General features: G+C 51.8%; 1 protein-coding gene across 1 annotated transcript; it reads left to right on the forward strand.

Annotated features, from left to right (window-relative positions):
- Positions 1–5266: 5266 nt before the first annotated feature.
- Positions 5267–107487, forward strand: LOC133359909 (von Willebrand factor A domain-containing protein 5A-like). The gene is made up of 18 exons (XM_061578468.1): positions 5267–5272; positions 14714–14837; positions 61064–61269; positions 63880–64096; positions 64821–64999; positions 66133–66241; positions 70463–70659; positions 77417–77505; positions 77984–78128; positions 79282–79361; positions 80568–80682; positions 81214–81372; positions 81703–81815; positions 82945–83234; positions 84035–84046; positions 97842–98104; positions 99240–99363; positions 107091–107487. Exons 1-18 carry the CDS (start codon positions 5267–5269, stop codon positions 107162–107164), a joined length of 2502 nt encoding a protein of 833 aa, XP_061434452.1. The 3' UTR covers positions 107165–107487.
- The last annotated feature ends 36692 nt before the right edge of the window (positions 107488–144179 follow it).

Consider the following 144179-nt stretch of genomic DNA (forward strand, 5'->3'; position numbering starts at 1 on the left):
GCCAAAGACAAAGATGTCCCAGATGGTATTCAACATGGCTGTGTGGAAGGCAAGTGCTGAACTAAACTATAAAAAAAAATGTTTACCATGTAAGGCGCCACTGAGCTGATTAGCTCTTTTTCAGAAGCGACCTCTGGATGTCGCAAATGATAGCTCAAAGAAGTTAGTGGCTAATATTAATGCTGAGCATTTCTTAGACGTCTTTGGGGAAGGAAACCCCCTCAGCTCAACCAGTATCACAGGCTGCTGAGCCTCAAATATTGAAGAATGTAGCCGCTATTAGTGAGTGGTTTGCTCAAGTGCCATCTGTTCAGGAAGTGTGAAGGGCGATCCGGAGCTAGGAACCAGGTGAAGTGCCGGGAAGATATGACCTTTCAAGTGACATGCTGAGGAAGGGTGGCGTTTGTGTGCAGACTGCCCTATATGACATCATAATAACAGTCTGGACGAGTTCCGCAGGATTGATAGGATGCCCTGGCGGCCCCCCTCTGTAATAAGGGAGACTGCACAGACTGTAACAACAACAGGAACATCTTCCTCCTCAGCGTGCCGAAAAGCTCCTGGCAAGGATTATTCAACATCGCCTTGCAAGGCACACTGAGAGGCTTTCGGAGCCCCATTGTGGTATGAGGCCAGAAGAGGTGTAGAGAGTTTCAACTGGCCCTACAAATCTGCTTCATTGACCTGGTCAATGATTAGAATAACATTAATAGGCCAGGGCTCTAGGTTATTGTTCGTGCTTTTGAGTCCCAGATCACCTGCTCATGATCATAAAGGACGGACCTTCAATGATGCATGGCAGGGTGTAAGCGCCATTTCACTTCACCTTGGGGTTGCTGCAAGGATGTCCTCTGGCTCCCACATTATTTTAAATTATCTTCAACCACGTAGTTCGAGAGGCTTACCATGACTGTACCAGTGGAACTTCCATCGGGTACAGAGACATAGGAGGCTGATTGATGTCCAGTTTCGGTAAAGGGATGGCTCTCTATTGGTCAACCATGTTTTGTATGCCGATGATCTGGTGATTGCTGCCCACTCTGAGAAGGAGTTGGAGGCACTGCTGCTGAACCTGGAGCGTGCCACTAAGAGATGGACCTTACCATCAACCCCACAAAAAACAAAGGACATATCTCGGTATTTTAGGTCATCAAATGCTTCAATCCATCAACTCCCCATGAGTGATGGGACAGTTGTGGAGAGAGAGAAAGAAGTTTATGTGAATATAAATGTGTCGTTTAAGCCGCCACCACCCAACACACCCAATTCGTAAGATTTGTCACTGAAACAAAACATGGCAATTAGTTACTAGTTCATCACACCGGTTGTGCATTTACAATGCGAGTACCGTAACGTTCGCTGGTAATTACAACCAGCCTCATCAGGCGGACAGCCAGAATTCTGGCTATCGCCTGATGAGGCTGGCTGTAATTGCAATACTATGATGTAATTTTATAGTAATGCAATAGTATGGATAATATTGGGCATGAAAGCCTACGTGTTAAACCAAAATGCAGACAGTTGGCAGAGTGGGGACCAAAGTTGGTGCGTCTGTAGTGACACCTGACACAGCAGCCTTCAACAGTAGGAGTCTTTATTTTCTAAGGCACGAGGCACGCATGGATCTGCAAGGATTCCCTTCACTCCAAGCATTCCCAACTCTCTCTCTCTCTCTCGCTTTTCCCCAATTATAAATCCCTAAAGCCCCTGTCCCGAAGGTTCCTTGGCCTCCCGCTTTCCCTCAAGACAATCACCTTCCCATCGTTCACAACGGATTCCAACCGTCCCTCCCTGTCAATCATCCTCCGTTTCCTGCTCTTTCCATGTTTGTATTTCTACCTCCAATCCTCTTACAATTTCTGCCCCGTTAAGCAACCAATCATAAGGCGTGTACTTTACCTTATGACTCTCCTTGTCATCACGCATGCCGTGTCCATAACATCGGGTGAGACAAAGGCGGTCGGGCGTGGTGCTGGCCACCCATCCCCTCGCGTACCGTTCCGGCCTTCATAGGTGCTCGCTAACAGCACTTGCCCAAACAGTCTGTTAAGGCTATACGGGGGTTCTTTGTCTTTGTTTTTTGTGAGTGATTGAGTGAGTGTGAGTGAGTTAGTTTGAGTGATTGAGTGAGTGAGTAATTGAGTGAGTGTGAGTGACTTTGAGTGATTGAGTGAGTGATTGAGTGAGTGTGAGTGAGTGAGTTAGTTTGAGTGATTGAGTGAGTGAGTGTGAGTGACTGAGTGATTGAGTGAGTGTGAGAGACAAAGGCGGCCGCGTGCACGTGGTGCTGGCCACCCACCCCGTCATAGACGCTGCTACTCGCTAACGGCACTTGCCCCAACGGCGTGTGACACAGGCTACCTAGGGGGGTTTTGTCTCTGTGTATTGGTGCTCACTACTAACAGCACTTACCCCAACAGTCTGTTAGAGGCTACACGGGGGATCTTTGTCTCTGTGTGCATAAGTAGCTCGCTAACAGCACTAGCCCCAACACTCTGTTGGAGGCTACTCGGGGGAGCTTTGTCTTTTGTGACTTTGGTGGCCTTTCGGATTGGTGGCGACGGATGCACGTGTACGTCACCAAAACGCTACCACGTGGTCTGGATGGCGCGGTGGTCACGTGACATATCTGGCTATTGTGACATCATCTTCCACCACTCGGCGCCATGCGGCCAGGCATCACCATGTGTGGCCTCCACAGGAAGGAAGAAAAAAAAACCGAGACAATAAGCGACGTTTCAGGTAATGGAACTTTCTGCATTGTGCGACGTTTCAGGCAATGGACCTTGTGCATTGTGAGATGTTTCAAGCAATGGACCTTCTTCATTGTGCGACTTTTCAGGCAATGTACATTGTGCATTGTGTGCACGTTTCAAGCAATGCATCTTTCTGAAATGCCCGACGTTTGGCAATGGGTCTTGTGCATTGTGTGACGTTACAGACAATGGACCTTTCCACATAATGCGACGTTTCAGGAAATGGACCTTGTGCATTGTGCGACGTGTCAGGACATTGATCTTTTTGCATTGCCCGACAGCAGCAGGAGCAATACCATCCTGAACGCGATCCCGCGGACTCTAAACGATTATTATTGTAGCAGGTTAAAGGCTCCACGACTGAGCAGCTATGGAGCATCTTTTTCAGAAGCGACCTGGCCATCAACAATAAATGATAGCGGCTCAAGAGAGTGGCTGATAACATCATCGCGTGGAAATGACTGACGCATCGAGACCTATAGAGATACATAGAGATAGATATAACCTTCAGAATCGACCTGGCCATCACAAATGATAGCTTGTTCACCGAAGTGGCTGATATCATCATCACCACGTAGAAATGTAGAGAAAGCAGTCAAATACCCGAAACGCGTGATGTTGATTGTAAATGTGGTGGGCAAAAACTGGAGGACCCGAAGAAAATTCCATACGACCACGGGGCTAGAGAGAGACACACAAACTCCAAATATTCAGCCACAGGCATCAGAGTCGGGATCGAATGCAAGACCTCTTGCATACCACGAAGCTTCAAATTCCATACTCAACCTTCTCCGACCAACTGACCCAACACACCACACTCACCCACTCACTCACCTACTGACTCATGCACTCAATCACCCACTTAACCACCCACTCACTCACTCACCGACTCAATCATCTACTCACTCACCCACTAATTCACACACTCACTCAACAACTCACCCACAAACCCACACACCCACTCTCTCACCCACCAACTCACCCAACCACCCACCTAATCATATACTAACCCACCCACCCAGTCACCCAGTCACCCACTCACCAACTCACTAAACCACCCACTCACCAACTCCCTCACAAACCAACTCACCCACGCACCCACCTACTCACCCACCCACTCACCCACCTATCCATCCACCCACTCACTCACTCACTCAACTCACCAACTCACCCACCCACCGACCCACCCACTCACTAACTCACCCACCAACTCACCCACCTACTCACCCACTCACTCATTCACCCACCACCCACCAACTCACTCACAAACTCACCCACCCACCCACCCACCCACTCACTCACTCACCAACTCACCCACCCACCCACCCACTCACTCATCCACTCACCCACTCACCCACCCACTCACTCATCTCGCCACTGCTGTCCCCACCTACCCAGCAATGTGTCATTCTCCTGTGACGAATAAGCGAACGAGAGACAATTGTTGCGAACGACGTTTGGCATAGAGGTGGATTATAGGAGACTTATCAGGGCCTGAGCTGAGCCGATCTCCAGGGTCAACAGACTGGAGATCGGAGACACCAGGCGGTGACCTCTCTGCGTGTGTGCGCACGAGGAGTTGGAGTGACCGGGAGATGCAGGGCAAGGCGATCCTCGTGGAAGCGAGATGCCAATCTCCCTCTTGCTGCGTTGTCAATCCCTCTATGGCTGGTTGTGTAACTGTGTGTGACTGTGTGTGTGACTGTGTGTGTGGAGAGCGGTGGGCAACGCTGTCGTGGGCAGTGCCGTTCGGGGAGGGCCAATTTCAGATTGCCTTTTCCCCTCATGGCGTTTGTAGCCACCACAGCGGCCAAATGGGGGGCTCTGGATGGGTGCAGGGGGCTGGTAACCCCTCCACCTTCAATTAACTACCACTAAACTACGATGCAAAGAACGTATTAAGCTTGTGCCGGAGGCCCCGGGGGACAGGCGTCTATGATGTCTCCTGGCCAAACCTCATTTGGCAGAGCCAGGAGAGTAAATCCTTACCCTCGAGGCTCCTCCAGAAACAGCACAAAAACCAATGCTTATGGCCACGTGGAATGTTCGAAAGCTCACTGCGGAGGAGAGGCTGCCACTCCTCTGTCGGGAGCTTAACCGGTACCGCCTGGATCTCTGTGGTATTCAGGAGGTCTGCTTGACTGGCTCTGGCTCCTGCCACCTTGAGGACATCAACCAGAGGTGAGGAGTGGTGGTCGTGGTTACTTATTCCCCCACTGAAGACGATCATTCGTGGAGGGATGCAGTTAAGGCCGATGAGTCAGATGCCTTCTATGACCTGTCACAGGTGCTAGCTAAAGTGGCCCCTTGGCATAGAGTCATCTTGTTGGGTGACTTCAATGCCCGAGTTGGTCATGATGGTGGCACCTGGTCTGGAGTAATTGGAAGGCATGGACCAGATCAGCACAATAACAGTGGCAGGAGGCTGCTAGATTTCTGTGCAGCCCATGGGCTTGTAATTACCAACACGCTGTTCAAGCATTGGCGCATCCACACCACATCATGGATCCATGCCGGTACCAAGCAAGAACATCTGCTGGACCATATAGTGATGGTACAGTGGATGCAGGCCCATGTCCTTGACATCAAGCGTGGAGCTGATCTGCCCACTGACCATCGACGTATCTGTAAGATGCGCCTGCCATTCTTCTACTCTGGTGGTGGGTGTACACCGAGGACCCTATTCAAACCCTTAGGTGGCATGGTCTCAGCTAGCTGATGAAAGTTGCAAGCGAGAATTTCATCATCGATTGCGGCTGGGTTTGGCATCATCCCCCACTCCTCCTGATGACGAGGGGAAATGGGCGAGGTTTAGGACTGTGGTTCATGCAGCTGCAATGGCTGCTTTGGGTACACGGTCCAGACCTCCCCAAAGACCCTGGCTGACAGACGAAGTGTTAAAGCTTGCTGATAAAAATCTACAGGCCCACTCTCATCGGCTACAGCATCACACGTTGGAGAATGAGGAGGCTTACTGCAGTCTGAGGTGTTGCAAGGATGGTTGGTGGTCGCGGGTTGTTGAGGAGATGGAGTCTGCTTCATTGGCCCGCGATCACAAATCACTCTTTAACTCTATCAAAAAAGTAGCCTGCAGCGCCACACCTATTACCATCATTATGGGAAAGAACGGTGATCCAATCTCCGACCCACAGGAACAGTTTTGCAGATTTGCTGTGGATTTGTGAGGTCACGGGGGAGGGGAAATTCCTCACCCAGGAAAACAACGTGGGACAAAGTGGGGATGACCCTGCCGAGACTGCGGTGCCTCAAATATTGGAAGAAGAAGTCACCCCCTGTGAGTAGCTGGCTGATGTGCCATCTGTGGAGGAAGTACTGAGGGCGATCCAGAGTCCGAGACCAGGAAAGGCACCGGGCAGAGATGATCTCCCAAGCGAAATGCTGAGGGAGGGTGGCATTTGTGCACAGACTGCCCTACATAACATCATATCAACAGTCTGGACCACTGGATGGGTTCCGCAGGATTGGAAGGATGCCCTGGCGGCCTCCCCTCTTTAAGAAGGGGGATCGCACAGACTGTAACAACTACAGGGGAATCTCACTCCTCAGTGTGCCAGTAAAGGTCCTGGCAAGGATTATTCAACATTGCCTTGCTAGGCACGCTGAGGATAGGCTTGCAGAGTCCCGATGTGGTTTCAGCATAGGGTGGTCCTGCACAGATAACATATTTTCTGTCCGTCTGCTACAGCAGAGGTGTAGGAAATTCCAACAAAACCTACATCTCTGCTTTTTTGACGTGGACAAGGCCTATGATACCATCAGTAGGCCTGGGCTCTGGGTTGTTCTTCATGCTTTCGGAGTCCCTGACCCTCTGCTCACGATCATTAAGGACCATGATGGTGAGCGGGCCAGGGTAAAACTACGTGGCCGGGAGTCAGAGCCATTCCCTGTACACCTTGGGGTGCGACATGGATGTCTTTTGGCTCCCACATTATTTAACATCTATTTTCACCACGTAGTTCGTGAAGCCTGCAATAGTGGAATTTTCATCTCGACCAGATACGATTGGAGGCTGATCGATGCCCGGGTGCGGTCAAGGGATGTCTCCCTATTGGTCAACCATGTTACGTATGCCGATGATTTGTTGATTTCTGCTTACTCAGAGGAGGAGTTGGAGGCGCTGCTGCTGAACCTGGAGCAGCCCCACCAAAACTAAGCACCTGCCTGGGTATTTTGTTTTATCAGACACTCCACCCCCACAACTCCCAATTGTTGATGGGGCAGTCGTGGAGAGAGTGGAGAGTTTTCCATACCTGGACGGTGTGCTTATAACCGGCTCCGGTTTGACAGCAGAGGTCTCACTCCAAATGAGTTTAGCGGCATTATCTTTTCATGGGCTGTGTAACACTATGTGCAAGCTACCTGGTCTATCGCTCCACACGAAGCTTCGAGTTTTCTCGGTCACAGTCATGCCCTCCATTCTCTACACTTGCGAAACGTGGATTTCACCAGGCTGGATTGTGTGAGGAGTTTACAAATCCTTGAAAGATCTGGGCAAAGTCCCATCGGTGAGCTCCTCCAGCAGGCAAAGCTGCGTTGACTGGGTCATGTAGCTCGCATGCCCAGCCGCGCATGCCTGAACAGCTTTTGTTCAGCCAGATAAAGGGGGTTAAACGGGCGCAGCACGGTCTAAAGAAGATATAGAGTGATGTGGTATGAGAGGAGGTGGAGCTGAGTGGACTTTCCGATGACTGGTACCAGCGGTGTCAAGATCAGCCTCTGTGGAGAAGGCTCGTGAAGGACGTTGCTGCTACTGGGCAGTTTGAGGCAGTCACCCTCTAGCAACAACGGAGGGCAGAGGAGTGACGCTCACAACAACGAACAGAGCACTAAGTGGCTAAAACATAGCAAATTGGCACAGTAGGGCACACAGGTGGTGCATCGGCCAATTATCTTAGTCAGTCGACCCATGGCACCTGGGTCTGCCCCGTGACCTCTTGCCAGTGGGGATTCACGTGGCCTTAACGTACAAATAGCCTGGCACAAGCGCTGTGACTGTGTGTAACTGTGTGTGTGACTGGTGGTCAGTACCAGAGTTCAATGTGGACTTGCACAATAAGAGCGATCAATGATGAACCCCTGCTTAGAATTGGGGCAATACCCCTGCAAATCACGGAGTCTGGGTCGTAATCGGCAAAACAAATTCCTGCAAATCTCCATTCATAATACGTCAGCAACTGCCGCATCCAGCAACCCAAAACCACACTAATCGGGAGGTATTCTGAATGTGAACTACATATATATATTATTTTCGAGTGATGAATATACAGGGACTCATCTACTTACAGATATTCGACTCACTAACTTTCAGAGATACAAACAAACCTCGTTCGTATGTCCACTGGCCTGTTTGTGACCGAGAACCATAAGTTCAACCACCGCGCAATAAATGGTGTTGGTGGCATCTACATCTGCAGCACATGAAGAACGAGTGGCATCTACATGTACAGAACACGACGAATCAGCGGTATCTACATCTGCAGAACATGAAGAACCAGTGGCATCTACATCCGCAGAACATGAAAAACCAGTGGCATCTACATCTGCAGAACATGAAGATACAGTGGTATCTATATCTCCAGAACATGACGAATCAGTGGCATCTACATCTTCAGAACTTGAAGAACCAGTGGCATCAACATCTGCAGAACATGAAGAACCAGTGGCATTTATATCTGCATAACGTGAAGAACCAGTGACATCTACATCTGCAGAACGTGAAGAACCAGTGGCATCTACATCTTCAGAACATGAAGAACCAGAGGCATCTACATCTACAGGCGATAATACAACTTTTAAAGCCATTCCCCGTGGTTAGTATACACGCCGTACAACATGTTCGGAATTGACAGGACTATAGTTGTACTTCTGTCGACAAATCAACTTACGAACAGACCTTTGGAACCTAACTCATTCGTTAGTAGAGGAGTCCCTGTAACTTGTAGAGTAAATGTGTAGAATAATAATAATGCAGTGTTGAGTAGGAAGCCGTACACCTGGCTCTGCGAGGTAGAAGGTGGTACATCAAAGTGTGTGGACTAATCTTCATCTGTTCCAAATCCTCAATCTAAATAAACGCGTGACGTTGATTCTAAATGTGGAGGGAAAAACCAAAAGGCCAGGAGAAAAATCCACGCGACCACGGGTAGACACTCAAACTGCAATTATACCACAGTCGTCAGGGTCGGGATCGACCCCACGACCTCCTGTATACCAGGCGAGGTAGTTAACATCTCACCATGGGGGGAGAGAGAGAGACACGGACACTGCAAATATACAGCAGCAGGCATCAGAGTCGGGATCAAACCCACGGCCTCCTGCATAGCAGGCGAGGTAGTTAACATCTCCTAGCCACCACAAATATACAACAGGCGTCGTCAGGGTCGGGATCGAACCTACGGCCTCCTGTATGCCAGGCGAGGTAGTTAACATCTCCTAGCCACCACAAACATACAACAGGCGTCGTCAGGGTCGTGATCAAACCTACGGCCTCCTGTATGCCAGGCGAGGTAGTTAACATCTCCTAGCCACCACAAATATACAACAGGCATCGTCAGGGTCGGGATCGAACCTACGGCCTCCTGTATGCCAGGCGAGGTAGTTAACATCTCCTAGCCACTGCGGCGCTCATTTGCTGCTGATCCACGTGGCGTGTGGGGTTGGGTGGGTAACGCTCATCCCTCCACGTGCCCCCTTAACCCCACACCCCACCCAGTACCCCCTCCTCTTGTGTAGACCCCCTCAGAGGGGCAGGGACGAGGTGACCACGACCTCGGCTCGTCACGACCGCTGGGCGAGCGACGACGTGGTGCTGGGTGGGGAGGAGAGGCGGGAGTGGCTGGGACATTGGCACGACCTCGTGTTGACGCAGCGACCGATTGGTGTCCTCAACCGAGCAACGAATTGGCCACGTGTTGTGTTGACTACGTGACACAAACTCTTAAAGCCAGTGTCTTCTTCTTAATGTGGGGTGCATCACACACCCAACTGCGGGTGCCGCAGGATGCCCTTTTTGGGGGGTAGCGAGATGTAAATAATCGAAAACACAAATTAGGCACGGGCACATGAGCTACAACTACTTTGCTTCATCAAACTCTATTGATGTATTAACATTATAACACATTTTTTTTACCATTGAGAACCAGGAGTGCAGCTGCAAGTAAAGGTTAAGGGGGTCGTCCATAAATGACGTCACGCGATTTTGGAAAATTTTTGACCCCCCCCCCCCTTCGTCACACGGCGTCACAAAAAGTCAACCCCCCCCCCCGTCAAATATGACCTCACAAAGCTCTGCCCCCCCCCCCCAAAATATAATATGTTTCAAACCGCTTTAAACTATTGTCATTGTAGTGCGTATTTAATGTGGCACTGCACTCTGATGTTGTAGGAGAAAACATTTATTAAAAAGTCTGTTTCATTAAGTAGAACGTGTTGTCTATATTTATTTAAAGTTGCGCATTTTGATGTGACGTCACATTTCACACCCCCCCCCCCTATCGTTGCAAATGTCTGACCCCCCCCCCCGTGCATGAAGTCATTTATGGACGGCTCGTAAGGCTTCACTGAGCTGTGTAGCTCTTTTTCAGAAGCGACCTGTCCATCACAAATGATAGCTCAAGGAAGTGGCTTGTCATAATTGGTTTTTTTACCCTTCTATCTGGCAACAAAACTGACACCTTTTTACAAGGAGTCATGTTTGCATAGACCGCAATACCTGCAGTCATAAATACAAACAAAAGACATAACTGCAGGTATTGCCGTCTATGCAAACATGACTCCTTGTAAAAAGGTGTCAGTTTTGTTGCCAGATAGAAGGGTAAAAAAACTATTATTATATTTTTACTGGCAAATGAGGTTCCCATAGTGAAGTGGCTTGTCATCACGTGGAAATTTAGAGCAGTCGCCAAACACTCTAAACACGTGACATCGATTCAATATATGGAGGGAAAAACCCGGAGGACCCGGAGAGAGATAAATCCACGATAGGAGAGACATTGAGACGCAAACTCCACGTATATTACAGGCACCGTCAGGGTCAGGGTCGAACCCACGATCTCCTGTATACCAGGCGAGGTAGTTAACATCTCACCCCTGCATTTGGAAATAATTCGTGGTTCGATTGATGAAGTCGACAAGATCACAGATCTATATTTACTTATTCATAGCTTCTGCTCTGTGGCGAGGTATGCCACGGTGGTGAGCAGATGTTAACTATCTTGCCTGGTATACAGGGGGTCAAGTGTTTGACCCCGACCCTCACGCCTGCTGTATATTTGGAGTGTGTGTCTCTCTCTCTCTCCCGTGGTGAAATGTAAACTACCTCGCCTTGTATACAGGAGGTCAAGTGTTTGACCCCGATCCTCACGTCTGCTGTATATTCAGAGTATGTGTGTGTCTCTCTCTCCCGTGGTGAGATGTTAATTACCTCGCCTGGTATACAGGAGGGCGAGGGTTCGACCCCGACCTTGATGCCTGCTGTATATTTGGAGTCGTGTAGCTCATTTTCAAAAGTGACCTGGCCCATAGAAACCCATACTCAAAGACACCCACACAGACCTACATAGCCCCATACTCAGAGACCTATAGATATCCATCCTCATAGAGACCCACAGAGACCCATACTCATAGAGACCCATAGAACACCCATCCTCATTGAACTCCACAAAGACCCAGAGATACCCATACTCATAGAAACCCATAGATACCGATCCTCACAGAGACCCACAGAGACCCATACTCATAGACACCCACACAGACCCACATTGCCCCAAACTCATAGAGACCCATAGATACCCATCCTCATAGATACCCACAGAGACCCATACTCATAGAGACCCATACTCATAGAGACCCATCCTCATAGAGACCCAAAGAGACCCATACCCATAGAGACCTATACACAGAGAGACCCATACTCATAGAGACCCATACTCATAGAGACCCATCATCATAGAGACCCAAAGAGACCCATACCCATAGAGATCTATACTCACAGAGATCCATACTCATAGAGACCCATGCTCATCGAGACCCGTACCAATTGAGACCTATACTGATAGAGAAACACACTATTAGAGATCGATACTCATAGAGACCCATACTCATAGAGACCCATATTCATAGAAGCCTAGACTCAGATACCCATACTCATAGAGACCCATACCAATAGAGACCCATACTCATAGAGACCGATATTCATAGAGACCCATACTCATAGAAACCCATACTCATATAGACCAATACTCATATAGACTCATGCTCATAGAGACCCATGCTCATAGAGACTAATAATCATCGAGACCCATACTGATAGAGACCCATACTCATAGAGACGAATACCCATAGAGACCCATACTCATAGAGACCCATACTCATAGAGACCAATACTCATAGAGAGCCATGCCCATAGAGTCCCAAAATCATAGAGACCCATACTCTTAGAGACCCATACTCATAGAGACCGACACTCATAGAGAACTATACTCATTGAGACCCATACTCATAGAGACACATACTATTAGAGACCCATAGTAATAGAGACCCATACTCAGAGTACTATACTCATAGAGTCCCATAATCATAGAGACCCATACTATTAGAGACCCATACTCATAGAGACACACATACTAATAGAGAACTATACTCATTGAGACCGATACTCATAGAGACACATACTATTAGAGACCCATAGTAATAGAGACCCATACTCAGAGAACTATACTCATAGAGTCCCATAATCATAGAGACCCATACTAATAGAGACCCATACTAATAGATACACATACTAAAACTAAACTGTTTATTTTACCAGGCAAGCGCCATTGAGCCATCACAAATTATAGCACCTCAACGAAGTGGGGCTTGTCATGTGGAAATTTATAGCAGCAAAAATCTAAATAATAATCTCGTCACATAGAGCTGCAAATTTTATTGAATTCCAAGGCTGAGCCTTGATGATATTTTATGTTATCACGGATTCCTCCAAAGTAGACTTCAGGTCAGCAGGCATTTTTTATTTTGTATCCTAAAATACATTTTATTTTTATTTTACCAGGTAAGACCCACTAAGCTATACAGATCTATTTTGCAAGAAGTGACCTGGACACAAATGCTAACTCAACGAAGTGGTTTCATCATCATCTTGTAGACATTTATAGCAGTAGCCAAATAGGAAGACTTTTCTACTTACAAACATTCGACTCACATACTTACAGAGATACGAACAAACCTGTCCATATATCCAGTTGCCTGTTCCGACCAGAAATTGTAAGTTCAACTGCCGGGCAATAGATGGCGGTGGTGGTGATGTCTACATCTGCAGAACATGAAAAACCAGCGGCATCTACATCTGCAGAACGTGAAGAATCAGGGCATCTACATCTGTAGAAAATGAAGAACCAGTGGCATCTACAGGAGATTATACAACATTTAAAGCCATTCCCTGCGTTTATTATACATGCATTCCAACACGTTTGGAATCGACAGGAGTAAAGTTGGAGAAAAACCACACGAGAGAGATGCAAACTCCGAATATTCAGCAGCAGGCATCGTCAGGGTCGGAGCTGAACCCACGACCTCCTGCATACCAGGCGATGAAGATAACATTTAATATCCACTGCGGCGCCCCTATTGTAGCTAGCGCCTCCATGTGCAAGCTACGTTGGATCGACTCTTTGCGAATGGGTTGCCACAGCTTGAACACGCTCAGAGCGAGCAACTTCACACCGTGGGTTGAACCTTTCATCATCGCAGCAGCTGAAATTCCCGACACACGATGACCGATTGACATAATTCTCTCCATTGTGTTGAAACGATTGAGAAATTCAGAAACCAGTGCTCTGCAAGCTGCGCGTATTACGTGCAACGATTTGCAAGTGCAACGAATCTGACACACATTCTTACTTAAAGCTTTTATTTCCATCACAACCCTATCTATAGGCCCGGGTTTCGCTTTTGACGTTTGAACTTTCCTTTCCCACTGAACGTCCCCTCCCCATGTGCTGTCCCATTTTTATATTTCTCGAGCCCCCTTTCTGGAAGCTTCCCTCACCCCACTCTATGCAGCCAATCCTCGTCCTCCTCCTCCAACCGTTGTCGCCCGTCGCCCCTACAGTCAACCCTCATTTACTGCCTTTTACATTTGAATCTCTCCTCCAATCCCTTTGAATCTCACCTCCTGACCAATCGTCTTTGAGGCATCCCTCCACCATTTGGAGGCCTTGGTTGATTCCCTGACTGTTCGTTCGCATGTGTGCTTGTGTGGGGGTCGCTGGCCCCCGTGATCCCTCCCTCGATAATGCTAACGGCCGGGCTACCATCATCACTCGCCCACCCCGCTGCTATGCGAACCGCTGCTGAGTTCCTCACCCATGGTGTGGGAGCCGTCGCTCGAGGATTCCCCTCCACCGCGGGTCCGCGTAATAGGCATGGTTAGTTACCAAGTAGTATTCTGTCCCTCTCTACTACGATACCTCCCTTTCCTAATCGCGCGCCTGCAACCTACACGGAGCGAACGTACGCACGCCCACACACACGCCGCTCCGCGCACTCCAACTCAACTCACGTTATGATCGCGCACCTGTATCACACACGGAGTGAACACACGCAACACCCACTCTCGGGCCGCTCTGCGCAGCGCTCCCCCGAGGCGAGCCGCAGCACTACACTCACCCCTGACTACTCGCGTTATGACCGCGCACCTGTATCGCACACGGGGTGGACGAACGCACACTACACGCAGCTCCCCACGCGACACACTGCTCAACAAGATCACGCGAGACCACGTTTCGCTATTAATGATTTATTATCTGATACTCGCGAATTGATGCTAAGTCAGTACGAGTCGACGAGGCTGGCCTATCCTACTTCCCCTGGACCTTGTGTGTGTGACGAGGAGTTTGTGTGTGTGACGAGGAGTTTGTGTGTGTGACGAGGTACAGGGCGTGAGCGACGAGGTGTGGGCCACGGTGGTGGCCCTGGTGTGGCTGCACGCGCTGGCCCCAGACCACCACGACAAGTGGGAGCTGCTGGCACTCAAGGCTTCGGCCTGGCTGCGTGGGCAAGGTGAGTGTGGTGAGGGTGACGAGGTGAGGGTGATGAGTTGAGGGTGATGAAGTGACCGTGATCCAGGTGAGGAGTAGGAGCTGCTGGGATTCAAGGCCTCGGCCTGGCTGTGTGTTCGAGTGCGGTGAGCGTGACGAGGTAAGTGACTGCATGGATTCATATTCTTTGTTCTTTCGGTAAAGTCACGTAGAAGGGAAATAATAAAATAATAAAAATAAAACATAATAAGATAAAATTCTCACGACGTTTCAGCCACAACGCAAGCAGCCGTTCTCAGGTGAAGAACAGGGCTGTCGGAAAGACAGCGTCCTAATGAACATTGCTAAGCTTGGCAGCGTATTTTTAAGCTGGCTCGGAGGAGGAGAGAGCCTTGACAAAGGAGTTTGCATATCAACAGATGAATTTAGCATATTGATGACAAATGCAGATATGGGATTAGTCACTACTTGTGGAATTTGTAGGTGGTGGGGGGTCTCAAAGTTATATTATGCTAGTATATTATGTAGGATCAGCAGTGATAAAGGGAGGGAAATATGATTAGCAGTGTAATAACAGCCATAGAGGGTTCACGTGGGGATTGGCTTGCTGGTCTTGCTTTGTAGCCAATAAGGGTTGAGATAGGGAGCGTGGGCCCGGCGTGATCACGGAATGTCATCAGGAGTGATTGGCCCAGCCATTTTGGGCCCCAGCTAATGGGGATCCGGATGAGAGGCGTGGTCCCGGGAGTGACAGGGAACCATCGAGAACGGTCGAGGCTGTCCATGGAGGATTGACTGGGGGGACCACGTGACGAAGGGATTAAAAGAGAGTGAGAGAGAATGATTGAGAGCAGACTGGGAAACGAACAGGGCGAGAGCCACGCGCGTACGGGGGCTCCGGGTGCCACGTGCGCGGTGGGAGCTGGTGTGAAGTCTGCCCGCTCTCTGTTGTCTGCCAACAACGGAGCGTGAGTGAAATAAGTGTATCGTGGAGGTAAAAATATAGAGGACCGATTCCAAAGCCGTATCCGAAGGATTATTACAGCAGTAATACAGGGAGAGAAATTTTAATAGTAAAGAGCTGTAGCAGCCAAACCACCGCGTATCAAGCTCGTGCATTATGTGGACAACAAAAAATGAGTTTCTAAAGAACTACAATTACCCTACTACCATACAATACACCGATGTGAAAAAAACGAAATAGAAACTACATCAATATAATCAATAAACTCATTATACTCTCCAATAAGCTGAGCTACTAACAATATACATTACACTTCTATGTCGACACCGTAAGATGCACTGCCATAGACAAACCCCAACATTGAATTATACCCTACGTTACTATACACTACCCTATACTATACCTTTAGACTATACATTGTAATATTACACTATGTATTATTCTACAAACCCTAATGTATCAATCTTAATTTTATCCTTTTTTCTCTCTCTCTGGCTACGTGTTCTCTCTGCCTGTGTCCTCTCTTTGGAATGTTCACACTTAAATTCTAACTTAGCAATCTTTGAAACACGTAATCAACCAGGCTATGCGTTAATTGTGTGTTGACCGACCCTCTGTGTTGTATTACATTACATTTCGATATTTTACTAGGTTATTGAATTTTAGTTTGTCCTCCTGATTTTCAGGCTTGCTTGCCGTGTCATCGCACTTGCAGCACCATGTTTGTTGTCCACTCATTGATATGCAAATGTTTTCTCTAACCCCCTCCCTCTCTCTGCCTCCGCCCCCCTCTGTCTATTTAAGGCCACCCCACAGAGATGATCACCCCTCTCTGTTACCTGTGTTGCTCTCTCTATGTATCTTGGAGATATCTGTCTGCTAATATGTCTGTCTATAGTTTTCTGGTTAGATTTTATGTCGCTATTTCATGTATACCTGATGATGATTGCTTGTGTTGCAATCGAAACGTCGTATGCTATTATTTAATTTATTTTATTATTTTATCTTTAGACGTGACTTAACCGAAAGAACCAAATAATAACCCTAATGTATACCACACAGCTGTATATTCACTATACAATTATGCTACTATGTATTACCTTATAAATTCTATTAAACATTACACTATTATACTATTTATTATTATACAATCTACAATACGCCATAGCATTGACAGTCGCGTGAAGGTACTAAGAGGAAGCAAAGAAATATGTCAGTGGGAGAGTGGTAGGAAGAAACTTGCAGCGGAGCAAAGACTCCGATCCGTGAAGAGAAAACAAAAGCTATATAGTCAATGCCAGCGAATGTACTGCGGTCTGAAAGTCACCGTAAACATTAACACAATCAAGACCCGAAATGGTGTATCACCTCCTTCCAGTGATTGCTGAGCCAGAATCCATCTTCTCAGTTGAAATTGTCTCTGTGTTTGTATATATGTATGGCCTCATGAACAAATCTCTAATGGTAGCCAGATGGCTTGCAGAGAACCTCCATCTTGGAGAAGTCAATGTCATGTGAGCCCACTGAATTATAACAATGGTCTGCCACGGCTGAGGAGTTGGTCCTACCGTGTTTCAGGTCTGCCTTGTGTTCACGGATGTGGTCCGAGACATGTCGTTTGGTTTCCCCAATGTAACTGCTACCACAGAGGCAACTTAGTTTGTAGATGCCAGAGTACTGTATGTCTGGAGTCACATCTTTTAGAGATGGGACCAGATCACGGATTTTATGTACCATGTTGAATCGGACCTGAATCTTGTGTTTATTCAGGATTTTGGAGATCTTTTTTGTGACCCCTACAATGTAGGGTAAGGTGATGGTTTTGAATGGCTCCTCAAGAGGATCCTTCTTCATGGTTGGAGTGATGGCTTTGCGGATTGTGTAGTTGGAGTAACCATTAGCATTGAGAGCTTGGTGTACGTGCTTGAGTTCACTGGCAATGTGTTCCCGGTCGGAGATGCATTGGGCTCTATGGTGTAGAGTCTTGATGAGGGAATTCTTCTGGGATGGATGGTGGTGGGAATCCGGTTTTAGGTAAGTATCCATATGGGTAGCTTTCTTGTAGACAGAGTGGCTAATTGAACCATCAGGTCTCTTTTTTATTAGGACATCCAAAAAAGGTAGCTTGCCATCTTTTTCGACTTCCATGGTAAATCTGATGGCTGGGTGTATGGAATTGATGTGGTCGAGGAATTGGTCTAGAGCAGGCCGGCAATGTGGCCAGATAACAAAAGTGTCATCCACGTACCTATTCCATAAGATCGGGTGTAGAGTGGCAGTCTGGGTGGCGTCAGTCTCAAATTTCTCCATGAAAACGTTGGCTACAACCGAAGATAGGGGGGAGCCCATTCGGGTGCCCTCAGTTTGTTTGTATAAAGTTCCATTCCAGGTGAAGTATTTATTGGTTAAGCAGTGTCTCACCAGGGGGGGTACCTCAGTATTCAGTCCTTGATGAACCAAATCTTCAATGATTGCGATGGTGTCAGGTACAGGAACATTGGTGAATAAGGAGACCACGTAAAAACTGACAAGCAGGTCGTTTGGGGACAGGGAAATACTCTTCATTGTCGATACCAGGTGAGTAGAGTTTAGTACTGCAGAGGTGGTTTTTCCAGTGAAAGGCCGCAGGATTTCAGACAAAAAACGAGCCAGTTTATAGGTGGGGGAGTTGATAGTAGAGACAATGGGACGAAGGGGTGTTTCTTCTTTATGTATCTTTGGTAAGCCATATAATCTTGGTGGCTTGGCCGCAGAAGTTTTCAACGAGAACTGTTTGGTTTGATCAATTAATGTGGTTGAATTAGAAATTATTTTTTTGGTTTTAATGACGAAGCTGTTGGTGGGGGTCTATTTTTATTTATGTATAGCTGCCATCGTTAAGTAGTTCTTGAATGTTGTTGTATTCTATTTTGTCCATGATGACAGTGGCATTGCCCTTGTCGACTGAGAGGATGACAATGTCATCCCTTTTTTAATTGAGATAATTCAAAACGCTCATCTTTGCTGATGTTGCTAGCTGGCATCTTAGCGTTTTTTAGGGTTGCAGCTATTTCAGATCTTACTACGTCTGCAGCGATGTGACCCAGGCCCTTGCGAGCTACGTCTACTTGGGCAATGATATCATTAACTGGTATGTGTCTAAGTGTGACTGGAAAGTTTAGCCCTTTAGCTAAAACAGATTTTAGACCATCGGTAATAGACTGTTACTGCGATTAATTACGACTTTGTTAACGTCTAGCTTTTCGGTGTGTGGGTTAGGTCTCTTGTTGGAGAGGTTACATTTGGAAATCAAGTTGTCCTTACATTTGGTCGACATAGTGTCAGCTGAAGAGGCAGTCTACATGTTCCCAATCCGATGTGGACATTGTTGCCGTCAATGATAAGTGTGATTAGTAGAGTGTCTTATTTAACTGACCTAGTTCGGTGCGCGTAAGTCTAATTTTCTCTGAGATAAGAGCTAAGCTAGTTCTAGACAGAATTCGTTTCACATTAGAAGAAGTTACAGCAGCAGAGTTTAGTGTAAATGCGATTGGTATTACCTTAGAGTCGCGGCATCTCTTCAGAAAGGTGAGAGACTCGATTAGTTGAGCCTTATCCCGGAGTTTGTTGAAGGATCTCAAAGTTATGTGGAATCCCTCTCCGTAGAGGCAGTTAAATTTCGATCTAAAGCTTTCGTTACTGCATGGATTCATATTCTTGGTTCTTTCGGTAAAGTCACGTAGAAGGGAAATAATAAAATAATAAAAATGTTACGTAATAAGATAAAATTCTCACGACGTTTCGGCCACAACGCAAGCAGCCGTCCTCATGTGTAGAACAGAGCTGTCGGAAAGACAGCGTCCTAATGAACACTGCTAAGCTTGGCAGCGTATTTTTAAGCTGGGTCGGAGGAGGAGAGAGTCTTGACAAAGGAGTTTACATATCAACAGAGGAATATAGATGTGTGCACGAGCTTGATACGCGGTGGTTTGGCTGCTGCAGCTCTTTACTATTAAAATATCCCTCCCTTTATTACTGCTAATCCTATTTCCCTCCCTTTATCACTGCTAATCTATAATATACTAGCATAATGACTTTGAGACCCCCCACCACCTACACATTCCACAAGTAGTGACTAATCCCATATCTGCATTTGTCATCAATATGCTAAATTCCTCTGTTGATATGTAAACTCCTTTGTCAAGGCTCTCTCCTCCGAGCCAGCTTAAAAATACGCTGCCAAGCTTAGGACTGTTCATTAGGACGCTGTCTTTCCGAAACCTGAGGACGGCTGCTTGAATTGTGGCCGGAACGTCGTGAGAATTTTATCTTATGTTTAATATTTATTATTTTATTATTTCCCTTCTACGTGACTTTACCGAAAGAACCAAGAAGATGATAACGATGTTGCTGCTGATGATGTTACTGATAGCGACGATAGTGCTGATGACGATGTTGCTGATGTTTCTGATGACGATGTTGATTATGATGACGACGATGTTGCTGATGACAATGTAGCAGACGATGTTGATGATCATGTTACTGATGGTGATGATGTTGCTGATGACAATGATGTTGATGGTGACAATGTTGCTGATGACGATGTTGATGACGATGTTGCTGATGATGATGTTACTGATGACGACGATGTTGCTGATGATAACAATGTTATACTGGTAGGAACGAAGTAACACTGAGTGTATACCAGCCTGCAATAGATTAATGTGTCCGTCCGTCCGTCTGTCCGACAAGATGGCCGCCCGCTCCCCCTGTGATCTGTGAACTAAACAAGATGGCCGTCGCTTCCGGCGCCTCACGGCCAAACTTTAAACTTCGCTTCAAATTTACTTTACTGAAACGCAGCACGTTTTTTTTAACACAGAGACAAGATACATTTATTAGCACAGAGACGAGATACATTTAATCGCCTTATTTGTGCACGAAAAGCACGGCACGAGGCCTAGTGCGGCAGGCTTCGCGAGGCCTAGTGCGGCAGGCTTTGCGAGGCCTACTGCAGAAAAGGCATCGCGAGGCCTACTGCAGAGAAGGCTTCGCGAGGCCTACTGCAGAAAAGGCATCGCGAGGCCTACTGCAGAGAAGGCTTCGCGAGGCCTACTGCAGGGAAGGCTTCGCGAGGCCTACTGCAGAGAAGGCTTCGCGAGGCCTAGTGCAGAAGGCTTCGCTTGGTCTACTGCAGAGAAGGCTTCACGAGGCCGAGTGCAGCAGGCTTCACGAGGCCTAGTGCGGCAGACTTCGTGAGGCCTACTGCAGAGAAGGCATCGCGAGGCCTACTGCAGAGAAGGCTTCGCGAGGCCTACTGCAGAGAAGGCTTCGCGAGGCCTAGTGCAGAAGGCTTCGCGAGGCCTACTGCAGGAGGCTTCACGAGGCCTAGTGCAGGAGGCTTCGCGAGGCCTACTGCGACAGGCTTCGCGAGGCCGTCCGTCTGTCCGACAAGATGGCCGCCCGCTCCCCCTGCGATCCGTGAACTAAATGAACTAAACAAGATGGCCGTCGCATCCGGCGCAGCCAATGACATCGCCTGTTGCAATCCTTGTTTAGTGGGCGCGCGAGTCAGTGGGGAGGGGGGTGTGGACGTCATCGCTTTGTAGGCGCGCGGGTCAGTGGGGAGGGGGGTGTGGACGTCATTGCTCTGTGGGCGCGCGAGTCAGTGGGGAGGGGGGTGTTGACGTCATTGCTCTGTGGGCACGGGTCAGTGGGGGGGGGTGTGGACGTCATTGCTCTGTGGGCACGCGGGTCAGTGGGGAGGGGGGTGTGGACGTCATTGCTCTGTTGGCTCGCGGTTCAGTGGGGAGGGGGGTGTGGACGTCATTGCTCTGTGGGCGCGCGAGTCAGTGGGGAGGGGGGTGTTGACGTCATTGCTCTGTGGGCTCGCGGGTCAGTGGGGAGGGGGGTGTTGACGTCATTGCTCTGTGGGCGCGCGGGTCATTGGGGAGGGGGGTGTGGACGTCATCACTCACCCCCCATGCACAAATCATTTTCTTTTTAACTCCTCTATATCCGGTCAATATCCCTGTACCGGTATTAGTATTATTCCTACCAGCCCACCCCGCAGGGTCCTGTTTGATGATGTTGCTGATGATGACGATGTTGCTGATGTTACTGATGACGACGATGTTGCTGATAACAATGTTGTTGATGATGTTGTTGATGATGATGTTGCTGATGATGACGATGTTGCTGATCGATGTTCTTCCAGCTGTGGACCTGGCACTCTAAGTGAAAGCCGCCAATCAGCTGCTGAAGACGAACGTCGATGCAGGAAAGCTGTAGCCCAGTCGGTTACCTGGCAACCAAAATTAGCTTCCTGTTAGTCGCTATCATGTATCTTACCATTCCCAATCCAAAACCGAAATCATCTCACGTTACCATCCCCATACTATAACCGCAATCCTATAAATGACCATCCCCACCTTGTAACCGCTATGCTTCTACATTAACATCAGCATCCTGTTAACCTCAATCCTATACATTACCATCCCCATACTATAACCACAATCCTGAAAATTACTATCCCCATCCTATAACGACTTTTCTTATACATTAACATCAGTATCATCTTAACTCCAATGTTTTTCCTATTAGCATATCAGCTTGTCATGTTCATAGTGCCCGTATTACACTGAAGTCATCAAAACCTGGGTCTGGGTGTCTCAGGAAGTTCATAGTGACCGTGTCCATAGACACACTGAAGCCATGAATTTCGAGTGCCAAAGTTCAACACCCGCGTCTAGGTGTCTTAGGAGGTCCATAGTGACCGTGTCCATAGACACTGCCATCGATTCGAGAGCCTGAGTTCAAGACTTGGGTCTGGTGTCTCAGGAGGTTTCGTAATGGGCCGTGTCAGGGACACTGAGCCAGCACTGCTGGGATCCTGGGTTCAAGCCCTGGAACTGGGATGCATCTCACTGCCTTCATGTCCACAATGGCCGATGTTAAAAACTGTCTAATAATACTCCGCTATAGTATTGTGCGTTGAGGTGAAATATACTCCAACTAGGTTGTTGGGGGGCGCCCCCCAACAACATATTATAACCACAGCCTGCGGGGTCCCCGCAACAACCATAGCCTGCATCGCTCCCACACAACCACAGCATGCGGCGGCCCCCAACAGACTGGTCAAGTAAATCCTTACGATTCACTCGCACAGCGTGCGGTGGTCCTTCACCCAGCAGTGTATTTGAGCACCAAAAACACTGGAGTACTAATGTAATGGACAGGGCACGGCTCTCCCTCAGGGCAGCAGTTGACAGAGCACGGCTCTCCCTCAAGCCAGCAGTGGAGAGCACGGCTCTCCCCTAGCGCAGCAGTGGACGGAGCACGGCTCTGCCTCAGGGCAGCATCGGGGGGCGTACATGTTTTGGAGGGGCTCATCTCTGCTTGGATGGTTGTTCGCGGTCACGTGACGCACTTAAACCAATGTGGCTCGTTAATCACAGAATGAAATAAATAATGACAGGACAGATCTGGCTATTATATATGTGTATGTCTGGGAATGCATTTAAACATGCGACTTTACTTTATTCTGTTCAGTGTGGTAAATGGGTTTCTTTGGTTGGTTTGCAGAGTTTGCCATGGCTTTTGTTGTTGAATTTCTACATTTAGAAGCTTCAGGAAAATAAAATGCAGTCGATTAAACTTCTCTCAGTGTATTTTTCGATTTAAAGCTTTCATGACTGCAGGGATTCATCTTCTTGGTTCTTTCGGTAAAGTCACGTAGAAGGGAAGTAATAAAATAATAAAAGTAAAACATAATAAAATAATTCTCACGACGTTTCGGCCACAACGCAAGCAGCCGTCCTCAGGTGAAGACCAGGTCTGTCGGGGAGACAGCGTCTGAATGAAACACCACTACGCTTGGAGCGTATATTTTAGCTGGGTTGGAAGGGGGGAACGGCGCCTTGAAAAAATAATTTGCATATCAAGAGGAATTTAGCATATTCATGGGAAATGCAGGTATGTGATTAGTACTACTTGTGAAATGCGTAGGAGGTGTGCGGGGGGTTTCAAAGTCATATTATGCCCGTGCATTATGCAGGATTAGCATCATCAAAGGGAGGGGATGGAAAGCGTTTTCCCGCAATATCATAGGGGCTAAAGAGCTGAATGGCTGGTTGGACGCGCAGGCGTTACGACATCTTACATTGAACCTGGATGGGCGGGCAGCCGACTTTGTAGAGGCACTACCCGAAAGCGCGCAAACCCAACTAGAGGAACTAATGCGTAGATTAGATCTGCGTTTCGGCACGCGCAACGCGATACAGGCAAAGACGGCCTTAGAGGCGCGCCGACGCCAACCCGGCGAGGACTTCCGAGACTACGCCGAGGACGTGCGATCACTAACCCGGATCGCCCGTCCAGAGTTCGCGAAGGAGGTCATTGATGCGCTAGCTGCAGACAAGCTGCTCAGGTACCTAGCTCGCACCGCTTGGTGGCAGCCCAAAAGGGGTAGCGCAGGCCTCCCCTTCGATACCCTAGTCGAGCAAGCACTTGAGTGTGAGGAGCTCTCCAGCGAACGCGCGCAGCTCCGAGGGTCGGGACAGGAGTGCACCGTGGCGAGCCTGATCCCTGACGAGGAGGAGGATGAAGAGGAGCCCACCAGCCCAATAAGGAGACGGACAAGAGAGTCCCAGAGACCCCGCGAGACAACCCCGGGGTGGGTAGCTGGGTTACAGACCGGCATGGGAGATATTGCTGGCCAGGTAAACCACATGGACGGTAAGATAACCCACGTAGGTGAGAGGGTAACCCAAGTACGCGAGGAAGCGAATAAAAATGTGAAGACCATCCAGTCTGAGATGGGTGAACTACACTCCACAGTAGGGGGGCTGGCCGGGAAGGTATCCCAATTAGAGTCCGAGTTAGAACAACTGCGTACAGGGAGAGGGAGCGGGCAGGGGACCCACTACGGAGCTGCGACCCCTCCCCGGACGTGTTATGTGTGAGATCGGCGAAGGCATATCAGGAGGGACTGTCCTCAGGTCGCCCGAGCTAGACAAGAGCTAAGGTCAAACACTAAGGCCCCCCTAGAGAGGGGTGAAATCGATGTTGCCCCAACACGAACAAGCTGTAGTAATAATGGCGAGCGAGTGCTCTCCACACAGGTTCCAGCAACAACGCCCACGGAAACGGTGACTCCTGGCGACTGGCTACAGGAGCTGGTGGCGGGTATCACGGGGGCCACGTCGCTGGTGGAAGGGGAGGTAAACGGAGTGCGTACCCGAATCCTGCTGGACACGGGGGCGGTGGCCTCGCTCGTGAGCGCAGCACACTGCAGCGCGATCGGGGTCGACGTGCATCACCTGCAGGCACCGGACCGCGCGCTGCACACAACGAGCGGAGCCGGAATGGGGCTACTGGGGACAGCCACCCTAGAGGTCCGCATAGGCAGCCAGGTGTGCACCCAGGAGTTGTACGTGTCGAGTGCGTTGTATCACGAGTGTATTGCAGGTACCGACCTCTTAGAAAAGCTGGGACTCAACGTGCAACCCCGCCAGCGATGCGCCACCATGGAGAGCAACGGCGAGCGGATTCCGTTCCTGGGACGAGAACCGACGCGCCCCTGCTTCGCACCTGTGGCCGCTAACCTGGCGACGGCAGTCACCATCGGGCCGCTCACCGAGATGCTGGTGCCGGTGGCAATATCCCCCACCGACCCCGCGCTCCGACCATCAGGGGAGGTAATGCTAACTCCTCACCCGGAGTTGGCAAAACGGTATGGGGTCGTGGGATCCGCCACGTTGGTAAACGCAGATGGGGACCGATTGTTTATGCGGATGTTTAACCCGCACAATACCCCAGCGATACTGCGACGGCGCACCCCGATCGCCACTGTACACCCCCTGCACGCACACCACTCTGACGAATCGGTGGTCGCACTCTGGGCTGAGGACCCTGGTCGTCCTGAGGGGGACCAGGACCTGGCCTGGCGAGTCGGCCCGACTCCCCGAGCCAAGGTCTTCCCCCTACTCGACGCGTTACATGTGCCATGGGCAGATCTACCTAAGGGAGAGGCTGATCGGCTGCGCGAGTTACTGCGGGAGTATGCCGACGTATTCAGTGAACACGACTCGGACGTGGGTCGGACCGACCTTGTTAAGCACCAAATTGACACCGGTGCAGCCCGACCCATCAAACTCCCTGCGTACCGAGTGGGCGCACCCGAACGCGCTCAAATCAAAGAGGCAGTTGGGTACATGCTTCGCGATAACATAATTCACCCCTCGGCGAGCCCCTGGTCAGCCCCAGTGGTACTAGTAACGAAAAAGGATGGGTCAACCCGGTTCTGCGTCGATTACCGTAAACTAAATGCAGTCACGCTCGGCGATGCCTTCCCCATACCCCGCATCGACGACACCTTCGACAGCCTCGCCGGAGCGCGATATTTTTCCACCCTCGATCTCGCGTCCGAGTACTGGCAGGTGGAGATGGCGGAGGAGGATCGGCCGAAAACCGCATTCACCACCCCGATGGGGCTATTCGAGTTTCGAGTACTCCCGTTCGGACTCACCAATGCGCCCGCGACGTTCCAGCGGCTGATGGAGTTGGTGATGCGGGGCTTGCAATGGGAACAGTGCCTGATTTACTTGGACGATGTGATAGTGTTCAGTAGATCTTTGTCAGAGCATTGGTCCAGGTTACGGGAGGTATTCCAGCGACTGCGAGCGGCTCATCTCAAGCTCAAGCACAACGCGAGGTGGGGTACCTCGGGCACCGCGTCAGCGAGGCAGGCGTGCAAACCGATCCGGAGAAGGTACGCGCCGTAGTGGAGTGGCCACGGCCAAGGAATCTGACGGAGATCCGATCATTTTTAGGGCTCGCCACCTATTATCGTCGATTTGTAAAGGGATTCAGTGAGATTGCACGCCCCCTCACCCAACTCACCTCCCCTAAGCACCCATATCAGTGGACGGTGGCCTGTCAGACGGCCTTCACCACTCTCAAAGACCACCTCACCCACGCCCCCACCCTCGCTTTCCCCGATTTTACCACCGATTTTATTTTGGACACCGACGCCTGCAGCAGCGGGCTTGGCGCGGTGTTGTCAGAGGTACAGGAGGGGACGGAACGAGTCATCGCGTACGCCAGCCGGACCTTGAGTGGGGCCAAGCTGAACTATTGCGTGACCCGCCAAGAGTTGTACGCCGTGATTTTCGCATGTAAGCAGTTCCGGCCGTATTTGTACGGCAGGAAATGTCGCGTACGCACTGACCATTATGCTCTGCAGTTTCTTCTTACATTCAAGGAGCCGCGGAGGCAGATGGCCCTGTGGTTGGCGCAGTTGCAGGAGTACAACCTGCAAATCGAGTATCGGGCTGGCCGGACGCATGCAAACGCGGACGCCTTGTCGAGGCGGCCCACGGTGTACGCCGAGACAAGGGCGGAGGAGGCCTGCCCGTGTTTCACGGGGGGACGCTGCCGGCAGGCAACGTACCCCCGAGAGGCCGCAGCCACTGACCCCCCCCCCAGCGAGAGAGAGTGCAGTGTGCGCCACAGAGACCCTTACAGGTGGCACCGAGGATCCCGTCGACCGCCCGGCTAGCGCGGGACCCGCGGCTCGGGACCCGATCGGATGGATCCAGGAGGTCGTCGGCTGCGCCTTCCTGGGCCTGAACGACGAGCAGCTGAGACAGACCCAGCAGCGAGATCCAGATCTGGCGGCAGTGGAGGCTGCACTGCTGGAGGAAAAGAGCGCCCTAACAGGACCCTGGAGCGGTTTGTATGCCCGGCTGTGTGTGCAGAACGGAGTAGTACGGGAGTTAACCGAGGCCGGCCAACCGGGGTGCATCTGTGTTCCTGCCCAGGTGCGACCCCAGCTGCTACGGCTGGTGCATGACCACCCACTCGGGGGCCACGATGGGGAACGACGCACGCGAGAGACCCTGCGTCGCCAGTATCTCTGGCCCAAATTGGCACAAGACGTGGCGGCCTGGGTACAGGGCTGCCGCGCCTGTCAGCAGTGCGGGCCGAAACCGGCACGATACCAGGTACCCCTAAGGCCGTTCCGTGTCAGCCGCACGAATCAGCTGGTCGGGATCGATCTACAGGGGCCATTCCCGCGATCCCATCGAGGCAACCGGTATATTCTAGTCGCAGTAGAGTATTTCACCCGCTACCCCGTGGCAGTGGCCATCCCTGATAAAAACGGCCTTGGTGGTGGCCCGGGCATTCGTGGAACATTACGTACTTAAGCACGGGATCCCAGGATGAGTCCTCACCGACCAGGGTAGCGAGTTCGAGGCCGAGCTGTTCCAGGCACTGTGCTGAGAATTCGGAATCCAGAAGGACCGAACCACAGCGTACCACCCCCAAGCGAACGGTATGGTAGACCCTAGCGGGGAAACTCAAACGTATGGCGGCCGCAAATCAACGGGATTGGGACGAACACCTCCCCTACGCCCTTTTCGCCTACGCCACCACCGTACACACGTCGACGGGACAAACCCCGTTTTTAATGATGTTCGGCCGTGAGTCTCGTTTACCCGCAGATCTGCTATTCGGCGTCCCTTCCCCCCAGCCGGAGGAGGGAAGCTGCCCCGTGGAGCACCTGTTGGAGACCCTGCGCGAAGCCCAAGGCCGAGCATACCCGCAAGGGGAAGCCACGCGTCGGCGGCAGGAACAGGGCACCCGACTCCACATGGAACCCCCCTTATTCCTGACAGGCGCTAAGGTGTGGCTACACACCCCTCGCGTTGGGGCCGGGCAGGTGGGGAAACTGATGACCTACTGGCTGGGACCCTGGATCGTGGTGCGGCAGATCTCCCCCTGGACGGTACTTATGGTGGGGAGAGGGGTCGAGAGACGGTGGTCAATGTCCGCCGCTTAAAACCGTGGAAAGCGGCCCCGGCGAGAGAGAACCCCGTCACCCGAAGGCCCCGAAATCCCGGAGTACCCGCACCCCCCGTGTTGGGGGGCCTTGCACACTACATGGGCCCCGCCGGGCCCCCGAGACGCCCCGATCCAGTCCGGAGACGGCGCAGACGACGGCCACTAAACCCTTCCGCTGCTGAGTTTGTGCCCCAGCCCACAGGTGCCGGAGGACGGGGAGAGCCGCTGGAGTGGAGGAGGAGGCCGCCGCAGGAGCTACAGAGGACGGAACCACCCGCCCCGAGGCCAGCCACCAGGTCCGGACGGATCCCCCAGACCCCGCAACGTTTCCTCGTGGGTGCGGCCCAAGCGAGGTGCTCCAGTCAACCCGGGACGGGGACTGGCACCTCGGGGGGCTATGTGATGCCGCCGCCACGAAGCCGTTCGGCAGGCGCCCAATCCCCGACCTCGCCACCACCAAGCAATGGAGCCAACCCCGCGTCCCCCTCACCTCACCTCACATGAACACACCCGCATGCATTTTCCCCCACCCATAGAGCTGGAAGGGGAGATCACCTGATCGGCCGGTTTTTATCCGAGAAACCCTTATCGAGATTAACTCTCACAGTTTCCGGCGATCAGGGAATTGGACGACCTCCCCCGTGCTACGTTGCGCCACGGCGCTGCGACCGGCCTTAATATGGTATGGTCGCGGCGTGGGGCATTCGGCCACCGCGGTTGAGGCACATTTCCCCCCACACACACCCCCACGGGTCGACGAGACAGGCGGGGGAGGGACGGGGCGGCATAGTTTAGGGTGCGCAGGAGCGCGGCGCCATGCATGAGAGGGAGATTAATATAGAAGCGTGTTTGTAATCGGCGCCGCAGCACATCCGATTAGCATAACAAAAGCGCCGTGGAGGCGCCGCGGAGCCGCCGTGCTCGTGCAAGGGGGGCACGAGCCATTGTTTAAAGTTTACGCCGCGCGAGCAGGACATTGATTAGCATATGCGCCGCTCATGAGCGGAGAGCATTCGGGAGTACGGGACAGAGGATAAAAGGGATCGCAGCAAGGTAGAGAGAGATCACTTCTCTTCAAGAGGCACGCGTTCGAGTCGGCTCCCAACTCTGCCCTCCGGACGTCCGTGTGACGTGCCCGGACGGCATAGAGGAAAAGCCACAGGACGCCGAATACTTCGACCCGTGAGTAGCAAGGTGACAAGGTATCGTAAGTTAATAAATAGGGAATAGGTCCAGGGGAAGTAGGATAGGCCAGCCTCGTCGACTCACCGATTTAACATCAATTCGCAGGTAGCATATAATAAATCATTAATAGCGAAGCGTGGCCTCGTGTGATCTTGTTGAGCAGTGTGTCGCGTGTGGAGCTGTATACACAGCGGCTCGTCACGTGGGAGCGCTGCGTAGAGCGGCGCACGAGTGGGTATCGCGTGTGCGCAGATGTGTGCGCTCGTAGCGTGGTGAAAGGGTTCGGTGCGCCCACAGGTACCAGCTCCGTCTATCACCGCAGTGACTCGCGCAGTGTGAGGGCAGCGTCATTCGCCCTCCGACCCCTGACCCCCGTTTAATAGCGCATGATTCATCGAGAAACAACGCAGCGTTTACAGGTGAACGAGAGCGTGCGGCGAGCGATGCCTCTCACACGAGCTCGGGGAGAGACGGACAAGGGGGGGGAGCCGTCGGGCGATGAGCCCAGCGACGGCAACAGCTGCTCGCAGAGTAGCGAGGGGTCGACGAACAGCAGAGCCCCTGCCATGGGCACGGAGCAGGGAGGGACTTCGGGGCCCAGCGGCCCCAACACTCTCATGTATGATACAATTTAAACACATTTGTAGTGACATAAGAAGGGAGGGGCTGCTGGGGGCTCTGGGTTCCCAGGCGGGTCCAGACACTTAAGCCTCTGGGCGCCAGGCGCTGGGTTCCCAGGGGGTCCAGACGCTTAAGCCTCTGGGCGCCAGGCGTTGGGTTCCCAGGCACTTAAGCCTTTTGGCGCCGCCAATGGGGGGGGGGGGCTGTGTGTGCTCTGTGGGATGTCTGGTGGCGCACACGGCCCCACCCCTCGTTGGACCAGGCATAAAAGGAGAGCTCCCTGGACGATCGGGGCCCAGTTGTAACTCAAGACCCAAGACCCACGACCAGCCATCTGAAGACCCTGGGATGCTGTGAGAGCCAGTGGTGGGACTCTGGAACTCCCAACTCTACGACCTTGTGAGGGCGAGTTCCAGAGCATAGCCAGAGTAGAGTATCTAGGCTGTGTACCTAGGCTGTGTACCTAGGCTGTAACAGAGTATCAGGACTGTTGGAGAGTTGGGCTGTTGGAGAGTTTGACTGTTGGAGTGTTGTATTGTAATAAAGAAGTTACCTCTACAAGTGTCTCCGGAACCCATTACATTTGGCGTCAGGAGTGGCTATGGAGACAAGAAGTAAGCCACGTACCTTCAGTCCTGACGGCGATGAAGAGGAGCAAGCAGCGATGGGGCGGCCAACGCTGGCCGACAGCGACGCTGGACCGCCGGCCGACAACAACACCGCACCGCCGGCTGAGCAGTCGTCCACCACACCTGCAGATCCTCCTCCAGCGTCGGGAGCAGCAATGGAGGAAACTCTGCTTCGCCTCACCGAGCTGCTCCACGCCACTGTCTCCATCCTGGACGACATGCGTCGCTCACAGGCGGAGGCAGGAGGGAGAGAGGCGGTGCAGCAGCCGCGCCATCCCGCCGGCTCCCACACAAAGATGACAGCCGTTCCTGCTGCAAATACATCCGGGTGTGTCATCACTTCTGCCGGGGGAGCAATGACCGTTGGGAGCGACGTCACTTCCGGGCCCAGCGTGGGCCAACTAAACGACGCTGCGTCATCAGCGCTGCGTCCCTCGCCGCCGGGTGACAGCTGTCTGGAACCTAGCATACCGCGTCATCAGCGCGGCGACCGGACAGTGAGGGCGCCATTCTTACTGTAACCAGCGCCGGGGCCGGCACATCGACCGATGCGCTGGTCGCCGCCTTTGCTCCTCTGGCCAAAGGTTGGAGGTCGGGAGACCAGGCCCCTGACATTTCGTACATTTATGCGCTCAGGATTAATGATTTTTTTGTTGACATTTTCTTCGTTGTCGTCGGGGAGTCGTGACTGTTGTTGGGTAAACTGTGTGAAGCTTCGCTCGTGAGTGTTGTCAATGTGTGTGCGAAACTTTGCTTGTGATTGTTAACAATGTATGGTTTATATTGAGCTTTGTTCGTGATTGTTAATGTACAGCTTGTGCTGTCATTGTTAACGATGTATATACTGTATGGGGCATTTATCTTGAGATGGTGACATGCTGCCAAGGATTTGGAATTGTCATGCTGGCTCTCAAATATCTTGGGGTGCAGATCCTGACCAGGATGGCCCAGCGGGTGTTGCGTGTCTAACACGAGAGTTGTGGTCCCGTCATGCTATGGCTGACGGCTTGACCTGACAGCCCGGAGATTGAAACACTCCGTGGCATGTCTAGCCTAGTGGGCTGTGCGCTCACAGGGCTCGGAGAGTGTGGTCCCGTCATGGAATAGCTGATGGCTTGACCTGACGGCCCGGAGGTTGAGACCCTCCGTGGTGCGTCTGGAGCAATAGGCTCGCCCTGACGGCCCGAAGATTGAAACACTCCGAGGCGCGTTGAAACAGTGGGCTGGAGATTCGTGGTGTTCAGGTGTAGTTGTCCCGTTACGTTCGGACTGTATCCCTCAGTTGTTAGGGTGCATGTTGTGCAGGGAGTGAACGATGGGTCGTCTCAGATCGGTCGGTACAGCTATATGCTGCAATGCGAGTCTTGGAGAGAGATTGGGTCTCAGCTCGGTCGGTACAGCTATATGCTGCGATGCGAGTCTTGGAGAGAGATTGGGTCTCAGCTCGGTCGGTACAGCTATATGCTGCGATGCGAGTCTTGGAGAGAGACTGGGTCTCAGCTCGGTCGGTACAGCTATATGCTGCGATGCGAGTCTTGGAGAGAGACTGGGTTGAAGACCCCCGATATGGCCGACGCGTGCTACTGGTTGTGACGCCGCATCGGAAAGGCGGTGGGGTGGTAACACGGAAATTTCCCTCCGATATGGCCAACGTGCGCAGTTTTAGGATGGAGGCGCCACGTTGGAAAGGCGGGGGGTGCTAACGGTTTACATGTAATGTCGGTGGTGGTCCTCATTGAGGGCTGCTGGGACGCAAGCACGGGATGCCTTTTGGAGATGCGTTTCGTGCGTGCGGCCACCATTTATGGACAGGAGCAGGCAGATTTATTTTGTTTGTGTCATGTCAATTATATATATATATTTTAAAATGTAGATACTGGAGCAGCCCTGAAGTGCGACTTCTTTGCCCAGTACATGGGTCGGCCCTGAAGTACAACTTCTCGACCCGGGACGTAGACAGACATCCGGATAAGTGTGTGTAGAGGGGTGATAGACATGTTGGTCTTCGCCTTCTCACCACCTGACGGATGGGAGGGTGGCAGGGTGGTGTGGATCCCTGCCATCCATGCGGTGATTGTGTGATTTCGGTTCGATTGCCGGTGTTGGTTGTGCATCCAACGCGTCGGAATCTGTATATTTGTTGCAGATCCCGAGGAGGGCTAGGTGTGCCACGGGTCGTTTGTTCATGTGTCATTGCTTCACCTTTTTGTTGATTGATGCTTGTATATAGTGTAAAGTTGTACAGGTTGGTTATGGTATTTATGGTTGCTTTCTTGTTCTCTTTTCTTTTCCTGTTAAGGCTCGCATATTTTTTTTTCTCTCTCTCCCTTTCGTTAATTTAAACTTTCTAATTATTGACAGCCGGGACGGCTGGAGGCTACGTAGAGGGGGGGTAATGTAGTGACATAAGAAGTTAGGGGCTGCTGGGGGCTCTGGGTTCCCGGGCGGGTCCAGACACTTAAGCCTCTGGGCGCCAGGCACTGGGTTCCCAGGGGGTCCAGACGCTTAAGCCTCTGGGCGACAGGCGTTGGGTTCCCAGGCGCTTAAGCCTTTTGGCGCCGCCAATGGGGGGGGGGGGAGGGGGGCTGTGTGTGCTCTGTGGGATGTCTGGTGGCGCACACGGCCCCACCCCTCGTTGGACCAGGCATAAAAGGAGAGCTCCCTGGACGATCGGGGCTCAGTTGTAACTCAAGACCCAAGACCCACGACCAGCCATCTGAAGACCCTGGGATGCTGTGAGAGCCAGTGGTGGGACTCTGGAACTCCCGACTCTACGACCTTGTGAGGGCGAGTTCCAGAGCGTAGCCAGATTAGAGTATCTAGGCTGTGTACCTAGGCTGTGTACCTAGGCTGTAACAGAGTATCAGGACTGTTGGAGAGTTGGACTGTTGGAGAGTTGGACTGTTGGAGTGTTGTATTGTTATAAAGAAGTTACCTCTACAAGTGTCTCCGGAACCTGTTACACATTTATACATGACTTCAGGTATCCCCTGGGATATTGCCATGTAGTCCCCCCCCCCCTCCCCGCACTAGTTGAGAACCACTGCAGTCTAAGATAGTCCCAGTGTGTATATGGGGGTGAGAAAATGTTAGTGTGGAGATGAGAGAGTGCTGTCGTAGGTGCGAGGGAGTAGCTCAAGGCCCTTGCAGATCTTAACATTGCTCTCCAACCTCCAACTGTTGTCTAGGACACCCACCAACGCTCAAGTCACCAAGAAAGTAGCACCAGAGTAGCCGTCCTCACTATATTGGTGACCCTTGACCAGCGCTTCGCTCTGCCTTTCTGCCCAGCTCTCGAGTTGTCAGGCGGCCCACCTCACCTTTGCCCTCTTTGGAGGTTGCGCAGAGCCTGCAACTCAGCCCTGCTCGATGGGACTCAGTGGCCCACCTCACAATGACAATTCTCCACAGCCATGCGGCTACACCCAGGTCCAGCCGGCCCTCAGAACTCAATGAAGGCCAGCTGGACCTGGCAGCATTAGCCATCACGCTGGCTATTGCTGCCTCGTGCAGCAAAATGGCCGTCGAGGTCTTCTCACCCACGTGGCAATGGCTGCCTTCAACAACCCAACTGCGGCTCTTCACCTAGCTCAGCAGGTTGGTTGAACCACTGCCCGATTCCACCACTGAGTACTGTCCAGAAAATAAAATAATGCTTCCTACCAGCCGCCTGCTCGAGCTAGAAGCATTAAAATAAAATAAAGGGAAATAAACTAAAATAAATGAAAAATAAACTAAAATAAAGGGAAAATAAACTAAAATAAAAATTCCCCTTCCCATCTCTCTTGCCTCAGGCATCTCTAGCAACGACACCCTTGGGTGGGCCATCCATTTTTAAACCTTTTTTGGGGTAGCTCCCCCAGCCTTCTCACCCAATCATACCTCGGCCCACAGCTGCCTAGCTCCACTTCACTCCAACTCAGTCAATGGGGGCCACCACCGATGTACAGTAGCACCTGTACTGTCACAAATACAAAACAGAGACAAGACGGACACAAGATGGAGACAATAAGGATACAAGATGGAGACAAGATAGAGACAAAAGGAGACAACACGGAGAAAAGACGTAGACGAGATGGAGACAAGATGGAGACCAGACAGAGACGAGAAAGATAAGATGGCGACATGATGGGACGAGATGGCGTTTGTGTTCTTCCACGGCAGCATCATCGTGAGCAGTTCAGTTACAGTGCATACAGGAATCTCACGATAAACTGTGAATAGTCGAGCCACAGGGGCACAATCGGCGAACTGTACGCGAAAGGTAAGAGTTTGGTGAATATCAGTTGATTAAAATGGGGTTCCAATTTTTTTTTTTATCCTATTAAACTTTTATTTATATGTAAGTAATGTGCAAACTGATAATGGGCGAGGCAAGGAGAGATATCAATTCTAACCCCAAATCAACTACAGGTACTCCTCTACTTATTAACATTGGACTTACGAACTTTCAGAGATATGAACAAACATGTCCATAAGTCCAGCTGCCTGTTTGGACCGAGAGTCGTAAGTTTAACTGCCACATAATATATAGCAGTGGTGGCATTTAGATCTAGAGAACATGAAGAACCAGCGGCATCTACATCAACAGGGGATTATACAACTTTTAAAGCCATTCCCCCTGTTTAGTGTACATGTCGTACAACATCCTTGGAATCGACCTGTGGAATATAACTCGTCTGAAAGTAGAGCAGTCCCTGGAAATTAATTTCACTGCATCATATGAGGTTTCTTCACCTTTTTCTTGGGATTTCTTTTCACTAACAGTAAGCGTCTTGCTTTATACACATCTGTGATCAGTTGTTTGTTAATTTAGACTTCTTATTTTACTTTCTTTGTTCTTTTCTGTTGTTTTTACTGGTCAGGGTGCGGCTGCGCTCTCTGCAGTGTATTGGTGTCTTTATTCTCCGCACACCCCCCACTTTTATTTGATAGTTAATTTAATAATTACGCTTTTCTTCATTTCGATTTTGAGTTATTTTGTTCCTCTAACAATTTTTGAGTTTTCTGATTGTTTTTGTATTATTTTCGTCCCTTTGTCTGGCGTGGTTCCACGTGAAAACACGTATTAGTACTATACCACACGAGTTGGTGTGAGTACAGGGCATCCCCTTTAGAACCCCTTTGCTTGTGCCCAATACAACAACGAGGGAACTGTGGAAAAGAGTGATTAAGAAACACACCCAACGAATGACTCAGAGCCCCTCACCACGGAGCTTACGTGAGGTGGCTATAGACCCCGCTCCAATTGCAGCTGCTGCCATGGAGACTGAGGCTCAGCCTGCCGCCCAGCCGTCATTGACAGCCGGACCTCTGAAGAGAAAATTTATTAAGGATTCAGCTTCATTATCTCCAGAGTCAAGTGGGTATGAGGTCGGTCCTTTTAAAGATATCCCAGAGTTGGAGTCGGAAATCACACCCATGCCTGGGGGAGATGCGGAGAGCACTGATGGCAACGACGAGTTCTTCGCCATCCCAGATGCCCCTAGAGGTAGGAGACACACAGGAAGAAACCACGTGCATGAGCCAAGACCAAGCACAGGCCACCTGCAGAAAATCTGGAGCTTGAAATAGAAGCCGAGGAAAACGCAATCTACGAAGTGGCAAAGAAAACAAGTGAAGAGGTCGCACTTCAGACCTTGCTGATGCACCCAGTTCGGCGGCCGAAGACTCCCAGGAAACACGAACAGCCGAGAGCACAGAGGAGCCCAAACAGGACCCAACCGACCAAACTGGGATGGGTGATTAAGGCGAGGACAATGGAAGGCCATCTATGAAGGGGCAAGCGGAATCACCCAATAAAGCACTGACAGAGAATACCACGATGACTGAAAATCCTCAAAGCCTCGGGGCGGGGAAGGGAAGCCTAGAAGAGGAGGTGGAAGTATCCCTCAGCACAGGAAGTGGGATGAGCCTGACATCTGCTGGAGTGACTGAATTTGCACCAATATTCTCAATCGGAGCTGTTGTATATATAGGCCTTTTTTCCAAAATTTCATATTAAGAATAATTCTGCCAATATATATTTTTCATAATAATACAAATTTGAAACAAACACCCTCAACCCTGCTACCTACCACAAGCCATGCCAAGCATCTGGAGGTCATACAAAAACCTCATTAAATAACAAACTCCGGGGCAAAGGAAGGCTAACGACGAACTGTTAAATCTCCAGATTGTCAAAGGACCGCATGACACGACCTCCCCAGACGTTTTGGACAGTTGACAAACAAATCTGCAGAGCCGTAAAACACATGCACATAGCAGGGACAATCGGACGTTACAACCGGCGTTTTTGTTCTCTCCGGTAAAAGTTAGAATCTTAGCGACAATAAAAGATCGACATTATAGACTGCCAGATTAAGAAACAGACTGCAGTTGTGGGGGTCGTTGGCCCCCGGGGTCCCTCCCGCCTACATCCCCCTATTCGTTTACGTTACCCCACCTCCCTATTACCCGCTACGGTTTCGCCGGCATTCGAACGCGATACCCCTACTATTACAGCCTCGCGCCGCGCTCCCACGCTGCGAGCATACGTGCGCACATCATCATCAATCAAACGCCGTGCTCGCAGTATAGCCCTGTGCGGCACGTTACCAATGCGCATCCGTATCCGACACGTAACGAACGTATGCGCACTCCCACACACACAGCTCTGCACGGCACTCACTCTTGCGCCGCTCTGCGCCGCGCTGGCCGCTCACGTTACGATCGCGCACCTGGGGTACGCCGATTTCGCACGACGAGAGCTTACGCATACACCGTACCACGCGCGTTCACACTTATAACACGAGATCACACGAGGCCACGAAAACGGGGCACGCGCCGACACAACGACTCAAGTTGCCGCCGCCGTGCGCGCGAGATAAACCATACAACAATGCGCAGCCGATTACGCGCTCGAGCCGCGGGGCTGGGGGTCAGGAACTCACCACCGCGTCGCACTTTACGCACGTAACGAGCACACGCAAGCGGGGCACACGCCGACACAACGACTCAAGTTGCCGCCGCCGTGCGCGCGAGATAAACCGTACAACAATGCGCAGCCGATTACGCGCTCGAGCACACGCAAGCTCGCACAAAGCTAACAGCTTCACTGCGCACCGCGGTTTCGCACACGCGAGCGGGGTGCACGCCGACACGACGACTCGTCCCCTCCCGCACTCGCGCGTGCACGTCAACACAAGTATCGTGCAAGGACGACTCTCCTCTCACACGGCTGCGTAGGCACGCCAACACACAAAAGAGCTCTCCCCGGACGTTAACACACACACCTCCGTACCCGCAACATCGTACAGAGACCACGGCCTTTACGCACACAACGACCACACACCCGCGAATGCAGTGCACGCTAATACCACGTTCAAAAACACCCAACAACACGGTTTTGTTACTACGCTCGAGATTTTATTAACCCTTGTTAACTCACCGAGCCACCCGTGTGTGTGTACGAGCCAGCAAGGCGCTTCCAACCCACTCTCTAGTGGCGTGCAGCCCTATTCTATGCTGCGCTCTCTGTTACACCGCTTTCCTACTCGTCCTTACCCCGAACTAACCTTCTCCTACGGATCCTACTCTCCGCTCTGAGGTGTTGTAAGGCGCGTAATACGATACCGTCTGTAGTCCTAGGTGACCTTGCGGCGCTCAGGTCGTCCTGCAGACGATCCTGCGGCTCGCCCGATGACTCCCTCGTCGTCGAGCCCGTGTCACTACTCCAGAAGAAGAGAGTCCCCTACTGCCCCTGCGTTTTCTTTTAAACTATCCACATCAAAGCTAGGCGCCCCCGTCCCGACCGCCTTGGTCTCTCGACCAATCCTGAGCCTAGGATTTCCCGCCCTTTTGCGATCCCGCCGGCCTTTTGACCTTTTTGCTAAGCAGCAGCCCCGGGTCCTGATCCTAGCTTATCTGCCTTGCTGACCCGTGTTTGTGTTTGTATGCGTTTCTAACTGCGGGCTCTCTGAGCTCGCCGTGGTCGTGCGATCTCAAATCCGCCCACGGCGCCGCAGTGTTACTTAGCCTGGGAAGGGTCCTGTCCAATTCCCTGGCCCTGAGAAACCGTGGGGTAACCCCCCGAGGGGGCCCTCGGGTGAAAACTCAGGGTAGGTGACCCGACCACAAGGCCCTACGTGGGTGCGGGTGCGTGCTTATGTGGGGGGGGTGATGGGGGGCAGTGCAGTGGTGGAAGCCGGGCGGCTCCCTGGCTCGGCAGAGCGGCCCCGTCGTTGTGGCACCACATAGCCCCCCGGGGTGCCAGTCCCCGTCCCGGGTTGACTGGAGCACCTCGCCTGGGTTGCCCCCACGAGGTATCGCCGCGGGGTCCGCGGGATTCGCCCGGCCCTTGTGGCTGGCCTCGGGGGTGGCGGCTCCGTCTCCTGGGGCTCCGGCGGTGGTCTCCTCCTCCATTCCAACGGCTCCCCTCGGCCTCTGGCACCTACGGGCTGGGGAACAAACTCAGAGGCGGTGAGGTTTAAGGGTCGCCGTCCTCGTCGCCCTCGGCCCCGCCCGGGGCCCCTCGGAGCCCGGGGCTCCGTGGGGCCCATATACTGCGCGAGGCCCCCGGGCACGGGGGGTGGGGGGACCCCGGGGTTTCGGGGTACTTGGACGGCGGGGCTCCCCCCCTCGGGGGCTGCTCGCCACGGCTTCAGTCGGCGGATGTTGACCACCATCTCCCGGCCCCTCTCTCCTCCCTGAATCAGCACCGTCCATGGTGAGATCTGCCGTCTCACAATCCAGGGTCCTCGCCAGTAGGTGGTCAGCTTCCCCACCTGTCCGGCACCGACGCGGGGAGTGTACAGCCACACCTCGGAGCCCGCAGTGTAGAAGGGGGGCTCCATACGGGGTCGGGCGCCCTGCTCTTGCCGCTGGTGCGCGGCCTCTCCGTGCGGGTAGGCTCGGCCCCTGGCCCCTCGCAGGGTCTCCAGCAAGTGCTCCACGGGGTGGCTCCCTTCCTCCCGTTGCGGCGGAGGGACACCGAACAGCAGATCTGCGGGCAGGCGAGACTCGCGACCAAACATCATTAGGAACGGGGTCTGTCCTGTAGAGGTGTGAACGGCGGTGGTGTAGGCGAACAGGGCATAGGGAAGGTGTTCGTCCCAGTCCTGTTGATTCGCGGCCGCCATGCGTTTAAGCTTCCCGGCCAGAGTCTGGTTCATCTTCTCTACCATCCCTTTCGCCTGGGGGTGATACGCCGTGGTTCGGTCCTTCTGGATCCCGAACTCTCGGCACAGCGCCTGAAATAGTTCGGCCTCGAATTCACTACCCTGGTCGGTAATGACTCGTTCGGGGATCCCGCACTAAAGTACGTAGTTTTCCACGAAGGCCCGGGCCACTACGAGGGCTGTTTTATCCGGGATAGCCACCGCCACGGGGTAGCGGGTGAAGTACTCCACCGCTACGAGAATATATCGGTTGCCCCGGTGGGATCGTGGAAAGGGCCCCTGCAGGTCGATTCCGACCAACTGATTCGTCCGACTGACTCGGAACGGCCTCAGGGGTACCTGGTACCCCGCCGGCTTTTGCCCACACTGCTGACAGGCCCGGCATCCCTGCACCCAGGCGGCCACATCTTGCGCCAATTTAGGCCAGAGATACTGGCGGCGCAGAGTCTCCCGGGTGCGCCGTTCCCCATCATGGCCCCCGAGCGGGTGGTCGTGTACCAGTCGTAGTAGTTGGGGTCGCACATGGGTGGGAACGCAGATGCACCCCGGCTGCCCAGCGTCGGCCAGTTCCCTCACCACCCCGTTTTCTACACACAACCGGGCATACAAACCGCTCCAGGGTCCTGGTAGGGCGCTCTTTTCCTCCCGCAGTGCCGCCTCCACTGCCGCCAGATCCGGATCTCGCTGCTGGGTCTGTCTCAGCTGCTCGTCGTTTAGGCCCGGGAAGGCACAGCCGACGTCCTCCTGGATCCGTCCGATCGGGTCCCGAGCCGCGGGTCCCGCGCTTGCCGGGCAGTCGACGGGATCCTCAGTGACACCTGTGAGGGTCTCTGTGGCGCACACTGCACTCTCTCTCGCTGGGGGGGGGTCAGTGGCCGCGGCCTCTCGGGGGTCCGTTGCCTGCCGGCAGCGTCCCCCCGTGAAACACGGGCAGGCCTCCTCCGTCCTCGTCTCGGCGTACACCGTGGGTCGCCTCGACAAGGCGTCCGCGTTTGCATGCGTCCGGCCAGCCCGATACTCGATTTGCAGGTTGTACTCCTGCAACTGCGCCAACCACCGGGCCATCTGCCCCCGCGGCTCCTTGAATGTAAGAAGAAACTGCAGAGCATAATGGTCAGTGCGTACGCGACATCTCCTGCCGTACAAATACGGCCGGAACTGTTTGCATGCGAAAATCACGGCGTACAACTCTTGGCGGGTCACGCAATAGTTCAGCTCGGCCCCACTCAAGGTCCGGCTGGCGTACGCGATGACTCGTTCCGTCCCATCCTGTACCTGTGACAACACCGCGCCCAGCCCGCTGCTGCAGGCGTCGGTGTCCAAAATAAAATCGGTGGTAAAATCGGGGAAAGCGAGGGTGGGGGCGTGGGTGAGGTGGTCTTTGAGAGTGGTGAAGGCCGTCTGGCAGGCCCCCGTCCACTGATAGGGGTGCTTAGGGGAGGTGAGTTGGGTGAGGGGGCGTGCAATCTCGCTGAATCCCTTTACAAATCGACGATAATAGGTGGCGAGCCCCAAAAATGATCTGATCTCCGTCAGATTCCTTGGCCGTGGCCACTCCACTACGGCGCGTACCTTCTCCGGATCGGTGTGCACACCTGCCTCGCTGACGCGATGCCCGAGGTACCCCACCTCGCGTTGTGCGATGTAACACTTACGTGGCTTGAGCTTGAGATGAGCCGCTCGCAGTCGCTGGAACACCTCTCGAAGCCTGGACCAATGCTCAGACAAAGATCTACTGAACACTATCACATCGTCCAAGTAAATCAGGCACTGTTCCCACTGCAAGCCCCGCATCACCAACTCCATCAACCGCTGGAACGTCGCGGGCGCGTTAGTGAGTCCGAACGGCAACACTCGAAACTCAAACAGGCCCATCAGGGTGGTGAATGCTGTTTTTGGCCGATCCTCCTCCGTCATCTCCACCTGCCAGTAACCGGACGCCAGATCGAGGGTGGAAAAATACCGCACTCCTGCGAGACTGTCGAAGGTGTCGTCGATGCGGGGTATGGGGAAGGCATCGCCGAGCGTGACTGCGTTTAGTTTACGGTAATCGACGCAGAACCGGGTTGACTCATCCTTTTTCGTTACTAGTACCACCGGGGCTGACCAGGGGCTCGCCGAGGGCTGAATTATGTTATCGCGAAGCATGTCCCCAACTGCCTCTTTGATTTGGGCGCGTTCGGGTGCGCCCACTCGGTACGCAGGGAGTTTGATGGGTCGGGCTGCACCGGTGTCAATTTGGTGCTTAACAAGATCGGTCCGACCCACGTCCGAGTCGTGTTCACTGAATACGTCGGCATACTCCCGCAGTAACTCGCGCAGCCGATCGGCCTCTCCCTTAGGTAAATCCGCCCATGGTACATGTAACGCTTCGAGCAGGGGAATGACCTCGGCTCGGGGAGTCGGGCCGACTCGCCAGGCCAGGTCCTGGTCACCCTCAGGACGCCCGGGGTCCTCAGCCCAGAGTGCGAACACCGAGTCGTTAGAGTGGCGTGCGTGTAGGGGGTGTACTGTGGCTATCGGGGTGCGCCGTCGCAGTATCGCTGGGGTATTGTGGGGGTTAAACATCCGCATAAACAATCGGTCCCCATCTGCGTTTACCAACGTGGCGGATCCCACAACCCCATACCGTTTTGCCAACTCCGGGTGAGGAGTTAGTATTACCTCCCCTGATGGTCGGAGCGCGGGGTCGGTGGGGGATGTTGCCACCGGCACCAGCATCTCGGTGAGCGGGCCGATGGTGACTGCCGTCGCCAGGATAGCGGCCACAGGTGCAAAGCGGCGGCGCGTTGGTTCTCGTCCCAGGAACGGTATCCGCTTGCCGTTGCTCTCCATGGTGGCGCATCGCTGGCGGGGTTGCACGTTGAGTCCCAACCGTTCTAGGAGGTCGGTGCCTGCGATACACTCGTGACACAACGCACTCGACACGTAGAACTCCTGCGTGCACACCTGGCTGCCTATGCGGACCTCTAGGGTGGCTCTCCCCAGCAGCCCCATTCCGGCTCCGCTCGCAGTGTGCAGCGCGCGGTCCGGGGCCTGCAGGTGACGCACGTCGACCCCGATCGCGCTGCAGTGCGCTGCGCTCACGAGCGAGGCCACCGCCCCCGTGTCCAGTAGGATGCGGGTACGCACTCCGTTTACCTCCCCTTCCACCAGCGACGTGGCCCCCGTGATCCCCGCCACCAGCTCCCGCAGCCAGTCGCCAGGAGTCACCGTTTCCGTGGGCGTTGTTGCTGGAACCTGTGTGGAGATCACTCGCTCGCCATTATCACTACAGCTTGTTCGTGTCGGGGCTACGTCGATTTCACCCCCCGGTGGTCCCCTCTCTAGGGGGGCCTTAGTGTTTCACCTTAGCTCTTGTCTAGCTCGGGCGACCTGAGGACAGTCCCTCCTGAGGTGCCCTCGTCGATCGCAAACATAACACGTCCGGGGAGGGGTGGCGGCTCCGTAGTGGGTCCCCTGCCCACTCCCTCTCCCTGTACGCAGTTGTTCCAACTCGGACTCTAATTGGGATACCTTCCCGGCCAGCCCCCCTACTGTGGAGTGTAGCTCACCCATCTCAGACTGGATGGTCTTCACATTTTTATTTGCTTCCTCGCGTACCTGGGTTACCCTCTCACCTACTTGGTTTACCTTGTTGTCTATCTGGGTTACCTGGCCGGAGACATCCTTTATACCCGTTTGTATACCGGCAACCCATCCCGGGGTTGTCTCGCGGGACACTGGAGGCTCTCTTTCCCGGCCCCTTACCGTCCTCGCGAGCTCCTGTTCCTCCTCCTCGTCTTCCGAGAGCAGGCTCGCAATGGCGCGCTCTCGTCCCAGCCCCCGGAGCTGCGCGCGTTCGCTGTGAATTCTTTCACACTTACGTGCGCGCTCGACAAGGGTGTTAAAGGGAAGACGTGGGCAGCTCATGTCTGGCTGCCACCACGCCGTGCGAGACAGGTACCGCTGGATTTTCTCGGCGGCCAGTTCCTCAATAACATCAGTTGCGTACCCCGGGCGTGCGATCTTTGTTAACTCGCGCACATCCTCGGCGTAATCACGTAGATCTTCGCCAGGTTGGCGACGGCGCGCCTCTAAGGCCGATTTTGCTTCCTCCTCGTCACGCGTGCCAAAACGCTGATCGAGTCGGCGCATCAGCTCCTCTAGCTGTGTCTGTGCGCTCGCGGGTAACGCTTCTACAAAATCGGCAGCCCGCCCATCAAGATTCATATTAAGTTGACGTACTGCCTGCGCGTCCGTCCATCCATTAATTTCCTTGGCCCCTAAGAGATTGCGGGCGAATGCCTTCCACGAAGGGGCCCCCCGGCCGGTAAATATTAGTCTTATTTTAGCGTGAGGTAACGCGGGGGTCCGTACCACTTCTGACACCAATTTGTGGGGGCCGTTGGCCCCCGGGGTCCCTCCCGCCTGCATCCCCCTATTCGTTTACGTTACCCCACCTCCCTATTACCCGCTACGGTTTCGCCGGCATTCGAACGCGATACCCCTACTATTACAGCCTCGCGCCGCGCTCCCACGCTGCGAGCATACGTGCGCACATCATCATCAATCAAACGCCGTGCTCGCAGTATAGCCCTGTGCGGCACGTTACCAATGCGCATCCGTATCCGACACGTAACGAACGTATGCGCACTCCCACACACACAGCTCTGCACGGCACTCACTCTTGCGCCGCTCTGCGCCGCGCTGGCCGCTCACGTTACGATCGCGCACCTGGGGTACGCCGATTTCGCACGACGAGAGCTTACGCATACACCGTACCACGCGCGTTCACACTTATAACACGAGATCACACGAGGCCACGAAAACGGGGCACGCGCCGACACAACGACTCAAATTGCCGCCGCCGTGCGCGCGAGATAAACCGTACAACAATGCGCAGCCGATTACGCGCTCGAGCCGCGGGGCTGGGGGTCAGGAACTCACCACCGCGCCGCACTTTACGCACGTAACGAGCACACGCAAGCGGGGCACACGCCGACACAACGACTCAAGTTGCCGCCGCCGTGCGCGCGAGATAAACCGTACAACAATGCGCAGCCGATTACGCGCTCGAGCACACGCAAGCTCGCACAAAGCTAACAGCTTCACTGCGCACCGCGGTTTCGCACACGCGAGCGGGGTGCACGCCGACACGACGACTCGTCCCCTCCCGCACTCGCGCGTGCACGTCAACACAAGTATCGTGCAAGGACGACTCTCCTCTCACACGGCTGCGTAGGCACGCCAACACACAAAAGTGCTCTCCCCGGACGTTAACACACACACCTCCGTACCCGCACCATCGTACAGAGACCACGGCCTTTACGCACACAACGACCACACACCCGCGAATGCAGTGCACGCTAATACCACGTTCAAAAACACCCAACAACACGGTTTTGTTACTACGCTCGAGATTTTATTAACCCTTGTTAACTCACCGAGCCACCCGTGTGTGTGTACGAGCCAGCAAGGCGCTTCCAACCCACTCTCTAGTGGCGTGCAGCCCTATTCTATGCTGCGCTCTCTGTTACACCGCTTTCCTACTCGTCCTTACCCCGAACTAACCTTCTCCTACTGGATCCTACTCTCCGCTCTGAGGTGTTGTAAGGCGCGTAATACGATACCGTCTGTAGTCCTAGGTGACCTTGCGGCGCTCAGGTCGTCCTGCAGACGATCCTGCGGCTCGCCCGATGACTCCCTCGTCGTCGAGCCCGTGTCACTACTCCAGAAGAAGAGAGTCCCCTACTGCCCCTGCGTTTTCTTTTAAACTATCCACATCAAAGCTAGGCGCCCCCGTCCCGACCGCCTTGGTCTCTCGACCAATCCTGAGCCTAGGATTTCCCGCCCTTTTGCGATCCCGCCGGCCTTTTGACCTTTTTGCTAAGCAGCAGCCCCGGGTCCTGATCCTAGCTATCTGCCTTGCTGACCCGTGTTTGTGTTTGTATGCGTTTCTAACTGCGGGGCTCTCTGAGCTCGCCGTGGTCGTGCGATCTCAAATCCGCCCACGGCGCCGCAGTGTTACTTAGCCTGGGAAGGGTCCTGTCCAATTCCCTGGCCCTGAGAAACCGTGGGGTAACCCCCCGAGGGGGCCCTCGGGTGAAAACTCAGGGTAGGTGACCCGACCACAAGGCCCTACGTGGGTGCGGGTGCGTGCTTATGTGGGGGGGGGGGTGATGGGGGGCAGTGCAGTGGTGGAAGCCGGGCGGCTCCCTGGCTCGGCAGAGCGGCCCCGTCGTTGTGGCACCACACAGTCTACATTAGTGGCTTTATTATTATTCACCTTATTTTACTCTTATTCACCACATATATATTTTATTGTATCTTTATATTTACGTGACTTTACCAAGAGAACCAAAGTACATGAGTTCCTGCAATCACGAAAGCTTAAGTCCAAACTTAGCTATATCTCCAACCTCAGAATATCAAAACGTAACTCGAGAATAAAACACCTATCCCTGGCGACACGTACTGAGAACAAAGCTTAGCAAAACCCTCGGAATAGTGGTGGTAACAACGAGGGCACATTACAAATCTTGGTTAAACATAAACCAAATAATAATCACGAAGTATTAGACAGGGGGTAACTCAAAAGAGATACAAGAAAATAGGTCAAATACACAACACCAGATAATATGTATTCCATGGAATCAGAGCCTACCGGGCCACCTTTGTCTTCCAATAATTTGACACAACACATGGTCGCCATAAAATACGCATGAAGGGTGTCTCCCCTCGAGATAACAAACAACACGAAGAGAGGGGGGGGGAATGCAAACAAAAACATGAACTGTTATGGAAAGCAGCTCGTCAAAGGTCAAAAAGGGGGGGGGGCAACCAGGCGGCTGCGGCCACGTGAGGAGAACGGTGACAGAGGGCATCTGTTTCTTTTTTTCTCCCTTGCAAGAGATGCGCAGAGAGGGGAGATAATCTCACACGTACAACCAAAGACACAGATCATGCAAGAGAGTACTGCGACAGGCAGACTCTAGGGCATGGCCTTGAGATCAACAATGGGTGTTATGTATCGCAGAGAAGAGGGGCGAGTTGATGCTAGGTGTTGAGTTCGGCATGGACTGACAGAGTATCGTTGAAAGTTTTATTCTACATTTATCCTGATGTTTTTAGTCACTTGCAGAGTCAAGGATTGTAATAAGTTGTATTGTTCTAAGCTTTCAGAGTTGGGTTCGAGGTGTGCAAATCTATATATATAAAATCGTGCATGTCTGTCTGTCCGTCTGTGTGTGTGTGTGTGGATTTCGGACCATACGCACTTTCATTGGACGGCGGTTGCCCCTGGCAACGGCTAGCGACGCCTTCGCCGCTTTCATTGGACCTGGCAACGGCTAGCGACGCCTTCGCCAAGGGCTGCAGTTTCATTGGACGGCGGTTGCCCCTGCCAACGGCTAGCCACGCCTTCGCCACTTTCATAGGCTCCGTAAATAATTAAATAATAGCCATTACACAGTATTGTTGGAGCGCTGAGGGGGGGGGGGGGAAGGCACGCCACCCGTACCCTGCCTCTGCCGGCTGGACAATTTTGGTGAGGCCGCAGGCTCTGCACGCTACTAGGCCTCGACACCCACCACGCCACTCTGAGGTAAATTCATCAAAGTTTTTCCTACTCTGCACTCCACCCCCACCACAATGTGTGCAATTAATATTACTTTTAAACCCAACGCGCCAACAATCGATTACTTTAATGTTCACTGTACAAATAGTCATTAAGCTGGGTCAGTGTACTGCCAGTCTATCATGTAGACTGTAGCCTGCTTATTAAGCTCGGTGAGCGTACTGCCACTCTATCATGTACACTCTAGCCTGCTTATGAAGCTGACTGCGTGTACTGGCAGTCTATAATGTGGACTATAGCCTGGTTATTATAATCGATTCTTTATATGTTCTTTGTACAAATAGTCATTAAGCTGGTTGAGCGACCCCAGTTCCATTCCAACTCACGCCCACCACCGCTGACGATTATTTGAAACGGACCTGGCCCTCCCCTAGGTCCACTCAGCCTCAAACGCGTAACTGCTGTCGTGTGTGAACATCGTCACTGGGGAGACAAAGGCGGCCGGGCATCGTGGATCCAAGTCCCGGGCGAAGCCGGGTCATGTGTATGTGTGTATGTGTTTATGTGTATGTCTGTGTGTCTGTATGTATGTGTGTATGTATGTGTGTGTATGTGTTTGTGTGTGTGTGCATGTATGTGGGTTTTTTTCTATGTCTTTATGTGTATGTCTGCGTGTCTGTATGTATGTATGTACGTGTGTGCATGTGTTTGTGTGTATGTGTGTGTCTATGTATGTGTGTATGTGTTTCTGTGTATGTATGTGTGTGTATGTATGTGTGTTATGTGTCTGTCTGTGTGTCTGCATGTATGTGTGTGTGTATTGTGTATGTGTTTGTATTTGTTTGTGTGTTTACGCTCGCATTACACAAATGTGTTGCAGGTCTAAGGAGTTCCTTGCGCAGCATTGCCGCTTTATTATTTCAGTCGTTTACTGCCGTACGCACCCTGACAGTCGTGTGTGTCTGCAGCAAGCGCGTGTATGTGTACCTATGGACGCGCGCGCGTGTGTTGTGTAGGGGGAACGGTAGTGTAGTGCTTAGCGTGCTGCCTGTGTCTGTGTGTGTGTGTCTGTGTGTGTGTCTGTGTGTGTGTCTGTGTGTGTGTCTGTGTGTGTGCGTGTGTGAGGAGCGGTGGGTGTAGTGCTTAACGCTACGCTGCACTACCAACCCGGCGAACCCAGTTCCATTCCCGCTCACGACCACCACCGGTGACGATTATTTGAACCTCCCCTAGGTCGACTCTGCCTCAAACGAGTAACTGCTGTAGCGTATTAACATCGCCACTGGGGAGACAAAGGCGGCCGGCCGTGGCGGATACAAGTCCCGGGCGAAGCCGGGTAGTACAGCTAGTACAATTTACAAGTTTTGTGACGAAGTTCCAGCTCCCACCAGCAGCTGCAGCCCGAGAGAAGGAGTTACGAGCAACGTCAAGCAATCAACCTCGAGTAAGGGCGGAAAGCGCCAAGCATCGACCAAGCGAGCAGTACTGCAAGCGGCAGGCTCCGGGAATCTGCCCCTGTGACTGGCACCTCATCAGGATAGAGTGGCATCAGCCGAAGCCACGAGTCTACAAAGTCAACGCAAAGAGCAGTACTGTAAGCGGCAAGCTCCAGGGCTGGGCCCTGCAATCGACCAAGGATGGCGAGTTTTGCTGAGTAGTGATGTGTCACCAAGTATGAGTTCGGTGCTGACAGACGAAGTATCGCTCAAAGGTATTCTACATTGAGTACCAGCTCCCACCCAGCAGCTTCACGATCAAGGAGAGAGCAAGAGAGAAAGAGTGACGAGCAACGACAAGCATACCCTTCATATGGACTCAAGCTCGACACTTTCTTCTCATTAGGGAAGTAGAATGGCAGGCGCAAAGCTATGGAGCATTTATTTAATGACAAAGGGGTCATTGTTTAAAGCAATAATCAAATCGCTACAACACTTATCTCCAGAGCATATATCCACAGTGGCCCAGAATGAAATCTGGAGGACCTGCCTACTTTTGGTGAAGAGGACAGGGACCTTCTAGAAGAAGAGGTCAAACAAAGTAACCTGGACATGGCAGTGAGTGGCCTGGCCAGGAACAAATCCCCGGGGATTGATGGGCTGACTGGGGAGTTTTATCACCATTTTTGGCACTCCATACGTGAGGATTACTAAGCTGTTATAGATGAAACAGTGGAGACCAACGTGATGCATCAGTCTTGGAGGAGAGCCGTGCTCACATTAATTCGAAAAAAGGGCGATCTCAGGCACCTCAAAAATTGACATCCAGTCTTAGTGCTGAGCACAGACTATAAGATTTTCTCGAAAGCTGCATCTGCAAGGCTTAAGAGGGTGTTGGCTCAGGTTATTGCCAATGATCAGGCATACACCGTTCCAGGGAGGACCATCCTTAATGGAATTTTTCTAGTCAGAGGTTTGATCAGTCTGTCAGAGCATTTGAACTTTCCACTTGCCTTTCTCTCCCTTGATCAAGAGAAAGCCTTTGAGAGGGTTGATCACCAGTATCTTCTTGGCACTCTGAAAGCTTTTGGTTTTGGGACTCGCTTCATAGGATTGATTAGTCTGCTGCACAACATGGCCCAGTGTCTGGTTAAAGTAAATGGTGAACTAATTGCTCCAATAGATTTTAGAAGAGGTATGAGGCATGCTCTCCTATGTCAGGACAGCTCTACATCCTCATCGTGGAGCCTTTTCTGCATCTACTCTGACGCCGACTCACCGGTTTAACTCTAAAAGAGCCCAGTATGAGAGTGACCTTCACAGCGTATGCCGATGACATTCTTCTCTTTTTACTACGTTTTGACGATATCGAACGGCTGCACGTGTGCCAAGAGGTTTACTCCCGTGCAGTGGGCTGCTTGTTGGGAAGTGGGACGAAGCCCAGTTCCCTGATTTGGCCAGAACAATAACGTGTAGCAAAGAGTGTCTTCACCATCTCGGCATGCTCCTGGGACCTGGAGAACAACCATTGCAAAAAAATTGGTATTTCTTGGAAGAGAAGGTATGGAAGCAACTGGAGCCTTGAAGGCACCTGCGCAAATCTCTCACGTTTCGAGGAAAAACCCTGGTGGTAAACAAGTTGATTGCATCCACCTTGTGGCACTGCTTCTTTTCTCTCACTCTACCCGCATATCTGATAGCAAAACTTCAGAGACTGATAGCTGCCTTCTTCTGGTCAGATAGGAAGCACCATATCTTGTCCTTGCCACTGCGGGAGGGCGGGCAAGGTCTGGTGTGTGTACGGAGCCAACTCTCTACATTTCGCCTACAAGCCGTACAGAGGTTTCTCTACACGGCCCCATCAGCCATGTGGTGTTCCACGATAACCTCGGGGGCCTTCAGTGCAGCAAGCAGCTCTTCTTTATAGACATTATGGGTATTCCACTCGCACAGATTCCCCACTTCTACAGGAGTATCCTACATAACTGGAGTTTCCTTGTCACTGCCCACTTGAATAAGCCTCGTTCAGCATCAGAATTAGCTCATGAGCCGCTGTTATGGATCCCGAACATGACACTACCCTCTCTTGTGGGCGCTGCCATGGAGAAATGCATGATAGACGCACGTCTCACGAGGGTGGGCGATTTGGCAAAACCATTCTCATGATCATTGCAACTCCACGAGGTGAGATCTTGCATGAAGCCCCAGGCCGAGGGAGATTGACAGTTATTTTGTGTTTCTTCCATTTGCGAATAATCGCACCAACTGTTGTCACCTTCTCACCAAGCTGCTTGGCGATGGTCTTGTAGGCCATTCCAGCCTTGTGTAGGTCTACAATCTTGTCCCTGACATCCTTGGAGAGCTGTTTGGTCTTGGCCATGGTGGAGAGTTTGGAATCTGATTGATTGATTGCTTTTGTGAACAGGTGTCTTTTATACAGGTAACAAGCTGAGATTAGGAGCACTCCCTTTAAGAGTGTGCTCTTAATCTCAGCTGGTTACCTGTATAAAAGACACCTGGGAGCCAGAAATCTTTCTGATTGAGAGGGGGTCAAATACTTATTTCCCTCATTAAAATGCAAATCAATTTATAACATTTTTAACATGTGTTTTTCTGGATTTTGTTGTTGTTATTTTGTCTGTCACTGTTCAAATAAACCTACCATTAAAATTATAGACTGATCATTTCTTTGTCAGTGGGCAAACGTACAAAATCAGCAGAGGATCAAATACTTTTTTCCCTCACTGTAGGTGAGGGGGAGGTGATTTTAATTCCCATTGGATACTGGGTGGGAGTTAGTGGGTGGGGCTAGTGGATAGTGGGTGGGGGATAGTGGGTAGTGGGTGTGGCTGTATTCTCCCACGTGAAAGAACAGCAGGCGGCTGCTGACATTCGTGCCACGTCGAAATCATCAGCAAGCGACAGTGACAGCTGCTGTAGTGGCTGATGCGTAGTCGCCATCTCTCTTCTCTGCGTGCTGTGTAAGCGAACACCCGGGGGAGGGTGGACTCACGACTGCTGTGCTAGGCTAGGTGCAGGAGGTCACGGGACAGACCCTGCAGGTGTCAATGGGGATGATTGCTGTGCCAGGCTAGGTGCATGCGGTCACGGGACAGATCCTGCAGGTGCCATGGGCTGTACTGCTGTGCCAGGCTAGGTGCAGGAGGTCACGAGATAGACCCTGCAGGTGTCTATGGGAATGACTGCTGTGCCAAGCTAGGTGCAGGAGGTCACGGGGCAGACTCTGCAGGTGTCTATGGGGATGACTGCTGTGCCAGGCTAGGTGCAGGAGGTCACGGGAAAGACCCTGCAGGTGTCTATGGGGATGACTGCTGTGCCAGGCTAGGTGCAGGAGGTCACGGGACAGACCCTGCAGGTGTCTATGGAGATGACTGATTGGAACGAATAATACTAAGTTATGCATTATTCATTTACCTGATACGATCTTAGAGTAGTCGTTCTATCCACTAAATCTTTGTAATGCTGCGTTTATGATTCTCCCTCCAGCAGTCGATAGACCTGCACCTAGCCTGGTACAGCGCGTTGCTACAACTGCGTCAACTCCGTGCTGTTTACTCATGGGCATCGGCCACGTCTCAGTTGCGCAATGATGTTGCCTGCAACTCGTCTCTGCCCATGAGTTGCGCAATCATGTTGCCTGCAACCCGTCTCTGCCCACGAGTTGCGCAATTATGTTGCCTGCAACTCGTCTCTGCCCATGATTTGCGCAATCATCTTGCCTGCAACTGTCTCTGCCCGTGAGTTGCGCAGTGATGTTGCCTGCAACTCGGTCTCTTCCACTTGGACGTCTCTGCAACCAGTTGCTCACAGCGATGGTGTAGACTGCGCCTCCAAGCCGTGGATCCGGTTCTGAGTTGCTGAGTCCTGCAGCAGAGTGCGGGGACCCAACTCCATCTGTTAACTCCCTCTCTGTGTTAGTCTGCGGGTGCGGTGTTAGTCTGCGGGTGCGGTGTTAGGCTGTGGGTGCGGTGTTAGTTTATGGGTAGTGTTAGTCTATGGGTGCAGTGATAGTCTATGGGTGCAGTGTCATTGGGCAGTGTTAGTCCGCCTAGTGGGAAGGATGTTGAAGCTGCATCTGCACTGAGAGAGCTTGTTGGGGGCCTCCCTAAAGGTGAAATAGTTTTAGTGGGTGATCTAAATTGGAATTGGCTAAACCCGCCGGCCGTGGCCACACATTTTGCAGATGAATTTAACCTGTTTCAATTAATAAATGTCCCCACAAGACCCAACCTAAAAAATCCGGGACAGTCATCTCTGCTTGACGTCCTATTGACAAAAAGCCCCTCACAATTTCGCACTGACTGGTGTTCTGGGTAATAACCTTAGTGATCACTCCTTCATTTTTGGGGTGAGATCATCAGCCAGACCCAAAGCCCCCCCTAAATTGGTTGAGAAGCACTCCATGAGACACTTCAGCACTCAGGCATTTACTAATGATGTGCTTCACTCGGATATTGACAAGGTCTGTGATATTCCAAACCTGAGTACGGCTTGGGAGACTTTCAGGTACACGTTTCTCCAAATTCTTAACAAACATGCTCCGTTGGTTAAATTTAAAACTAAAGGCAACCGTCCACCATGGTTTGATCCTTTGATTACAAAGCTCATGAAAACTAGGGACAAGGCTTGGGCATGTGCTCAGAAAAGTAATTTGGTCAATGACTGGCTAGAATACAGGATTTTAAGGAACAGATGCGTCAAAAGAATACGGCATGCAAAAAATTACTACTTCTCTTCCACTCTCCTTGAATCTCATGGAAATGGCAGGATTTTCTGGAAAACAATCAAATGTATCGAAAAGGCATCCAAAACAGATAATCTGCCTGTTCAGCTTAACCGAAATGGGGAATATTTTTCAGATCCCCAAAAAATAGTTGACAATTTTAACCTTAATTTTTCTGAAGCTGGTACCCTATTTGATAATGTATTGGGAGTCACCCCTGCTCATGCAAATTCCTACACCCCTGTCCAAACATTAAGTGAATTTAGTTTTCAGCCAATCCACGAAAGTAATGTTCTGAAACAACTGTCCTACCTCAAAGGGTCCTCCTGTACTGGAGCAGATAGTATTCCCGTCTTTGCTCTGCTAACTGTTGGTCACCTAATATACAAACCTATAGCCCATATTTTCAACCTGTCCATCAAAGAAGCATCAGTTCCTCTAGATTGGAAACATTTCTATGTTCGTCCACTTCACAAAGGGGGCCCTAAAGATGATACAAATAACTACCGACCTATCTCAATTTTGTCCCCGTTGATGAATTTTTTAAAAAAATTATTGAACTACCAAATTAGCAGTTTCCTGTCCGCCAACAATCTATTACATCTAAAACAATCGGGGTTCCGAAAAAAATACAGCACCACATCTGCTGTATTAGACTCTCTGAATCACATTTACAGTAGCCTTGATAATAAGCAGTACTGCGCCTATCTTTTTCTTGACTTGTCCAAAGCTTTTGATACAGTAGACCACAACATCCTGCTTAGTAAAATAAGTTGCCTCGGTTTTTCCGAAAACACAGTAAAATTGTTAAAAATTACCTCTTTTCTCGCACCCAAACTGTATTCACAGATGGTTGGAGGTCAAACAGTGTTAAGATAACAAAAGGGGTTCCACAGGGTTCCATTCTCGGCCCCCTCTTGTTCTCTCTTTATGTAAATGACTTGGGCACTGAACTGGATTATTCCAGGGTTAATCTTTTTGCAGATGACACGGTACTGATTACTGCTGGCCACTCTCCGGATGACATGATTGCTAAGCTCCAGAGTGATTTCAACAAACTACAACATCAGCTAGTTGCTCTTAAACTAGTCCTAAATCCTGCCAAAACCAAGGTGCTATGCTTCTCACCAGGACTAAAGCGAGAAATTATTTTCCCCCAATTACATTCCTTAAATAATGATCAAATAGAGCAAGTCAAGATCTATAAGTATCTTGGGGTCATCCTGGATTCAAAACTGAATTTTGAAGATCTCATTGATTATATTGGGAAAATGACAAAAAAAAATTGTTTTTTTATATCGACACAAGCACTGCTTCCCCCCTATGTTTTGTTTGAAATTGATCAAAGCTACCATACTGCCTTTAGTTGATTACTGTGACATTGTGTATAAATCAGCCCCAAGTACTGTACTGAAGAAGCTTGACTCAATGTATCACTCGGCCTTAAGATTTGCATTGAACTGCCCATATAGGACTCACCACTGTGATCTCTACATCAGATCTTATTTATTCATGATGTACTTGCAAACAAATATGCAGATTACCTGCTGGATCTCATCTCTGTTTCAAAGAACAAATTTGACCTAAGGTCTATACTCATTTACCAGCTTAACATTCCCTATTGCCGTACATATACTGGAGGAAGGGCCTTTGCTATTGATGCCCCAAGGGTCTGGAATGCTGTTGCCAATAAATTGAAACTTGAGTCACTACCTATGAGATCTTCACTCAAAACTGATCTAGAGGAATTGTACACCCCTAGCTGCCAGTGCTATTCAGTGGCCTAAAATAAAATGTTTCGCTCCGGATGATCGCTAAAAAGTATGACCTGTGTTTTGATTTAGTGTGCTGATCTTAAAGGTAGATTGAAAAAGTATAATACTCCGATTGATGCTCCTGCTGTTGTAGAGTGGCTCATGCAGCCAGCTATGGCTGCAGGATTTTGGTAGTACATGTTTATGCCATTTATTGTGAAAATTCCGTCACAGTTCCTATGATTGCTTTTTCATTGCTTTCATGGCTTTATATTGGTGATTTCGAAAAGTGTATTGGTTTAGCCATGTTTGTTTCTTGTAGTACAGAGTTAGACTGATGGCCTTAATCTAAGTTGTCTTATGGTTGTTGTTGTTGTTTGACTTGCATCCCACTGGGATTTTTGCACACATCGTTGGTGTACGGTGTTTTTTTCTGCAATATTTTGCTGTATTTTCTTGGATTTTCTGTTTGCACTTAGTCACATATTCACTTTAAGATGTTTTTTGTTCATGTTTTTGTTTTTTGTTTGTTGCGGTTGCACCCGATTCAAGAGCCGAATGGCTCACAGGGCTATACCTAATAAATGAACTTGAAATTGAACTAGTCTATCGGCTATGTTAGTTTATGGGGGTGGTGATAGTCTATGGGTGCGGTGTTGGTCTATGGGTACTGTTCGTTTATGGGTGCGGTCTTTATTCTGTGGATGCAGTGTCATTGGGGAGTGTTTGTGCGGCTATTTCAGACTCGATTGCTTGTTGTAAACGGGTGTGTCTATTTGGTGTGCATGTGTTTTTTTTTAGCATCACCATAAGCATCGTCATCATAACCGTGACCACCATCATCATCACCAAAATAATCACCATCACCACCATCAACACCACGATCACCACCATCAACACCACCATCAGCGGCCTCACTCTTTCATAGGCTGCTAATACATATTTAGGATAACAAAAGAGACTACCCCACATCTTTGCCAGTTGCAAAATATGAGAATAGCTTTTCCCCTTTTTTCTGGCAACAAAACACGTGTTAAGATGTGAAAAAAACCAAACTGAAACTTTTTACAAGGAATCATATCTGCATTAACCACAATAGTTGTGGTCAGAATGCAAACAAAAACTTACTCTGATAATATATGCATTATCTTTGAAACTGATTGTGTTGGGGCCGCTGGTCCCCGAAGTCCCTCCCTGCTCCGTGCCTATGGCAGGGGTTCCGCCGTGCGCCGACCCCTCGCTGCTCTGCGAGCAGCTGCTGCCGTCGCTGGGCTCATCGCCCGACGGCTCCCCTCCCTGGTCCGTCCCTCCGCGAGCTCGTGTGAGAGGCATAGCTCGCCGCACGCCCTCGTTCACCTGCAGACGCTGCGTTGTCTCTCCACGGATCACGCGCTATTAAACGGGGGTCGGAGGGCGAACGACGCTGCCCTCACACTGCGCGAGTCCCGGCGGCGACAGACGGAGCGGGGACCTGCGGACGCACCGACCCCTTCACCCACACTACGAGCGCACACACCTGCACACACGCGACACCCACTCGTGCGCCGCTCTACGAAGCGCTCACTCACGTGGTGAACCACAGTGTACACACGCGCACCCACACGCTCACACTGCACGACAATATCACGCGAGACCACGCTTCGCTATTAATGATTTATTATCTGATACCTGGTAATTTATGTTAAATCAGTGAGTCGACGAGGCTGGCCTACGCTGATACCTTTATACCTATTCCCGATTTATCTGCTATGATTCTAATTCACCTACTTACTCCCTGCTGGATGCCCACGGCGGTTCGTTGATCCCGTGCTCGCAGCGTACCTCGATGCGTCTCACGGACGATCGGGTCGCTGGACTGGAGAGCGTCCTGTCGCCTGGCGCTGGAGAGAAAAGCCCGATTTCCCCTCTGCGCCCCTCTATTTATCCTCCCTACCTCAAAGGGGATGCTGCGCTGAACAATGGGCTCACGCACCCCGAGCCCGCGCACGGCGGTTCCGGGCGCTGTTGATATGCTAATCAGTGAGCGACGTTGGCGGCGTACATCCTAATTAACCCCTTACCCTCCCTAACAATGGGGCCTGCGCGCTCAAGCGCAATTATCCCAACCCTCCATGACTATGCGCAACAGCCCCTGTGATCCTGCTATTCATGCTGTCCCGTGCCTCCCCTGCTTGCCCCGTCGACTCGTGGGGGTGTGTGTGGGGGGAAATGCGCCTCAACCGCGGTGGCCGAATGCCCCACGCCGCGACCACACCATATTAAGGCCGGCCGCAGCGCCGCGGTGCCACGTAGCACGGGGGAGGTCATCCAATTCCCTGATCGCCGGAAACCGTGAGAATTAATCCCGATAAGGGTCTCTCGGATAAAAACCGGTCGGCCAGGCGACCTCCCCTCGGAGCTCTATGGGGGGGGGGGGGGGGGAAATGAGTGCGGGTGTGTTCATGTGAGGTGAGGTGAGGGGGACGCGGGGTCGGCTCCGTTGCTTGGTGGTGGCGAGGTCGGGGATTTGGTGCCTGCCGAACGGCTTCGTGGCGGCGGCATCACAATTGGTCCACACCAGAGACAGCTTTCTATTAGAGTCTATAGGTAGTATTAGTCTACGGGTGCGGTGATAGTCTATGGGTGCGGTGCTAGTCTGTGGGTAGTGTTCGTACTTTCTTTCACAAAGCTGTCTCTGGTTAACATTTTTTTCCCGAAACTTGTTATCAGGCGAATGCCCACAGCACAAACTTTGCATACCACCACCACTAACACCTCAACCAAAGACAAAGGTCCCACGTGTAGCCTGGAACAGACTGCTGGGGCAAGTGCTGTTTGTTAGTAGTAGCGGGCAGCCCCAGTAGCGCCTATGAAGGCGACCGGCACTGGCACGCACAGAGGGGGTGGGTGGCAGGCACCACGCCCGCCCAGCTGCCTTCACCTCTAAATATGTGATATGGTAGTGTATAGTAGTGTAGTGTATAGTAGTGTAGTGTATAGTAGTGTAGTGTATGGTAGTGTAGTGTATAGTAGTGTAGTGTAAAGTGTAGTGTATAGTGGAAAGTAGTGTAGTGTATAGTAGTGTATTGTATAGTGTAGTGTATAGTGTAGTGTATATTGTAGTGTATAGTAGTGTAGTGTATAGTAGTGTAGTGTATAGTGTAGTGTATATTGTAGTGGAAAGTAGTGTAGTGTATAGTAGCATAGTATAATGTGGTGTATTTTATGTTTTACTGCTACACAACTGCACCAGGGACTCATTTGAGGCTGAGTCGATCTCGGGCAGGTAGCTCAGGGTGGTGTTGGCCGTGAGTGAGAATCGCACTCGGGTTGCCGGATTCGTAGTGCAGCGTAGCGCTGACCGCCACCACCACCGCCGGCACCTTGCACCACCACCTTCAGCACCACCACCACCTCCACCACCACCTCCACCACCACCACTGCCTCCACCCCCAACCCCACCACCCCCTCTACCACCACCGCCGGCACCTGCACCATAGTCACCACCACCCCCACCACAACCACCCCCACCACCACCTCCCCCACCATCACCAGGGCGAGGTGGAATTCTGCTCATGTCGCGTGAGTCATTTGGCTTGAGCTCAGTGTCGCCTTACACCTCGTAGAGTAAACACAGTTTACTTTTTACACGCTTTCATTTAACTCACTTTATCTATTGTTGTTGTCATCGTTGTTGTTGTCGCTGTTGTATTCTCCAATCTTGTAACTCAATTTTAACCCATTTCCCAATGTGGTATCGACTGCAAGCTTAGTATACTTGTCATACTGATGACAATACTATATTCTATCATAAAAACAAAAACAATATATTTTTATACATTCTTTTTTATACGTTATGTTTCGGCTTGGGTCTAATTGTTCACGATCAACTGACGTTGGCTGTAATTGGCCACGGTCCCTTACGTTATGGAAAGCTTCAGGGCCACTTCCTGGAGTTATGGAGTTCTTCCATTACTAGTACATTTCATTAAAGCGTGTTTAAAAAAAAGTTGCTTTAAATATTACTTATTTCTTCAGTGTACCACTGAGTTTCCTAATTGCTGTCCACCCCCCCCCCCCCTCTCACACACAGGGATCGCCATCTGCAATCATGAATTGTGGACTCATCTTCGTTCATAAGTATCAAAAGAAAGGTGAGTGTGTGTGTGTACTCAGGATGAGTGCGTGTGGTGTACACGTGTATGTGTGTATGTACATGTGCTCTATAGAGGAGGCTCATGAAGGACGCTGCTACTGGTCAGTTGGAGGCAGTCGCCCTCCAACAACAGCGGAGGGCATAGGAGTGACGTTCACAACAATGAGCGGAGCGAGAGGTAGATAAAATGCAGCGAGTTGGCACAAGAGTGGACATTGCTGGTGCATCTGCCAGTCATCTCAGTCGGTCAACCCATGGCACCTTCTGGGTCTGTACCGTGACCTCCTGCCAGCAGCGACCCTTGGACACTTAATGTGGCCTCAAAGTGCACCTAGACTGGCACAGGTGCCGTTGTGACGTCACCGTCACTTAGTGGCGAATTGCAGGTGTTGTGTGTGCGTTTGTACGTGTGGCACTATCTGAACCGGTCCTGAGCCTCGCCTAGGTTGACTCAGCCTCAAATGACTCAAATGACTACCTGGTGCCACAAAGGTGGCCGAACGTTGTGCTGCTTGCTACCAGCTCTTGCCCCAATAGTCTGCTAACGTTAGACAGGGTATCTTTGTTTTTGTTGTCTGTATGTCGGTATTTTTTTTATATAAAACTTACGTGACTACAGGAATTAATATTCTTTGGTTCTTTCGGTAAAGTCATGTAGATAGAAAAACAATAATACAAATATAGTGATTAAAAAAAAACCACGACGTTTCGATCACAACACAAGTGATCGTCTTCAGGAGGAAAGACGATCGCTTGTGTTGTGATCGAAACGTCGTGGTTTTTGTTTCATTTTTATTTCATTTTTTATTAATTCTATTAACTTTATTTTTATTTTTCTATTTACGTGACTTTACCGAAAGAACCAAAGAATATGTATGTCTGTCTGGAGAGGTTGGTGGGGCTAGTGGCTGAGTGGGCATGGCTATGTCGTAGTGGCTGGGGCAAGTGACTAAGTGGGTGTCATTTTGAAAACAAAAAAACACGTTCATGATAATGCGAGATTCGCCTCGCCTCACCTGACCTCACTTCACCTCACTTCAACTGACCTCACCTCACCAACTCATCTGACCTCTCCTACTTACCTGACCTCTCCTCACACGACCTCACTTCATCTCACCCGACCTCACCTCACCAACTAACCTTACCTCACCTGACCACTCCTCGCCTCACCCGACCTCACCTCACTACCTCACCAACTCACCTGACCTAACGTGACTTCACCTGACCTCTCCTCACCAGCTGTGCCGCTGAAGGCCGTGTCGGTGGAGGTGAGCGTGCAGGGCTTCGTGGCCTCCGTGCGCGCCACGCTCAGCTACCTCAACGCCGAGGCCTTCCCCGTGGAGGCCTCCTTCCTTTTCCCGCTGGACGACGACTCGGCGGTGCACGCGTTTAGCGCCAGCCTCAACGGGCGCCACATCGATGCCGTCATCAAGGAGAAGGAGAAGGTGGGTGGGTTGGTGGGGGAGTGAGTGAGTGGGTGGGTGAGTGGGTGATTGAGTGGGTGAGTAGGTGGATGGGTGGGTGGATGGATGGGTGGATGGATGGATGGGTGGATGAGTGGGTGAGTGGATGGGTGTATGAGTGGGTGAGTGGGTAGGTGAAAGGGTGAGTGGGTGTTTGAGTGGGTGAGTGGATGGGTGAGTGAGTGGGTGAGTGGGTGAGTGGGTGGATGGGTGGGTGAGTAGGGGGGTGAGGGGGTGGGTGAAGGAGTGAGTGGGTGAGTGTTTGAGTGGCTGGGTGGATGAGTGGGTGGGTAGGTGAGAGTGGGTGGGTGGGTGAGAGTTGGTGGGTGGGTGGGTGAGTGAATGAGTGGGTGTGTGAGTGGGTGTGTGAGTGGGTGTGTGAGTGGGTGGGTGGATGGGTGAGTGGATGGGTGGGTGGATGGGTGGGTGAGTGTATGAGTCAGTTTAACGCATAGGCTTTCGCGACCAATGCTATTCATAATAAACGTTTTGGGTTAGATCGCATTATTTATAAATGTGTCGTAACCCTCCACCACCCGACACGGCCAATCAGCAAAAAAAGTGTCACGTTGAAAAAGGACAAATAGTTCACTACTTTAGCCCACCGGTGTGTTTTTGAGTACGACGTTTCGCTGGTAATTACATCCAGCATCATCGGGCAATTCGCCAGAATGATGGGGCTCCCCTCTCTCTCCCGGTCTTAAATAGAGCAGCAGCAGGGTGACGTCATCATTGAACTCATCAGGTGCAATGATTTGAGGCGAAAGGGGGGTATTGTAATTATATAATAGATTGGTAATCAGTCAATTTTTACGATTAGTAATGAGTTGTAGATTAGTAATTAGTTGTAATGTGTGTTATTGTAATTATATGCTACGGTAGTAATCAGTTAATTAGTATTTGTTTCCCCTATAAGGAATTGTAATTATTTAATAATACGATTCCAGGCTGCACTAGGCCTGTATAGCTGTCAGACCGATTAAAGTTATTTCTATTTCTCTCAATTGCAATGGATTCTCTAATAAGTCTTTGCCAGTAATAATTAGTTTTACACAACACTTCAGCGTTATCAAAATCAATTGAGCGTCCTTGTTGGCAAGCATGTTCTGCCACTGCCGACAGTTGTGTTTGAGATAATTTAATGTTTCTTTGGTGTTCTTTTAGTCTTACGCTGATGTTACGCCCAGTCTGTCCAATATAGCATCTGTCACATAAACAATTAAAGTGGGCGGGGCTATAGACGAAGTGGACATGACTGGGCAGTGGTAGTGCAACGATTGGCATGCTGCGCTACAAACCCTGGCGGTCCGAGTTCAATTCCCACTCATGGCCACCAACACCAGTGATAGTTATTATCGGAACGGGTCCTGAGCCTCCCCTAGGTAGACTCAACCTTAAATGAGTAGCTGGTGCGGTGGTGTAAATATCGCCACTGGGGAGACAAAGGAGGCCAGGCGTGGTGTTGGCCACCCACCCCCTCGTGTGCCATGTCGGACTCGCTAACAGCACTTGCCCTAACAGTCTGTTCAGGCTATACAGGGGATGTTTGTCTTTGGTGTGAGGGTATGTGGGTAAATGGGTGAGTGGGTGAGAGAGTGGGTGAGTTTGTGAGTGAGTGGGTTGGTGTGTGTCTTGCCTCACGGCAGATGTGGAGCGTACGTTCACAGGAAGTTCCTGTTTTTTTATGCTAATTTTGGTCACATGACCAGGAAGTCACGATGTTAGATTTTCAGTGAACCACGCGGGTATCGGCCATCTTACTCATAATTCAAGATGGCGGCACGCATCTCAGTGAGACCACAGCCGCACTTGTCCATTGTGGGAGCTTAAGAAGCATTGTCTGTAAGTTTGTTTATATTCCTATAATATTGGCAATGCTGTTGTAATGTTGGAATGACCGTTATAGTGATGTAAATGCCTTTATGGTGCCGTTAAGTTGTTGTAGTAAATACGAGGCCTAGTTAGTAACGAAGCCTGCGACTTTCCTTATTGTGGATGTTGCTTGTGATTTAGTAGGTCGAGTCAGACTTGTGCCCAGGTGGCTATGTTGCGATCCTGAGAGTAAAGATGACGAAGTATCTCATCCACAGTTTAGTGTTATGTGTAATGCTGTACATTTGGGGTGCAGTGGGATGAATACACGATGTGCCTGTATGCAACGCACCGGCTTGTGCTCTTGTCTAGCTGTTCAGTGGTAATGTAGGGGCCTGGTCCGTCCAGGATCTATTGTTATCTAAGACAATGTTCTGATGCTGTGGTGTTCATTGTGTTGGTGTTTCCGGATTATAACAGATGCTGTATCTGTGTTTTCTCACCAGTTTTACCTTGTTACAATCAATAAATGACGATTGGAGTTGGACGTTCATCCTGGCTTCGAGGGTTTATTGAATGCAAGGTTATCTACTCGACTAGCGGTGCAATGCAGCGCTCAGCGAGGCCGAGATAGTGTGTGTGCTAGTCAATGAGATAGTGAGTGCGTGGGTGAGTGGGCTATTGAGTGGGTGGGTGCATGGTTGAATAAGTGAATGGGTGGATGTGTGAGTGGATGATTGAATGGCACCGTGTCTCCTACGGGGTGCATCGTGTCCCCAGGCCAAGGAGGAGTACGACGATGCGATGAGCTCCGGCCACACGGCCTTCCTGCTCTCTGAGGACCGGGGCGACGTGTTCCAGTGCATGCTGGGCAACCTGGGGGCGGGCGAGGGGGCGGAGCTGCAGGTGGAGTTTGTGAGCGAGTTGGCGGTGGAGCCGGATGGAGCGGTGAGATTCTGCCTGCCCACGGTGCTCAACCCTCGCTACACGCCGCCAGGTGAGGTGACGAGATGACTACAACACAGCGGTTGTAATGCAGCGATATCGCGGTGAGAACAATGTGGCCAATTTGAACTTGCTGGCTCAGTCTCCGACACGGGGGAACCGGAGAAAAGTCTATGTGACCACGGGGAGAGAGACACCGCAAACTCCAAATATACAGCAGGTGTCAAGACTGGTATCGAACCCACAAACTCCTGCACCAGGCAAGGAATTAACATTTCCTAGCCATCGTGATGATGGTGAGAGAGAGAGACATGCCAACTCCAAATATACAGCAGCAGGCGTCAGGGTCGGGATCGAACCCACGACCTCCTGTATACCAGGCGAGAGAGTTAACATCTCCTAGCCACCTTGATAATGATGAGAGAAAGAAACGGAAACTCCAAATATACAACAGCAGGCGTCAGGGTTGGGATCGACCCCACGACCTCCTGTATACTAGCCGAGGGAGTTAACATCTCCTAGCCACCGTGGCGCCCCCACCAAGAAGGCCCCAGCCATCATCGTCCACCACCAACCACCATCACGTAACCCGTTGCTCAAAACTTCAGCGGAATCTGCGGCTCTCAGATCGGCCTCATCAAGCCTCACTGGCTCAGTCTCCGACACGGCCATTGTGAACGTTACATTGATGAACACGAACACACGCTTCCTTCCCTCCCTCTCTCTGCTCCCTCTCTCTGCTCCCTCCCTTCCCATCCCCTCCCTCCCACCGCCAGGCTCATCACCAGCAGACTCCGTGCTGCCCTTCGTGCCGTTTGTGAGCTGCTCCCAGCCGCTGCCCTACTCAATGGCTTTCTGTCTCCGCGCCGAGGCTCCGGGAGGCATAGCTGCCGTCACCTCGGCCTGCGACCTTGGGCCGGTTTCCTTCTCGGGCACTGGCAACTCCGTGGCTCAGGCAAGGGTGGCTACGTGCCGGCTAGGAGGAAATGTTAACTACCTCGCCTGCTACGCAGGAGGTCGTGGGTTCCGATCCCAATCCTGAAAAGATGTTAACTACTTTGCCTGGTATGCAGGAGGTCATGGGTTCTGATCTTGACCCTGACGAGATGTTAACTACCTCGCCTGCTACGCAGGAGGTCGTGGGTTCCGAACCCGACCCTGACAAGATGTGAACTACCTCTCTTGGTATGCGTGAGGTCGTGGGTTCTGATCCCGACCCTGACGAGATGTTAACTATCTCGCCTGTTACGCAGGAATTTGGGGGGTCCATTCTTGACCCTGATGAGTTTGCGTCTCTCTTTCTCCACGTGGTGAGATTTTAACTACCTCACCTGGTAAACAGGAGGTCGTGGGTTCCGATTCCGGAGCGTGTCTTTCTCTGCCTCTCCCCTTGGCGTGATGTTATCTTCCCCGCCTAGTATGCAGGAGGTCGTCGGTTCATTCCTGATTCTGAAACCTGTTGTATATTTGGAGTTTGCGGATGCTCCAGTTTTTCCCCTCCACATTTAGAATCAAAGTCTCTACGCGTTTAAGAGTATTTGGCTACTGCTATACATTTCCACGTGATGATGATGGTAAGCCACTTGGTTGGGCTATCATTTGTGATTGCCAGGTCACTTCTGAAAATAGTTTAGTTTTAGTATGGATCTCTATGAGTATGGGTGTTTTGTGGGTCACTATGGTTCTATATGAGTCTCTGCTTCTATATGAATATCTGGGTCTCTGTGGGTCTCTATGGTTCTATATGAGACTCTGGGTCTCTATGGTTCTATATAAATATCTGGGTCTCTGTGGGTCTTTATGGCTCTATATGAGTCTGTGGGTTGCGCCACGTAGCTCTGGATTGCGCCGGGTTCTGCCGGATTGCATCAGACACTTCTGGATTGCGCCGGGGTTGCGCGCGGATTGCACCGGGGTTGCGTTTTTTGGTTGAACTATATTGTGGCCATGAGCGGTTATGGCCTCCCTCCCTCCTCTACCACCCCTCCACTCCCTCCCTCCACTGCCTCCCTCCCACCCTCCCTCCCTCACCCTACCTCCAGTCCCCTCCCCACTCCTGCTCCACCACCACCCCTACTGTGTGCCCAGGTATCTCTGGGGGAAGGGTTCAAGATGGACCGTGACGTGGAGTTGTTTGTCCACCCAATCCAGAAGCACCGCCCCTTCGCACTGCTGGAGGCGGGCGGCACGGCTAAGGGTACGGAGACACACAGATGCACACACACAGACACACACAGACACACAACAACAACAACTGCCATTCGCCACTAAGTGGCGTTGACATCACCATAGCGCCTGTGCCAGGCCAGGTTCATTTTGAGGCCACGTGAAGTGTCAAAGGCTCGCTGCTGACAGGAGGTCTGAGCACAGATCCAGCAGGTGCCATGGGTTGGCCGATTGAGGTGACCGGTAGATGCACCACCACCAGCTGTACCCCCCACTGTGCCAACTTGCTGCGTTTTAGCCGCCCGGCTCTCCGCTCATTGTTGTGAAAGTCGCTCCTCTGCCCTCCGTTCTTGCTGGAGGGCGACTGCCGCCAACTGCCCAGTAGCGTCCTTCACGAGCCTCCTCCATAGAGGCCGATCTTGAAACCACTGGGGTCAGTTATTGGCAGGTCCACTCAGCTCCACATCCTCTCGTACCGCATAACTCCATCGCTTCTTCTGCCCATGTCATCCCCGATTAGTCCCTTTTATGCGGCCAAACAGAAGCTGCTTGGGCATGCTGTAGCTGGGCATGCAGGATACATGACCCATACAATGCAGCCTTGCCTGCTGGAGGAGCTCGCGGATGGGAATGTATCCAGATCTTTCGAGGATTTGTGAGTTCCTCACACAATCCAGCCTAGTTAAACCCAGGATGGATCGTAGGCATGCCGGCCTGAATGTTTCTAACCGGCTCAGATGTTCCATTCGGGGGGCCCGCGTTTCGCAATCGTAGAGAAGGGAGGGCATGACTGTGGCTGAGAAGACCTGAAGCTTCGTGTGGAGTGACACATTATTGCGCAGCTGATGAAAAGATAGTGCCGCTGGACTGATTCTGAGTGAGACCTTTGCTGACAAACCGGAGCTGGTCAGAAGAACACTGCCCAGGTATGGAAACCTCTCCACTGTCTCCACAAATGCTCCATCACCAATGGGGAGGAGAGGGGATGGAGTTTTTGATGGCACAACATATCCAGGCAGGTGCTTAATTTTGGTGGGGCTGATGGTAAGGCCCCACCTCTTAGTGGCATGCTCCAAGTTCAACAGCAGCACCTCCACCTCCTCCTAAGAGTGTGCAGCAATCATCAGATCATCAGCATACGTAACATGGATGACCAATAGGGAGCCATCCCTCGACCGCACCTGGGCATCAATCAGCCTCCAATTGTATCTGTACGAGATGGAAAGTCCTCCGGTACAGCCATCAAAGATTAAATAATGTGGGAGCCAGAGGACATCCCCGTCGCACCCTAAGGTGAACAGGGAATGGCTTCGTCTCCCGGCCACGTAGTTTTACCGGGGCCTGCTCACCATCATGAAGGTCCTTAATGATTGTGAGAAGAGAGTCAAGGACTCCGAAAGCACGAAGAACAACCCAGAGCCCAGGCCTACTGATGGTATCATAGGCCCTGAGCCGGTCAATAAAGCAGAAATGAAGGTCTTGTTGGAATTCTCTACACCTCTGCTGTCGCAGACGGACATAGAATATGGCATCTGTGCAGAACCACACTGGTCTGGAACTACATTGGGGCTCCATAAATCTCTCCTCAGCGTGCTTGGCAAGGCGAAGTTGAATAATTCGTTCCAGGACCTTTCCCGGCACACTGGGACCACTAGGGCATCCTTCCAATCATATGGAACCCGTCCAGTGGTACAGACAGTTGTGATGATGTCATGTAGGGCAGTCTGCGCACAGATGCCACCCTCCATCAGCATTTCGCTCGGGAGATCGTCTCTGCCTGGTGCTTTTCGTGGTTTCATACTTCGGATCGCCCCTCGCACTTCCTCCACAGATGGCACCTCAACCAACCACTCAGAAGGGGGGTGGCTACTTCTGCCAATATTTGAGGCACGACAGGCTTAGCAGGGTCGTCCCCACCTTGCACCATGATGTTGTCTGGGCTGAGGGAATTCCCCTCCCCCAAGACCTCACAAAAATCCTCTGCAAACCTGTTCCTGGGGGTCGGAGATCAGATTACTGTTCTTTCCCTTAAAGATGGTGATAGGTGAGGCGCTGCAAGTTACTCTTTTGATGGAATTAAATAGTGATTTGTGATTGCGGGCTACTGTGGCAGATTGCATCTCCTCAGCAACCAGCGCCCACCACTCATCCTTGCAGCCCCGCACCGATCTCCGAACCTCTGAGTGAAGGCTGCGGTAAGCCTCCTCATTCTCCGATGTTGGATGTTTTAGACAATGGGAGTGCGCCTGTCGTTTTCTCTCAACCAGCCGGAACACCTCCTCCTTCAACAGCCAGGGTCTCAGGGGAGGTTTAGACCGCATACCCAATGCAGCCGTTGCAGTGCATGAGTCACTGTCCTGAACCTCTCCTATTTCCCCTCAGCATCAGAAGGAAGGGGGGACGATGTCAACCCCAGCTGCAAGCTATGTTAAAATTCCTGCTTGCAACTATCCTCCGCTAGCTGAGACCAGGCCACACAGAGACATACACATGCACAGAGACACACACACACACGCACAGAGATGCACACACAGAGATACACAGGCACACAGAGATGCACAAGCACACAGAGACGCGCAGGCACACAGAGACCCACAGACACACAGAGACACACAGAGATACATACAGAGACACATACAGAGACACACACAGAAACATGCAAACAGACGCACACACAAAGACACAAAAAAGGCAAAGATCCCCATTATAGTCTTAACAGACTGTTGGGGCAAGTACTGCTAACAAGCGGTACTTTTGAAGGCCTTCATGGGACACGACATTGAGGTGGGTAGCCAGCAACACATCCTGGCCGCATTTGTCTCCCTAGTGGCGATGTTTACACACCGCACCAGGTAATAATGTGAGGCTGAGTCGACCGAGGAGAGGCCCAGGACCGGTTTAGATAATCGTCACTGGTGTTGACCGTGAGCGGGAATCCAACTCGGGTCACCGGGTTCATAGCGCAGCGTAACGAAGTGTATCGCTTACCGCCACCACCACCAACGCAACCACCACCGCCTCCACCACCGTCAACACCCCCACCACGACCACCACTACCCCCACCACCACCACCTCCACCACCACTGTCTCCACCATCACCAAGGCGAGATGGAATTCCGCTCGTGACGCATGAGTGATTTGGTTCGAGTTGGGGTGCACAGTTTGGGGAGGTGGTGATGGTGGTGGTAGTGGTGGTGGTGATGGTGGTGACGGTGGTAGTGGTGGGGGTGGTGGGGGCGGCGACGGTGGTGACAGTGGTGGTGGGGGCAGTTGGTGGTGGTGATGGAAGTTGAGGTGGTGGTGGTGACGGTAGTGGTCGACGAATTCGTAGCGCATTACTCTAACCGCTACAATTCCGCACCAACCAACCAACCGCCATTTTCCACGAAGTGGCAGTGACATCACCACGACGCTTGTGCCAGGCTATGTGCACTTTGAGGCCACGTGAAGTGTCGAATGACCGCTGGCACGAGGTCACGGGGCAGACCCAGATGCCAAGGTTCGACTGACTGAGATGACTGCCCGATGCACCACCGGTGCCCCCTACTATGCCAACTTGCTGTGTTTTAGCCACCTAGTGCTCTGCTCGTTATTGTGAGTCACTCATCCACCCAGTCACTCATCTACCCAGTCACTCATCCAACCTGTCACTCACTCATTCACTCTGTCACTCACCCATCACCCACCTACTCACTCACCCAATCACTCATCTACCCATTCACTTATCCAACCATTCACTCATTAACCCAGTCACTCACTCGCCTGGTCACTCACCCACCTAGTCACTCACCCAATGAGTCACTCACGATCTCACTCACTTTCTAGTCACTCATTCACTTAGTCACTCACTCATTCACCCACTAACTTGCCCGGTCACTCGCCTACCTAGTAATTTACCCAGTCACTCACTAATTTGCCCACCTAGTCACTCACCAACCTAGTAACTCACTCACCCATAGACTATACAGTCACTCACTTACCTAGTCACTCATCCATCTGTCAATGAGCCAGTTACTCAGCCCATCTCTAGGTCACCTCACCAGCCTTCCCACTATCGTCGCTGTCTCTAAGCCCTCGCAACAACCCACGACCTCGTGTGTACCAGGCGAGGAAGTCAACATCCACGAGAACACGGCCAAACTCTGATCCTCCTCCTCTCTACCCCTTCCTCCTCCCCCTGCTCCCCCTCCTCCTTCCACATCTCCCGTCCCCTACTACTTAACCTCTTCTTTCCCCCCTCACCTCCTCCCAGCCTCCTCTCTGATGAGTGACACAGTGGCCATGCTGAACTTCTTCCCGGATGCGGGAGAGACTAAGTCCGCCAAGGGGGCGGAGGCGTTGACTCAGAAAGGGGAGTTCATCTTTGTGGTGGACTGTTCCGGCAGCATGACATGCCCCATGGTCAATTACGGCAGCGGATGGAGGGAGACTCGCATCCACAGCGCCAAGGTGGGCACGTCGCTGTGGGGCTCTGTGTGTGTGTGTGGGTCTCTGTGTACGTGTGTGTAGGTCTCTGTGTATGTGTGTGTGTGGGTCTCTGTGTGTGTGATGTGGGTCTCTCTGTGTGATGTGGGTCTCTCTCTGTGATGTGGGTCTCTGTGTGGTGAGTCTGTGGGGCTCTATATGTGTGTGGGGGTCTCTGTGTGTCTTTGTGTAGGTCTCTGTGTGTGTATGTGGGTCTCTCTGTGTGATGTGGGTCTCTGTGTGGTGAGTCTGTGGGTCTCTGTGTGTGTGTAAGTGAGCATTCCAGTGAGGTGTGGGAAGTTGTAAGCCCCAGGCTACTTTGGGCTCGTCTTCCCATCAACCAGAGGCAAGGAGTGGTGTTGGTGGTTACTTATGCCGAAGATGAACATCGGTGGAGGGATGCAGGCAAGGCAGATGAGTCAGATGCCTTCTATGACCTCCTGTCATTTGTGTTATCCAAAGTGGCCCCTTGGGATCGAGTCATCCTGTTAGGTGACTTAAATGCCTGATTTGGTCATGATGCTGCCACCTGGTCTGGAGTTATTGGAAGGCATGGGCCAGATCAGCTCAATAACAACGGTAGGAGGCTGCTAGACTTTTGTGCAGCCCATAGGCTTGTAATTACCAATTCGCTGTTCCAGCATCGGTGCATCCACACAACATCATGGACAGCGGATGCTGGCCTATGTCCATGACACCAGGACCTACCGTGGAGCTGATCTGCCCACTGACCATCGGCTTGTCATCTGTAAGATGCGCCTGCCATTCTTTCACTCCGGTGGTGGGTATATACCCAAGACTCCATTCAAACCCACAGTGGCCTGGTCTCAGCTAGCTGATGAAAGTTGCAAGTGAGAATTTCGTCAATGTTTGCAGCTGCAATTGGCATCGTCCCCCACTCCTCATGCCGAGGGGAAATGGGCAAGGTTTAGGACTGTGGCTCATGGAGCTGCAATGGCTGAATTGGGTACACGGTCCAGTCCTCCCCAGAGACACTGGCTGACAGAGGAGGTTTTCAGGCTGGCTGAGAAAACAAGACAGGCCCACTCCCGTTGTCTACAACATCCAACATCGGAGAATAAGGAGGCTCGCCGCAGCCTTCGCTCAGAGGTTCTGAGAGCCGTGAGGCGCTACACGGATGGGTGGTGGTCACGAGTTTCTGAGGAGATGGAATCTACCTCAGTAGCTGGCGATCACAAATCACTCTTTAATTCCATCAAAAAAGTAACTTGCAGCATCACACCTATTGCCATCATTAGGGGAAAGGACGGTGATCCAATCTCCGACCCCCAGGAACAGGTTTGCAGATTTGCTGAGCATTTTTGTGAGGTCTTCGGGTAGGGGAAATCAGCCTGGAAAACATCATGGGGCAAAGTGTAGATGACCCTGCTGAGGCTGCCGTGCCTAAAATATTGGAAGATGTTACCCCCTGTGAGTGGCTGGCTGAGGTGCCATCTGTTGAGGAAATACGAATACTGATAGCGATCCATAGATTGAGACCAGGATAGGTACCGGGCATAGATGATCTCCAAAGAAAAATGCTGAGAGAGGGTGGCATTTGTGCACAGACTATTCTGGCAGGCGCATCTTACCACAGTGCAGTCTGTGACACCAATCACTCGCTGGTATCCAGCAAGGTCAGACTTTGCCCCAAAAAGATACACCGCCTCAAACAAAAGCGCTACCTTCGCATCAACTCTGCCAAGACCTCCCTCCCAGAGCTCACTCAATAATTCCAACACCGCCTTGAGCAGTCCGTACACGACACACCAGATGGAAGCATGGAGACAAAGTGGCCATGCATCAGAGACGCCATCTTCAATGCAGCCATCAATACCTTCGGCAAGCAGACAAGGCAGAACACAGACTGGCTATATTGGAACCCATCCTCCAAGCCAAGCGCATAGCACTCCTGAAGTACAAGCAATTCCCAAGTACAGGATCATTAAAGACTCTGAAAGCTGCCCACAGTGCAGCTAAAACGACCGCCAGACCCTGTGCCAACAACTACTGGGTGAACCTCAGCAGTAGGATCCCATGCGCCTCTGACACTGGCAATATCCGTGCCATGTATGAAGGCATCAAGACAGCCTTTGGTCCAAACATCCGGAGGACTGCCCCCCTTAAAACCAGCTCAGGGGCCATCATCACTGATTAACAAGAGCAAATGGACAGGTGGGCAGAACACTACTCAGAGCTCTACACACAAGACAACGGTGTGTCAGAAGCTGCCCTTGCTGCTATAAAGCCCCTACCAACAATACATGAACTAGAAAATGTTCCAACCTTGAAGGAACTTGACAATGCCATCAACTCTCTAGCTAGCGGCAAGTCCCCCGGGACAGGACAGTATCACACCTGAGGTCCTGAAATGTGCAAAACCCGCCGTCCTCACAAAACTCCATGAACTTATCTGCCAGTGCTGGGAAGAAGGAGCTATGCCTCAAGACATGAGAGACTTCAACATCATCACCCTATATAAAAACAAGGGTGACCATGGGGACTGCAATAACTACCGCGGCATATTCCTGCTGAGCATCATGGAGAAATCCTTGGCCCATGTGGTCCTCAGCAGGTTACAGATACTAGGGGACGTATCCTGAGGCTCAGTGTGACTTCAGAGCAGGAAGGTCCACAATGACATGCTCTTCTCCTTGCGCCAGATGCAGGAGAAATCTCGAGAAGAGAGAATGCCCCTGTACTTGTCATTCATTGATCTTACAAAAGCCTTTGACCTCATCAGTAGGGGAGGCCTCTTCAAACTCCTCAAAGTGATCGGCTGCCCACCGAAGCTGCTGGCAGTCATCTCCTCTTTCCCTGACAACATGAAAGGAACAATACAGCACAGCGGCACCACCTCAGAGGAATTTCCCATACTCAGCAGTGTAAAGCAGGGGTGCGTGCTGGCCCCAACACTGTTTGGCATCTTTTTCTCACTTATGCTCACACATGCCTTTGGGACAGCAGAGTTTTTCTCCATACAAGATCTGATGGGAAACTCTTCAACCTTGGCCATCTCAGATCTCCTATTCGCTGATGATGCCGCGCTGACTGCACACATAGAACAAGGTCTGCGGACACTCATCGAACACCTTGCCAATGCCTGCAACAACTTAGGCCTGACAATCAGTCTGGAAAATACCAATGTCATGGGCCAGGATGTCAGGGACACCCCTTCCATAAATATTAGCAGCTACACCCTGGAAGCTGTTCAGGACTTCACCTACTTGGGGTCCACTATCACCTGAAATTTGTTTTTTGTAACAGAGAATGACAAGCGCATTGGGAAGGCGTCTACAGCTATGTTCAGATTGACCAAAAGAGTGTGGGAGAACAAATCCCTAATGCCCAACACCAAAGTGCAGGTGTACCGGGCCTGTGTCCTAAACACCCTCCTCTATGGGTCTGAGTCCTGGGCAATATAGGTCCATCAAGAACTACGACTAAACATATTCCACTTCCGATGTGTCAAGCACATCCTCGGTATCAAATGGCAAGATCACATTCCCAACACCTCAGTCCTCAACTTGGTCAACATTCCCAGCATGTACTTTCTATTCATTCATAGGCGCCTGAGATGGCTTGGACACGTGCGCCGCATGCAGGTTGGCAGAATACCCAAGGATGTCTTGTACGGAGAGCTGGCATCAGGCACACGGGCCACTGGTCGCCCAGTCCTGTGCTTCAAAGATGTCTGTAAATGGGACATGAATAGCTGCGACATCAACCCAAATGACTGGGAGAAAACTGCTGGCGACCGACTTAGCTGGAGAGGCGAGGAGAAAATACACACTGCTTGGCAGACCAAGAGGGAGCGGCGAAAAGAAAAAGCAATAAATTCCTCTGGAGCTGCCACCGCAATCACTTGCAATCGCTATGGCAAGGATTGTCACTCAAGGATTGGCCTACTAAGTAATTATAGGCACTACAAAACCTACAGCTGACCTCATAAGGTGCAAAATAATTGTCTTTCGAGACACACAGGCCTATGATGATGACTCTAAATGACATAACAACATGCTGGACCACTGGATGGGTTTGGCAGGATTGGAAGGATGCCCTGGTGGTCCCCCTCTTTAAGAAGGGGGACCGCACAGACTGTAACAACTACACAGGTATCTCCCTCCTCAGTGTGACGGGAAAGGCCCTGGCAAGGATTATTGATCATCGCCTTGCCAGGCACGCTGAGGTGAGGCTTGCGGAGCCCCAATGAAGTTTCAGGAAGGGTCGGTCCTGCACATATGCCATATTTTTTATGTCTGCTACAGCAAAGGTGTAGGGAATTCCCACAAGATACATCTCTGCTTTATTGACCTGGTCAAGGCCTATGATTCCGTCAGTAGCCCTGAGCTCTGGGTTGTTCTTCATGCTTTTGGAGTCCCTGATTCTCTGCACACAATCATTAAGGACCTTCATGATGGTGAGCGGGCCCAGGTAAAACTACATGGCTGGGATTCGGAGCCATTCCCTGTTCACCTTGGGGTGCGAAAGGGATGTCCTCTCGGGTCCCACATTTTATACATCTATTTCGACCACGTAGTTTGTGAAGCCTTCGATGGCTGTACCGGAAAAATATCCATCTGGTACAAATACAATGGGAGGCTGATCGATGCCCAGGTGCGGTCAAGGGATAGCTTCCTATTGGTCAACCATGTTACGTATGCCAATGTTCTGGTAATTGCTGCTCCCTCAGAAGAGGAGTTGGAGGCGCTGCTGCTGAACCTGGAGCGTGCCACTAAGAGGTGGGGCCTTACCATCAACCCCACCAAAACTATGCACCTGTCTGGGTATTTTGTACCATCAGACACTCCACCCCCACAACTCCCAGTTGGTGGTGCGGCAGTTGTGGAGAGAGTGGAGAGTTTCCCAGTCCTGGGCAGTGTGCTCATGATCGGTTCGAGTTTCGCAGCAGAGGTCTCACTCCGAATCAGTCGAGCGACGAGCGATATCTTTTCATCAATTGCATAATGCTGTGTGTAAGCTACCTGGTCTGTTGCTCCACACGAAGCTTCGGGTCTTCTCAGCCACTGTCATGCCCTCCCTTCTCTATGCTTGCGAAACGTGGACCTCCCTAATGGAACATCTTCGCCAGTAAGAAACATTTAGGCTGGGCTGCCTACGAACCTCCAGCAGGCAAAGCTTCGTTGGCTGAGTCATGTAGCCAGCATATCCAGCCACCGCATGCCTAAGCGGCTTTTGTTCGACAGGATAGAGGGGGCTATACGGGCGCGGCACGGGTGATGTGGTACAAGAGAATGTGGAGCTGAGTAGACTTGCCAATGACTGGTACCAGCGGTGTCGAGATCGGCCTCTGTGGAGGAGGCTCATGAAGGACGCTACTGGGCAGTTGGAGGGAGTCGCCCTCCAACAACAACGGAAGCGATGCTCACAACAACGAGCGGAGCGCCGGGTGGCTATAGCACAGCAAGTTGGCACAGTAGGGGGCACAGGTGGTGCATCAGACAGTCGTCTCAGTCAGTCATTCCGTGGTACCTGGGTCTGCCCCCTGACCTCCTGGGAGCAGGCGTTCGACACTTCACGAGGCCTCAACGTGCACATCGCCTGGCACAAGCGCCGTCACCGCCACTTAGTGTCGAATGGAGGTTGTTGTTGTTGTGTGGGTCTCGGTGTGTGTGTGGGCATCAGTGTGTGTGTAGGTCTATGTGGTTCTCTGTGCGGTGAGTCTCTGTGTCTGTGTGTGTGGGTCTCTGTTTGGCAAGTTTTTGGGTCTCTGTGTATGTGTAACGGGTTCCGGAGACACTTGTAGAGGTAACTTCTTTATTACGATCCAACACTCCAACAGTCCAACAGTCCAACTACTCTGTTACAGCCTAGGTACACAGCCTAGGTACACAGCCTAGATACACTACTCTGGCTACGCTCTGATCCCACCCTCACAAGGACGTAGAGCCGGGAGTTCCAGAGTCCCACCACTCGCTCTCACAGCATCCCAGGGTCCTCAGATGGCTGGTCTTGGGTCTTGGGTCTTGAGCTACGACTGGCCCTGATCGTCCAGGGTGCTCCCCTTTTATGCCTAGTCCCCAACGAGGGGTGGGGCCGTGTGCGCCCCCAGATATCCCACAGAGCACACACAGCCCCCCCCTTTGGCGGCGCCAAGGGGCTTAAGCGCCTAGGAACCCAACGCCTGGCGCCAAGGGGCCCAAGCGCCTGGCCCGCCCAGGGTCCCAGAGCCCCCAGCAGCCCCTCCCTTCTTATGTCACTACATATGTATTGGTCTAAATGTGAGTATCTGTGTTGTTAGTCTGTAGGGCTGTTTGTGGTGAGTCTTTGGGTCTGTGTGGTGAGTCTGTGGGTCTGCGTGGTGAGTCTATGGGTCTCTGAGTGGTGAGTGTGGGTTTCTGTGTGTGTGCGTCTCTGTGTGTGTATGGGTCAATGTGGGCCTCTGTGCGGTGAGTCTTTGGGTCTGGTGGTGAGTCTGTGGGTGTGTGGTAAGTCTGTGGGTCTGTGTGGTGAGTCTGTGGGTCTGTGTGGTGAGTCTGAGTCCTTTGCTTGCACCGTGTTAAACTGTGGCCTCCTTTCTTCTATGCTTTTCTCATGCTTCCCCCATGTTAATTCCATGCTTCCCCCATGCTTCCCCAATGCTGCCCCTATATTCATGTCATGCTTCCCCAATGCTGCCCCTATATTAATGTCATATTTCCCCAATGCTGCCCCCATATTAATTTCATGCTTCCCCCATGCCTACGCCATGTTAATTCCTTGCTCCCCCCCCCCCCTGCAGGAGACGCTGATGCTGCTGCTGAAGAGTCTGCCTCTCGGCTGCTTCTTCAACGTCTACGCATTTGGAAGCAGCTACAACAGCTTCTTCCCGTGAGCCTCCACCCTTAGCCCCCCTTCGCCCCCCCCCCGTAGCCCCTCCCACATCCCCTAGCCCCTTACCCAGCCCCCTAGCACTCAGCCCCCCCTGTTACTCAGACTCTGTATTTAGAGTGGAGGATGAATCCGATGAGCTATGAAGCTCTTATTCACAGATGACCATTCCTCCCCAGGGAGAGAGTGTGGAGTTGGGAGAGAGTGTGGAGACAGGGAGGAAGTGTGGAGTGGGGAGGGAGGGTGGAAGCGGGGAGGGAGGAGTGAGTGGGGAGTGGGGAGGAAGGGAGAGGGGAGGAAAGGGAGGGAGGAGCAAGGGGGGGAGGGAACGGAGTGGGTCAGATGGAGGGAGCGAAGGGGAAGGGAAAGGGGGTTTGGAGGAGCGAGGGGAGTGGGGGGCCGTGCATGCCACGGTGTAACCACCCCGGTGATGAGAGTTGACATCTCGGTCCCACTTGCTGTACTCCCCCCTGCCCAGGGAGAGCCGTGAGTACTCGCAGGCGAGCATGGACGAGGCGCTGAAGCTCGTCAAGGGGATGAGCGCCGACTTGGGGGGCACCGAGATCCTGGAGCCGTTGGTGGCCATCTACCGCTCGGCATGCCGGCCGGAACACCCCCGGCAGGTGAGTGGCGCGGTCCAACCGTTACCTCCTCCACCCCCTCCTCCTCTCGCCATTCGGCAGTGCGCTTGGTCTAGTCCATTGTGATCGACAACATTGTGGGGGGGTTAGGGGGTAGGAGCTCACTGATGGGACTTTGCCCAGATATTTCAAGGATTTGTGAGCTCCTCACACAATCCAGCCTGGCCAAACCTAGGATTGATCGTAGGCAGGCCAGTCTAAATATTTCTCACCGGCGAAGATGTTCCATTAGGGGGGTCCACGTTTCACAAGCGTAAAGAAGGGAGGGAATGACTGTGGCCGAGAAGACCCGAAGCTTCGTGCGGAGCGACAGACCAGGTAGCTTCCACACAGCATTACGCAACCGATAAAAAGATAATGCCGCTCGACTGATTCGGAGTGAGACCTCTGCTGTTAAACCGGAGTCGGTCATGAGCACACTGCCCAGGTATGGGAAACTCTCCACTTTCTCCACAACTGCCCCATCACCGATTGGGAGTTGTGGGGGTGGAGTGTCCGATGGTACAAAATACCCAGGCATACACACACGTACACACACAAATACAAAGACAACATCCCCCGTATAGCCTGTAAGACTGTAGGGGAAAGTGCTGTTAGCGAGCAGCACCTATGAAGGCCGGCACGGCACACGAGAGGGTGGGTGGCCAACACCACGCCCAGCCGCCTTTGTCTCCCCAGTGGCGATGTTTACATACCGCACCAGGTACTCATTTGAGGCTGAGTCGACCTTGGGGAGGCCCAAGGACCGGTTCAGATAATCGTCACTGGTGTTGGCCGTGAGTGGGAATCGAACCCGGGTCGCCAACTTCGTAGTGCAGCGTTGCGCTAACCACTACACGACCGCTCTCCACACACAACAACAAAAACCGCCATTAGCCACTAAGTGGCGGTGACGTCACCACACACACACACGTGGAATTCGTCCACAGGCGTCATGTGTAACAATTGCACACGCACGCACGAAGTACGTGTACACGCACACACACAGCCGACGTAGTTGATGTGATGTTATGATGTTATAGTTGACGGTATTGTGATGTGATGTCATAGTTGATAGTGTTGTGATGTTGTGATGTCATAGTTGACGGTGTTGTGATGTGAGAGTGAATGGTGCTGTGATGTTGTGATGTCATAGTTGATGGTGCTGACTGATGGAGAAGTCTCCAACACCCGTGACGTTATCAGCCTGGTGAAGAAGAACGCAAACAAGCATCGGTTAGACTCACTCACTACTCACTAGTTCACTCACTCAGCTACTCACTCAGCTGCTCATTCAACTACTCAATCTTTGTTTTCAATTGAGTATAATAGTGCAGTAGTGTAGTGTAGCGTCTAGTCGTGCAGTAGTGTAGTGCATAGTCGTGTAGTGTATTTTAGTGGTTAGTGGTGTAGGTAGTGTGTAGCGGTGTAGTGTGTTATGGTGTAGTGTGTAGTAGTGTGTCGTGTAGTAGTGTAGCATGTAGTAGTAGCTCACAAATCCTTGAAAGATCTGGGCAAAGTTCCATCAGTGAGCTCCTCCGGCAGGCAAGGCTGCGTTGGCTGGGTTATGTAGCCCGCATGCCCAGCCACCGCATGCCTAAACAGCTTTTGTTCGGCCGGATCGAGGGGGCTAAACAGGCGCAGCACGGGCTAGAGAAAAGATGGAGTGATGTGGTACAGGAGGACGTGGAGCTGAGTGGACTTGTCGATGACTGGTACCAGCAGTGTCAAGATCGGCCTCTGTAGAGGAGGCTCATGAAGGACGCTACTGGGCAGTTGGAGGCAGTCGCCCTCCAGCAACAACGGAGGGCGGAGAAGCGACGCTCACAACAATGAGCAGAGCGCCGGGTGGCTAAAGCACAGCAAGTTGGCACAGTAGGGGGCACAGGTGGTGCATCAGCCAGTCATTTCGGTCATCTCAGTCAGTCGACCCATGGCACCTGGGTCTGCCCCGTGACCTTCTGCCAGCGGGCGTTCGACACTTCACGTGGCCTCAAGGTGCACATGACCTGGCACAAGCGTCGTGGTGATGTCACCGCCACTTAGTGGCGAATGGTGGTTGTTGTTGTTGTAGTAGTGTAGTGTGTAGTAGTGTAGTGTGTAGTAGTGTAGCGTGTAGTGTAGTGTGGCGTGTAGTAGTGTAGTGTAGCGTGTAGTGTGTAGTGTGTGGTAGTGTAGTGTGTAGTAGTGTAGTGTAGTGTGTAGTAGTGTATTGTAGTGTGTAGTAGTGTAATGACTCGGACAACTGGATACGTGTAGCCTCTTTATTTAAGACACAGTGACTATACTCGGCCCGGACTTAGTTCTTCATTCTGTGTGTGCGTCTCTGTGTGTCTGTATGTGTGTGTCTGCGTGTCCGTGTGTGTGTCGGTGTGTGTCTGTGTGTGTCTGTGTGTGTATCTGTGTGTGTCTCTATGTGTGTCTCTATGTATGTGTGTGTAGCTGCTTCTCCTTTGGAATCGGTGACGGTGCCTCCACGGAGCTGATCAAGGGGATCGCCGCCAGCGGAGGAGGGACGGCCGAGTTCATCACCGGCACGGAGCGCTTGCAGTGCAAGGTGAGCGCCGTGCGTCCTTAGGTCCACTCAGACTGAAAACCGCGAACACGGAGACCCTGCACCTGAGACAGTGCCACTCAGATTCCCGGGTTCTGGGCGTCTCTCTTCTGTCTCTGTGACAGACATCCAGAGGGCTGTCTGTCTCTGTGTCTCTGTCTTGGTATCTCTCTGTCTGTGTGTCTGTCTCTTTGTCACTGTCTCTCTGTGTATCTGTCTCTCTCGGGCTGTCTGTTTCTGTGTCTCTCTGTCTTGGTATCTCTCTGTTTGTCTCTCTCTCACTCTATCTCTCTATCTCTCTCTGTTTCTCTCTGTGTCTCTGTGTCTCTATCTCTCTCTGTTTCGATCTCGGGGGAGGCCCAGGACCGGTTCGGTTCATTTCCCGCTCATGGCGACCATCAGTGACGATTATCGGAACCTCCCTCCCCCTCTCCCTCCCTCCCTCTCCTCCTGCCTCCCTGCCTGCCACCCTCTGCCTTTACCTCACCCTCCCTCTCCCTCCCTCTCCCTCTGTCTCCGCGCCCATCACCCCAGGTGCTGAAGGCCCTGAAGTGCGCTCTCCAGCCCACGCTGACCTCCGTGTCCCTCTCCTGGAGCCTCCCCCTGGGCCTGTCGGCCATCGTGGTGCCCGAGGTGCCACGCAGCATCTTCCTGGGCCAGCGAATCATCCTCTACGCACAGCTCGCTGGCACCGTGAGACCACACGCAACACGCGGGGACACGGGGACCTGGTTCGACACGGCGAGACATGGGGACAAGTCTAATTGAGCGTCAGGAGGGGCCGGGTCTCAGGAGTCTGAAGTGAGACTTGGGGTGACCGGGTCTCTGGGCCAGAGTCTGGAGTGAGACTCGGGGTGACCGGGTCTCAGGGTCAGAGTCTGGAGTGAGACTTGGGGTGACCGGGTCTCTGGGTCAGAGTCTGGAGTGAGACTCGGGGTGACCGGGTCTCGGGGTCAGATTGAGACTCAGGTAGGCATCGGGTCTCTGGGTCAGGCTCCCAGACTGAGCCTCTCGTCTGTGCAGGCTCCGGCTGCCCCATGGCAGGGCGAGGCAGTGCTGAAGTACTCCCTGCATGGGGAGTCCGTGGAGAACCGGGTTCCCGTCACCAGCCAGACCGCCAACCCTGGCGAGTCCCGGTATGTAGCCCCCTCATTCACCCACCCACTCATTCACCCACCTGCTCGTTCACCCAACCAATCATTCACTCGCTCATTCACCGACCCACTCATTCACCCACCCGCCTGTTCACCCACCTGCTCATTCACCACTCTATCACCCACCCGCTCGTTCACCCACTCATTCACCCACCGACCCACCGATAAAGATGTTCAAAGCAGGTGGCTGCCAGAGCAGCAACAAACGAGCCAGCAGCATTTTATAGTCCATAAAAATAGGTATAAATGTTTCCTTAAACTCACCACCTACCAGACACAGCCAATCAGTGAGGTTTGTGACGTAAACAAAACGTGCCAATTCGTTACTAGTATAGCACTACACCGGTTGTAGGTTGGAGAGTAAACCCACAACAGCGTTTACAAATGGAGTATCCGTGTGACGTTTCGCTGGTAATTACAACAACAACCGGCATCATCATCAGGCGGACAGCCTCCGAGTTGTGGCGAAATCCTCCTCCTGTTTCATTCTTAAATAGATGTCCTGGGATAAATGTGATGTCGTCACCTTGTGAGCCAGTCAGGTGTGAAGGCCAGAGGTGGGGGGGGGGTTAATGTAGTCATGCAAATTGCAATGGATATCAATTACAATGGATAACGTTACTAATTGACTGTGTCAGTTGGTGGCGGGTTTAACGACACATTTACGCGATCTTACCCAAAAACCTCGATTATAGATAATATTGGTCACTAAAGCCTCCTAGGTGTTAAGCATTTTACAGCCCAACATAGGACCCACAGACATCCAGGAGGCTGCCTTGAATATGGACCCCACGAGGCTTTCCAAGCACCCCGCTGGCCACAGCACGGCTCACCGAGCGGCCCGCACAGGCTCCGGCCTGGGTGTAGGCCTCACGGTCACCCAGGGAGCCACGTGAAGGCTGCTGAAGGAAGTTGAGCGTGCTGGCCCACACACCATGGTGCACAGCCATGAGACCGCTGATCACATGGAGTCGGGGTGGAGGCAGCTGTCCGTATCTGGCAAACCAGGGAACAGCAGCTCAGGCAGACCCAGGGAGTGAGACTCAGGGAGCGGTTCTCAGGCTCAGAGTGAGTGAGCCTCTGCACCCCCCTCCACCGTAACCTCTCCCAGTGCCACCCTGCACTGGCTCGCAGCCAAGGCGATGATCCGCCACCTCGTGTCGGGTCCCAATATCCCCGACTCTACGCCGGCGCCGGGAGACGCGGAGCAGCAGAAGAAGAAGAATGAGGAGAAGGAGGCCAAGTCTCGCCGGGAGCGAGTGGTGGCGCTGAGCGTGGAGTCGGGCGTCGTGTCTCCCTACACGGCCTTCGTCGGAGTGGACACCGACTCCCGCCAGCCACTAGGGGCCGCCATGCAGGAGCGCCCCACCCCACGCCATCACTTCTTTGGTGGTTCAGGTTAGAAGCGGGGTGGGGGACGGGGGAGGGGGGTGGGAGGCTTTATGTAGTCGGTCTGTGGGTCGATGGTACAGTCGGTCAGCGTGTGGGTCAGTCAGCATGTGGTTATGTCAGTCATTCGGTGTATCTGTCTGTGGCTCTGTTATTCGGCTTGTCTGTCTGTTGGCATGTCAGTCAGTTGGTGTGTCTGTCTGTGGATATATGCCAGTCATTTGGAGTTTCTGTCTTTCAGCCTGACTTGATTTTTGTCATTTACTCAATTGCTGTGTCTGTCAGTCTGCCTAGTCGGTTTGATAGCTAGTCAGTCCGTCTGTTAATCAGTATCGGTCGGACGGTCTGTCAGTCAGTCAGTCTGATGGTGAGTCGGTTTGTTAGTTTGTCGGTGTTTTAGTCGGTCGGTGTGTCAGTCAGTCAGTGCTTTAGTCATTCGGTGTTCTAGTCTGTGCGTTAGCCGGTCGGTGTGTCAGTTGGTCGGTGTTTTAGTCGAAAATCGCGAACGACAATGGCAAGGACCCCCCACCCTCCCCTCCTCCATGGTTGGCGACACAATCGGGGGGGGCGTGACGGTGGCGAGCGGCGTGGGGGCCAGCGTGGGGGGTGGCGTTGGGGGTGGCGTGGGGACGCTAAGCGGCGACGACGGTGTGGTGATGATGACGACGATGCGGTGAGGATGATGATGTCACCGGCATGGCGCTCGCTGACACAGGATGATCGCTTGCCGGTAGCGGACAAACGTCAGAGGTGTAAGAGGGAGGTTGAGGTCCCCCGGTACCCCCCCGGTGTTCCCGGTGTGCTTTTTGCAGCACCCATGCATGGCGGGGAATAGAGGTGTTTGCTGTATCCTCCAGTGTCTGCTGCCACGAGTGCATACACGACTCTGATGCCACCCTGAATACACGTTTCAGCAACGGAAAAATAGACGCATACACACACAGACACACAGATACACACGCAGATATACACACAGATAGACACACACGGACACAACAACAACCGGCATTCGCGACTAAGTGGCGGTGACGTCACCAAGGCTATGTGCACGTTGAGGCTAAGTGAAGTGTCGAATGCCCACCGGCAGGAGGTCATGGGGCAGACCCAGGTGCCACAGATCGACTGACAGAGATGACTGGCTGCTGCACCACCTGTGCCCCCTAGTGTGCCAACTTGCTGTGCTTTAGCCACCTGGTGCTCCGCTCGTTGTTGTGAGCGTCGCTCTTCCGCGTTCCATTGTTTTTGGAGGGTGACTGCCTCCAGTCACCCTCCAACTGCCCAGTAGCGTCCTTCATGAGCCTTCTCCACAGAGGCCGATCTTGACCACCGCTGGTACCAGTCATCGGCAAGTCCAATCAGCTCCATATCCTCCTGTACCACGTCACTCCATCTCTTCTCTAGCCTGTGCCACGCTCATCTAGGCCCCTCGATCTGGCTGAACAAAAGCTGTTTGGGCATGCGGTGATTGGGCATGCGGGCTACATGGCCCAGCCAACGCAGCCTTGCCAGCCTGAGGTGCTCACCGATGGATGTCCACATCTTTCAAGGATTTGTGAGCTCCTCACACAATCCAGTCTGGTTAAACCCAGGATGGATCGTAGGCAGGCCAGCCTAAATGTTTCGAACCGGCGAAGATGTTCCATTACGGGGGTCCACGTTTCTCAAGTGTAGAGTAGGAAGGGGATAACCGTGCACGAAAAGTCCTGAAGCTGTGTGCAGAGTGGTAGAAGAGGTAGCTTCCACACAGCGTTACGCAACCGATGAAAAGATAATGTCGCTAGACTGATTCGGAGTGAGACCTCTGCTGCTAAACTGGAGCCAGTCATGAGCACACTGCCAAGGTATAGGAAACTCTCCACTCTTTCCACAACTGTCCTATCACCAATTGGGAGTTGTGGGGGTGGAGTATCCGATGGTACAAAATACCCAGGCAGGTGCTTAGTTTTGTTGGGGTTGATGTTAAGGCCCCACCTCTTGGTGGCAAGCTCCAGGTTCAGCAGCAGCGCCTCCAACTCCTCCTCTGAGTGAGCAGCAATTACCAGATCATCGGCATACATAACGTGGTTGAGCAATAGGGAGCCATCCCTTGACCGCACCCGGGCATCGATCAGCCTCCCAATTATATCAGTACCAAATGGAAATTCCTCTGGTACAGCAATTGAAGGCTTCACGAACTACGTGGTCATAATAGATGTTAAATAATGTGGGAGCCGGAGGACATACCTGTCGCACCCCAAGGTGTACAGGGAATGGCTCTGACTCCCGGCCACGTAGTTTTACCTGGGCCCGCTCACCATCAGGAAGGTCCTTAATGAGCCTGAGGAAAGGATCAGGGACTCCGAAAGCATAAAGAACAACCCAGAGCCCAGGCCTACTGATGGTATCATAGGCCTTGATGAGGTCAATAAAGCAGAGATGTAGGTCGTGTTGGAATTCCCTACACCTCTGTTGTATCACACTGACAGAAAATATGGCATCTGTGCAGGACCTGAAACCATACTGGGGCTCCGCATGCCTCGCCTCAGCGCGCCTAGCAAGCAAGGTGAAGTTGAATAATCCTTGCCAAGACCTTTCCCGACACACTTAGGAGTGAGATGCCTTTGTAGTTGTTACAGTTTGTGCGGTCCCCCTTCTTAAAGAGGTGGACCACCAGGGCATGATTTCAATCCCGCGGAACCCGTCCAGTGGCCCAGACTGTTGTCATGTAGGGCAGTGTGCGCACAAACGCCACCCTCCCTCAGCATTTCGCTTGGGAGATCATCTCTGCCCATTGCCTTTCCTGGTCTCAGACTCTGGATTGCCTTCAGTACTTCCTCAACAGATGGCACCTCAGCCAAACACTCATAGGGGGTGACTTCCTCATCAAATATTCGAGGCACTGCAGCCTCAGCAGGGTTATCTTCATTTTGTCCCATAATTTTCCAGGCTGAGGGATTTCCCCTCCCCCAGGACCTCACAGAAATGCTCAGCACATCTGCAAACATGTTCCTGGGAGTCAGAGATTGGATCACCGTTCTTTCCCCTAATGATGGTAATAGGTGTGGTGCTGCAGGTTACTTTTTTGATGGAACCTATGAGCGAAGGCTGCTGTATGCCTCCTCATTCTCTGACGTGGGATGCTGTGCCGATGAGAGTGGGCCTGTCACTTTTTCTCAGCCAGCTTGAACACCTCCTCTGTCAGCCAGGGTCTCTGGGGAAGTCTGGACCGTGTATCCAAAGCAGCCATTGCAGCTGCATGAGTCACAGTCCTAAACCTCGCCCATTTACCCTCGACATCAGGAGGAGTGAGGGACTATGCCAACCCCAGCCGCAAGCGATGATGAAATGATCGCTTGCAGCTAGCTGAGATCAGGCCACCTTAGGTTAGAATGGGGTCCTGGGTGTACACCCAACACCGAAGTGGGAGAATGGCAGGTGCATCTTACAGATGACAAATCGATGGTCAGAGGGCTGATCAGCTCCACGGTAAGTCCTGGTGTCAAGGACATTGGCTCGCATCCGCTGGTCCGTCACTATTTAGTCCAGCAGATGTTCTTGCTTGGACCCGGCATACATCCATGATGCCGGAACAGCGTGTTGGTAATAACAAGCCCATGGGCTGCACAAAAATCCCAGCAGCCTCCTACCTTTGTTATTGAGCTGATCTGGCCCATGCCTTCCAATCACTCATTAACAGGTGCCAGCATCATGACCAACTCGAGCATTGAAGTCACCTAACAAGATGACTCTATCCCGAGGGTCCACTTTAGCCGGCACCTGTGACAGGAGGCCAAAGAAGGCATCTGACTCATCAGCCTTGCCTGCATCCCTCCACGGATGTTCGTCTTCGGTGGGGGCATAAGGAACCACGACCACCACTCCTTGCCTCAGGTTGATAGGAAGGCGAACCCAAAGTAGCCTGGGACTTACAGCTTCCCACACCTCACCGCCATGCTCCCACGCCCCCTTCATTCTTTTGTTCAGAAGAAGAGCCACACCCTGTTGTTTGGCAGTCTTCTGCCCCGAGTAGAGGACTGTCCACCCCTCATGGTGGCAGGAGCCAGAGCCGGTCCACCGGACCTCCTGAATGCCACAGAGATCCAGGCGGTACCGGTCCAGCTCCTGACAGAGGAGTGGCAGCCTTTCCTCCGCAGTGAGCATTGGAACATTCCACATGGCCATCCATAGTGGCTTTTTCTTGTTTCTGGAGGAGCCCCGAGGGTAAAGATTCAATCTCCTGGATCCGCCAGACACATATACACAGACACACAGATAGGCCCACACAGAGACACAGACAACAGCTAGGCACGCCGTGAGGTCGCAATGTCGTCCATCGAGCGTCTCTGGCACGGCACTGGCGCGGGTCGCTCGTGCAGTGGAAAGATCTGGGCTGGAAGAAGGTTGAATGAGCGGTACCGCATCTGTGTGTGTTTTACAGCTCCCAACCGTGGTGCCATGCAGTCCATGAGAGAAGTGGCTTGGCACATGAGGCCTCCTCCTGTTGCAAGTGGGTACAACAATCTGATCTACTGAATGCACATTTTCCTTACAGCACAAGCAGACACACACAGATACGCAAAGACAAAGATGCCCCCCCTTCCCCCTCGCCCCCTCGTATAGTGTTAACATAATGTTGGGTCAAATGCTGCTAGTGAGTAGCACCTATTAAGGCTGGCACAGCACACCAGAGGGTGGGTGGCCAGCACCACACTCAGCTGCTTTTGTCCCCCAAGTAATAAAGTTTTAATATAGACAAAAAGACAAGGATCGCCCGTATAGCTTTACCATACTTTTGGGGCAAGTGCTGTTAGTGAACAACACCTAATAAGAGGCCACACTGCGTAAACCCGCCACTCCCCACAACGGCTACAAAATTCCCATCGCACGTGTTTGAGCTCTGATAATTTTAGTGGCTAAATTCAAGTTCGTGAGAATTTCAGTGGCTAAATTAAAGATCCTGAGAATTTCGGTGGCTAAATTCAAAATCCTTGGAATTTCAGTGGCTAAAATCAAGTTCCAGAGAATTTCAATGGCTAAATTCAAGTTGATGATAATTTAGGTGGCTAAATTCAAGGTCATACATATTTCAGTGGTTAAATTCAAGATCCTGAGAATGTTAGTGGCTAAATTCATGTTCCTGGGAATTTCAGTAGGTTCATTCAATTTCCTCGCCTCCGGTTGATGGGAAGGCGAGTCCAAAGTAGCCTGGGACTTACAGCTTCCCACACCTCACCGCCATGCTCCCACGCCCCCTTCATTCTTTTGTTCAGAAGAAGAGCCACACCCTGTTGTTTGGCAGTCTATTGCCCCGAGTAGAGGACTGTCCACCCCTCATGGTGGCAGGAGCCAGAGCCGGTCCACCGGACCTCCTGAATGCCACAGAGATCCAGGCGGTACCGGTCCAGCTCCTGACAGAGGAGTGGCAGCCTTTCCTCCGCAGTGGGCATTCGAACATTCCACATGGCCATCCGTAGTGGCTTTTTCTTGTTTCTGGAGGAGCCCCGAGGGTAAAGATTCAATCTCCTGGATCCGCCAGACACATATACACAGACACACAGATAGGCCCACACAGAGACACAGACAACAGCTAGGCACGCCGTGAGGTCGCAATGTCGTCCATCGAGCGTCTCTGGCACGGCACTGGCGCGGGTCGCTCGTGCAGTGGAAAGATCTGGGCTGGAAGAAGGTTGAATGAGCGGTACCGCATCTGTGTGTGTTTTACAGCTCCCAACCGTGGTGCCATGCAGTCCATGAGAGAAGTAGCTTGTCACATGGGGTCTCCTCCTGTTGCAAGTAGGTACAACAATCCGATCTACTGAATGCACATTTTCCTTACAGCACAAGCAGACACACACAGATACGCAAAGACAAAGATGCCCCCCCTTCCCCCTCGCCCCCTCGTATAGTGTTAACATAATGTTGGGTCAAATGCTGCTAGTGAGTAGCACCTATTAAGGCTGGCACAGCACACCAGAGGGTGGGTGGCCAGCACCACACTCAGCTGCTTTTGTCCCCCAAGTAATAAAGTTTTAATATAGACAAAAAGACAAGGATCGCCCGTATAGCTTTACCATACTTTTGGGGCAAGTGCTGTTAGTGAACAACACCTAATAAGAGGCCACACTGCGTAAACCCGCCACTCCCCACAACGGCTACAAAATTCCCATCGCACGTGTTTGAGCTCTGATAATTTTAGTGGCTAAATTCAAGTTCGTGAGAATTTCAGTGGCTAAATTAAAGATCCTGAGAATTTCGGTGGCTAAATTCAAAATCCTTGGAATTTCAGTGGCTAAAATCAAGTTCCAGAGAATGTCAATGGCTAAATTCAAGTTGATGATAATTTAGGTGGCTAAATTCAAGGTCATAAATATTTCAGTGGTTAAATTCAAGATCCTGAGAATGTTAGTGGTTAAACTCATGTTCCTGGGAATTTCAGTAGGTTCATTCAATTTCCTCGCCTCCGGTTGATGGGAAGGCGAGTCCAAAGTAGCCTGGGACTTACAGCTTCCCACACCTCACCGCCATGCTCCCACGCCCCCTTCATTCTTTTGTTCAGAAGAAGAGCCACACCCTGTTGTTTGGCAGTCTATTGCCCCGAGTAGAGGACTGTCCACCCCTCATGGTGGCAGGAGCCAGAGCCGGTCCACCAGACCTCCTGAATGCCACAGAGATCCAGGCGGTACCGGTCCAGCTCCTGACAGAGGAGTGGCAGCCTTTCCTCCGCAGTGGGCATTCGAACATTCCACATGGCCATCCGTAGTGGCTTTTTCTTGTTTCTGGAGGAGCCCCGAGGGTAAAGATTCAATCTCCTGGCTCCGCCAGACACACATACACAGACACACAGATAGGCACACACAGAGACACAGACAACAGCTAGGCACGCCGTGAGGTCGCATTGTCGTCCATCGAGCGTCTCTGGCACGGCACTGGTGCGGATCGCTCGTGCAGTGGAAAGATCTGGGCTGGAAGAAGGTTGAATGAGTGGTACCGCATCTTTGTGTGTTTTACAGCTCCCAACCGTGGTGCCATGCAGTCCATGAGAGAAGTAGCTTGTCACATGGGGTCTCCTCCTGTTGCAAGTAGGTACAACAATCCGATCTACTGAATGCACATTTTCCTTACAGCACAAGCAGACACACACAGATACGCAAAGACAAAGATGCCCCCCCTTCCCCCTCGCCCCCTCGTATAGTGTTAACATAATGTTGGGTCAAATGCTGCTAGTGAGTAGCACCTATTAAGGCTGGCACAGCACACCAGAGGGTGGGTGGCCAGCACCACACTCAGCTGCTTTTGTCCCCCAAGTAATAAAGTTTTAATATAGACAAAAAGACAAGGATCGCCCGTATAGCTTTACCATACTTTTGGGGCAAGTGCTGTTAGTGAACAACACCTAATAAGAGGCCACACTGCGTAAACCCGCCACTCCCCACAACAGCTACAAAGATCCCATCGCACGTGTTTGAGCTCTAATAATTTTAGTGGCTAAATTCCAGTTCGTGATAATTTCAGTGTCTAAATTTAAAATCCTGAGAATTTCGGTGGCTAAATTAAAGTTCCTCAGAATTTCAATAGCTAAATTCAAGTTCAGATTCTTTGGGTCTTTCGGTTAAGTCACGTAGATAGGTTCATCAGGAAGATGACGAAAGCTTGGGTTGCGATCGACCTGTAGTTTTTGGTTATTTTCTTTGAACCTATCAACGTTACTTTACTGAAAGACCCAAACAATATGAATTCCTGCTGTCACGAAAGCTTTAAGTCAAGATTGAAATTCAAGTTCCTGAGAATTTCAGTGGCTAATTTCAAGATCCCGAGTATGTCAGTGGCTAAATTCAAGATCCTGATGATTTATTCGGCTAAATTCAAGTACCTGAGAATTTCAGTGGCTAAATTCAAGTTGGTGTTAATTTATGTGGCTAAATTCAACTTCCTGAGAATTCCAGTGGCGAAACTCAAGTTCCTGAGAATTTCAGTGGCTAAATTCAAGATCCCGAGTATGTCAGTGGCTAAAATCAAGATCCTGATGATTTATTCGGCTAAATTCAAGTACCTGATAATTTCAGTGGCTAAATTCAAGTTCCTGAGAATTTCAGTGGCTAAATGTAAGTTACTAAGAATTATAGTTGCTAAATTCAGGTACCTGAGAATTTCAGTGACTCATTTCAAGTTCCTGAGAATTTCAGAGCCTAAATTTATATATTTGAGAATTTCATTGACTAAACTCAAGTTCCTGAGAATTTCATTGACTACAATGATCCCTCGTTTATCGCGGTTAATGGGGACCGGAACCCCCCGCGATAAGTGAAAATCCGCGAAGTAGGATTGGCCCCCCTAGGAATTACCGTATATGTGTGTGTGGGTACCAGAATGTTTAAAATATGTATATTTATACTTTAAATATATTTTACTTAAATCTATTTAATTATAAAACCGTAATATTATACAGTACATTCACTCTCTCTCTCTCATACGATACGTATTATGGTGTTCTACACTCACCAGTTAATTTCGAACACAACACTAAGATACTAGAGACACAGTTGACAGCGTGAACGAGAGTGGCGAGATACAACAAGGGAAGAAGCTTAGAGAAGATGCGATGATGCGCAGCCAATCAGATCACGGGATACTGTACATCCACTCGTGCTCTCATTCGTCGATCTCGCGCCGGGAACCAATCACGTGCCTTGTCCGAGTGCCCGTGGGTACAGTATGTACAAAGCCTCTGAGAGAGTTTTTCTCTTTGTCTGGCATCCTGGGAAACCGTTTCTCTCACGCATCACGATGAAACAACGCTGCTTTCCGCAATACGGCTACCGATATGGCGGTATTTTAGATTTTTTTTTTTTCGATGAATATTTTTGAAAAATCCGCGATGCACTGAGGCCGCGAAACTTGAACCGCGATGTGGCGAGGGATTACTGTAATTTCAAGTTACTGGGAATTTCAGTGGCTAAATTCAAGATCCTGAGATTGTCAGTGGCTATATTCAAGGTCCTGTGGATTTATTTGGCTAAATTCAAGTTCCTGAGAATTTCAGTGGCTAAATTCAAGTTTCTGAGAATTTCTGTGGCTAAATTTAAGTATATGAGAATTTCATTGACTAAATTCAAGTTCCTGAGAATTGTAGTGGCTAAATTCAAGTACCTGATAATTTCCGTGGCTAAATTCAAGTTCCTGAGAATTTCAGTGGCTAAATTCAAGTTCATGAGAATTTGTGGCTAAATTCAAGTACCTGAGAATTTCAGTGGCTCAATTCAAGTTCCTGAGAATTTCATTTGCTAAATTCAAGCTCATGATAGTTGTAGTGGCTAAATTCATGTCCCTGAGAATTTCAGTGGATAAATTCAAGTACCTGAGAATTTCAGTGGCTAAATTCAAGTTCATGAGAATTTGTGGCTAAATTCAAGTACCTGAGAATTTCAGTGGCTCAATTCAAATTCCTGAGAATTGTAGTTGCTAAATTCAGGTACTTGAGAATTTCAGTGGCTTAATTCAAGATCCTGAGAATATCAGTGGCTAAATTCAAGATCCTGAGAATTTCATTTGCTAAAATCAAGTTCATGAGAATTTGTGGCTAAATTCAAGTACCTGAGAATTTCAGTGGCTCAATTCAAATTCCTGAGAATTGTAGTTGCTAAATTCAGGTACCTGAGATTTTCAGTGGCTTAATTCAAGATCCTGAGATTATCAGTGGCTAAATTCAAGATCCTGAGAATTTATTTGGCTAAATTCAAGTACCCTGATCATTTCAGTGGCTAAATTCAAGTTCCTGAGAATTTTAGTGGCTAAATTCAAGTTCCTGAGAATTTCAGTGGCTAAATTCAAGTTTCTGAGAATTTCTGTGGCTAAATTTAAGTATATGAGAATTTCATTGACTAAATTCAAGTTCCTGAGAATTGTAGTGGCTAAATTCAAGTACCTGATAATTTCTGTGGCTAAATTCAAGTTCCTGAGAATTTCAGTGGCTAAATTCAAGTTCATGAGAATTTGTGGCTAAATTCAAGTACCTGAGAATTTCAGTGGCTAAATTCAAGTTCATGAGAATTTGTGGCTAAATTCAAGTACCTGAGAATTTCAGTGGCTCAATTCAAATTCCTGAGAATTGTAGTTGCTAAATTCAGGTACTTGAGAATTCCAGTGGCTTAATTCAAGATCCTGAAAATATCAGTGGCTAAATTCAAGATCCTGAGAATTTCATTTGCTAAAATCAAGTTCATGAGAATTTGTGGCTAAATTCAAGTACCTGAGAATTTCAGTGGCTCAATTCAAATTCCTGAGAATTGTAGTTGCTAAATTCAGGTACCTGAGATTTTCAGTGGCTTAATTCAAGATCCTGAGATTATCAGTGGCTAAATTCAAGATCCTGAGAATTTATTTGGCTAAATTCAAGTACCCTGATCATTTCAGTGGCTAAATTCAAGTTCCTGAGAATTCCAGTGGCTATATTCAACTTCATCTTCTTGTTTCTTTCGGTAAAGTCACGTAGAAGGAAAGTAATAAAATAATAAAAATAAAACATATATTCAAGTTCCTGAGAATTGTAGTGGCTAAATTCAGGTACATGAGAATTGCAGTGGCTAAATTCAACATCCTGAGAATGTCAGATGCTAAACTCAAGTTCCTTAGAATTTCAGTTGCTAAATACAAGTTTCTGATAATTTTTAATGATCAACTCGTGCATTAAATTCACCCAACAGTATGACTCTCTCCCGAGGGGCCACTATCTAGCACCTTTGATAGGTCATAGAAGGCATCTGACTCATCGGCCTTGCCTGCATCCCTCTACTGATGTTCATCTTTGGTGGGGGCATAAGTAACCAAGACTACCACTCCTCACGTTTGGTTGATGGGAAGGTGAGCCCAAAGTAGCCTGGGGCTTGACGCTTCCCACACCTCACCGCCTCGCACCCATGCCCCCTTCATTTTGTTTACTCCAAAGAGAAGCCACTTCCTATTCATATTCTTTGGGTCTTTCGGTAAAGCCACGTAGATAGAAAAAATAACAAAAATCTAAATCACAACGTTTCGATCGCAACACAAGCAATCGTCTTCAGGTGAAAAAGAGGTAAATCTCCTGAGGCAGGCTGTTCATAAAGGTTTAGAGATGGGCGGGACAGCTAATGTTAGCGGTTCGAAGAGAGCGAGTAGGAGAGAGAAATTTGCTTGCAAATGTAAGCTCGGCGAGGGCCAAGCTCGGCTAGGGCCCGGAAATTTGAGAAGTGACAGCAGCAGATGTGAGTGTAAAGGCATTACCTCAGCATCGCAAACAGCTGCCCCGCCCATCTTTAAACCTTTATAACCAGCCTCCCTCAGCAGATTTCCCTCTTTTACTCGCTTTTATTTAACTCACTCCGTCTGTTGTATCCTCGAAAAAAATATTATAAGTCAAATTTTACCCACTTCCCAATGTGCTATCGATTGCAAACTTGAAATATCTGTCATACTGATGACAAGACTATATGTTATCATACAAAAATAAAAATATATATTTGTAAACATTTTAAATGCTTTTATTTTACTCACTCTGTTGCTGTATCCTCAAATCCTGTAACTCAATTTCAACCGTATTCCCAATGTCGTATCGACTGCAAACTTGGTATAGGTATGTCATACTGATGCCAATACTATATTCTATCATAAAAAAATATTCTTTAACAATCTTTATTACGGTTCTAATTGTCCACGTTTAAGGCTATAATTGTCCACGCTCAACTCACGTTGCCTGTAAATCACCACGGTCCCTTACGTCACGGCAAGCCTTGCGGAGCCACGCCGAGGGGCGGGGGATGTGGAAGGAGGGGAGGGGCGATGGGGGAAGGGGGCAGGGGGAGGGACAGCTCGGACAGTACATTTCACTAAAGCGTGGTTTAAAAAAAATTGTATTTTACTTCACCTGAAGACGATTGCTTGTGTTGCTATCGAAAAGTTGATTTTTATTTTGGTTATTTTTTCTATCTACGTGGCTTTACTGAAAGACCCAAAGAATATGAGTTCCTGCAGTCACAAAAGCTTTTTCAAGATTCAAGCCACTCCCTGTTGTTTGGCAGTCTCCTGCCCCAAGTAGAGGACTGTTCACCCCTCATGGTGGCAGGAGCCAGAGCCATTCCACCAGACCTCCTGAATACCGCAGAGGTCCAGGCGGTACCGGTCCAGCTACCGACAGAGGAGTCGCAGCCTCTCCTACGCAATGAACATTTGAACATTCCACATGGCCACCAGCAGTGGTTTTTTTGTTGTTTCTGGAGGATCCCCGAGGGCAAGGATTCAATCTGATGGCTCCGCCAAATGGGGTTTGGCCAGGAGACGTCAGACACCTGTACCGCAGGGGCCTCCGGCACATGTTTAGCTTGATATTTTCTTCTTCGTGGTTTAGGGGTAATTAATTGAAGGTGGAGGTGTTACCAGCCCCTCGGACCCATACAGAGCCCCCTCTGGCCACTGTGGTGGCTCAAAACGCCGTGAGGTGGAATGGCCAATCGAAATTGGCCCTCCATGGCACTGCTGACCAGTGTTACCCACAGATACATACACTGATACACAGACACAACAACAACAACCGCCATTCACCACTAAGTGGCGGTGACGTCACCACGATGCTTGTGCCAGGCCAAGTGCACCTTGAGGCCACGTGAAGTGTCGAAAGCCCGCTGGCAGGTCACGGGGCAGACCCAGGTGCCACGGGTTGACTGACCGAGATGACTGGCTGATGCACCACCTGTGCCCCCTACTGTGCCAACTTGCTGTGCTTTAGCCACCCGGCGCTCCGCTCGTTGTTGTGAGCGTCGCTCCTCCGCCCTCCGTTGTTGTTGGAGGGCGACTGCCTCCAACTGCCCAGTAGCGTCCTTCACGAGCCTCCTCCACTGAGGCCGATCTTGACACTGCTGGTACCAGTCATCGGCAAGTCCACTCAGCTCCACGTCCTCCTGTACCACATCACTCCATCTCTTCTCCAGCCCGTGCCGCGCCCGTCTAGCCCCCTCAATCCGGCCGAACAAAAGCTGTTTAGGCATGCGGTGGCTGGGCATGCGGGCTACATGACTCAGCCAACGCAGCCTTGCCTGCCGGAGGAGCTCACTGATGGGACTTTGCCCAGATATTTCAAGGATTTGTGAGCTCCTCACACAATCCAGCCTGGTTAAGCCCAGGATGGATCGTAGGCAGGCCAGCCTAAATGTTTCCAACCGGCAAAGATGCTCCACCAGGGGGGTCCACGTCTCGCAAGCGTAGAGAAGGGAGGGAATGACCGTGGCCGAGAAGACCTGAAGCTTCGTGCGGAGCGACAGACCAGGTAGCTTCCACACAGCGTTACGCAACCGATGAAAAGATATTGCCGCTCGACTGATTCGGAGTGAGACCTCTGCTGATAAACTGGAGCCGGTCATAAGCACACTGCCCAGGTATGGGAAACTCTCCACTCTCTCCACAACTGCCCCATCACCAATTGGGAGTTGTGGGGGTGGAGTGTCCGATGGTACAAAATACCCAGGCAGGTGCTTAGTTTTAGTGGGGCTGATGGTAAGGCCCCACCTCTTAGTGGCACGCTCCAGTCTCAGCAGCAGCGTCTCCAACTCCTCTTCTGAATGAGCAGCTATTACCAAATCATCGGCATACATAACATGGTTGACCAATAGGGAGCCATCCCTTGATCGCACCCGGGCGTCGATCAGCCTCCCATTATATCTGTACCAAATGGAAATTCCCCCGGTACAGCTATTGAAGGCTTCACGAACTACGCGGTCAAAATAGATGTTAAATAATGTGGGAGCCAGAGGACATCCCTGTCGCACCCCAAGGTGTACAGGGAAAGGCTCCGACTCCCGGCCACGTAGTTTTACCCGGGCCCGCTCACCATCATGAAGGTCCTTAATGATCGTGAGCAGAGGGTCAGGGACTCCGAAAGCACGAAGAACAACCCAGAGCCCAGTCCTACTGATGGTATCATAGGCCTTGACCAGGTCAATAAAGCAGAGATGTAGGTCTTTTTGGAATTCCCTACACCTCTGCTGTAGCAGACGGACAGAAAATATGGCATCTGTGCAGGACCGCCCTTTCCTGAAACCGCATTGGGGCTCCGCAAGCTTCTCCTCAGCGTGCCTAGCAAGGCGATGTTGAAAAATCCTTGCCTGGACCTTACCCGGCACACTGAGGAGTGAGATGCCCCTGTAGTTGTTACAGTCGGTACGGTCCCCCTTCTTAAAGAGGGGGACCACCAGGGCATCCTTCCAGTCCTGCGGAACCCGTCCAGTGGTCCAGACTGTTGTTATGATGTCATACACAGACACACACACAGATACACACACACGCAAAAAAAACAAATATACCCCGTATAGCCTTAACATATTGTTGGGGCAAGTGCTATTAGCGAGCACCAATGATAGCCAGCATTGCACACAAGTGGGTGGGTGGCCAGCACCACGCCCGACCGCCTTTGTCTCTCTAGTAGTAATGTTTTACACATCACACCAAGTACTCATTTGAGTCAGAGTCGACCTAGGGGAGGCCCATAACCGGTTTGAATAACACTGACACACGCAGAAACGCGCACACGTAACACGACACGGATGTGCACAGAAACGATGCGTGACCAAGTGCACTCTGCTGATGGCAATGCGTCTCCCCCTCTCTGCTTCATCTCAGTGCGATGCCGTCCACGCTCTGCCAAGATGGCGATGCCCAAGATGATGATGATGAACTCGCCGGGCAGGTCGAGCTCGCAATATGACGTACACAACAGACAAGAAGACATGGAATGCGATTACATCGCTCCGGAGGCTCCGGCCAAACCGCCCTTCCTGGAGCTCGTCGACCGGCAGAGGGCCCACGGGGCCTGGGAGCTGTCCGCCCAGCTGGCCTCGGTCGTCCAGTCGAGCGTGGAGGCACTGCGCAAGGAAGCTCCTGCAGTGAGAGACTCCCTTCACTATCACTGGCTAGTAGTGAGTGTTTCTAGTGAGACTCCCTTCACTATCACTGACTAGTAGTGAGTGTTTCTAGTGAGACTCCCTTCACTATCACTGACTAGTAGTGAGTGTTTCTAGTGAGACTCCCTTCACTATCACTGACTAGTAGTGAGTGTTTCTAGTGAGACTCCCTTCACTATCACTGACTAGTAGTGAGTGTTTCTAGTGAGACTCCCTTCACTATCACTGACTAGTAGTGAGTGTTTCTAGTAAGACTCCCTTCACTATCACTGACTAGTAGTGAGTGTTTCTAGTGAGACCCCCTTCACTATCACTGGCTAGTAGTGAGTGTTTCTAGTGAGAGACTCCCTTCACTATCACTGACTAGTAGTGAGTGTTTCTAGTGAGACTCTTCACTATCACTGACTAGTAGTGAGTGTTTCTAGTGAGACTCCCTTCACTATCACTGGCTAGTAGTGAGTGTTTCTAGTGAGACTCCCTTCACTATCACTGACTAGTAGTGAGTGTTTCTAGTGAGACTCCCTTCACTATCACTGGCTAGTAGTGAGTGTTTCTAGTGAGACCTCCTTCACTATCACTGGCTAGTAGTAAGTGTTTCTAGTGAGAAACTTCCATCACATTTACTGGCTAGTAGTGAGTGTTTCTAGTGAGACCTCCTTCACTATCACTGGCTAGTAGTGAGTGTTTCTAGTGGAACTCCCTTCACTATCACTGGCTAGTAGTGAGTGTTTCTAGTGAGAAACTTCCTTAACTATCACTGGCTCGTAGTGAGTGTTTCTAGTGAGACTCCCTTCACTATCACTGGCTAGTAGTGAGTGTTTCTAGTGATATACACCCTTCACTTTCACTGACTTGCAGTGCCTGCTTGTAGCGAGTACTTCTGGTGAGAGGATCGCTTCACTTGCCCACTGGCTTGTGTGCTGCGGTGGCCAGGAGATGCTAACTCCCTATGACGAGTTGTGTGTGTGTGTGACGAGGTGTGTGTGTGACGAGGTGTGTGTGTGACGAGGTGTCTTTGTGTGTGTGACGAAGAGTTTGTGTGTGTGTCGAGGTGTATTTGTGTGTGTGACGAGGAGTTTGTGTGTGTGACGAGGAGTTTGTGTGTGACGAGGTGCAGGGCGTGAGCGACGAGGTGTGGGCCACGGTGGTGGCCCTGGTGTGGCTGCACGCGCTGGCCCCAGACCACCACGATGAGTGGGAGCTGCTGGCACTCAAGGCTTCAGCCTGGCTGCGCGGGCAAGGTGAGTGTGGTGAGGGTGACGAGGTGAGCGTACCGAGGTGAGGGTGATGAAGTGACCTTGATGAGGTGAGGAGTGGGAGCTGTTGGGTTTCAAGGCCTCGGCCTGGCTGTGTGGGTGAGTGTGGTGTGACAAGGTAAGCGTGACGAGGTGAGTAACAATGTTGCTGATGGTGATTATCTCGGCCTCGCTGTGCGCTGCGTTGCACCGCTAGTCGAGTAGACAACCATGTGTTCAATAAACCCTCGGAGCCAGGATGACCGTCCAACTCCGATCGTCATTTATTGATTGTAACAGGTAAAACTGGTGAGAAAACACAGATACAGCATCTGTTATAATTCGGAAACACCCACACAATGAACACCACAGCATCAGAACATTGTCTCAGATAACAATAGATCCTGGAAGGACCAGACCCCCACATTACCCCTGAACAACTAGACAAAGGCACAAGCTGGTGCGTTGCATACCGGCTATTAGTGTATTCATCCCACTGCACCCCAAATGTACAGCATTACACTTAACACTAAACTGTGGATGAGATACTTCGTCATCACTCTCAGGATCGCAACATAGGCACAAGTCTGACCCGACCTACTAAATCACAAGTAACATCCACAATAAGGAAAGTCACAGGCTTCGTTACTAACTAGGCCTCGTATTTACTACAACAACTTAACGGCACCATAAAGGCATTTACGTTGCTATAACGGTCATTCCAACATTACAACAGCATTTCCAATATTATAGGAATATAAACAACTTACAGATAATGCTTCTTAAGCTCCCACAATGGACAAGTGCGGCTGTGGTCTCACTGAGATGCGATGCGTGCCGCCATCTTGACTTATCTGTGTAATGGCTGACGCCCGTGTGGTACAGTGGAAATCTTACATCGTCACTTCCTGGTCACGTGACCAACATTAGCATCAAAAAACAGGAACTTCCTGTTAACGTACGCTCCCCATCTGCCGTGAGGCAAGACACTCCCCGTCTGGTATCTAGGAGATACCACCATTTATTTCCTATCTCATAAACAAGTGTATAACAACTTCAACGGGTCGACTTATTTGTCCATATCTTTGCGAGAGAGAAGTAGTACTATCTCGACTATGGGCCTGATGAAAGTTCTTGCAACTCCTTGCTTCGCAATCATAACCTCGACCTTTCGAACTTTTCCATCGGCACTTGGAATCGACTTGAGGATGCGACCCATTGGCCACTCATTCCGTTTGGCTTGGTTGTCCTTCAGTAGGACGAGGTCGCCTTCTTGGATGTCTGGTCTATTAGACTGCCACTTGTTGCGCACTTGGAGTGTCGTAAGGTACTCGTTTTTCCAGCGACGCCAGAACGTGTTCGCGAAGCTCTGCACTTGTCTCCATTGACGTCTGTAGAGGTCTGCAGTGCTGGTCTCCTCGGTAGGTGCTGTGAGCATATCTGTCTTCTGGGTAAGAAGTGTAGCAGGAGTCAAGATGAATGGTGACTCCGGGTCGGTTGAGACGGGGATCAGGGGTCTTGAGTTAATTATGGCTGAGACCTCGGCCATGAGAGTGGTCAAGACCTTGTGAGAGAGCCGTGTGGACCCGACATCACATAGCATGGAGTCGAGAATGCGTCGAGCAATCCCGATCATGCGTTCCCAGGCTCCACCCATGTGCGAAGAGTGGGGAGGATTGAAGATCAATGTACAGCCTTGGTCACTAAGGTATTTCCTGACAGAATAATCTTCGACATTCTCCGTATTGATCTTAAGCTCTTTACATGCTCCTATGAAATTGGTTCCACAATCAGAACGGAGTTGCTTGGCTGGCCCTCTGATGGCGAAGAACCTCCGGAGTGCATTTATAAAGCTCGAAGAGTCCATGGACTCGATGACTTCGATGTGCACTGCTCGTGTACTCATACAGGTGAACAGCACTGCCCAACGTTTGCTGTTCGCGAGCCCTCCTCTGGTGCGGCGGGAGATGACTGTCCACGGTCCGAACACGTCAATCCCTACAGAGGTGAAGGGAGGTTCCACACTGAGTCGATTGGCTGGGAGGTCTGCCATTTTCTGTTTTCCACGTAGCTTGCGACACCGGATACACTTGTGGATTGTGCTGGCGATGCACCTCTTTGCTCCAACGATCCACAGCCCTGCAGATCGGATTGCTCCTTCTGTGAAGTGCCGACCTTGGTGCTTGACCTTCTCGTGGTAGTGGCGCATGAGTAAGATTGCGATGTGGCTCTGGCTTGGGATTATGAGGGGGTTTCGTTCATTCTCATCTAATTTTGCATTCCCTAGCCGACCACCGATCCTGAGCAAGTCGTCTTTGTCCATCCCGGGGTTTAGCTTCCTGAGGGTGCTGACCCTAGGAAGGTCTTCTCCCTTGTTGATGGCCTTGATCTCACTTGCATAAGCTGCCTGTTGCACACAGCGGAAGATTGATTTCCTTGCTCTGGAAAGCTCGTCTTCAGTGTGTGGCACTGTGCAGTAATGCCATCCATTGCAGCTACCAGTGGTGCCTCTCATCGGGCGATGGAAGCAGTCTGCGATATGCGTTAAATGTGCTATCGCTCGCACGAGCATCGTCCATTTCGAGAAATGTTCAAAATGGTGTGGACTCAGTGGACTTCTTGGTCGCACATTTGTTACAAAAGTTGTCACTAGAGGACGAATATCCTTGTCGGACTCGGGCTCTATGAGTCCAAAGGTCTCCTTGGTAGTACATGGGCCACCGTCACATCGTAACAGGAACGCTGGACCCATCAGCCAGATGGTTTGATTCAGCAGAGATGCAGGGACGGACCTAGTTGCGAGATCTGCTGGATTCTGGTCAGTTGGAACGTAATTCCATTGCTCCGGCTGCGTCGATCTCCTGATGCGCTCCACCCGGTTGCTGATGTAGGTGTAGAACCTTCTGGTTTGGTTGTTTATGTAGCCTAGTACGACCTTACTGTCCGTGTAGAACTTGACCGCGTCCAGTTTGAAGTCAAATTCGTCTAAGATCAGTTCCGCCACCTCTGTAGCAAGAACCGCTCCACACAGCTCGAGCCTTGGGATGGTATGTTCCGGTTGTGGGGCCTTGCCGTGGAACTCCTTCCAGAATTCCCACTCGGACGATAGCTCCGAGTCGAGGAACGGAGAGGCCACGGTCACAGCGACCACCGCCACGACCACCAGCAGAGCGACGAGCAGCGGCTTCACCTTAGTCTTCTTCCCGTCAGTCAGGACTGGCTTGGAGAAACGTGGAGGAACAAACTCCAACGAAGACGGTGGATGTACAAGCGAAGTCATGGTGGTTTCTTCGTAAGTCTGCACGGTACAGCCTTGACTTCTCTCGCCGAGTTTCTCTTTCAGCGTGAAGTGGTTGGGGCACGGTTTGAAGAGCGACGTGCGTCCATTCGTGAGCACACTCGTTCTGAATGTGCTAATGTGGTCTGGTTTGTGTATTCCCTTCAGACAAACGTCACCTACGATGACCCATCCTAGGTCGAGTCTCTGGGCATAGGGAGCGTCGTGAGGTCCATTGCGTTGGTCGCGAACCTTGTGGACTCTCAGCATGTCCCTGCCGAGCAGAAGTAAAATCTGTGCCGCGTGATCCAATGGCGGGATGAACTCTGCTATGGGTTTCAGGTGTGGGTGGTGACGTGCAACTTGGGGCGTGGGAATCTCACTCCTGTCGTCCGGTATCTCGTTGCACTCTGTCACCGTAGGAAGGGCTAGCTTCATGGTGCTATCTATGGTTTCCACCATGAGGCCGCTCGCTCTTCTTCCCGCTGTCTCCATCAGTCCTGAGCATGTTCTGAGCGTGTATGGAAAGGAATTCCCACCTACACTTAGCTGATCAAAGAACTCTGACCTTGCCAAAGACCTGTTGCTCTGGTCGTCCATTATGGCGTACATTCTTACTGCCCTTTCAGGATGTCCTTTGGGATAGACTCGGACGAGGCATATCTTTGAGCAAGATCTTCCTTTGAAGCCTTCTCCACAGACTTCTGTGCATTTGGTTGTGATTGACGAAGTGAGTGCGGCGGTCTCGCCTTGCTCCCCGCCGTGCTCTGCTTCGGGATCGGAAGCCTTAGTGCTACTGGGATTCGAGTAAAATGTGTGCAGAGCAGTTGCGTGTTTGTCGCTGCCACATTCCTCGCACTTGATATCTGCCTTGCAATTCCTTGCAAGGTGGTTAGTAGAAGCACAGCATTTGAAGCACACTCCAAATTATTTCAGCATGTTCTTCCGCTCTTCCAATGGCTTCCTCCTGAACTCACGGAATTTCTGGAGGGAGTGAGGTTTATCATGCAATGGGCATTGCTTCTCTGGATCCTCTATCTTTTTCTTTGTGGTGGTTGCCTGGACGGCGTTTGCGAATGTCGCAGGAGAGACCTCAGTCTTGTGTACGGAAATTGGCACGCTCGCTGTTCCTCGTTTCGCCGTTGTCCTTTCCATTTTTGGGAGATCTGGACTGGAAATCCCCGTGGTGCCAAACATGAAACTCGGGTCATTTCTCGTCTTAGCCAGGTTGCGGATAAACTTTGAGAAAAAAGAGAATGGGGGGAATGCAACCTGATGCTCTGACTTGTATCTTGAACCCGCTGTTCTCCATTTTTCCTGCACGTCAAATGGCAATTTCTCTACGATGGGGTTCACGCCATGGTAGGTATTCAAGAAAATGAGACCTGGTAGGTAGGGATCAGCCTGGGCTGATTCAAGCTCCATCAAAAGATCTCCAAGCTCCCGTAACCTTTTATTGTCTCGACCAGAGAGTTTTGGAAAGTTCTGCAACTTCTTGAAGAGAGCCTTCTCAATGGTTTCTGGGCTACCATAGCACTCCTCGAGCCTCTCCCACACCGCATGCAGGCTTGAGGCGGGGTCGTCAATGTTTGCTGACCGGATCCTCTTTGCGTACTCTGCAGATTCATTTCCTAACCATTTCACCAACAGGTCGAGTTCTTCACTTGCAGAGATGTCTGCATTTCAGATTGCATTCCTGAAGGTAGATCTCCAGGCTCGATAGTTCTCAGAGTGGTCATCAAACTTAACGAGTCCTGTGTTGATTAGTTCGCGGTGAGCTAGGTACCTAGCAAAGTCTCCTAGTCCTGCTGATCCAGGGTGTGTCCATACTGGCGCTTGTGAGGCGGCATTATTGGCTGTATTGCCTAGCATGCCGTCATTTGCGATGGCGTTGGACTGTGGGCCCAGAGGGTTTCGATCACGTTGGTTGGATCCCCTTATGTGACTGTCTGAAATGTGGGTCTGACTTGGTGCATCCACGTCTGACCCCACGTGCGCGACGCTGAGTTGGCGACTAACTGCCAGAGCGGGATATGCATTTCCACCATTCCTGTAGACAGCATTCATGTTCATTCGGAGTGCAGATGGCAATGCCTGAACGTCCACCCTTTGTTCAGTATGGTTTGGTGGAGGAGCATTGATGCATTGTTCAGACCAGTCCAAAATATTTTTTCTGGTGAGTTGATCACGGTCCTTGACAGGTTTCTGAGTGCCAAACTCACTCCAATTCTCTTCCTTATCCAGGTTGGCTGCTGCCTCGAGCACCTCTGCCTGGGCCATTGCAGCAGCTGCTTCCCTTTTGAGTTGTAGGGTGCCTAACTTAGCATCTAACTCAATTTTCTTCCGTGTGGCAGTAGCCTCTAATATACTCTCTTGCTCTCGTGCGGCAGCAGTTGCTATGCTTGCTTCTTCTTGTATACGAGCCCTTTCAATTAGCATGGCTTCCTCTTCGGCCATGTAGGCAATACGGGCGTTTGCTGCTTCTGCTGCGGCGCGTGCCTGAGCTGCTGCCATACCAGTAGATGACATATGTGAGCGTGCTGAGGCTTTATATCTTGTGGTGGACCTGGATGAGACAGAGTGCTGAGATCGTGTCTCTCTTAAGCCCTCCACACGGTCCATTGCATCTTGTATCACTGCCTGCACATTATCATCGAGCAGTTCGAGGAAGTGCTCTTGTCTGCGCACTCCCTCAATGCCCTCATCTGTTTTCACCTTCATCAGGAGGGAGATGTATCTATTTGCCAGGAGCTTGTAGCTTGAGCTGCTCACATTCACTCGCTGGATGGCCCGCTGAATTGAGGCCACTGTGTCTGAGGCATTTGAAGCTTCAGATAAATCTGCTTCAACCCGGTTCCATGCCCGTTGTATCCTGGCATCCAGGTCCTGTTTCTCAGCCTCATAGCTTTCCAAGGCCCGTTGCGTCAACCTGACCTCCCTCTGGGGCCTTGAACTCCCTTGGTCCTCTTGAGGCAGGATGGGAGGTCCTGGATTGCTTAAATCATCTTCTTCAGCATCTCTCCCTGCTGAACTGTGGCTGTCCATGCTGCGATGCTTGCAACACGATTTTAATGTAGACTCGTTGCAGAGTTCCTTGCTTGCTGCAGGCTGACTGCTTGAGAGCTGGTTGCTTGCTGCAGGCTGACTGCTTGAGAGCTGGTTGCTTGCTGCAGGCTGACTGCTTGAGAGCTGGTTGCTTGCTGCAGGCTGACTGCTTGAGAGCTGGTTGCTTGCTGCAGGCTGACTGCTTGAGAGCTCTTTTCTTGCTGCAGGCTGACTGCTTGAGAGCTGGCTGCAGGGCTGGTTGGAAGCTTCAAGAAGACTATCTTTTTACTTGGCTGCAGAGAGCTGGCTGCAGCACTGATTGGGAGCTTCAGGAAGAATATCTTTTTATTTGACTACAGAGAGCTGGCTGCAGCACTGGTTGGGAGCTTCAGGAAAAGTATCTTTTTACTATCTCGGCCTCGCTGTGCGCTGCGTTGCACCGCTAGTCGAGTAGACAACCATGTGTTCAATAAACCCTCGGAGCCAGGATGACCGTCCAACTCCGATCGTCATTTATTGATTGTAACAGGTAAAACTGGTGAGAAAACACAGATACAGCATCTGTTATAATTCGGAAACACCCACACAATGAACACCACAGCATCAGAACATTGTCTCAGATAACAATAGATCCTGGAAGGACCAGGCCCCCACATTACCCCTGAACAACTAGACAAAGGCACAAGCTGGTGCGTTGCATACAGGCTATTAGTGTATTCATCCCACTGCACCCCAAATGTACAGCATTACACTTAACACTAAACAGTGGATGAGATACTTCGTCATCACTCTCAGGATCGCAACATAGGCACAAGTCTGACTCGACCTACTAAATCACAAGTAACATCCACAATAAGGAAAGTCACAGGCTTCGTTACTAACTAGGCCTCGTATTTACTACAACAACTTAACGGCACCATAAAGGCATTTACGTTGCTATAACGGTCATTCCAACATTACAACAGCATTTCCAATATTATAGGAATATAAACAACTTACAGATAATGCTTCTTAAGCTACCACAATGGACAAGTGCGGCTGTGGTCTCACTGAGATGCGATGTGTGCCGCCATCTTGACTTATCTGTGTAATGGCTGACGCCCGTGTGGTACAGTGGAAATCTGACATCGTCACTTCCTGGTCACGTGACCAACATTAGCATAAAAAAACAGGAACTTCGTGTTAACGTACGCTCCCCATCTGCCGTGAGGCAAGACAGTGATGTTGCTGATGATCATGACGATGACGATGTTGCTGATGATGTTACTGATAGCGACGATGTTGCTGATGATGACGATGTTGCTGATGATGTTGCTGATGTTTTTGATGATGACGACGATGTTGCTGACGATGTTACTGATGGCGACGATGTTGCTAATGATGACGATGTTGCTGATCGATGTCCTTCCAGCTGTGGACCTGACACTCTGCGTGAAAGCCGCCAATCAGCTGCTGAAGACGAACGTCGACGCAAGAAAGCTGTAGCCCAGTCGGTTACCTGGCAACCACCATGAGCTTCTTATTAACCGCTATCATGTACGTTACCATTCCCAATCCAAAACCAAAATCCTACACATCACCATCCCTATACTATAACCGTAATCCTATAAATGATCATCCCCACCTTATAACCGCTATGCTTATACATTAACATCAGCATCCTGTTAACCTCAATCCTATACATTACCATCCCTATACTATAACCACAATCCTATAAATTACTATCCTCATCCTATAACGACTTTTCTTATACATTAACATCAGTATCATCTTAACTCCAATGTTATTCCTTACTATTAGCATATCAGCCTTCATCCCCTGTCACTCATGGCCCGTCACCTCGTGTCTTCGGGCATCACTGCACCACCCCTACTGTAACCAGCACTGCCCTACTGTACCCTGCACAACTCCAACTGTACCCCACACCACCCCTACTGTACCCTGCACTGCCCTACTGTACCCCACACCACCCCTACTGTACCCCATACTGCTCCGACTGTACCCCATACTGCTCCGACTGTACCCCACACCACCCCTACTGTACCCTGCACTGCCCTACTGTACCCCACACCACCCCTACTGTACCCTACACCGCTCCTACTGTACCCCACACCACCCCTACTGTACCCTGCACTGCCCCTCCATGACGCTGTGCTCTGCCTCCACACCCCCCACCCCGCCGCGCTCTTTTCCATCAGTTTCTCAAAACAACCCATTGCAAGTGAATCGACGCATTTTTTCCTGGAGTTACGTCTCCCCCAAAAGTTTTGTTGGCGACGTTGAAGTGAACTGACGTCAATCAACGACTTGCTGTCAACAGTAGCAGCATCAACAGCAACTTCGTTTCCTTATTTGTGGGAAAAAAAACTAACCTTCGCATGACCGTCCTGCAAAAACAGAGGTCAGACTTTCATGGGTTAACAATTGTTATAAGAAATCATCGGCTTACGGGATGGGTGGGAGGGGTGAGTTGTATCCAGAAACATTTCTGGGTAAGACCGGAAGGTTTACGCATGTTGAGATGCAAAGCCATTGTCAGAGATTATTCCATGAGTGGTAGATTCAGTTCAAGTGTCTTGGATGTCTGGCCCCTGTAATTATCTGTGATGAAGCTCATAAACTAAGAAACTATTTTTTTATTTTACCAGGTGTAAGGCCCCATTGAGCTGTGCAGCCCTTTTTCAGAAGCCCTGACCTGGCTATCACAACGAAGTGGGCTTATCATCGCGTGGACATTTATAGCGGCAGCCAACTACTCTAAATGCGTGGTGTTGATTGTAAATGTGGAGGTAAAAAACAGATTAAAAAAGCCACGCGACCGAGAGAGACACGCAAACTCCAAATATCCAGCAGGTGTCAGGGTCTGGATCGAACCCACTAGCCACTGCATTTCACGCGAGTTGGTTAACATCTCTGAGCCATCGTGGCGCCCCTAATAATTGCCGCATTGGAGACACTCCAGAACCATAGGTGTCGAAAGATCTTGGGTTTGAAGTGGGAAAAATCACCCAAGGCTTAAAAAGCAAACCGATCGACAATTTATGCTAAATTAAGCAAGACGCTACGGGCTCCTTTGCATAATATTCCCCTGTCTCTCCGCGTTAAAAAATAAAAAGTACTTCTCATACGACCTACCCACCAGTCACACACGGCCTTCTGGAAGTGGGTGGTTTCAGCAGCATTGGTTCAGCAGAAGCAAAGCTCTGGACTGGGGTTTGCCATTTGGTGTCTCAGCAGCAGTAGCAGAGAGTCAGGCTCTGCCTGAACCAATGCTGGCGAATTGTCCAGATGTTCATAGACAAGGAACCCTATCTATACTCTATGGGGGTCTTAGTTTAACATAGGGTAATGCCTTGTTCTGAGCTGTGCAGGATTATGGTCTTGACTTTCTATACAAAGAACACTTTCGCAATTTCTCACTGCACATTTTGTAGTTCACACAGCGTCACGAGCTGTACCGTGATGGTCAAGTCAAAACTTTACGTTCGGTAACGCAATCTCTGCCTCAGTATGTGTTTACAATGATAAGTGTCATGTTCATAGTGGCCGTATTACACTGAAGTCATCAATGCCGAGTTGCTGAGTTCAAGACCTGGGTCTGGGTTTCTCAGGAGGTTCATAGTGGCCGTGTCCATAGACACTGAACCATGAATTTTGAGTGCCTAAGTTCAACACCCGCATCAAGGTGTCTCAGGAGGCTCATAGTGGCCGTGTCCATAGACACTGAAGCCATCAATTGCGTGAGCTTGAGTTCAAGATCTGGGTCTTGGTGTCTCAGGAGGTTTTGTAATGGGTCGTGTCAGGGACACTGAGCCAGCACTGCTGGGATCCTGGGTTCAAGCCCTGGAACTGGGATGCATCCCATTGCCTTCATGTCCACAATGGCCTATGTTAAAAACTGTCTAATAATACTCCGCTATAGTATTGTGCATTGAGGTGAAATTTACTCCAATGTCTGAGAATGGATTTAAACATGCGGCTTTACTTTCTTCTGTTCAGTGTGGTAAATGGGTTTCTTTGGTTGGTTTGCAGAGTTTACCATGGCTTTTGTTGTTGAATTTCTACGTTTAGAAGCTTCAGGAAAATAAAATGCAGTCGACTAAACTTCTCTAAGTGTGTTTGTTGCGTGAGTGTGCAGAGTGTGTTTGGTTGTACGGAGCATGTGTGTGCGGAGCGTGTTTGTGTATTAAGCGTGTGTATGCATGCGGAGTGTGGGTGTGCAGTGTATGTGTGTAAGAAGTGTGTACATGCTCTCAATACTCCAGCAATCCCAATAATCGCAATACTCCAGCACTGTCAATACTCTCAATAGTCCAGCAGTCTCAATACTCCAGCATTCAATATTCCAGCACTCCTCAATACTCTCAAGACTCCAGCACTCTCACTCCTCTCAATAAATCACGACGTTTCGAACGCAACACAAGCATCCGCCATCAGGCGAAAATGGCGAGAAAGCTGCTACGAACAAGGGGTTATTTCAGTTTGTCAGTATTACCTTGTTTTCGCAGTATTGCTTCAGAAAGGTGAGCGACTCGATCATGTGAGCCTTCTTGTCTCGTAGTCTGTTAAACGCTCTAACAGATATGTAAAAACCCTCCCTGTAAAGGCGGTTCACTCTTGATTACGCTTTTGTGACTGTAGGAATCCAAACTCTTTGGTTCTTCCGGTAAAGCCACGTAGGCAGAAAATACGTGGCTTTACCGAAAGAATCAGAGAGTATGGATTCCTGCAGTCACAAAAGCTTCAAATCAAGTTGTAATTACTGGTGAAACGTCGTACTCGAATTGTATGCTGTGCTAGCAACTAATTGGCATGTTCCCTTTATATTCATGCGATCTTACCCCAAACAAAAAAAGCTATATTATGGACCATTCATTAACCCCGCTGTGCGGCCACGAAAATTTTGCCCCTACAAAAAAGTAGTCCGAAGTTCGGTGCTTGGGCGGAACCCCACTGACCCAGGTGACAAGAGTGGCTTGGGGCAAAGTTCGGTGACACTTTGCGAAGGGTTTCTCGTGTGACCCGGCTCTTTGTGTGTGATGAGTGACCGAATAGCAAGGGGGGGGGGGGTTCGGTCTAAAATCGGCAGTTTTCAACATTTTGTTGGCTGCTGTTATACCCTCCAGCCCCCTCCTCCTGGTTGAATTTTGTTTCAACAGCGTTACCACCCTTTCCTTGCCTGACCCCAACGTAGTCCTGAGAAATGAATGTTATGAATAAAAGCAATCCTCGGTTTACACACTTTTGTAGTGTGCCATTTTGCAACAATGCCGCGCTTTGTATGTAGACCTTTTATTGACACGCGCAAAGTATTTTTCGGAATAACGCCATCCGCACTGCGACACACGCCACCCTGGCAACGCAAGCGAATGGTGTTAGCCAGCGGCCATTCGATTACTAGTGTGCGACACTGTACAGCATCTCACCGTGCGTGCACACCGGCGCGCTCTTCCCTTTGTCCACAACGCAATGCCAGAGTAGGTACAATGTTTAGGGGACTAAAAGGAGAAATACACGTTACACAGAGCTATTAAAGATGTATAGAATAGTTGCTGAGATAAATTAGAAAGAGAACAAACAGGTTGTAAAGGGATAATTAAAAACACAGGTGGCCAGATGTCTAACATCCGGAGAGGAAGGGGCACAGGTGGTGAAATGAGAGGGGACTGTAGCAAAAGAACACATCTTCTTGGTTCTTTCGGTAAAGTCACGTAAAGTCACGTCTACGTGACTTTACCGAAAGAACCAAGAAGATGAATCCCTGCAGTCACGAAAGCTTTAAATCGAAACAAAAGAACACAGTTGGTGAAGAATTAAGGACCGAGAGGGAGATATAAAAGTGGAGCGTCGCTGGCAATAGGCCTACCGATATATGCCAAGATAATATAAGCGATTATGTCTGCGAGTGACATATCCGAAACCCTCCTTTACCATAATTTCTTATGGGAAAATTGCTTTTGACAGACGCGATTTTGATATACTCGTGCTTTTTGAGGAACGCATCTATCGCGTATGTCAAAGAGTGCCTGTAATGAACATCAATATTTTGACCAATTGTCCATTTTGTGACGTGTATCCTAACTAGCTGCTAGTAACTGCAAGTGAATACAAAAATTAAACGAATGTTCCGCATAGTACAACGCAATTTGTTCGCGCTTGCTGGTTGCTCTTGCAAACCACATTGTTTACCATCAACTAGTTTAAAAAGGTCTTTTCGATCGTTCTATGTTATACCATATGGATACAAATGTTGTAGTTAGTTATAGACAAATTCATACAACGCGATTATCCACCAATGAATCTCATATAGAATAAAGAAAAATTCACATTTATAAATCACCTGATCATGTACCTCCTGGGACACTGCCACGTACTCCCCAGGTGTCCGCGTACCCCCGGTTGCGAACCACGGTGTAGTGGATGGTAGTGTATATTGGAGAAGTGGATAGTAGTGTTTAGTGTAATGTATAGTGGTGTTTAGAGGTGTAGTGTTTAGAAGTGGTGTTTCGAAGTGTAGTGTATAGAGGTGTAGTGTATAATGTATTGTATAGAAGTGTAGTGTAGTATGTATAATAGTGTATAGTTGAAGTTTTATGACTCATGTATCCAATTTAAACACATTTATAAATGACCTCACGTATCCCCTGGGATATTGCCATCTAACCCCCCCCCCCCCCGCCCTGCGTTCGTTGAGAACCACTACAGTCTAAGATAGTCCGAGTGTGTATATGGGGGTGAGAAAATGTTAGTGTAAAGATGAGAAAGAGAACAATGGTGCACATCGGCTCATGGTTGTTCTCTTTTTGCCCCGCTCCCGAGGAACATCAGGCCATACCCCTGGCTACCCCATTCAGACAAGCCCCTACCCTCCCCCCCTTAACTTGTATTTAAGGACTTGCCTCTTGGATTTTCTTCCTCACTTAATACAGTAAATTCAGCTGTGACGGTCCCACCTGATGACGGAGACTTGTGTTGCCTCCGAAACGTCGTGATTTATTATTTTATTTATATAATAATTAATAGAAATTTGATTAATAATTTATTATTATTTATTTTTACCTATGTGACATTACCGAAAAAACCTAAGAGTATGAATCCTTGCAGTCACGAAAGCTTCAAATCTAGAAGTAGCAACAATAACAACCGCCATTCGCCACTAAGTGGCGGTGACGTCATCACGACGCTTGTGCCAGGCCATGTGCACCTTGAGGCCACGTATATGTTGGGGCCCCTGGTCCCCGAAGTCCCTCCCTGCTCCGTGCCTATGGCAGGGGCTCCGCCGTGTGCCGACCCCTCGCTGCTCTGCGAGCAGCTGCTGCCGTCGCTGGGCTCATCGCCCGACGGCTCCCCTCCCTGGTCCGTCCCTCCGCGAGCTCGTGTGAGAGGCATAGCTCGCCGCACGCCCTCGTTCACCTGCAGACGCTGCGTTGTCTCTCCACGGATCACGCGCTATTAAACGGGGGTCAGGGGTCGGAGGGCGAACGACTCTGCCCTCACACTGCGCGAGTCCCGGCGGCGACAGACGGAGCGGGGACCTGCGGACGCACCGACCCCTTCCCCCACACTACGAGCGCACACACCTGCACACACGCGACACCCACTCGTGCGCCGCTCTACGCAGCGCTCACTCACGTGGCGAACCACGGTGTACACACGCGCACCCACACATTCCCACTGCTCAACAAGATCACGCGAGGCCACGCTTCGCTATTAATGATTTATTATTTGCTACCTGCGAATTGATGTTAAATCAGTTTGAGTCGACGAGGCTGGCCTATTCCACTAAACCTGTACCTATTCCCTATCTATCGGCTATTATCCTACTTCACCTCCCCACTCACTGTTTGGTGCCCGCGGAGGTTCGCTGCTCTCTGCGCTAACAGCGTACCTCGATGCGTCGCACGGACGTTCGGGTCGCTGGCTGGAGCTGCTGCTGGTCCGCTGGCCTGGAGAGAAGAGAGCGATTTCCCCTTTGCGCCCCCCTATTTATCCTCCCTACCTCAAAGGGATGCTGCGCTGAACAATGGGCTCGTGCACCTCGAGCCCGCGCACGGCGGTTCCGGGCGATTTTGATATGCTAATCAGTGAGCGGCGTTGGCGGCGTACATCCTAATTACTCCCTTACCCTTCCTAACAATGGGGCCTGCGCGCTCAAGCGTAATGATCCCAACCCTCCATGACTATGCGCAAGAGCCCCTGCGGTCCCGCTATTCATGCTGTCCCCTCCCTCCTCCGTCTGTCTCGTCGACCCGTGGGGGTGTGTGTGAGGGGAAATGCGCCTCAACCGCGGTGGCCAAATGCCCCATGCCGCGACCACACCATATTAAGAACGGTCGCAGCGCCGCGGCGCAATGTAGCACGGGGGAGGTCATCCAATTCCCTGATCGCCGGAAACCGTGAGAGTTAATCCCGATAAGGATTTCTCGGATAAAAACCGGTCGGCCAGGTGACCTCCCCTCGGAGCTCTATGGGGGGGGGGGGGGAAATGCGTGCGGGTGTGTTCATGTGAGGTGAGGTGAGGGGGACAAGGGGTTGGCTCTGTTGCTTGGTGGTGGCGAGGTCGGGGATGGGGCGCCTGCCGAACGGCTTCGTGGCGGCGGCATCACATAGCCCCCCGAGGTGCCATTCCCCGTCCCGGGTTGACTGGAGCACCTCGCTTGGGCCGCGCCCACGAGGAAACGTTGCGGGGTCCGGGGGATCCGTCCGGACCTGGTGGCTGGCCTCGGGGCGGGTGGTTCCATCCTCTGTAGCTCCTGCGGCGGCCTCCTCCTCCACTCCAGCGGCTCTCCCCGTCCTCCGGCACCTGTGGGCTGGGGCACAAACTCGGCAGCGGAAGGGTCTAAGGCCCGTCGTCCGCGCCGTCTCCGGACTGGATCGGGGCGTCTCGGGGGTCCGGCGGGGCCCATGTAGTGTGCGAGGCCCCCCAACACGAGGGGTGCGGGTACTCCGGGATTTCGGGGCCTTCGGGTGACGGGGTTCTCTCTCGCTGGGGCCGCTTTCCACGGTTTTAAGCGGCGGACATTGACCACCGTCTCTCGACCCCCCTCCCCGCCATAAATTAGTACCGTCCAGGGGGATATCTGCCGCACCACGGTCCAGGGTCCCTGCCAGTAGGTCGTCAGTTTCCCCACCTGCCCGGCCCCGACGCGAGGAGTGTGTAGCCACACCTTAGCGCCTGTCAGGAATAAGGGGGGTTCCATGCGGGGTCGGGTGCCCTGTTCCTGCCGCCAAGCGCGGCTTCCCCTTGCGGGTATGCTCGGCCTCGGGCTTCTCGCAGGGTCTCCAACAGGTGTTCCACTGGGCGGCTTCCCTCCTCCGGCTGGGGGGAAGGGACGCCGAATAGCAGATCTGCGGGTAAACGAGACTCACGGCCGAACATCATTAAAAACGGGGTTTGTCCCGTCGACGTGTGTACGGTGGTGGCGTAGGCGAAAAGGGCGTAGGGGAGGTGTTCGTCCCAATCCCGTTGATTTGCGGCCGCCATACGTTTGAGTTTCCCCGCTAGGGTCTGATTCATGCGTTCTACCATACCATTCGCCTGGGGGTGGTACGCTGTGGTTCGGTCTTTCTGGATTCCGAATTCTCGGCACATGTTGTTGGGGCCGCTGGTCCCCGAAGTCCCTCCCTGCTCCGTGCCTATGGCAGGGGCTCCGCCGTGCGCCGACCCCTCGCTGCTCTGCGAGCAGCTGCTGCCGTCGCTGGGCTCATCGCCCGACGGCTCCCCTCCCTGGTCCGTCCCTCCGCGAGCTCGTGTGAGAGGCATAGCTCGCCGCACGCCTTCGTTCACCTGCAGACGCTGCGTTGTCTCTCCACGGATCACGCGCTATTAAACGGGGGTCAGGGGTCGGAGGGCAAACGACTCTGCCCTCACACTGCGCGAGTCCCGGCGGCGACAGACGGAGCGGGGACCTGCGGACGCACCGACCCCTTCCCCCACACTACGAGCGCACACACCTGCACACACGCGACACCCACTCGTGCGCCGCTCTACGCAGCGCTCACTCACATGGCGAACCACGGTGTACACACGCGCACCCACACATTCCCACTGCTCAACAAGATCACGCGAGGCCACGCTTCGCTATTAATGATTTATTATTTGCTACCTGCGAATTGATGTTAAATCAGTTTGAGTCGACGAGGCTGGCCTATTCCACTAAACCTGTACCTATTTCCTATCTATCGGCTATTATCCTACTTCACCTCCCCACTCACTGTTTGGTGGCCGCAGAGGTTCGCTGCTCTCTGCGCTAACAGCGTACCTCGATGCGTCGCACGGACGTTCGGGTCGCTGGCTGGAGCTGCTGCTGGTCCGCTGGCCTGGAGAGAAGAGAGCGATTTCCCCTTTGCGCCCCCCTATTTATCCTCCCTACCTCAAAGGGATGCTGCGCTGAACAATGGGCTCGTGCACCTCGAGCCCGCGCACGGCGGTTCCGGGCGCTTTTGATATGCTAATCAGTGAGCGGCGTTGGCGGCGTACATCCTAATTACTCCCTTACCCTTCCTAACAATGGGGCCTGCGCGCTCAAGCGTAATGATCCCAACCCTCCATGACTATGCGCAAGAGCCCCTGCGGTCCCGCTATTCATGCTGTCCCCTCCCTCCTCCGTCTGTCTCGTCGACCCGTGGGGGTGTGTGTGAGGGGAAATGCGCCTCAACCGCGGTGGCCGAATGCCCCACGCCGCGACCACACCATATTAAGGACGGTCGCAGCGCCGCGGCGCAATGTAGCACGGGGGAGGTCATCCAATTCCCTGATCGCCGGAAACCGTGAGAGTTAATCCCGATAAGGATTTCTCGGATAAAAACCGGTCGGCCAGGTTACCTCCCCTCGGAGCTCTATGGGGGGGGGGGGGGGGAAATGCGTGCGGGTGTGTTCATGTGAGGTGAGGTGAGGGGGACAAGGGGTTGGCTCTGTTGCTTGGTGGTGGCGAGGTCGGGGATGGGGCGCCTGCCGAACGGCTTCGTGGCGGCGGCATCACATATACTGTATTGTCACAGACACAAGACAGAGACAAGACGGACACATGATGGAGACAATACGGATACAATATGGAGACAAGATAGAGACGAGAAGGAGAAAAGATGGAGAAAAGACGGAGACGAGATGGAAACAAGACGAAGACAATACGAAGACGAGACAGATAAGATGGAGACAAGACAAGATGGCGTGTGTGTTCTTCCACGGCAGCAGCATCGCGAGCAGTTCAGTTACAGCACGGACAGGAATCTCACGGTCAACTGTGAATAGTCGAGCCACAGGGGCACGATCAGTGAACTATACGCCAATAAATGTGCATAACCACGATAGTTAAACTCGCGAAAGGGAAGGGTTTGTTGAATAGCAGTGGATTAAAATGGGGTTCCAATTTTTGTAATTATCCTATTATGGTTTTATTTATATGTATGTAATGTGCAAACTGATAACGGGCAAGGCAGCCAGGAAGAGACACATCCATTCTGACCCCAAATCAACTACAGGTACTTATGGACATTCGACTTACGAACTTTCAGAGATACGAACAAACCTTTCCATAAGTCCAGTTGCCTGTTTGGATCGAGAGTCATAAGTTTATCTGCTGATGGCATTTACATTTGCAGAACATGCAGATCCAGCAGCATCTACATCAATAGAGGATTAATCACATTTTAAAGCCATACCCCGTGTTTAGTGTACATGCCGTACAACATGTTTGGAATCGACAGGCGTAAAGTTGGACTTACGAACAAATCGACTTACGAACAGACCTTTGGAACATAACTCGTTCGAAAGTAGAGCAGTCCCTGTAAATTAATTTTACTCCATCATATGAGGTTTATCCGCAGGGTTACCGGGCTCACTCTCCGTGATTTGATGAGGAGTTCGGTAATCCGGGAGAGCCTCAGTCAACCCGCTGCTCCTCCGAATCGAGAGGAGCGAGTTGAGGTGGTTCGGGCACCTGGAAAGGATGTCCCCGGGTAGACTTCCCCTGGATCTCTACCGGGCACATCCCACTGGGCGAAAATCCTGGGGTCGGCCCAGGACATGCTGGCGGGACTTTGTCGCTCAGCTAGCATGGGAACGCCTGGGAATTCCCCAGGAGGAGCTAGAGTCTGTCGCCAATTAAAGGGAGGTCTGGATCGCCCAAATCAACATGCTGCCGCTGCGACCCTCAGCAGGACAAGCAGACTGAGAAACCTATTATACTGTGCTGTTTGTCCACAATATTCTACCTATTATTTAGTGAAACTCTGAATTTGTAGATACATAAACAACGTCTGGATTTGGAATATACTTTTTTTCTTTTAAACTTTTTTCTCTTAAAGAGGTCAATATTTATTATAATGGTGAGATCTTGTAGATAGGCTAATTTCGTTATTAAATTCAAATTCCTTTCTCTACTTATTTTTAAATATTCAGCTAATGGGTATCTCAAAGAAATTATGAAAAAAAGACTTCACTCTTCTGCTATTTCTTGTCTTGAATACAACCATGACACAAACCTACAAAATAGAAAATGTAAGTGATTTTTCATAACATTTTGAAAGAATGCTAGGCAAATCTACTTAATTAAATTATTATTGTTGTACCCTAATGAACATTTGTAAAAAAACGAGCTCCATAGCTTATTGGATTCCTCCAGTCTAATTAAAGATTCTAATTCCGATTAAAAAATGTGAGTTACTGAATCGTTAGCGATCCATCGCCTATAGTTAGACAGGGCTTCAGACGTTCATCAAATTTGGCATAAAAACTGCATAAAAGCACCATCGTTTCAGCAGCATAGAACGATAACATCCCATTCTTGTACTCTATCAGAATCCCAACTCTCTGCGGTGAATCACACACCACTAATGGGGAGAGTAAACTATCATGCAGCGAATAGTATCTGTCTTTTGATTTTATTAAACACCAAGAACCAGAGCCATGTTCCAGCTGACATTGGTTCCCATCCCCTTTCCTCGGGATGCTCTCGTATGTGACACCGACACGGTATGCACAAGAGCTCTTCACTTCCACCTCCCAGTAATCGCTTTTCAACGAGAGGGCCTCAGAGCCCAAGACTTGGTCCCAGTGATTAAATCTCTTCAAATGAATGGGGAGAGGCTGTTGGTCAGGAGTGCGATGCACCATCTTGAGATCTGAAGAAATCTTGAGGTAATAATTTGTTGAGTTCTCGTCCAAGGTTGGGGAATAAAAAACAATTTTTTACATGCACACAAAATATTTAACAGATTTGAACGTAGTAAAAATAAAACACCCTTCCAACATAGGAAACAATCATCTTCAGCCACCATCGAAACACTATCACTATTTACGGTCACAGTATTAATAAGATATGCAGCAATTACACAAAGCTGACAAAGTAAAAAAAAGACAAATTACGTGGTTCATAATAAAGTTGTTTTTGGGTAAAAGTGCATAAATGTGTCATAAATCCACCTCCACCTGCACAGCTAATTGGTAAGGTTTGTCACGTGAATAAAACGTGTCAATTATTTTATTTTTCAGCAAACTGGTTGTGTGTTGGAGAATAAACCCACACCATTTACAATTGCCAGAAATTTGTTAACGACGTGCTGTTGTAGGTACAGTAAATATGAATAATTGGTTAACCATGTTCATTTTTACATTATGTGTTAAAAATGTTAGTATCTTTATATTAATATCCATTGTTTAAATATTATGAAGTAAAATATTTTAGGTTAAAAGGAGTAACTTTTGACGAATTAAGAATTTCACTTGTATTTTCCTATATTTGCTTAACGGCCAAATCACGTATTGACTGGTTTCGTGGAACCAGTTACTGTCATTAAGCGGGGTGAGTCATTTTCCCAGAAGGAATAATGGTGAAGGTGGCGGTGCCGTTCCGGTCCGTAACTTTATTATTGTTTTTTATTTGACAGTAAAGAAGGCTGTTGTGGGGGTCGCTAGCCCCCGAGATCCCTCCCTCGATAATGCTAACGGCCGGGCTAACATCATCAATCGCCCCCCCGCTGCTAAGCGAACCGCTGCTAGGTTCCTCACCCATGGTGTGGGAGCCGTCGCTCGAGGATTCCCCTCCACCGTGGGTCCGCGTAGCAGGCATGGTTAATTACGTACACGCACACCCACACACAGCTCTGCACGGCACTCACCCAACACTGACCACTCACGTTAGGGTCGCGCACCTGTATTACACACGTCGTGAACGTGCGCGCACACACATACAGCTCCACACGCGATACCCACTCTTGCGCCGCTCTGCGCCGCGCTGGCCGCTCACGTTACGATCGCGCACCTGGGGTATGCCGATTACGCACGCCGAGAGCTTACGCAAGTAACGAGCACACGCAAGCGGGGCACACGCCGACACAACGACTCAAGTTGCCGCCGCCGTGCGCGCGAGACAAACCGTACAACAATGCGCAGCCGATTACGCGCTCGAGCCGCGGGGTTGGGGGTCAGGGACCCACCACCGCGCCGCACTTTACGCAAGTAATGAGCACACGCAAGCTCGCACAAAGCTAACAGCTTCACTGCGCACCGCGGTTTCGCACACGCGAGCGGGGCGCACGCCGACACGACGACTCGTCCCCTCCCGCACTCGCGCGTGCACGTCAACACAAGTATCGTACAAGGACGATTCTCCTCTCACACGGCTGCGTAGGCACGCCAACACACAAAAGTGCTCTCCCCGGGCGTTAACACACACACCTCCGTACCCGCACAATCGTACAGAGACCACGGCCTTTACGCATACAACGACCACACACCCGCGAATGCAGTGCACGCTAATACCACGTTCAAAAAACACCCAACAACACGGTTTTGTTACTACGCTCGAGATTTTATTAGCCCTTGTTAACCCACCGAGCCACCCGTGTGTGTGTGCGGGCCAGCAAGGCACTTCTAACCCACTCTCTGGTGGCGTGCAGCCCTATTCTATGCTGCGCTCTCTGTTAAACCGCTTTCCTACTCGTCCTTACCCCGAACTAACCCTCTCCTACGGATCCTACTCTCCGCTCTGAGGTGTTGTAAGGCGCGTAATACGATACCGTCTGTAGTCCTTGGTGACCTTGCGGCGCTCAGATCGTCCTGCAGACAATCTAGCGGCTCGCCCGATGACTCCCTCGTCGCTGACTCCGTGTCCAAACTCCAGAAGAAGAGACCCCCTACCGCCCCTGCGTTTTCTTTTAAACTATCCACATCAAAGGCTAGGCACCCCCGTCCCGACCGCCTTGGTCTCTCGACAAATCCTGAGCCTAGGATTTCCCGCCCTTTTGCGATCCCGCCGGCCTTTGACCTTTTGACCAATCAGTAGCCCCGGGTCCTGATCCCAGCTATCCGCCTTGCTGGTCCGTGTTTGTGTTTGTGTAGAGGTGTAATTGTGCATGGCCACGGAGGTAGAGGTGTAATTGTGCATGGCCACGGATGGCTAACAAACACAATGGGCGGGGTTAGGACCGTACACAGGGGAGGTGCTCGCACCGACGTCCGCACCTGCATCCCCCACGGGCCCCTCCCGGGGGCCGAGTCCTATAAAGGGTGGTGAGCCGGAGGGCTCGAGGTCGAGATCAGCTTTAACCAGCGAAGACGGAAGACAAGCTAGAATAGGCCCCAGAGCTCCCCTGGCTCGCTGTCCTTGTAAGGGCCGACCAGGGCAAGCCGGTGGCGTGGCCCCGAGAGCCCAGACTGACGAGCCGGTCTGGAGACTCAGGGTGCCGGGATCCCAGCTTGACCAGGGCTGGGATAGGTAGCCTCCCCTAGCTCCGTAGTGGAGGACTTGGGCGTAGGTTAGCGGGGTTAGATGTTGTGTATCCCTGTAGCCAAGTGAAGGGGACGATACCCCCTTAAGTACTGTGTGTACCCGTTACTGTGCACAAGTTGGTGTAATAAATAAGTGTGCCTCCGACCCTGTCGTCAAGCCTCCTACATACTTACTACATCTGGCGTCAGAAGTAAAACGTTCAACGATGGACACACAAGGGACGACACGTACCAGGGAGTCGGAGATAGAAGACGCCACGGCCGAATCACCACCAGAGATGGCCGGGGTCGGATCGGAGCAGCCGGGGCCGAGTACGCCCGCGCTGCTACGACAGGAAGGGGGGGATGCGTCGGCCGAAGGACTCCGGCTGGCTCACTCCCGCCTGGCAGAGCTGCTCTACGCCGCGGCCGCCGCGTTGGAGGAGATCACGCGGCTCGGGGCTGGAGGGGCTGCGCGGGACGACGACAGCAGCCGACGCGCGGCGACGTTTCCCGCCACCCCGACGCGGCTCGCGGTTAAATTTCCCGCCATCACTACAGTGCGAGCAGAGGGCGGGGCCGGCCCGCGTCAGGTGACTGCTGAGCGCCAAGCACAAGCCGTGACATCATCAACACCGGCCAGCGCGTCAACAACGGAGCGACCGGCGATGCCATGCTCGCAGCCCGCCCACACTGTAACATCTGCTGGGGACGACGGAGCGCGATCCGCAGCCACGGACGTCGCGTTACAGCAGCGTCTGCCGCCTCTCAAAGAATTCGTGGGCGCGGACGGAGACTGGGGCGGCTTCAGGAGACGGTTCATCGCTCATCAGGAGATGGCGAACTGGACGGACGCCGAAGCACTACGCGCGCTGCCGGCGATGCTGGACAACGACGCCCTGGCTACTCTCACCTCGGCGCCTAAGGAAAAGCGCGCCACGCTGCACTTGGCGTTGCAGCTGCTGTCAGCTGTCTATGGTCCGCCTTCGGACTGCAGGCAGCTATTCCACGATCGCCATCGGGGCGCCAACGAATCGCCCCTGGCCTTCCGGACGGCTCTCCTGGCCATGGCAAAGGCAGCTTTCCCGCGGATGGACGAGGAGGGAGTGGACGCCATGGTGGCTGAAAAGCTGCTACTACTCGCTGATGAGCTGGACGTCACCGTCTTGGCTCAAGACGACGCAGAGATGTCATCCTTGCTGGTCGCGCGCCACATCCACGGGGGCTTGCGGTCCCTGCGTCGCAAGGCCGCCAAGGGGGTGACCAGCCATGCCATGGCGGCCACCACCCTCCCACCGGAGGAGGTCTGCGGGGTGGAGCGGCGGGGGGAATGGAGATCGGCGGCACCACAGGCTCGGACCGGACCGAGCTGCCAGGAGCAGCCCAGGCCATCTGGGGCACTCACACGGTGCTACAACTGTGGCCTTCAAGGCCACGTTGTGTCAGGGTGCCGGGCTCCCCGTCAGCGCGGGGCGACACCTCGTCAGGACGCCGCGCCATCCCCACCCAAGCTCCAGCAGAGAAATACGGCGAGTCGTGGCACCTCACACGTTTGGCCCGTGCACACATCCGACACACACTCGCGCGCTAAAACGGACAGGGTTCAAAAATCGACGGCCGTTGCGTCGGATTGTTCTGAAATGCGGCGAGCGCTCCAACCGGGTCAGTGGTCGGCGCTCGCCCATCGTGTCGTTGCAGCGTCGGCGGGATCGTCGGTCGTGGTCGGTCACATTGATGGGGTAGAGGTGCGGATTTTAATTGACACAGGGGCATCGGCGACCATTATCTCTGATTTGATTTATAACATCCTTCCCGTTCAAAGTCGTCCCTTGCTCCCCGTTGACGTGCCATGCTATGCCGCTAACGGGGGTTGCTGGGCATTATTGGGCAAATCCGCGCCAAAATTTGCATTGGAGACATTAAATTATCCGGCCCTGTTTTGGTTTCCTCCTCACTCGCGGTTCCGTGCCTGTTGGGGACGGATTTCTTGGCCAAAATGCCCATTCGTATCTTGATTGACCAGGGGTGCATCGAGCTCCCGTCGGGCCGACGTGTTACATTTTTGTCTTCCCCCACCACGGAGCGTCGGGCATTTGCCACCGTGCAGGCGCTCGTGACAAAAACTGTGCGCGTACCCCCGGGGGCTCAGATGCTCGTCCCTCTTAGGTTGCGTCGGCCGTTTGCGGAAGGGGTTGCGGATCGGGGGGTCTTGTTGGGACCATCTCGGGCCGGGGTCAATGGACCCGATTTGCTAGCGGCTCAGACCATGGTGAAAGGGGATGGGGACCCCTTCATTGCAGTCCTTAATGTCGGATCGCGAACGGCCGTGGTTCCTCAAGGGACCGTGCTTGCACACGCAACGCCGGTACCCTATGAGGAACCACTCGTGGGTCAGGTAAGCACCGATCCTCCGTCGCGACCGCATTCGGACTGTGATGATGGATGGCTGGATGCGCTTTGCGCGGGATCAGTGGACCTGTCCGACTCGCAGCGTGCGCAGCTGCGAGTTCTCCTGAACGAATTTGCCGACGTTTTAAGTCAACACAAATTTGATATTGGTTGTACTAAATTGCTGCAACACCATATTGATACAGGTGACAGCGCGCCAATCCGCCAAAATCCCTTTCGGTTGAGTCCCGCCGAAAAGGATCATGTCAAATCGGCTGTTGATGACATGCTAGCCGCCGATATCATTTCCCCTTCCAACAGCCCGTGGGGCGCGCCGATCGTTTTGGTGAAAAAACACGACGGCTCACTGCGGTTTTGTGTCGACTTTCGGCGATTGAACAAAATTTCTGTGGCAGATGCGTACCCGCTTCCTCGAATGGATGAGTCGCTCGATGCCTTGGCAGGGGCGCGATTCTTTTCCACCCTCGATTTACTTTCTGGATTCTGGCAGCTTCCTCTGGATGACGAATCCAAACCTAAGACGGCTTTCCGTACACCGCAAGGCCTCTTCCAATTTAACCGCTTGCCGATGGGCTTACATTCCGCGCCAGCAACTTTTCAGCGGTTAATGGAACTGGTCTTGGCAGGCTTGCAATGGGATTCGTGTTTGATTTACTTGGACGACGTCATCGTCTTTAGCAAATCATTCGATGAACACCTCCAGAGATTGCGTGCTGTTTTTATCAAAATGCGGGCTGCCAATTTAAAATTTTAACCGCAGAAGTGCCATTTGCTCCGCGAATCGGTGCGGTATTTGGGTCACATTGTGGGGCGCTCGGGGATATCCACTGATCCCGCCAAAACGGAATGCGTCAGCTCCTGGCCAACTCCCACCTCGGTGGGAGAGGTCAGGAGTTTCATTGGCTTTGCGTCGTACTACCGACGGTTTGTGGCTGACTTCGCTACGATCGCGAAACCATTGCACGCCTTGACGTCCAAGGGGGTCAGGTTTCATTGGGGGCCGGAGGAAGAGGCTGCTTTTCGCGCCCTCCGGAATGCCCTGGTGGGGGCTCCACCGTTAAATTACCCAGATTTCTCACAACCCTTCTTGCTCGATACAGACGCAAGTAACACGGGCATTGGGGGCGTGCTGTCCCAGCTCATTGGGGGCGTAGAGCATGTGGTGGCTTACGGTAGTCGAGTACTGTCTCCGGCGGAACAACGGTACTGCGTTACCCGTCGGGAATTATTGGCAATTGTTTATTTCATTCAGCAGTACCGCCCGTATCTGTACGGTCGGCGTTTCACCGTCCGTACAGATCATGCCGCTCTACAGTACGCCCTGCGGGTTCAACAATCATCGGGGCAGTTGTCCCGATGGTTGGAGATTCTCCAGGACTACGACTTTGTCACCACATATCGTAAGGGCGTCCGCCACACGAACGCTGACGCCCTGTCACGGTTGCCACCCACTTCGGAGTGTGCCTGCCTCTTGGGTTCGGGGCGTTGTAGGCCCCCGAACGTGGCCACCGATTTGGTCTTTGTGGCCGCCGCCGATGCGCCTTCGGCTTCGGGTCCTATCGAGCAAGAAGGGAGGGATTCGTTGCTGGGGTTGTCGGTTGCGGAGTGGGGACGCCTGCAAATGGAGGACACCTCCCTCCTCGCTCTGCGCCGTCGCACCGGGGGGGTTGGTCAGGGGGTGGCGAACGTTGACTCGTGGGGGTTGTTCCAGGGGCTTTTAATGCACTGGGACGGAAAATCCCGCCGCCAACGGCTTGTAGTGCCTGCAGCATTGAGGGGTATGGTGGTATGGGCTGCGCATGAGCGGGTCCTGCACTTGGGGGTTCACAAGACCTTTGCCATGCTCCAGCTCGATTTCTTCTGGCCGGGCATGGCAAAGGACGTGGGGGATCTCTTGGGGTCATGCACGCAATGCGCGCAGCGGAAGCCACCAGCGAGGGGGTCCAACCCTCCGCTGCAGTCCATAAAGGTTTCCCGGGTTAACGAGCTCGTTGCTCTGGATATTCTCGGCCCATTTCCCGCTACACCCAGGGGAAATAGGTATTTATTGACGGGGGTCGAATACTTCACGAGATGGCCTATGGCCTGGCCCCTGGCCAACCAGTCAGCTGCAGCCATTGCGGAGGCCTTTGTCCAGGGCTATGTCCTCGACAAGGGTGCTCCGGAACGGCTGCTGACTGACCAGGGTAAGAATTTTTCGGGGAAACTCCTCCGCGAGGTGTGCGACCTCTTGGGTACGGAGAAAATTCGGACCTCCCCGTATCACCCGCAAACTGACGGGATGGTGGAACGGCTGCATCGGACTATCACGTCCATGCTGTCCCAGCAGGTATCGGAATCCCAGACAGATTGGGACCTTCGCATTCCCGGTGTGTTACAAGCCTACAGGATGGCTCCCCACGCGGCCACCGGATTTTCCCCTTTCTTTTTAATGTATGGCCGCGAGGCTAACCCCCCTGTGACGACCCAGCTGAAGCTCTCGGCGCCTCAGGCGAAGTCTACCTTTTCCGAACACGTTAAATTTAACATCAGCAAATTATCTGAGGCGCGGGAAGCGGCCGTGCAAAATTCTGAACTCCGCCAGAAGGCGAACGAGAGGCTTCGGCTGGGGCGGGTACATGTGTTCAAATGGAAACCAGGGGACAGGGCATGGTTGCACTGTCCCCAGGTGCCACTGGAAACCTCGTAAAAGTTGGTACGGCCGTGGCGGGGGCCAGTGGAGGTCGTACAGGTCTTGCGGCCGCAATGTGTTCGCGTCAAATGGGGGAGGCGTCGGTGGTACGTGCACCCCTCAAGGTTGAAACCGTTCATTGCGCCGCCCCGTGGTTCACACACACACACGCATGGCCAAACGTGTGAGGGGTCCGCCGACTCCCCGACGTCGCTGCTCTCGCCTAACCTCACATCAACTGTTCCATCTCCAGGTGCAACAGGAGTGACGGGTCCACGCCCGCCAACCCCTCCCGGAGGGGTCGGGGGTCACTCGCCAGCGACGCCAGACTCTCTTGCACCCGGACCATCAACAACCGCCACTGAGCGTGCCGGGGCGGGCCCTTGTGACGGGCCCGCCGCGAGAACGCGCGCCAAATTGCGCAGACTATTATGAGGTCGGCCGTTGGGGGGCCCTTGCGGACAGTGGGGGGGAGGCGTCCGGAGTGCGTGTATATATGTTGGTTTTGGGGAATGGGGTATTTATTCGGGGGGGTGCGTCGGGTTATTTTTTTCTCTTCCTGTTGTTGTTCTTGTTATGGTTCTCATTGTTCTTGTTAAAATTACGCGAGGCACACACACGCTTTTCGGGAGGGATGCACCTTTATTCTGATTTTTTTTTGCAGCCAGGGACGGCTGCGAGCTGTACAGGGGGGGGGTGATGTAGAGGTGTAATTGTGCATGGCCACGGAGGTAGAGGTGTAATTGTGCATGGCCACGGATGGCTAACAAACACAATGGGCGGGGTTAGGGCCGTACACAGGGGAGGTGCTCGCACCGACGTCCGCACCTGCATCCCCCACGGGCCCCTCCCGGGGGCCGAGTCCTATAAAGGGTGGTGAGCCGGAGGGCTCGAGGTCGAGATCAGCTTTAACCAGCGAAGACGGAAGACCAGCTAGAATAGGCCCCAGAGCTCCCCTGGCTCACTGTCCTTGTAAGGGCCGACCAGGGCAAGCCGGTGGCGTGGCCCCGAGAGCCCAGACTGACGAGCCGGTCTGGAGACTCAGAGTGCCGGGATCCCAGCTTGACCAGGGCTGGGATAGGTAGCCTCCCCTAGCTCCGTAGTGGAGGACTTGGGCGTAGGTTAGCGGGGTTAGATGGTGTGTATCCCTGTAGCCAAGTGAAGGGGACGATACCCCTTTAAGTACTGTGTGTACCCGTTACTGTGCACAAGTTGGTGTAATAAATAAGTGTGCCTCCGACCCTGTCGTCAAGCCTCCTACATACTTACTACATTTGTATGCGTTTCTAACTGCGGGGCTCTCTGAGCTCGCCGCAGTGTTACTTGGCCTGGGAAGGGTCCTGTACAATTCCCTGGCCCTGAGAAACCGTGGGGTAACCCCCCGAGGGGGCCCTCGGGTGAAAACTCAGGGTAGGTGACCCGACCACGAGGCCCTACGTGGGTGCGGGTGCGTGCTTATGTGGGGGGGGGTGATGGGGGGGAGTGCGGTGGTGGAAGCCGGGCGGCTCCCTGGCTCGGCAGAGCGGCCCCGTCGCTGTGGCACCACACTGTCTCTGGTGTAGTTTCAAAGACAATACGTATATTATCAGAGCAGGTTTGCAAGTACTGTGTATATTTAATGCAGTCAAATAAATGCAACTGAAAAAATTAAACTGAAAACTGATTCCAAAAGGTATCTATTTGGTGTTTGAACATCGTAACACCTATTTAAATGCCAGAAAGGGTAAAACCTATTAGTTTTCAGTACAGTGCACTGTTTTACATGTTTCTTTGTGAACGTGTAATCGTCACATAGTATATACATAACTATTCTACGTGAAAAAATGTATTTGAATATAAAGCGTGCTAGAGAGAGATATATGGCGAGTCAAAGAGATAAGGGAGATGACGCTACGCACACAAAAGATGCCGCAACACAGGGTGAGGAGGAGGAAGAGGAAGGCACGGCGCCTATCATGACGAACATCACTGCGACAGGACCACTACCACAGTACTACAAAACCAGTTTACAGAACCAGTACTACAGTACCAGCACGACACTACTACAGTATTAGCACAATAGTACCGGTACTCCAGTACTACAGTGCCAGCACTACGGTACCAGTACTACACTAATACAGAATTAGTACTACAGTACTATAGTACCAGTGCTACAGTAGTACAGTGCAAGTACTACAGTGCCAGCTCCCAGCATCACTGACTAACATTGCCAACACCCACACCGCACATTAAACGAGTCCGTCAATAGCTCGACTCACGTTATAGCGAGTCGTCTGGCACAAGATAGACTCGTTTTACAGCGCGCAGTCCATCACTCGTTGGACTCGCGTTATAGCGAGTGGTCTGTCACTTCCTAGACTCATGTTGTAGTGAGTTCCATCACGCGCTAGATGCATGTGATAGTGAGTAGTCCATCAGTCGCTAGACTCACGTTATAGCGAGTAGTCCGTCATGCGCCAAGGCCAATATTCCAAACTTGATCACGGATTCCACCAATGAAACCTTTTGGATTGAAATTCAGTGTAAGCCCAACATGTGATTTCAGAAGCAGTCGTCAGGAGCGTAACGAGCGTGGGTGCAGGGGTGGCCTTGGCCCCCCTTGGTGTCCAAAGCTACAAGTTGGGCCCCCCTTGACAACCATCATGAGATGTTTTCAACAACAGTGTCAGAGAACCAAACACTTATTTAAAAGGGAGCCCCCCTACAGTGCTAAATGTTCATGAGCGTAGGCAAGAGGAAATCACGATATATAATAGCCTGGGTGGCGACCGTGTGAATAAATAAATCAAATATTGAGGCCCCACCTGACCGATTGCCGCACCCCCTGAGCTGATATGTAGTTACTACTCCAGTAACAGTAGCATACCCTAAAGTCTCCAAAACTCAACCAAAGCATTTAGCTATTCACTATACATTAACTTGACGCCATTTACCGGATAACTAATCTTGGCATGGACTCGTACATTTGCAGTTTATTCAGTCAGACAAAAGAGAGAGTTCCCACGGTGGAAAGTTTAAAAGTTTACAATGGGATGTAACATCAGCGTATGACTAAAAGAACATAAAATAAATATGAAATTATCTCAAACACAACTGTCGGCAGTGGCAGAGCATGTTTGTCAACAAGGACGCTCAATTGATTTTGATAACGTTGAAGTGTTGTGTTAAACTAATTATTACTGTCTTCTTGGTTCTTTCGGTAAAGTCACGTAGAAGGGAAGTAATAAAATAATAAAAATAAAACATAATAAAATAATTCTTACGACGTTTCGGCCACAATGCAAGCAGCCGTCCTCATTCAGACGCTGTCGCCTCGACAGACCTGGTTTTCACCTGAGGACGGCTGCTTGCGTTGTGGCCGTAACGTCGTGAGAATTATTTTATTATGTTTTATTTTTATTATTTTATTACTTCCCTTCTACGTGACTTTACCGAAAGAACCAAGAAGATGAATCCCTGCAGTCACGAAAGCTTTAAATCGAAATTTAAAATATTACTGGCCAAGACTAATTAGAGAATCCATTGAAATTGAGAGAAATACAAATAACTTGAATCACTTTGACAGCTACAGGCTTATTGCGGCCTTGAAGCGTTGTATTAAATAAAATATATAATACAATTACAATTCCTTATAAGGGAAACAAATACCAATGAATAACAATTGAATGATTACCAATCTATCATATAATTACAATACCCCCTCTCTGCCTCAAATCACTGCACCTGAATGAGTTCAATGATGACGTCACCCTGCTAATGCTCTTTTTAAGACCGGGAGCAAGTGAGGGCCTCACCATTCTGGCAAATTGCCCGATGATGCTGGATGTAATTACTAGCGAAACGTCGTACTCAAAATTTAAATTATGTTGATTCACTCTTCAACACACCGGTGGGCTAAAGTAGTGAACTATTTGTCCTTTGTAAACGTGACACTTTTTTACTGTTTGGCCATGTCGGGTGGTGGAAGGTTACGACACATTTATAAATAACCCGATCTAACCCAAAAACTTTTTTTATAAATCTGTAAATGATGAGCAAAAAAACTCCATTATAACAGAACAGTCGTGGATGCTGGAAAACTTTGAGTTTCAAACACAGAAGCACGTAAAAAAACTTTTGTGCGTTATGCAAAAAAAACCTATCGCTATGTCCTAACAAAAGTGCATTGAAGTCTTGTCTTAGGTTACCAAGAATATACATTTGAGCATTTGGTCATGTTTACTCGCATTAATAAATACAATAGAACCACAATGCACTTATTTCGCAGATGATTACGTGTGGGGGATTTTGCATATACACAGAGGCTGTGTGGTTTTAACACCATTGATTGGTTCTTCATTGCTGCAAATATTTACGTACATCAACTGCATTATACACTTGGTTACTTCTGTAATGGTTCGACAGAGGCGCACACACTCGTGTGGCGGCGACACTATTTATTTAACACAATCGTAACACACACTATACATAAGGTGGTGACCACCGTCCTAATCTCACAAACACTCGAGTCCGACATAACGTGACCACGCCTGGAGGGCTTCTGCTTGGTCACGACGACTTGAGGCTTCGGATCTTCGTCTTCATGAGGCGTCTTCATCCAGAGCACGAACAGCCCAGCTCTACGTGCAGACCCCACTTATATCCGACCCGACGTGGCCGGCGACACCCCGGCCACGCCGACCTTCTCGAAGCATCGAGAAGGCTCAGGTCCCCCTGGGGCCCCCGGCTCCCACCTTGATCGGTCACGTGTCCCATCGGGTTCACGCGGAGTGCCACGGCCTGACACGACCCCCGTGGCACCCGCTAACAGCCTCCACACTTAGCCGACCCGGCAGTGACGTACAGACCCGACATAGCAGTGACGTCATATAACACTGTAAAAACCGAGACTGTGGTTAGTTAATCATTAGTAAATATATAAGAGAAGCCTATGTGGGGGTCGCTAGCCCCCGAGATCCCTCCCTCAATAATGCTAACGGCCGGGCTAACATCATCAATCGCCCCCCCCGCTGCTAAGCGAACCGCTGCTAGGTCCCTCACCCATGGTGTGGGAGCCGTCGCCCGAGGATTCCCCTCCACCGCGGGTCCGTGTAGCAGGCATGGTTAATTACGCACGCGCGCACCCACACACAGCTCTGCACGGCACTCACTCAACACTGACCACTCGCGTTAGGATCGCGCACCTGTATTACACACGTTCACACTTATAACACGAGATCACACGAGGCCACGAAAACGGGGCACACGCCGACACAACGACTCAAGTTGCCGCCGCCGTGCGCGCGAGATAAACCGTACAACAATGCGCAGCCGATTACGCGCTCGAGCCGCGGGGCTGGGGTCAGGAACTCACCACCGCGCCGCACTTTACGCACGTAACGAGCACACGCAAGCGGGGCACACGCCGACACAACGACTCAAGTTGCCGCCGCCGTGCGCGCGAGATAAACCGTACAACAATGCGCAGCCGATTACGCGCTCGAGCACACGCAAGCTCGCACAAAGCTAACAGCTTCACTGCGCACCGCGGTTTCGCACACGCGAGCGGGGTGCACGCCGACACGACGACTCGTCCCCTCCCGCACTCGCGCGTGCACGTCAACACAAGTATCGTGCAAGGACGATTCTCCTCTCACACGGCTGCGTAGGCACGCCAACACACAAAAGTGCTCTCTCCGGGCGTTAGCACACACACCTCCGTACCCGCACCATCGTACAGAGACCACGGCCTTTACGCATACAACGAACACACACCCGCGAATGCAGTGCACTCTAATACCACGTTCAAAAACACCCAACAACACGGTTTTGTTACTACGCTCGAGATTTTATTAACCCTTGTTAACTCACCGAGCCACCCGTGTGTGTGTACGAGCCAGCAAGGCGCTTCCAACCCACTCTCTAGTGGCGTGCAGCCCTATTCTATGCTGCGCTCTCTGTTACACCGCTTTCCTACTCGTCCTTACCCCGAACTAACCTTCTCCTACGGATCCTACTCTCCGCTCTGAGGTGTTGTAAGGCGCGTAATACGATACCGACTGTAGTCCTGGGTGAGCTTGCGGCGCTCAGGTCGTCTTGCAGACGATCCAGCGGCTCGCCCGATGACTCCCTCGTCGTTGACCCCGTGTCACTACTCCAGAAGAAGAAAGTCCCCTACTGCCCCTGCGTTTTCTTTTAAACTATCCACATCAAAGGCTAGGGGCCCCCGTCCCGACCGCCTTGGTCTCTCGACCAATCCTGAGCCTAGGATTTCCCGCCCTTTTGCGATCCCGCCGGCCTTTGACCTTTTGGCTAATCAGCAGCTCCGGGTCCTGATCCTAGCTATCTGCCTTGCTGATCCGTGTTTGTGTTTGTATGCGTTTCTAACTGCGGGGCTCTCTGAGCTCGCCGTGGTCGTGCGATCTCAAATCCGCCCACGGCGCCGCAGTGTTACTTAGCCTGGGAAGGGTCCTGTCCAATTCCCTGGCCCTGAGAAACCGTGGGGTAACCCCCCGAGGGGGCCCTCGGGTGAAAACTCAGGGTAGGTGACCCGACCACAAGGCCATATGTGGGTGCGGGTGTGTGCTTATGTGGGGGGGGGTGATGGGGGGCAGTGCAGTGGTGGAAGCCGGGCGGCTCCCTGGCTCGGCAGAGCGGCCCTGTCGTTGTGGCACCACATAACCCCCCGGGGTGCCAGTCCCCGTCCCGGGTTGACTGGAGCACCTCGCCTGGGTTGCCCCCACGAGGTATCGCCGCGGGGTCCGCGGGATTCGCCCGGCCCTTGTGGCTGGCCTCGGGGGTGGCGGCTCCGTCTCCTGGGGCTCCGGCGGTGGTCTCCTCCTCCATTCCAACGGCTCCCCTCGGCCTCTGGCACCTGCGGGCTGGGGAACAAACTCAGAGGCGGTGGGGTTTAAGGGTCGCCGTCCTCGTCGCCCCCGGCCCCGCCCGGGGCCCCTCGGAGCCCGGGGCTCCGTGGGGCCCATATACTGCGCGAGGCCCCCGGGCACGGGGGGTGGGGGGACCCCGGGGTTTCGGGGTACTTGGACGGCGGGGCTCCCCCCCTCGGGGGCGGCTCGCCACGGCTTCAGTCGGCGGATGTTGACCACCATCTCCCGGCCCCTCTCTCCTCCCTGAATCAGCACCGTCCATGGTGAGATCTGCCGTCTCACAATCCAGGGTCCTCGCCAGTAGGTGGTCAGCTTCCCCACCTGTCCGGCACCGACGCGGAGAGTGTACAGCCACACCTCGGAGCCCGCAGTGTAGAAAGGGGGCTCCATACGGGGTCGGGCGCCCTGCTCTTGCCGCTGGTGCGCGGCCTCTCCGTGCGGGTAGGCTCGGCCCCTGGCCCCTCGCAGGGTCTCCAGCAAGTGCTCCACGGGGTGGCTCCCTTTCTCCCATTGCGGCGGAGGGACACCGAACAGCAGATCTGCGGGCAGGCGAGACTCGCGACCAAACATCATTAGGAACGGGGTCTGTCCTGTAGATGTGTGAACGGCGGTGGTGTAGGCGAACAGGGCATAGGGAAGGTGTTCGTCCCAGTCCTGTTGATTCGCGGCCGCCATGCGTTTAAGCTTCCCGGCCAGAGTCTGGTTCATCCTCTCTACCATCCCGTTCGCCTGGGGGTGATAAGCCGTGGTTCGGTCCTTCTGGATCCCGAACTCTCGGCACAGCGCCTGAAATAGTTCGGCCTCAAATTCACTACCCTGGTCGGTAATGACTCGTTCGGGGATCCCGCACTTAAGTACGTAGTTTTCCACGAAGGCCCGGGCCACTACGAGGGCTGTTTTATCCGGGATAGCCACCGCCACGGGGTAGCGGGTGAAATACTCTACTGCGACTAGGATATATCGGTTGCCTCGATGGGATCGCGGGAATGGCCCTTGTAGGTCGATCCCGACCAGCTGATTCGTGCGGCTGACACGGAACGGCCTTAGGGGTACCTGGTATCGTGCCGGTTTCGGCCCGCACTGCTGACAGGCGCGGCAGCCCTGTACCCAGGCCGCCACGTCTTGTGCCAATTTGGGCCAGAGATACTGGCGACGCAGGGTCTCTCGAGTACGTCGTTCCCCATCGTGGCCCCCGAGTGGGTGGTCATGCACCAGCCGTAGCAGCTGGGGTCGCACCTGGGCAGGAACACAGATGCACCCCGGCTGGCCGGCCTCGGTTAACTCCCGTACCACCCCGTTCTGCACACACAACCGGGCATACAAACCGCTCCAGGGTCCTGGTAGGGCGCTCTTTTCCTCCCGCAGTGCCGCCTCCACTGCCGCCAGATCTGGATCTCGCTGCTGGGTCTGTCTCAGCTGCTCGTCGTTTAGGCCCAGGAAGGCGCAACCGACGTCCTCCTGGATCCGTCTGATCGGGTCCCGGGCTGCAGGTCCCGCGCTTGCCGGGCGGTCGACGGGATCCTCGGGGCCACCTGTGAGGGTCTCTGTGGCGCACACAGCACTCTCTCTCGCTGGGGGGGGGTCAGTGGCCGCGGCCTCTCGGGGGTCCGTTGCCTGCCGGCAGCGTCCCCCCGTGAAACACGGGCAGGCCTCCTCCGCCCTTGTCTCGGCGTACACCGTGGGCCGCCTCAACAAGGCGTCCGCGTTTGCATGCGTCCGGCCAGCCCGATACTCGATTTGCAGGTTGTACTCATGCAACTGCGCCAACCACCGGGCCATCTGCCCCCGCGGCTCCTTGAATGTAAGAAGAAACTGCAGAGCATAATGGTCAGTGCGTACGCGACATCTCCTGCCGTACAAATACGGCCGGAACTGTTTGCATGAGAAAATCACGGCGTACAACTCTTGGCGGGTCACGCAATAGTTCAGCTCGGCCCCACTCAAGGTCCGGCTGGCGTACGCGATGACTCGTTCTGTCCCATCCTGTACCTGTGACAACACCGCGCCCAGCCCGCTGCTGCAGGCGTCGGTGTCCAAAATAAAATCGGTGGTAAAATCGGGGAAAGCGAGGGTGGGGGCGTGGGTGAGGTGATCTTTGAGAGTGGTGAAGGCCGTCTGGCAGGTCCCCGTCCACTGGTAGGGGTGCTTAGGGGAGGTGAGTTGGGTGAGAGGGCGTGCAATCTCGCTGAATCCCTTTACAAATCGACGATAATAGGTGGCGAGCCCCAAAAATGATCTGATCTCCGTCAGATTCCTTGGCCGTGGCCACTCCACTACGGCGCGTATCTTCTCCGGATCGGTGTGCACGCCTGCCTCGCTGACGCGATGCCCGAGGTACCCCACCTCGCGTTGTGCGATGTAACACTTACGTGGCTTGAGCTTGAGATGAGCCGCTCGCAGTCGCTGGAACACCTCTCGAAGCCTGGACCAATGCTCAGACAAAGATCTACTGAACACTATCACATCGTCCAAGTAAATCAGGCACTGTTCCCACTGCAAGCCCCGCATCACCAACTCCATCAACTGCTGGAACGTCGCGGGCGCGTTAGTGAGTCCGAACGGCAACACTCGAAACTCAAACAGGCCCATCGGGGTGGTGAATGCTGTTTTTGGCCGATCCTCCTCCGTCATCTCCACCTGCCAGTAACAGGACGCCAGATCGAGGGTGGAGAAATACCGCGCTCCTGCGAGACTGTCGAAGGTGTCGTCGATGCGGGGTATGGGGAAGGCATCGCCGAGCGTGACTGCATTTAGTTTACGGTAATCGACGCAGAACCGGGTTGACCCATCCTTTTTCGTTACTAGTACCACCGGGGCTGACCAGGGGCTCGCCGAGGGCTGAATTATGTTATCGCGAAGCATGTCCCCAACTGCCTCTTTGATTTGGGCGCGTTCGGGTGCGCCCACTCGGTACGCAGGGAGTTTGATGGGTCGGGCTGCACCGGTGTCAATTTGGTGCTTAACAAGATCAGTCCGACCCACGTCCGAGTCGTGTTCACTGAATACGTCGGCATACTCCCGCAGTAACTCGCGCAGCCGATCGGCCTCTCCCTTAGGTAAATCCGCCCATGGTACATGTAACGCGTTGAGCAGGGGAACGACCTCGGCTCGGGGAGTCGGGCCGTCTCGCCAGGCCAGGTCCTGGTCACCCTCAGGACGCCCGGGGTCCTCAGCCCAGAGTGCGAACACCGAGTCGTTAGAGTGGCGTGCGTGCAGGGGGTGTACGGTGGCTATCGAGGTGCGCCGTCGCAGTATCGCTGGGGTATTGTGGGGGTTAAACATCCGCATAAACAATCGGTCCCCATCTGCGTTTACCAACGTGGCGGATCCCACTATCTCATACCGTTTTGCCAACTCCGGGTGAGGAGTTAGCATTACCTCTCCTGATGGTCGGAGCGCGGGGTCGGTGGGGGATGTTGCCACCGGCACCAGCATCTCGGTGAGCGGGCCGATGGTGACTGCCGTCGCCAGGATAGCGGCCACAGGTGCGAAGCGGGGGCGCGTCGGTTCTCGTCCCAAGAACGGTATCCGCTCGCCGTTGCTCTCCATGGTGGCGCATCGCTGGCGGGGTTGCACGTTGATTCCCAGCCGTTCTAAGAGGTCGGTACCTGCGATACACTCGTGACACAACGCACTCGACACGTAGAACTCCTGGGTGCACACCTGACTGCCTATGCGGACCTCTAGGGTGGCTCTCCCCAGCAGCCCCATTCCGGCTCCGCTCGCCGTGTGCAGCGCGCGGTCCGGTGCCTGCAGGTGACGTACGTCGACCCCGATCGCGCTGCAGTGCGCTGCGCTCACGAGCGAGGCCACCGCCCCCGTATCCAGCAGGATTCGGGTACGCACTCCGTTAACCTCCCCTTCCACCAGCGACGTGGCCCCCGTGATCCCCGCCACCAGCTCCCGTAGCCAGTCGCCAGGAGTCACCGTTTCTGTGGGCGTTGTTGCTGGAACCTGTGTGGAGATCACTCGCTCGCCATTATTCTCATTATCGTCTATTTGTATCGGGACCGCGTCGATTGCACCCCTAGTTGGTCCGCTCTCTAGGGGGCGTTGGAGTTTAACCCCCCGCGTCTGTCTAGCTCGGGTGATTTCCGGACAATCCCTCACTAGATGCCCTCGGCGATCGCACATATAACATGCCCAGGGAGGGGGGGCGGTTCCGTAGCGGGTCCCCTGTCCGCTCCCTCTCCCTCCCCCAGTACGCAGTTGTCCCAAATCGGACTCTAATTGGGACACCCTCCCGGCCAGCCCCCCTACGGTCGAGCGTAGTTCCCCCATCTCAGTCTCAATGGTAGACTGTAGCTTGGCCATATTTCGGCTCATTTTATCGTCTACTTGGGTTATCATATCTCCCATGCCAGCCTGTAACCTGGCTACCCATCCCGGGGTTGTCTCGCGGGACACTGGAGGCTCTCTTTCCCGGCCCCTTACCGTCCTCGCGAGCTCCTGTTCCTCCTCCTCGTCTTCCGAGAGCAGGCTCGCAATGTCGCGCTCTCGTCCAAGCCCCCGGAGCTGCGCGCGTTCGCTGTGAATTCTTTCACACTTACGTGCGCGCTCGACAAGGGTGTTAAAGGGAAGACGTGGGCAGCTCATGTCTGGCTGCCACCACGCCGTGCGAGACAGGTACCGCTGGATTTTCTCGGCGGCCAGTTCCTCAATCACATCGGTTGCGTACCCCGGGCGTGCGATCTTTGTTAACTCGCGCACATCCTCGGCGTAATCACGTAGATCTTCGCCAGGTTGGCGACGGCGCGCCTCTAAGGCCGATTTTGCTTCCTCCTCGTCACGCGTGCCAAAACGCTGATCGAGTCGGCGCATCAGCTCCTCTAGCTGTGTCTGTGCGCTCGCGGGTAACGCTTCTACAAAATCGGCTGCCCGCCCATCAAGATTCATATTAAGTTGACGTACTGCCTGCGCGTCCGCCCATCCATTAATTTCCTTGGCCCCTAAGAGATTGCGGGCAAATGCCTTCCACGAAGGGGCCCCCCGGCCGGTAAATATTAGTCTTATTTTAGCGTGAGGTAACGCGGGGGTCCGTACCGCTTCCGACACCAATTTGTGGGGGTCGCTAGCCCCCGAGATCCCTCCCTCAATAATGCTAACGGCCGGGCTAACATCATCAATCGCCCCCCCGCTGCTAAGCGAACCGCTGCTAGGTCCCTCACCCATGGTGTGGGAGCCGTCGCCCGAGGATTCCCCTCCACCGCGGGTCCGCGTAGCAGGCATGGTTAATTACGCACGCGCGCACCCACACACAGCTCTGCACGGCACTCACTCAACACTGACCACTCGCGTTAGGATCGCGCACCTGTATTACACACGTTCACACTTATAACACGAGATCACACGAGGCCACGAAAACGGGGCACACGCCGACACAACGACTCAAGTTGCCGCCGCCGTGCGCGCGAGATAAACCGTACAACAATGCGCAGCCGATTACGCGCTCGAGCCGCGGGGCTGGGGTCAGGAACTCACCACCGCGCCGCACTTTACGCACGTAATGAGCACACGCTAGCGGGGCACACGCCGACACAACGACTCAAGTTGCCGCCGCCGTGCGCGCGAGATAAACCGTACAACAATGCGCAGCCGATTACGCGCTCGAGCACACGCAAGCTCGCACAAAGCTAACAGCTTCACTGCGCACCGCGGTTTCGCACACGCGAGCGGGGTGCACGCCGACACGACGACTCGTCCCCTCCCGCACTCGCGCGTGCACGTCAACACAAGTATCGTGCAAGGACGATTCTCCTCTCACATGGCTGCGTAGGCACGCCAACACACAAAAGTGCTCTCCCCGGGCGTTAGCACACACACCTCCGTACCCGCACCATCGTACAGAGACCACGGCCTTTACGCATACAACGACCACACACCCGCGAATGCAGTGCACGCTAATACCACGTTCAAAAACACCCAACAACACGGTTTTGTTACTACGCTCGAGATTTTATTAACCCTTGTTAACTCACCGAGCCACCCGTGTGTGTGTACGAGCCAGCAAGGCGCATCCAACCCACTCTCTAGTGGCGTGCAGCCCTATTCTATGCTGCGCTCTCTGTTACACCGCTTTCCTACTCGTCCTTACCCCGAACTAACCTTCTCCTACGGATCCTACTCTCCGCTCTGAGGTGTTGTAAGGCGCGTAATACGATACCGACTGTAGTCCTGGGTGACCTTGCGGCGCTCAGGTCGTCTTGCAGACGATCCAGCGGCTCGCCCGATGACTCCCTCGTCGTTGACCCCGTGTCACTACTCCAGAAGAAGAGAGTCCCCTACTGCCCCTGCGTTTTCTTTTAAACTATCCACATCAAAGGCTAGGCGCCCCCGTCCCGACCGCCTTGGTCTCTCGACCAATCCTGAGCCTAGGATTTCCCGCCCTTTTGCGATTCCGCCGGCCTTTGACCTTTTGGCTAATCAGCAGCCCCGGGTCCTGATCCTAGCTATCTGCCTTGCTGACCCGTGTTTGTGTTTGTATGCGTTTCTAACTGCGGGGCTCTCTGAGCTCGCCGTGGTCGTGCGATCTCAAATCCGCCCACGGCGCCGCAGTGTTACTTAGCCTGGGAAGGGTCCTGTCCAATTCCCTGGCCCTGAGAAACCGTGGGGTAACCCCCCGAGGGGGCCCTCGGGTGAAAACTCAGGGTAGGTGACCCGACCACAAGGCCCTACGTGGGTGCGGGTGCGTGCTTATGTGGGGGGGGTGATGGGGGGCAGTGCAGTGGTGGAAGCCGGGCGGCTCCCTGGCTCGGCAGAGCGGCCCCGTCGTTGTGGCACCACACCTATACATAAGAAGACTGTGCCGTTTGAAATCACATTGAGTTGAATTCAACACATTTCTATTATTTATTAATTGTATTTTACTCGGTTTTGTTAGAATAAAATCAGCCATCAATAACTGAGTATAATTTAATTGTATTTTATCAGGAAAGTCAAAAATGCAGAAAATTTATACATTTTACTAATCGGAAGGTTTTTTAATTTAATCACGCTACACTTCCGCCCCAACTCAAGGCATTTTTTTCGCGCCACGTGGATATCAATCACCATCTTCCACAGACACGTTTCAGGGACTGGCGTTCTCCCAAAGGTAAGACATGTTTAATTGTTTTAGCGAACAATTTTTTAACAATGTTGCGGTAGCAGTTGAACATTCTTTTACGTTACTGCAAGTTACCAGCATGCCAATTTAACTGGCTGTAACGTATATCAGAATTAACTAGCACAACGTTAGGCCTTTCGAAGTCAGTCTGATTCGACTAAAAGCATGAGGCTATATTTTTTGTTCCGCACACAAAAAAGTAACGTGCTTGATTAAAACTAGACTATATTCATTAGGATCACGTAATGAACCAAAAGTCCTGTATCTGCCGTTACACCTCTAGTATATTATATCTTGGTGTTGATGTACATACAGTATGGTAACGTTAGCTCGCTTGCCACCAGTCAGTTAACGTCACCTTTACGTTGTGGCTAGCTTGTTGTGTAGTTGCTAGCTCGCTGGCTAGCTGATGTGAGTGACAAGAAGTTGATGTGCTAAATTTGAGCATAAAAATATTAATATTAAAAATAATAAGGAATTATCTTGTGAATGTTCGCCTATTGTCCTCATGTGGTTAGAGACCGGGTGGCCTTGCATCTGATACATGGACCTTTTCCTGCCTCAGGTTTCTGCTTATGGAATGGAAGTGTAAGATCTGCAAGTCTCTGTCTGCCACAAAGGGAAATCTACTAAAGCATTACAGACTACAACACGCAACATTTGGTCGTGGGCAATCCCAGCCATGCCTATATGATAGTTGCCCTTGCACATTTAAAACGCAGAGTGCCCTTGGCACACATTTGTCCAGATACCATTCAGCTGAAGAATGTCTACGGTCAGGAAACATCTCTGCTTTTAAGTGTTCAGTTTGTAATACTTGTTGTTCTATAGAGAAGGACTACTTTCAGCATATTGGAAATCATCGGAAGAGCCACGAAACTGTCTTTTGTGTATTTGAAGGATGCAACTTTCAGACAAATATTTCCGAATACATTTCTAAAACACAAAAACAGAAGACACAAATCCTATTATTTGAGTGATTTTAAGAAAGACGTGTATGAGAGTCGCCATAATCAGACTGTTGACCATTCTGATTTACCAGAGGCCAGTGATGGTGAGGGCACTAGTTTAGATTGTGATCAGGAACGTGCATCATACTTAGTTCTTCAAAGAATTGGCTTACTTCGGCTGAAGCTAGAAACCATCTATAATGCCTCAGTGAAGTGCATTGATGCCTTAGTTGAAGACCTTCAGTGCATTTCATCTTCAGCATCAGTTGCAGTTGTTAGAAACATACTAGATTCAACATTGAAGGTGAATAAATGCATTGTTGACCAGGCCATCATAACTGAGTTGTCAGAGCAGTTGTGCAACTTCCATCCTATCAGTACAGCACTTGGAGCAGGTGGTCCACTTGGTTTGGTTTTTAAGAGAAGAAAGTATTTTAAGGTGCATTTCCAGTGTGTTGATAGCATTGAATATATTATTGATACTGAAAAGAACAAGACCTTTCAATATGTGCCTATTCTCCAGACTTTGCAGGAAGTCTTGAAGAATAAATACATTGCAGAAAGTATATTATCCAGAAATCAAATAGTACTGGATATGTTAAGTACATTTTTGATGGAAAATCCTTCAAGCAAAATGACTTTTATGCTGGGGAAGAAACAAGACTGTCTATAATGCTTTATGTTGACGACTTTGAGGTGTGTAACCCACTAGGAACTTCGAGAAAAAAACCACAAAATAACAGCTGTTTAATGGGTTTTGGCAAATGTGCCAACCGAGTTGCAATCTGCATTAACGTCAATACACCTAGCTTTACTTTGGAAAGCTGTTGATGTCAAACAGTTTGAATACAGAGCAGTTTTGGAACCACTCTTGAAGGATCTTGTCATTCTAGAACAGGAAGGGATTTTCATTTCCAATGTTGGAAAACATTAAAGGGACTGTACATTGTGTTGTAGCTGACAATCTCGGTGAACATTCGATCAGTGGACTAGTTGAAAGTTTCATGGAGCCGTACATCTGTAGATTTTGTCTTGGACATTCATCAGAGTACCAGACACACGAAGTGCGGACCGGAGTGTTTCCACCTCGGACAAAGAAGGAACATAGTTTGCATGTGCAAACTGTGAGAGAAAATCCAAATGTTACGCATTGCTTTGGCGTAAAGCGGTCGTGTCCATTGACTGATAAAATAAATAACTTTCAATTTGAGCCTGGGTACCCACCAGATGTACTACATGACCTTTTGGAAGGCATAGTCCCAAAGGAACTAGCATTGTGTTTTCAGATTTTCATCAAGAAGTAGTACTTCAGTTTGACTGTGCTTAACGAGTTAATCACACGTTTCCCATATAAGGGCTCGGACAAAGCCAACAGCCGTCAAGCAATCCCTCAAAACTACATTCATCGCAGAACTATAGGTGGAAATGCCCATGAAAATTGGGCTCTAATATGGTTGTTGCCACTCATTGTTGGTTCACGGGTACTTGAGGGTGATTCTACCTGGCAGGTTCTTCTGACTTTAAAAGACATAGTTGAATTAGTGGTTGCCCCTGTTCACACAGTTGAAATGATTGCGTTCCTTGACTTTAAAATATCTGAAGATCGTGAAATATTCTTATCAGTTTTTCCTGAAGAGAGACTGACACCCAAACACTATTTTTGCATTGATTGAAAAATATGGGCCTCTGGTTGGTGTATGGACAATGCGGTGTGAAGCTAAACACAGCTTCTTTAAGCAAGTTGTGAGGCACACTAACAATTTTAATGGATGTGTTGTTGACCCTTTCTACAAGACATCAGATGTGGATGGCATACCACTTGCATACAGATGTTGGAAAGCAGGCATTGTGTGTCACAACAATTTATATAGTGCCTTTAGATGTGCTGTGTGGGGGTCGCTAGCCCCCGAGATCCCTCCCTCGATAATGCTAACGGCCGGGCTAGCATCATCAATCGCCCCCCCGCTGCTAAGCGAACCGCTGCTAAGTTCCTCACCCATGGTGTGGGAGCCGTCGCCTGAGGATTCCCCTCCACCGCGGGTCCGCGTAGCAGGCATGGTTAATTACGTACGCGCACACCCACACACACAGCTCTGCACGGCACTCACTCTTGTGCCGCTCTGCGCCGCGCTGGCCGCTCACGTTACGATCGCGCACCTGGGGTACGCCGATTTCGCACGACGAGAGCTTACGCATACACCGTACCACACGCGTTCACACTTATAACACGGGATCACACGAGCACACGCAAGCGGGGCAAACGCCGACACAACGACTCAAGTTGCCGCCGGCGTGCGCGCGAGATAAACCGTACAACAATGCGCAGCCGATTACGCGCTCGAGCCGCGGGGCTGGGGGTCAGGGACCCACCACCGCGCCGCAACTTTACGCACGTAACGAGCACACGCAAGCGGGGCACACGCCGACACACAAAAGTGCTCTCCCCGGGCGTTAACACACACACCTCCGTACCCGCACAATCGTACAGAGACCACGGCCTTTACGCATACAACGACCACACACCCACGAATGCAGTGCACGCTAATACCACGTTCAAAAACAGCCAACAACACGGTTTTGTTACTACGCTCGAGATTTTATTAGCCCTTGTTAACCCACCGAGCCACCCGTGTGTGTGTGCGGGCCAGCAAGGCGCTTCTAACCCACTCTCTAGTGGCGTACAGCCCTATTCTATGCTGCGCTCTCTGTTAAACCGCTTTCCTACTCGTCCTTACCCCGAACTAACCCTCTCCTACGGATCCTACTCTCCGCTCTGAGGTGTTGTAAGGC

Source organism: Lethenteron reissneri, chromosome 66 (genome assembly GCF_015708825.2).
Source record: "Lethenteron reissneri isolate LAM-NWPU_2019-01 chromosome 66, ASM1570882v1, whole genome shotgun sequence".
In the NCBI taxonomy this organism is placed as follows: Eukaryota; Metazoa; Chordata; class Hyperoartia; order Petromyzontiformes; family Petromyzontidae; genus Lethenteron; species Lethenteron reissneri.

Coding starts and splice junctions, on each gene's coding strand:
- LOC133359909 (XM_061578468.1), top strand. Junction 65,000..66,132: donor CTGGCAACTCCGTGGCTCAG/GCAAGGGTGGCT, acceptor CTGTGTGCCCAG/GTATCTCTGGGGGAAGGGTT. Junction 79,362..80,567: donor AAGAACGCAAACAAGCATCG/GTTAGACTCACT, acceptor ATGTGTGTGTAG/CTGCTTCTCCTTTGGAATCG.